Raw genomic sequence first — 144179 nt, 5'->3', positions numbered from 1 at the left:
AAATCTTTTGCAATCACAGCAAATATTTTAAAGCTTCAAAGGGAAAAGAAACCTCACCACCGAAGAAACCCTTATTGACCACCACAGGGAGTGGATGAGTTCCTTTAAGTGGTATATCCCCTGGTTACTACATGTTCTAGATATTGTTACGAAAATGAGTAATTTCTCTTCCAAGCAAACAGAATCTGATTGTTTTCCCTTAGAGCACACAAAGCTCATACATAGTTTTTCATTCACTGCAATTGTGCCTGACTATGAGAAATATTAGCAATTACACACCCAGTGTTTCCATCTCACACAAATTTAACATTGCTTCATATTTTATACATGTAACTTAATTGCTTCAGATATGCGGATTAGATATGCTGATCAGATATCATTAAGGTAATCTGATACATTCTTTCAAATATGACTGCAGACCTTCTGTCTCCTTCTTCTGCAATGAGTTTATGTATTACTCGTTTGGGAGAATTCATCACAGTTTTTAAAAGCCACTTTCCCCCACATGAATTCAAAATACGTGTAGGGAGGTCATACTGAGATGGTAAGGCCCTGTTTAAATAGTTTGATGGTACAATTAATTCCCCGCAAGTGGAATTAGCTGCAAGGGATTAATGAAAATGTCAGGGTTACAGGTTGTGCCGGTGATGTGTTTCTAATGTCGGTAGTAAATCTGCTGTAGGTAGAACACAAATTCTTTCCACAAAAGGCTCTTTCTTTAAAAATATAACCTGAACTCATAAAATAACCCACAGCTGATATGGACCGATTTTCCATAAAAGCACATCTACTGAGGAAACAGAACAAACAGACAGCTCACATAGATGAACACATATTTCATGCTTAAGATATCCAATGATCCTCTGAAAAAAATTCATCAAAATAATGAACAATATCTAAAAAGTGGGCTTAAGAAAGAGGTAGAAAAAAGATTAATTCATGGACCATAAATTCATTGCTGGCAATTTAATATGATGCTCAAGGTACAAGTTTTGGCTCAGAAAGTCCTTTAACAGTTGTTTACTCGGAAGCTGCAGAGATACATACCCATGTCTCTTACACCCTTTCCTTAAGCACCTGCTCCTGTCATTGCCAAGCTAACTGAAGACCTGAGGTTCTTGTGTCTGTGCAGGCACTTCCAGTTAACCATTAAATATACAGAAAAATACCAGCTGCTTTCAAATATTTTGACTTTTGAAGGAGAATAACATCTGAGTGGAAGGGCAGAAAATATGTATTGAAATGAACAATGTACTGATAGGGGGGACAGAAGAAAATTCAGAGAAAATTATTTTATGCAGGCATACTTAGCTGTCCATAGAGAGACCAGTCATCACATTGATTCCTTGCTTTCTTTTCTGTAACACTTCACCCATTCTGTTGTGTTTTTCAGAATTTTTCCACTGAAACTACTTGGTACACCGAATAAAACCTCCCTGTCCTGGTTGCAGCTGGGATACAGTTGATTTTCTTCTTAATAGCTATATACTTAGTATGTTTAGTTACCTGCTGGGGTTAAACCACGACACTCCCACAGTCAGAAAACATAAAACATCTGAGCCTTTTACAGCACTGAAATCACTTATGGTATTAGAAGCATCACTGGAATATGGTCGAGCTAGTCATTGCAACTCATTCACTCAGAGATAACAAATCCTTCTCAAGGTCTTTTCAGGCACCTACCCAGAAACACTGCGGCACTACTAACTGTGTAGGAGGTTCAGCTGCATGAGCTGGGTGGTCAGGAGTCAGGGACAGCTAGGAGAAGAAGCTGGGGTCAAACAGTGGTGAGAAGAGAGTCTAGTTTCATCCCTTGTTTTCCAGCCAGCTGGACTGCAACAGCTGTGCTCCTACCATCCATGAGGGCAGAGCAAAAGGATGAGCCAGTCCTGCCCTCTGTGCTTAGTTTTCCCCACTTGGTTTCCTCCAGACCGGAGCCAGACCACAAGCTACCATTTAGACTGGTGTGGGCAAGAAAATAGGCTGGGCTCGGTCACAAGTCCAAGCTAACATGACACCAGAGATGCAAGTTTAGGCTACACTTTGCTAATAAATAAAATAAACCAGGAAGCAGTCTCTGACCCCAAAGCCAAGTGACGTTGTCTGTCTCGCAAAGCTCGGTTCCCTTTCCCCACGAGCAGGAGGGACACGTTCCAGCCTCCCTTCTGGAAATAGTGCCCCTCATCAGACCTAGCCCGGCACCACCCGAGAGTGCCAGGTCACAAGAGCTGAAGCGGCACCAGGAAGGGTGCAAACAGTCATGAGCGAGTCCTCAAGCCCATGTCCTCCTCTTGGCTTATTTACTGGTATAGATTTAACTGTATGAGCCCAAACCCATTTTTTTTTCCTTTAAACACTAAAAACCGTCTGGGTTTGGTGGGATCAGAGAATTCAGGGGAAAGACCATGTATTTTCCCCTATTGTTTCCTTGTGGACCTGTGTCAGCTCTGACTCATGCTGTTAATGATAAATTAAGCTTTAACGAAGTAGATACTTCAGTTAGAGCAATTTCACCTTCTGTGGAACAGAGCCTCCATTTATACAGAAAACAAGCATGTTAATCCCAAAAGAATGTTATTTCATGCAATTTTAATATTTTATTTTATTTTTTACAATTTGATCTTGGTACCATTTATATTGCACCTTGAACAGTATATATTTTTATTGTTAAATAAGTGAATGGCTATGAGAGGGAATGAAAGCGTTCCCTGGGATTAAGTTTTCAAAGGAGAATTTCTACTTTTTACTATGTTGTGAAGGCTAATTGTATTGCATTAATTATTTGTGTTTAACTACAGAGAACTAGAGGGCTGGGTTCAAAGGTGAGGTGCTGCCTTTAAGCACTCTTTCTAAACATCCATGATTCAAATGTATACTGTGATACAGAGTCACTTCTGCATTTTTGACATGATAAGAAAGGACATCTTGACAGGGGAGGAGGAGGAGGAGGATTAGTGATGCAAGGATACTCAGTCAAATCCTTAAACACCTTTGCAAATGTGCAAAACTGGTTTTTGTACTTAATGCTAAACTATTCAGCAAAGGTGCCTGAACTCCAGAGGCACCTTACAGTTTTATCTAGGAGTTCTTCAGACAGTTTAAGTAGTGCATGCACGCAGACTCTGGAAGTGCCTTATAACACCATTCAGGTCAGAACCTGACCTGAACAAGTTTGCCCCAAAGCTCCTCATCCAAACCCTAGAAATAAGGATTTGCCCCACCAGCTTCTCAGGGGCTCAGTCTAACAGTCATGTTCAGAGCAAACCTACTTAAGTCCTGGTTTTTTTATACACAGCTGTTGTTGATGACACATTTTCTATTCCCTTGTCCTCTCCCTCTCAGTGTACATTAACTAAATTACCTTTGCTGGGGGAGGGGGGGTGGGATGGCAGGGGGGAGGGGGCAGAGTTCAATTTCCTCTTCTATCTAAGGAGATTTAACTCACATTTCCCAATTCCCTAAAGAAAGCTTAACCACTTATTTCTTTTTATTACATTTGCACTCAGCATATCTCAGCATCCTTAGTGCACAGCTTGTGTGCCAAGCTGTTCTTGTCATTCTGCTCTTGACTGCTTCCACCATGTCACATCTTTGAGGGACTGGCCATTCTCAAAAGCAGAAGTCCTGTCCTCCAAACAACACAACAGCTTTCCCTGGAGGTAATACAACCGCTTCCGTTCCTGCTTCTCAATTGGAGCTTGAAATAAAGATGATCCAAGAGCAAAGAGAACAGTGTGCAGACACCAGGGGGACCATACCGAGCACCATGCAGTAGGATATACCACTTCCAGACTCCCCACCAAAATAACTGAACTGAGCTGGAAGAATATGTGGATTTTCACTTTAATCAAAAAATTTAATATGGAGGCATGTGGTTGATCCCCTTAGAAGAACACTTTGGCATCAACGGTGCAGTATCCCAGGTCTGCAAAGCACTGAAGAGACAGAATAGACATCATCCCCTCCCCCCCGGGGCTGCCCATGGGAGAAGCGGTTTGGCCAGATGGAAAGAATCATGAGCACAGCTGGCGCATTGAAGGAGAGGGTTACACAGGCAAAGAGCGACCAACACAGCTGTACCCCAGACAATTAAACTCCTTACATGCTCCAGCTGGCTGGTGGAAGCTACCCCGTGCACAAAGGTGTGCTGCTAGAAGACAAGGTGGCCAGGAAGCAAGTCTGGGCTCGCCACTGCAGTTCATCCATGCTGCTATTTGTTTCCGTGGTACCCAGCAGCAGTGACAGAGGCCAGCCCCAATAGTATGGCCGTGAATCAGACCCTGGTCCTCTTTCCTTTAGCAGTGTATACATAACCAGGCAAACTTCCCTCTGGCTGTGTAGGGGTACCTCTGCTTCAAGCCGAGATCTGCCTGAACGTGTGCTAGTCCCATCACGGACAGCACTTGTTCTGGTTTCTGCAGGAGGTAAACCCTACATCCAGAAAGGCACCACTGTACACTGTGCACTGTACACACCAGCCCTTAGTCAACATTTGGTAGATAATGCCACATATTGCATGACACTTAACAACAGATAAGTCTAGGCACAGCCAGAGAGGTGCAGGCTTCTCACAGGAGAGCTCCTGTGTCCTGCTACTTGCAGATTGGCCAGACCACTAGCAGAGTGCCAGCAAAAAAAGGTTTTATCTGTTTAGCGACACAGATGTGAATGCATGAGTAGGTGTATGCATAGAGGACACTATAAGGAAAGAAAAGTAATGAGGAAGACAGATAAAGGAAGGTGGGTGGGTAAAAGCTGAGCAACTACATTAACTAGTGACTGGAGGGTAAGCTCAATCAGATAGAAATGGAAGTGGGTATAACACACTGGAAAACCAGAGATTTCAATTGCAGCACTGAAATCCAACTGAGAAGAGCTCTTAAATAAACCTGATAAGAAGGATCAGAATTAATAGGAACAGGTTTTGGAGAAAGAAGTTCTTGGTGCCTTTCTTATTAGCATCAAGAACTGCCAATGAAGGAACATTTTTCAGTATTCCTTCTTTTCTTTCTGAAAAGGTACCTTCAAAATTTACAAATCAAAACAGTTGACTAAGTAACAATTTCCCATCAGAACACAAAGTTTAGTGTTCCTTCTGTCTTTAACAACATGCTGAATAGAATAGGGTGTGCCATACACTTTTACCACTCAGTCTCATCTTTATAACTTCATAGATAAAAATAGCTTTTCTTATCAGATAAATTTCAGGTGATATGAGACAGGGGTTCAACTAAAAGATATGCCCTTTGGATTAACAAGTGAGCAATGGACAACTGCTAAACTGGAAAGAATCAAAACAAAATAGTTTATTTTCCCCTTCAGCCTGTACCCTGGTAAATATACAAAGTTTTGCCTGATTTTGTTCTTTTAAACAAACATTTCAGTCAGGTTTGCTCTATAATTTTCAAGCAGACTAGTTTTACTGGCTGTGTACAGGCCCTATCTTCTCAGCCTGCATTAATTTGATTGGTAAGTTTGAATCAGAAAAGGTGAGATATACATTAAATAGTTTAATGTTATGCACTGTTTCACTGAATTTATGCCAAAGACTGAGATTCCACAAAAATTGATTTGTCAGAATAGCTGAATAGTGTTGTTCTCCACTGTCATTGTGTCATTCAGTAGTGGTGTACTGGATTTGCTGCAAATATAATCTATGCATTCTTAAGGCAAAGCTTAGAAAGCAACCTAAGCAAATATAAAATGTTTTAACACCATTTTATTGTGCTTTCATTAAGTAATAGCCTGCACAAATTTATTCTCTCTTTCACCACTAACTCTGATATTGAACCCACAGAGGTAGATCTTATGTGTGAGTGGAAAAAGGTTCTGTGCAGATGATTGGAATTTGTGAATTCAGATTTTAGAACTAATTTTAGATCTTAACACAGATAACTGAAATCCTTTATTGTAGTTTATATTGATTTTAATTGATCCCTGGAAATACTGGCTTGGATGGTAGTGAGTACGCATCTCTTGAAGCACTGTAATGAAAGCTTACTTTCTTTTCAGAACAACAGCAGCTTTTGACTGCAGAAATTGTTGGATGAACTCCATGCCCCATCCTGTGCCACAAAACTAAATGAACTCTACAGTTTTTAAAAAAACAGGGAACTGTGGACTTAATCTCACAGGTCATCTTGTATCTGTCACTTACTATTTCAACTGAAAAAATAATTGCCATCTTACTGCATTTTTTCTTCCTTCCTCTCAACTAGGCTAAATTATTTTGTCTTGTCTCTTATTTTTCACTCTATGTCCTCAAGCTAAACTTCTGAAATTATGTGAAATATTTACACAGAAATGTGAAAATATCAGCATTTAACATGACATATGATGGGAGCAGGACAGCTGACCTCCAGAGTTTCATTTTGCATAATCAGTCCTTGAAATCAGATGGTTTCACTGCACAGCAGCACATGCCAGCATAGCGTGTTCAAATAAAAAGAACAGAAGACCGTAAGTATTATCTACTGCAAAACGTGTGAAAAAGTTATTGCTTCTTTGCATATCTTGTTCCTGAAAACTGACATCAGAGATATGAGATACCAAGGTGGAATATAAAACCAGACCTTAATTGGTTTAATTTTTAGCTCTGAACAACACAGATATAGGGTACACTGATGGCCTACTGTCAGGCCGCATGTGTTCCCATTAAAGGGTCTTTATTTACCCAACTCAATGAAAACACCAACCCAGAGACCAAGGAGAAACAAATATTCAGTGTGTTATTAGCGTCCTGGGCATGTCCTCGGACAATCTGCCTTGGCCCATTGTCTGATGTGGACAAAAATGCCCTTGATCACTTCCTTTACACACACTGCGAGGCGTCACCCTGCTTGTTTGCAGAGCCCATGGGATGCTCACCCACACGGCTAAGAGTCCCTCAGAGTAGCTACGTCCCAGGCGCTGGGAAAGGTCCTCCTCACTCTCCTTGCGGAAGACACCACTTCCTTGGGCTTAGCTTGAAACAGGGCCATAGCCTGACTATGTAGTATTAAATAAGCTGGTGCAATACCAATTTTCAGACCCTTGTATGTAGCATGTCACAGCTCATGCTCACACTGCTAACATTTTTCCGCTCTGAAATGCAGTGGGCAGGTCCTAAATATCTGTCTGTGCACTTAAATGCTTCTATTTCAAACCTGAAGCCCAGGTTGCTGGCTTACACCCAGGTGTTAAAATGGCAGCTCGGTGGCTGGCACATGTAGAGTGAAAGGAAAACCCCTCTGCCAGCATTGCCCAGGGGGACCTGCACCCCATGTCCCACCACACAGCCACAGCTGCTGAGCCCTCTCCTCCTCAGCTCGCAGGTGGGAGCCACCCTCCATGACGTGCTGCAAACTCAGAGTCAAAGCTATTATAAAGGCAGGTCCTGTCAAGACAAGGGATACCTGCCCCATCCTCCACATTCACTCTACATCCTCGCAGCATGTGGCCATCCAGCCTTCTCATCATTCTCTTCTCATTGCAGCTCTTCAAAGGCAGAAAGCAGTGTTTGGTATTAAAAAGTGCATTAATTCTTGGGCAACCTTGAAAAGAAAGAGCACCTTTGCACAAAATTCAGTATATTTTTCCCAAACAGCATGTTTACTGTATTGCCTCTCCTACTTCAGTCAGTTGGATTTTGTGTTGTTTTTCCACTGCTGGAAATGTTCTTTCATTCCATCCCACAATAAAGCCTGTTTCACACAGTCCAGTCAAACACTGTCAGTCTTTTAAGGCAGAAAGGACTCCAGGGTCACACTTCTAACTTCAGTAAATCACTCTGATAAGTGTGTCTCCATCCTGTATCCTTATGTGCACCTCCACAGAAAAACAGAACCAAATACAGCTTATTTATAACACAAGTAGTTTTACTAAACTGATGAGGGAAGTTTCAGACATTACTTTTTTTGAAAACTAATTTGTACAAAGTGATTCCCTAAAAATGCTCTAGTTTATTTGGATTGGATTATGGGGGACTCATAGAAAGAACTCTATGCCAGAGGGAAGATTGTGTTGACTAAATGTAACTACATCTCAGAGAAAATTAGAATGTAGAATCTTTTGATTTCAAGAAATATTTGTTTGTATTTTCCAATTTTCTGAATTTTCTCTGCAATTGTGTTTTCAGTTTCATTAGTATGCTCCAATACTCTGGCACAGGGCAGAAGCAAGAGTAAATTCTCATTGTTACATTTCTGAAAAAGGTACAGCCTGCTTGCTTTACCTTTCCTAACTTTAATGGTTTATATTTGGCCTACTTTCCTTAGGCTTACCTTTTTAACCAAGGGACAGAAATTACAACTATTAAACTATTAGTTTATCTGATCTATTACAGGCATCTTGAAGACGAGAATAATGGGAACCCTATTTCTCCCTGCTGACCAGAGACATGAGTGTAGGTTTGTGTGTAAAAGTTTACATGGTAGACCATCATCATTTGACCAGTCACAAGGTTTGTAGGTTCTACATAGATCAAGAAGTGCAATATTTGATATGATTCTTGGCAATTCATCTTCAACTTATCTAGTAACAGTTGTAGAAATTATTTCTTCTGCAGTTTGTTTTTTTCCATGTACGTCCTTATCACTGGAGGTTAGTAATAGCTAGAAATATGATGTAGAACTGTAGCTTGTTAATTCCTGGTGGTACTGATCTCATTTACCTGTTTGGTACCTCATGTTTACATTTTCAGGGCTAAAGATCTGGTGACAGTGGGAATATTTCTCTCTGCTCTCCAGGTAAGATTGGAAGGAGCTGCTGGACTTCTTGCGCTGCCTCCCAGCCCAGTGTTGGGGCCATCTGCTAGATACCTCTGGCAGTTTGATTAAATAAATTTCCTCTACTACAGGGACTTAGGCCATTAGTAGTATTCTCATCTCTTCTGCTCACTACCTGCGATGTATGGTAGGTGTAACAGAGCATGGTGACATTTCAGGTTGATGTTTTGTAATAACTTCACAAAGCACCTCATTTTAGAACGCAAGGCAGGTGTTAATCAAATGATAGTCACTTCCAGTCCTATGCTGTTATTACTTGTCAGCCAACAAATACTTTAGCTCATTTCAGGGAAGAAAACAGAAGAGGATAAGAGGAGATAGAGGTGAATTAGTACAAGAGTATTATTAAGTGTTTTTTCCTATTATGTTACTTATTAATTTTAATGATGTTTTGAACTGTAACTAGTCATTATGAACCTTTTAGATGGAAAAAAAAGGAATAAAGTTCTACATTATAAACATAATAAAATGTTTAAGAAGCAGTGATAACCCTTCAGACCTTAGGCCCATGGATCATTTCACAGCAGGACAAGTCACGTGTAATCAAGGACTAAATTAATTTGAGAGGCTTGTAGAAGGCAGCAATATGAAGCATCACTTCAGTTTATTCTGAATTGCATCTCCTGGCTAGAAAATCTTATTGTACATTTGTTTTTCCACTCATCCATGGGCATATTGTGTTATTGGAGGTCTAGGTGGTGGCAGACCAGTGTAAAGGGTGCCGTGCACTCTGTGTGTTACACAGTCACTGCCACCAAGAAGATGGGTGACACACTGATTCCCTTCTCCTACACCAATAAATCCATCTTTATCCACCCTGGTGTTCTTGGGGCCCATATTTGACCCCTTTTCCTTTCCCCACCCTGCAGTTCCATCCACACATCACCTTGAATGAAGAGAGTTTATTGCATAGACTAGAATTTCATGCTGGATCGGAAGATGGTGTGAGACCACATATGTGATGACATACCTCAGGGAAGTCATTTTGTGTGCTTCCTATCTAATCTGTCTAAGCCTTTATACTGCTGTCATTACTATGACTTCTAAGCATTTAATTATCATAGGTAATAATCTACAAAGATTGCAACACAATATTTCTAGCAGATACCATTGTCATTGATTCTGATTTTGCTGACTCAAATGATAGAAGTCTACCTGGGAGTGTCTTTAAATATGCATGATCTGACATCTGAAGAAGTTCAGTTTCCCATGGCCTATACAGCAACAGGATTTTGATGTTAAAACAAACTCTCCTTTCTTTACTGAATCCTCCTTTTTCATTGTCGTCATCACAAGTGATGCTTTTCCACAGGCTACCCATACTGTAATTTAGTCTCTTTCAGGCATGTGCTTACCAGAAGAAGCAAGAACCTGAACCTCTTCCATCTGGCTCTGCCACATGCACACCCTGACATATGACAGCAGAAGTCTTCAGTAACATGCCAGCTACCCTCTCCGTTTCCCCTTATAATTGCATCCAAGCCAGACTCTTTCCCAGAGCAGGGAAAAGCTGCTTCTTCTAGTGCGGTCTATGAGCCCTGCACAAGAGCACAGAAGGTTCAACTATCAGGCTTTGGGGAGAGCTCCTTGTAGGGTGGCAGAGACGGCAGGCAAAAGCAGGCGGCGAGCACTTAACACTTGCATGCTGAGCTAAGGCAGAAAGAATGTGAACAGGTCCATTTCCATCCAATTATATTTTATGTTCGCAGACCTGTCCTTCATAGATTTTGGTTTTGTCTTTCACACTAATTGGCCAAAATAACGTAAATCAGATCTGATCAAAAACACTCAGCATGCACTAAAGTTGAGAAAGTTGAGAGGGGAAGGTCAGTCCTGTAAAGGTGTGATACAGCCAGTATGAGCCAAGTTACTAAAGGGTTAGCCCTTCAAATGGCCAAGTTAAATAAGATACAATTGGTGCTAAGTTAGCTTCAAGAGCTCCCAAGTGTAGGCTTGAGAATGCCTGGAGGAACAGGTTTGCTTCAATTGTGCCGTATTTAACTTGGCAATTTAAATGGCAAAACTCCTTTCTAACTTGGCTCTTGATATATGTATCACACCTTTATATGGCTTAAAATCTTTTCTAAAGAGGATTTTTTTTCTTCATGTTAATTAGATATCACCATATGTGTGTACATAATATTCAGATGTATAGACACACACGTAAAATATATGCATCTATTAGATATCACTGAGAATTCACATGGGGTAGGTAAAATTTTCCTACTTCTGGCACATAAACTGTACTCAGAATTTTAGTCCTGAGGGAACTGCTTTTCTTAAAGCAAGGTTCTAATGCCCCAGGTAGTCCAACGAGAAAAAGAAGTGCAATGAAGTCTTCTAGAAAGAAATCCTGTCCAGTTTGACTTGTAACTTTTGCTATCTGGTAATTCTTTCAGGTTTTGTCCACTTAAGGATCAAATGAATCAACCAAATAAAGAACACAGGGGTTTCCAGTGACACTCCTTTTCCTGATATCTCTATTACTGTTCGGTGGGAGTGTCCTAAATGTTGGATGAAGTCACATTGTAAGGCTGAGATGGGCATTGTACAGCTGTTCTCCATCATAGGAACAAAACACAAATGACTGAGGGCTAAAAAAGAGTGATGGGATTAAATCCTTAGTAAATCCGTATCTAGCACTGGCATGACAGACCAGAAGCTCTCCCTTTCTTAGCTTATCTTAATTTTTCTGTGATATGCAATAAACCTCCACCACTATTTGCCATTCTGGGAAGCCAGGTGTTCTTCTCTGGGATAGCAATAAGAAAATAATTGGACCTGAGTTGATCTGTATTGAGTTTTTCTAGAATGCCAGCCTCATTTACCCTCAAATTTTAAACTGTACGTCCTTAATCATGAGAGCTGAAATTAAAGCACTTCAACCCCCTGATTTCTAAAGGAGCACTTTTCTCTCCTAACATCCATCCTTTTTCAGATAATACAAAGAAAAATAAATAAATATTTTTGCTGTTCTGGTTTTGCATTTATTTAAATGAAGGATATACAGGAAAGTAGAAATTGATTAAAAGACTGAGAAGATATGTGTTTTCTGGGAGAAATAAGGCTGTTGCACCCCTCAGATCGGGAAAGTGTTCATTCCCAGGATAGACTATTCCTTTATTATGTATCAGATTAGAAAGTTAAATTTCACTTCCTCGCCTTCTCCCAACAAAAACATTGAAGTTAGAAGGCAGATTACAGGTTGATGACATTACTGCAGGCTGTGAAAGAAACCGCTTTTAAATGAGCTGCCTCACTACTTGCTCTCCTATTAATCACTTCTTTTTAACACTTGCATTCTTCACAATAAGGTATGAAAGAATCACCTCAAAATGGGTTTTCTCTACTTCACAATATCAGTGGCATGTTTTGGGGTTGGGGTGGTATTCTTCCACCTGTTTTAAAAGTATGTCATGTTTGGTCACTATCACAGCCTACAAACAGGAGACTGGGCAGCTTGAGCTTCTAGTCCTGTTGAAGACATCAAAAGAAAGTAAGCAAATAAATCTGTTAAGACAAGGTACAGGATTTCATTACCTTTCATTATGTTTTATTGCATTGTCCATATCATCACTTTTAATCCTTACTATCAGTAGAATGTCCAATTACAGGAAGCTTCAGATATCAATTATTTGTTTAGGTGGGCCATTCTAGTTCTCAACCTAATACGCAGGATTTCAAATGGGAAAATACATTTCAAAGGAGAACATATAGTATCTCTAGTAGATGCATGTGCAGTTGTCACCATCCCAAAGCCATTACTTCTTTGCAGAAAGGCTGATTTGGTCTGCCTGGATTTTTTATGGACAGACAAGCAGACATTAGGAAATGGTTTGAGGGACAGTTTAGGAGTTGGGTTCAATTAACTGCTTAGTCAAATGTTTCCTAGTACAATCTGGCAAGTAATTTAGCACGACACCCATGAACAAATGATGCCTGGCTAAGGAAGATGAGCACACCAAGGTCACTGCCTGAACTCCACATACGACACAAAAGAAATAGAAGGCAGCACAGCAACAGTTTCTAGAGTGTAGAGGGAAATGGCAGGTTAACATCAACTAGCAAGCTGCAAATCAGTGGAGAAAGGAATATACCTGAAATTGTTGGAATGTGGAAATGAGACAAATATCAGCCTACATTTAGACATCAAAGTTATGTAATTGGCTGGTAATGTACTCTACTTTCAAAATATAACTGAAAGAGAAAGACATGGTAATACTGCTGTCATTCATCTCTTACTGAAATAGTTGTTTCCCTTAGTATTTGCTTTGGTTGTCCATGAAGTCAATGGTGGAAAAATAGTTACTGGAGGAAAAGAAATAAATAATAAACATGCCAAATAGGCTTAGTATTTCTCTTTTCTGCAACTCAAAATTATAATGATGACTTCTAAAGATTCGGCCTTTTTTCCTAAGGTTTTGTATTCAACAGTATGTTGCTGCTGGGGAATCTCTAAATCATGTGTTGTATTTATGAGTCATTTCCATATGAATTCTTTTTCTGACTTAGGATACCGAACGCAACCATTTAAGATAATGTTAAGGCTCTAATTGACTTCAGTGTGGAAAGCCAATAGCATAAAATTTTCCTTGAAAATAATTGGGAAAATTTTACTGTATTAAATTTATTTAAAATTGAGGCAATTTCACTATGAACCATTAATTTTTTAAAATCATATTCTGTAATTAAAAAAAACAACAATCAAACTTTGAAACTGATTAGGTATAGAAGTATTATTTACACTGCTCAAGATCTTTTAATGAATGTCCCTCATTTATTAAGAAGCTCCAAAATTAGAAAACCACAGTTTGGAGCACAAGTAGGTAGTGAAGAAATGGGAGATCCAAAAGTAAAAAAACCTGTGGAGTTTCTTAAGTTCATGAGTCCAACATTGATTATTTAAGATTCTCTAAGTTTTTCTTTCAGACTACATTATGCACTTACACAATTCATCAAAAATAGATAAACAGGAACTTTAGATAGGTAAGCTAAATTATCTGGAGCCATCTAGAGCTATCTGAAGAAAAATAAGATCCTCCTATGTGATTTTTCTCTGGCTAGCAGAAAGGGGTCATGAACCTGGATGGTGCTCTGATCTATTCAACTCAGTAAGAGAGATGAAATAGAGTTGGGTTTTCCTTTTTGACAATCACTTTTCATGAATTGGCAGCCAGGCAATACAGATGTATACCTGGTCTGAGGCACACAGTATTCTCCATAATAGTGACTGGGCTTTTTTTTCTGTTATAGAAACTACACTACAGGGCTACCATAGCCTAAGGAACTACTCTGAAGTGTTGTCTCCTAACACCCCTAAATATCTTCAAGACACAGAATATGTGTTAAAGCAGGGATCAGTGCCCTTCATCATGTCAAACTCAAACACTGAAGATACTTCACATGAAGTGGTAACAGTCATGAAGCATGGAGAGAGCCATCTGTTTCCTCTATTTGAAAGAGGTGTTGAAAAGGAAGCTGGTTGTGGGTTTTTTTTTTCATTTAGCTAAGAACATGATTTTCATGAGACCAGAGTGTATGCCCAAAGCAAGTGAAAATGAGTTCCAGTGTCCTTGGGTCATTTGAACTCTAATATTGCTGTAATATGACAGGAGGCAAAAGAATATAGGTAGGTGAAACAAAGCACCTGAGTGCTATAGTTTTGTATCGGAAAATTAGGTGTGGGCCCCCTCGTTAATCCCTAGACCCCCACCATCCGGTGTTGGTGGGAAACACGCAGCTTGGAGCACTGCCATAGTCCTGCGGTGACAGTGAAAGACTGCTGATGCCAGGCTGCGAAGGAGTGCTAGAAATAACACCTGCTCTCCTTCAGATGGAGATAACTCCATGAGAAAACTGTGACAGCTGTTAGAGACATGGGACATGGCTCTGATGGATAAGAGCATTCAGAGGGCAAATTTTGCTCAAGCAGCTCTGAGAACACTTGATAACTTCCATAGCACAGTATGGCAGGAGATCAAAGGCAGGCATCTTCTGGAAATCCCTTTTTGTCAGCAACACACTCAGATGGTTTCAGCTTTCTGTGTAGAAATAAAAATAAAACAGAACCTAAATTATCTGTTCCAATTGGTTGACAAAGTCCTCATGGAAGATTCCCACAGATCTGGAGTGAAAGTTTTCTGTACACCATTTCGCCTTTCTAACAGAAAGGCACCAGGTCGGCACTGGTGAGTCTCTTTTTACTGTAGAAATATTTTATTTAAAAGTATATCACTATAAAATACTCACAAAGGAAGTTAAAGGAAAAATCATAAGCAGATCTTCAGGGGTACTTAATTCCACAATCAGAGATACTTGTATATACTTAAAAAACAAGCCTCATACAGCTTCCAGACGGAAAGTAGGTACTGCTTTCATGCAGCTTTGCAGCTTTTTCCAGATTTCCAGGATGCATTCAACATGTTATTAGCATCTATATGTTTTTGTACAGCCACTTTTCCTAAAGCGTTGTACAGAAAGAAAAGTTTGCTGTCTTCAGCAAACCCCAAAGACCTTTGTATCTTCAAGCTGTGTAGTGGATAAGGCAGTACTTTTACAGAACATTGTTTTAATTTCTGAAAGAAATAGTATTTGTCCATGATTCATACTCTAGTAATAATGTAAAAGTAATAGCTAATAGTACCTTTGCAATTTCCTGAGTAATGACAGATCACGCCTTAATGCAAACCTCTGTAGAGTAGTCTTAGAGTGTAATCTTACTATAAGCCAGGCAAATTTTCCCTTTATTTTCCCCCTTGTAGGGAATGAATATCTAATCTGATAACCTCTAAGGTTAAGGACATCAGAAAAAATGTTAAACATTAAGCAGCTGATGGCATTTGAAAACCATCTTCACTAGTAAGAGCTGTAAAAGGATTCCATAAAACCACATTTAAAATGAAACTAGAGCTGGAGTCAGGTGAAAAATAAAAGGAGCCTACAATTTTTGCTAATTAAAGAAAAGTCTGATTTCAAAAGAAAAAAATGTATTTAACGTTAAGGAACTACATTTCCACACTCATTTCATAGCTAGTTGTCCACTGTCATGCAGCTTGTATAACTATTTTCACTTGTGACTTCCCATGTGCTTGTGAAACATAGATATTCCATTGCATGTGATAAAATCACTACCCTAATGGGCTGCAACACAACCACTTGCATTATTTCAGACGCACTGAACTGAAAAATCATATAAAGATGATGATGTTGATGTCGTAAGACCACACAGAGCCTATCAAATACCCAGGGCTAAGCTCAAGCAACAGTGAATGCAAGAAGCAAACCCTGGGTAGGGCCAGCCTTGAGGTACAGGGACATGAGTCATCGTGTACCACATGGCATGGAGCCTGCATCACCCTCCAAGGCTGATGCAGATGTAACTACAGAAACCGAAAAGCATAATGCTGGCTGTCTACATATCTCTGTAAATATCATGCTTGGAATTTATTACCCCATAAACTCTGACCAAAAGGTTACTATCTGAAGGAGAACTTTGCAGAAAGAATATTTGTATCCAATACAGAAGTTAAAACTTTTATTTATAGGAGTTTCAGCTGGTGGGTATTACAGGATTTTATGAAGTACATGAATGTTTTTAGCATAGCTCCTAGCATAAAAATAACCACCTTTATAGAACACTACCATAGCTGGCATGAACTCCCACCCCTGTTTTGTTTTAAATTGTACCAGTTAGTTCATTGCACTGATGGTCATTGCTCCTGGTTTATCACAGAATCACAGAATGGTTGGGGTTGGAAGGGACCTCTGACGATCATCTAGTCCAACCCCCTGCTAAAGTAGGGTCACCTAGAGCAGGTTGCATGGAGTCGCATCCAGGCAGGTTTTTCATGTCTTCAGAGAAGGAGACTCCACAGCCTTTTATGCTGAAAACAGAATTAAGGCAAGCAGTCTGCAGCGATCCTGCAGTGATAACTGTTCACCACCTAAAGAGCTCTCTGTGCTGAGGGAATCCCAGACATCCTTAGTTGGGATTCACTATGTCCAATAGCAAGTCGGGTATGGGGTTGTGTTTTGTCTTGATGTTTCTTCTCTGTACATAGCACATAGGCCCAGTCATTTTGTAGACAATATGGATAGAAGATCTTCAGTGGAAAATAGGGAGAGGGGAGAAAAAAAAAAAAAAGCAACAAGAAAGGTTTCTATAAAGACAGAAGCAGCAAGAGGAAGGCTAAGGAGACTATGACAGGTAACGGGGAAAATCCTGAAGTCCTCAACCACTTTTTTGCTTCAGTTTTCACTGATAAGGATCCAGGAACTACAGGCCAGCCAGCCTCACCTCAGCCCCTGGGAAGGTGATGAACCAAAACCTCTTAGAAACCTTTGCAGTCACAAGAAGGATAAGGTGACTGCAAACAGCCAACATGAATTTGCCAAGGGGAAATCATATCTGATCAGCTTGGATGTTTTCTGTGATGGTGACTGATGCCTGTGGATAAGGAAGAGAAAAGGTGATGCCACGTACCTTGACTTTAGCAAGGCTGTTGACACAGTCTTCATAGTCTCCGTATCACCAAATTGGTAAGATGTGGGCTGGATGAATGAGCAATAATGTGGGTGGGAAACTGGCTGGACTGCTGGGCTCAAAGAGTTGTGATCAGTGGTGCAGAGTCCCCAGTTAATAGCTACATCCCTCAGGGAGTGTTTAGTGGATAGCAGTGTACTCTGCAAGTTTGCAGATGACACCAAATGTAGAGGAACAATCAATATATTGCTGTTCAGAGGGACTTAGGTAAGCTGGAGAAATAGACAGGATTCCTGTGAAGTTCAGCAAAACTTTTAATGTTTTTATAAATGATCTACATGCAGGAATTGAATGTATGTTAAGTAAGTTTGCCAATGAGACTAAACTGGGAGGAGCTGTGGACTCCCACGAGGGTAGAGAGAGGCCTTACTGAGAGATCTGGATAGACTGGAGAGCTGGTCAGTCACCAACCCTATGTAATTCAACAAGAACAAGTGCTGGATTCTCCACCTGGGACGGGGTAATCCTGGTTATACCTACAAACTGGGGGACGAGAGGCTGGAGAGCAGCCCTGCAGGAGATATGGGGGTCTGGGTTGGCGGCAAGTTGAACATGAGTCAACAGTGTACCCCGGCAGCCAAAAGGGCCAACCCTGTCCTGGGGTGCATCAAGGACAGCATCGCTGGCTGGTCGTGGGAGGTGATTGTCCCACTCTGCACCACACTGGTGTGGCACCACCTTGAGTACTGTGTGCAGTTTTGGGTGCTTCAGTATAGGAAGGATGTCAAACTATTAGAGTGTGTCCAGAGGAGGGCAACCAAGATGGTGAAAGGTCTTAAGGGCAAGAATTATGAGGAGCAGCTGAGGTCACTTGGCTTGCTCAGCTTGGATGAAAGAAGGCCGAGGGGTGACTTCATCGCAATCTATAACTTCCTGAAGGGCAACAGCAGAGAAGGAGGTGCAGTTCTCTCTCTGGTGATCAACAATAGGACATGAGGAAACAGAATGAGACTCTGTCAGGGGAAGTTCAGATTGGAGATTAGGAAAAGATTCTTCACTAAGAGGTTGTTTGGTCACTGGAATAGGTTCCCCAAGGAAGTGGTCATGGCACCAAGCCTGTCAGAGTTCAAGGATCATCTGGACAACCTTAGTCATATGGTTTAGTGTTATGCAGTCCTGTGAGGAGCAGAGCATTGGACTTGATGATCCTTATGGGTTCCTTCCAACCTGAGACATTCTATGATTCTATGAGTCTATAAAAAGCAAATGCAAAGTCCTATATCTCAGATGGGAACAACCCCACGAGATAGTACATGTTATGGGGCACCCATTTAGGAAGCAGCTCTGCACAAAAGAACTTTCTAGTGGACAAGTGGAACTGGCATCAGCAGCTGTAGCAAAGGCCATCAGTATCCTGGCTATAAAAGTGCAGACAACAGATCCAGGGAAGGTCTTGGTACTTGTGTAGCCACAACTGGACTACTGTATCCAGTCTGGGGAGTCCCCATTACAAGAAAGAGAAAGACGAGCCAGAGCGATTTTAGTGGACTTACTGATGAGAGAGAGAGGATTATTATCTCAGCCTGAACACCTCAGCTGTTAGAGAGGAAGTCACATGAATTCATCTACTCCAGGTACCCAGGTAGAGGCTCCTATACTTAATTTGGCAGTGGAAAGGCATGGAGAGACAAGCTGGAGCGTAATTCGAGGCAAAAAATATTTTTTCAGAATCGTAAATACTTTTTGGGGTCTCTTATGCTCCCACTGCCTATACAAGACAACTGAGGGATTTCAGCACATAACATAGTGAAACTCTCCCTGAGCCTTAATTCTTTTTTCTTAACTTTCATGAAAAAGTTTACAGTTAAGTTGTATCACAATTTAGCAGTTTTATGGGTTATTCAGGATTCTGTGCATCTATTGTGACACATCGTGAGATGCAGGAAATTTCACACTATGTTACTTGTCTGCAATGAGATAGTTTTTGGTAGGCACCCTTCTGCTGCAGTACTGGTGTCAGAATTGCGATGGAGGTGGTTCCCCTCTTTGTAATTACCTGAGTGACTGAAGGTCTCATGCAATTAAACTAGTTTATTTGAAATACACATAGATTCCATGGCTTTGACTTACTCTCTGCTATGAGGCTGAGCCATGAAAACCATGCAAGAGACAGCTGACAATGCTGTTAGGGCAAGGAATTGTAACAGGAGACATTGCCATAGTGTACATATTTTATTTTGTATTACTACTTTAACCTCTCATATTAATATTTTAATGCATGTCATTCCCTACAGAGTCCTTACCATTATCTTTATTTTTATATATATATATATACACAACCATTATCTTTATATATATATATATATATATATATACACAATGGGATTAACATGCCCCAAAATCCAGTAACTGGTTCTGTGTTGTATAAGTCAGAAATAGGCACTTCAACTGCTAGCACCTACTCTGTCCTATATTTCTTATGGTGACATATATAGTCAGGTTTTCCTCTCCCTGCATTTGCAGTGAACCTCTATTCCCTCAGTCTCCCTGAATTGCCAGTCTCTAAAACAGACATATATTGACACTCCAGGTATTTTCTACCTGGTTAAGTCAATAGTGTGGCAAGTGTCAGGACTCAGTGCAGAACTCCCCATGGATGCCCATTGTCTCGTACAGACACTTGCAAAGGAATTTTGTCTCTCCGTTCCTCACCTGTCAGAAATACTGGTCTCATTCTCCTTTGTGCTCAGTCAGATCCCAGGTTCAGCTACAACTGCATGCAATTGCTCCTGCTGCAGTGTTATTGGTGCAAAGCCTGGGGAATGGGAGGTGGAGAGCTTATATATCAATAATGGCTGCTAAATGACTGTTGAAGTGTGGAGCTGGGAGCATCTTAGGGAATATCTTTCAAGAAGCTGGACCTCTATCAGGTTCAAAATAGATATTCAAAACTAATACTGTTTAAATAACAGGTCACTTTTTACATTATATACATCTAATTTAACCTTTTTGCAGACCCATGACCTATAGTTTAGCCTAAACGATATATGAAAAAAAATATAAGTTAGAGTAGGTCTGTGTCCAGACTCATCTCAGAAGTCACACCAAGAGCTCTGAGCTTTTTCAAAATCACCTGCAACTGATCATACACAAGAGAGACATCTTTTGCTCTCTAAAAAGCATTTGGTAGATAGATAAAGGGACACATTTTAATATTAACTGCATCCTTACAACATCACTGCACTCAACAAGCTTGCATATGTGCAATTAACAAGAATTTGGTCCGTTGCCTTCTGTCAATTTTCATGATGATCCTTGACCTGTAATAATCCTAATAAAACTATCTTATGAATTATGTAAGGATATTCCCGAGAACAAAACAGTAAAATATTGCCAGACATTCTTTATTGTATGTTATAAAATGAGTGAGAAAGAATTTACTAAACTACTGCAGCTCATCATAATCTTATCTGCTTAGAGAGACAGTTGGCACTGCTTTCCCTTAGCAACAGCAACAAAAAGCAGTAAGGAGCATAGAGATAAATTCTTCACTGGCTGGTTTGTTTTATAAATCTGTACTAAACCCAAAATCTTGAAACTGGATATCTGAAATCAAGGACCCACATCAATACGCAAGCCTCCTTGAAAAAGTGACCTGGCTTTTAATTGATACTGAGCATCCACAGCTTCCATTGGTTTCTTTGAGAAGAAGTTAGGCCCTTACCACTGACTTTGGTGCAGGGTACACCTGTTAAACACATCTGAAAATTAGACCACTTATTCTTAGAAGCACAAACTTTTGCCATGAGGTACAAAGACCATCGTTCACAGGTACATGGTATCGTTTCTATCACATTGCTAATAGTCTGCAGAGCATGAACAGTGATATTACAACTCCCCCACTACAGAGGGATTCATCCTACTTTCTTCCTGCTAACTTGTCCTATCGTAATTCCACAAGGCAAAGCCTCTTTTTTTCCCTGGAGATAATTCCCGGATAAGTCATATATGGAAGACATCATCATCCTTTTGCTGCAATAGCAATTGCATTTTCACAGTTTGTTTTTGGTTGCTTTAAACGGACATTAAATGGATCAGCAACCAAGACAGAGAAGATAGAAAAATGGACACAGCACTTTAAAAACAACTGGCATAAATGTATGCTATCCCAGTAAAGAATTTTATTTCAGTAAGAATTTTCTGTTCCATTGGTTGTTAAGAAATTTATCATTACTTCCTACCATTGAAACACTATGGCTTTCTTACATCCCCATTTTTTTGTTTTACAAAATTCCTGCTGCAGCTGAGTGTACATTTTCCACACAGAGCTGTGCTGGTGCTTCCTGGGTCTTACATTCCCAGCAGCCAGAGGGACAGTTTGTTACCTTTGCCAAAGCCTTCTCTCTGAGCCCAGGAAAAAGACGATGTCATTGCTGGTTGTATTTAGCTGTTTCCACTTCCTTCTGCAGCAGCGTCCTCCTCCTTCCACTACAGTTTGCAAGGCATGTAACCTTAAGGCAGAGGAAACAGTATTTTTTTCTTAAGAGTTGCCAGAACATTCATTTTCAAAGCTCATATTTTCTCTCTCTTCTCTTCAAAAGAAGATGACCAGGCAGCGTTCTCGTCAAAGCATTTTCCTGACCCACACTTCTTTTTATAACTTCTACAGCGCTAATTGTCTCTGTCTCAGAAGGCTTTCAAGGTGTCAGTACTGAAGTTTTTATCTTTCTGCCCATAAGACTTAGAACTGGTGATCCCAATAAATCATCCTGAATAGTGCTACAGTACTCTCACAATGCTATATATAGTTCTTTTGAAACTTCCAGGACATTTTTTAAGTCAAGTTCATTGTACTGAATTGTTTAATAACCAGTTTAGCTTTTCATACCATACCCTTGAAACAATGAGTCTAAATGATATTTTAAAATAATCTCCTGAATTAGATACCCAGCTATTACAAATTCACTGGAGATATCCTACAAAGCACAATGCAACACAATGTGCAAACCCATTGTCTTTAATCCACTGGCAAACATTTAGTTCTGTAAGACTTTGCAGATAATCTGTACCAGTCTTCAACTAAGAACAAACAGAATTCCTAATTTCATTCATTCATTGTTATGGGTTTTATTTTATTTATTAAAAAAATACTTTCCACTTGATTAGAATCATTGATATATTGCAAGAGCAAAACATCTTTGTCCTTTTCTTCAGACGAAAATAGGAGATATGTTTAGATTTTCTGACCACATACTTAACACTTTCCACAAAATGCTCTTAATTTTACCCTGTAGCACAAAAAAGTTGTTAAGCTAGGAAATTTTGGAGACTTTTCTGCTGACATTCATCTGGAGTAACCCTCTTAAGCTTTCACACAATGAGCTTATTTTTCATTTCCAGTTTAAGACTATCAAAACCATTTGTAGGAATTGGTATTATTTGTGTCTTACTTTCTTCAAATCCTTTTTTAACAGCTCTGGAATTTTACTGCTAACACATATCTTTAAAATTCTGTGTCCACTGCAAGAAACATGTCCAGTCTGCATTTCTTATTTAATGAAGTAACCATTTTTTGAAGCCTAGAAGGCTTGGAGATATTTTTTAATAGTTGGCACAATATGAATTGTGGGGCTTATGGTCTTTTTCTACTCCAGCTCTTCCTTCAGGTCTCTTGTTGCTTGCAAATAGTTTAAAAATGAACCCATGAAAAAAACTACAAAAGCAAAACTGAGCATCAGAGTAATTCCCATAAATTATTCAAGTCTAATTCCACTGTTCTTCTGTCATTAAAAACCTTTAACACTCAACTACTGGCACTAAGATGCTACATTGTCACCAGGAAAATCACTAGTAATGTTTAAAAAGGTGCTGATTATATGTAAATAGGCATTTAATTTTGTAAATGCAAGTTAAATGTTCAAATAGCAACAAATAGAAACATCATTTTACGCAGTTTAGATAATAATTTGAAACTTCTGGCTGTAAGTAAAATAAAGTTAACAGAATAAGACAGGCAGAGGAAAGAGCTAAAAGGTTAAAAAAAAAGTAGTTAAAAGGGGTAACTCCACCACTTGCTATTCTCAGAGTGAAATTTTTTATCTGAAAGAAAAGCCATCACTACCTTCCTGCAAGGACAGGATCAAGGCTGTGTGTGGGCTCCAGGCAGAGACGGGGCAGGCTGCCGGACGGCTGCCCCCAGCAGCCGGGGCGGTCGGCGGCTCCTGGAGACTCCACACCCTCCTTGATCCCACTCAGAGGTGAAGGATGACACCAGGCATTCGTGTCAGATCTCTTCATGATGGCAACATGTGAAAGGACAGACAGGAAAGCCCCAGGGGACTTCAGCGTGAGGAGCTGGCCCCAGCCTCACAGCACGGCAGTAGAGGGATGCCTCCAGAGCCTGCTGACACACAGGAACCCATCAGGCGTTTCTGAGGGAACACCTGAGTTGTGAGTAGCACCTTTTACGGTTCTAAGCAGTCAGGAAAGCAGAGAATTGCTTTTTCACGGTGCAGTGACATTTTGAAAGAAGAAAATGCATTCAATTGCCACATTCCCACATCCCAGCCAAGAAGATAAACTGCTTCTGTGTGAATTAGCACACTCCTGGCACACTAAATATGACCATTTTAGCTTCCTTTGACTCCCAGTCTCGCAGAAACTTTCCATTCTCTCTAGTGCATCCTGGCACTCACCCACTTTTGTGTTTTCTCCCATGGCTTGACATTTGCTGATGTCATATCAGGTGCGATAGGAAGATGTTTATATATGACTCAATGCAACAGGCTGACTTTCTCATAAACCTTCTTCCTTTATGCTATTTCCCAAAACTGGATACATAGGGTCCTCCTTAAATAATAGTGAGGCTGACAGTCATGTAAATAATGAATCCTAGTAGTTATAAGGTGTAGAAGTAGATAATTTTTAACTTGATAATACCTTTGTGAAATTACATTCACTTTCAAATAAAATACAAAAAGGTTAAAGACTAACATTTAATGTACTGTTAGTATGTACAGTTGTGCCAAAAAAAAGAAAATTAGATAGCAATATTAATGCAGAGAAAACATGCCAGATTTAATCTTAATCTCCTACTGGTATGAAAGAGCAGCCTATGTAACTATGTTCAAATTGAAACCTTCAGCTGCTATACCTCTATCTCCCAATAATTGTAACAGTTTACATCATCCCAAAAAATATTCCACATACCAAAGATGGATCCTTTGATGTAACCATCTAGTTTTCTACACAAGGAGGCTGCAGTTTCATTCGGTAGGTATTGCTGCTCCTTTTAAAACTTGTACAGGGGATGCATGAATCATCAGATAAGGTTGGTTAAGTTGCACCAAAACTGGCATGGTGCGAACACTTGCCTTGTCATTCTGGAAAATCACTGACCAACAATGAATATGGTGGAGGGTCTTCCCACCACTGGCTTTTAGGTACTCACTTAACATTTCCAAACAAGCCTGGTTTTCCTAAGCTCCCTATATGCACAATGGGGAGAAAAAGATATTGCCCTGCTGAAGCTTGCCCAGTTTCGTTGCAGAGCCCTAGTCAGTGAGAGCAATACCTGCATTGCTGACTGCCACAGGCTTTGCTTTTGTGCATGCCAAGTAGCTCCCTTGCTGAGGAAACAAGCCATGGCTGGATATCATGAGACAGCTGTATTCCTATATGCAACCTCAAAGCACTCAAAATTATATTTCTGCTTTAAATAGCTCCCAAAAGTAGCCCTTCTCTCTCTAAAGGGAGTTTATATTTAGTCCGAGGGGGAGACTACTTCCTAAGCTAGGCTGAGTGCCTAAAGTTTTAGTACCCAAAGTTAGAAAGTATGAACTATCCCTGAGTTTCAAGAGGTTTTCAGAGTCCATTCCGAAATTGTAGAGACAAAGTATAGAATTAATTTGAAGCTTCATTTCACATAATTATTCTCTATTTATTATTACTTCTTCCTCTCAGGGATGCATGAAAAAAGGAATAAATTGTGGAGCAAATTTCTGCCGTTCACTTTAAGGATATGTTGTCAAGCTAATCATTACACAAGTTCCAGCAATACTGCCTGCACTGTACTATTCTGACTTCATCAACTGTTAACTCTATAAAATCAAAAAGGATAAAGTTCAAGATAATCACTGATAAATGAGTACTGCATTGTGAGATAAAACAGTACTGTAGCTACTGTGCATTGGAATTTAGAGAATTTAGAGGTCAGAACTGCCCAAGGTTTACGTTCTCAGATACATTACAAGCATTGCCTTTGGATATAATTATTTGGATATAAAACGCTTAGGGACTGTATCAGTTTGTATTATTCATGGTGGTGAGTAATTAAAAAGCATGAGAATCTTAATTTAGCCTCACTGCACATCAGGTAGTTATGAGCACAGCACCCTAGTGCCCTAACCTCATCAAAAGTGCTTTAAATGAGTTACTTAAAAAGAACAGTTCCACTTCATCCGTTGGCTTTCGTACCCATGAGATCTGGAACTTGATGCATCAGCCCCTGGGGTGAAAACTAACGTTTTGTATAGACGCACCTGGTGCCTGGGTCAGCTTGGAGCAGAACAAGGGAAGAGGAGACAGATTCTGGATTCCCGGGTAGCCATGGTGCTGGGTGTTCACCTGGTTGCAGGTGCATTGGTATGCATTGAGGGGAAACAACAAGGAGTCTGTAACATTATGGCATTTCCAAATCAGTAGGAATAGGAGAAGGTCACCATTGCATAAGGCTTAAATGAGATGATCTGGAGCTTCTAAGGAAATCATCCTCTGACTATTGACCGTGGTCCTTAACTGAGAAGTTGTTAGGTCTAAAAGCAAGCTTCAAAGATCTTCAAAATAAAAACTTAGAATTTGGATTAGGTCTGAGATTTTATGGAAACCATACAGAGTGTCCAGGGCATCTCTGATTTGCTGAGGAGTCAGGACTCCCAAGTTTTAATTTAGACGGGGGCAAGCAACTACCTTAGTGTATGTCAGGAATGTCTCTCCTTCTATAGGGCCTTAATATTACTTCTTGTGACTTTCTTGACTTTTACTTTGAACCCAGATGCTCAGACAGTAGTTTTGGGTAATTAGACAGACATCTCTGTGCTTGAGCTCTGACTCTTCTTTCATCCCTGTAATTTTTTATTATCACAGTGAGAACACCTAACTGTAACTGATGCCTATTGATACTCATTGGTAGCCATACAGAGATCTGTGACCCCTAAAAATTATAAATGTACTGATCTGGGTATAGTGAATATTAAATCATCTTGATCATGAATATAAACACTCAAATAGTGCAACTGGAAACAGTATTTTAGTGTTTTGGAACACGGTGGTGGCATAGCTAGGCACAACGTGCAACCATTTCACCTCAAGTATGCAAAATCATCACTGGGACAAAGATGGGGGTTGTCGTATGTAGTGTGAGTATGTGACAAAAAGCTGCTAGATAAAGGACAAGACAAGCAGAAGGGACAGCAAGTAGGCAGGATATCCTCCCAAATGCACAAGAAGGACAACTGACAAAACCAAGATAAACAGTACCCGGAGCAGACAAGGTCTCTTCTGGGGGGCAGAGAGGGAGCAATAAAAAAAACCCATGAGGCATAAGCAAGACAAATTGCAGAAGACAAGCCCGCTTCAGCCCTGACATCTCGCAAGCCTGATCACCCTTGCTGACAAAGGAGCATCAGCGACCGTAGCCATCCACACTAATGACATGGCAGCAGTTCCTTGATATTGCATACTCACAGGTAATTCAGAATAAGTGTTAAAGACTAACAGGTTTCTATACAAAATGGTGATTATTAATATTGTGTAAGATTTAGCCATTATCAAGATGTATAACATTAATTAATTAATGTAGTGAAGTTAAATTTTAGTGTTTAGAACTGGCCTGATTTTTCAGTCTTCTGAACACTCCTATCATGGTGATCTTTAATTCCCTATTGGATATATGTTCATTTGCAATGCTGTCTTAGCCTTTGTCTTTATCCTGTTCCATGAAGGAAGCAGGAGTGTTACCATTAAACTGAATGGAAGCAGACTCAGAGTGAGATTGTTCTCTAGTATGTTAGGTAGTCACTTTTTCTTCTCTTTAGCCATCTTCTCTCTCTCTCTCTTTCACCTACTGATTCTCATGCATCTTTTTTCTCACTTTTGAAAAGGATGTTCTTTTTCTCTCACTCCAGTAAAATTTTTTCTCCATTTCTCTTTCTTTTTTCCTTTTTTGTGAACATTTATTCTTCATGAAAGACTGCAGAGGGGCCACTCATACACATGACTACATTGATGTCTTTTCTTTAACCACAGAACCCAAAGAAAAAGGTGGGGGAGTGCAAGCCCCAGCCAAGATGTCTAAACCAGCAGAGATGAATCACCCCATGAAAGCGGCTATTTCTCTTCATTAACTGGAAAGGGAGTCCGGGCACTTAACTTTGAGGTGATTCAAGTTAGCAAAACAAGTGCTGCCCAGAGCAAAGAACTGATGAGCATTGCTTCATAATGCTGTCAGGAGTTCAAGGCCCCTGTTTAAGCACAGAATAATGCAGGAACTGGAGTAAGCTGCATAGGCTTGTGAAGGATCTCTTCATTTTCCCCCAGTACTCTTGCTTCCAGGAAATACTGGAGACTTGAGCTTTGGAGTCCCCACATAATTGGTGCTGGAAAATATGAGGCACTGAGACTGATATATTGCGTGACACCGATAATAAACAGCATGAAACATAATTATTTCCTGTTGAGTGAAAATACCCTGATATCTTGTATGCAATGAAAATTGACCGGGCCATATGATCTTTCTGTCATTGCTACAGAATTGCATCTGAATTGCTTTGAGACTACTCTGCTTTCATTACAAAGTGATTTGTCTATTGTAAAAAAAATGCATGTCTTTGTAGCAGAAGGATCTAAGCTTCCTAGTAGGGTTGTATATTGCCTCCTCTAATTATATTTTTGTAGCTTTCCACAAACTCCCATTTCACCTGACTTGAGAAACGAGGAAGTTTCAGTAAGGTTCAAACCTTTTTTTCCTGTAAAGATGTGAAAACACATACCTAGCTCAGAAAAGCAGTAAACAGTAGAGCATTCGTGTACCTGATAAACAGTAAGTGGGTGAACTAATGTCTCTTACTGTCCTTCAGCAGCACAATGACATAGCAAATGTGGTATATGGTTTCCACTGAAATGCTAAACCATCTCGTATTTCATGACCCTCAACTCTGCATAAAGTATGCTCTATAAAAAAAGCTTTTGCTGATACACACAACTAGAAGTATAATGAAATGAAATTCTACACTGTATGCTCTGTTCTCTACTCAAGGAAAATGACAAATTTTAATGCAGTAAGGGACAACACTGGAATGGTGCAACATTTATCTACTTAACGTAGACCTAAACCAGAAAAGCTACACTTATGCTTACCTCAGCAGAAAACACAGGGCCAGAAGCAAGTAACTTTTGGGACTGATCAAAAGCATCTGGAGCAATGTGTACTGCAGTGATGTACATACTCTGAAAAACAAGAAGTGACGTGTAGTGGGATTCATCTTCACTTGTTTTTTCCAATGTCTACAATCTACATCTAAGTTAGTCATCCCCAGTGCCTAGTTAGCAGATGTATTTTCAGGTATGGTTTGTTGGTTTGTCTGATCTATGCTGGACATCTTATTTAGGATGGGGGATGCTTTTTCCTCCCTGTTGCCTATAAAGGAAGTTGACCTGAGGAAGTCATCCATAGATATCTCTGCAGTACACAGGTATACCTGATCCCCTCGTGACACTGAATTTAAGTTACTCTGCACGTTTTGATTTGTCATCCTTGCCTTATCACAGGCAGTATCCTTGAACCTATACAAAGAACAGAGAGAATGGCTATTTGGGAAGACATTTCATTTTGGATCAATGGTGACAATTTGCCAATGACAGTCTGTCAGTACAGAGTGGTTTACAGGATCACGAATCTCATCTTTACATATACTGCTCTCCAAGGACAGTGGAGGACCTGGAGCTCAGTCATGCTTACCATATGTTCACTAGAAGTAAAGTTCAGAATAACCATAAAACTATCCTGCCCTCTTTGGTGTTACCTCAGTGCTAAAATTACTGCTGAGTTTCATCTTCTTAACAAACATGTAAATATTTATACACACTTCATCAGCATTTTTATCCCACCTGAAATTTTCTCTAAATGCCTTTTAGGTCACTTTTAAATACAAAGTCGCATTTCAAGGGCTGTCTCATATTAGAAATACATTAGCAAACAATTTGAGTGCTGTCTCTGTTTCACTGGTACTAGGTGAGAACTGATCTATTAATACACAATACATTAAGCCATATTTAACTTTTAATTTGCCTTGTTCCTTAACAGGTAGGAGAAAAGCACTCTGGAAGTTCCCACTAATTGATTCATTTTACATTTACAAGAATGGATATGAGTAACAGACTTTTCAATTTCTAGAATTAGTGCCAACATCTCAGAGCTTCCAACCTCCGAAAGTTGGTTTGTAGACCTGAAGCTCATGATTTACCTCCATTCTAGGTACTAGGAACTACTAGGCACCCAGTAGTACTTATTAGGTACTACTAGATACTTGTTACTAGTACTACTAGTACTAGCTAGGTAGTACTTACTGCAGGTAAGAACTGCAGGAAACCAGGGGATGCAACAACTAACTGCATTGTGCTGGATCAGAGAGCTGGAAGGTAAGTGGCCTTTTGCAAGGGCAGAAACTTCCCTGAGATGACTCTGGGAAGGGTCTGATAGTCTTATAAGGTCATTAAGTCTGAAGAACTGCAGTGGAGAGGATTTTTTCTGGGAATGGTGTCCTCTTTTTGCAGAAGGTACTTTATCAAGTTATTGTCCATAGAGCTTGTGTTCAGGAGTGTTGTCATCAAAGTAAAGCCAGTGACAAAAAAGTATGGCTTGCTGGGATGAAATTTCCAACATACAAGAAAGAAGTAAGACCGAGGAAAGAATTCCTCAGCAGTCATTATCTCTTCCCTTTTAAGTACTCTGGGTGGCCTTTTCCGGTTCAATTTTTTTTTTTTTTTTAAACCAAAGACACTATGAACTGAAGCTTCTGTCTGCATTTTGCTAGCATTACAGTGTCTAAAATCCCAAGAGAGAATAGAGTGTCAAAACTTAATTTATGCAAGTTCATTGGCCCAAGGTTTGTATGCATGGAACTGACCCCCTTGTATGCATGGAACTGACCTTCCCCAGAATCTGGCTGGACTTACGCCTGGCCTGATGTCACTGCCTCCTTGATTTTCTAGTTTTTCATGCTGCAGCTGTATTTTTCAACACGTTTCTCATTCCAGCAGCCAGACTCACCCCCCTGCATTAAATTCACAAGCAGCATCTCAGCACTTAGAAGGGTAAAGCACAAACATCAGGTTGTCAGATAAAGTCAATAAATGCTTGCGGCTGAGCAGCAGAGGCCAGCCGTGTAGGCAGAACCTCACTGCGCAATGTCCACTGTAACATCCTTCATCTTGGAATCGTGTCAGGCCAGGGCAAGGCTCGGCCCACAGAATGTTGCAGTCATGAGGATGCTGCTGGCTGAAGCACAGAAAGGAATTTCCTTACCCAGGATACCATGGTAAAAGATCATTAGTTTGTATGTGCCTTTCAGTCATTGTGCAATCAGGATATAACCACACCACATATCCAAGTTGGCCAATAACACCGAAGTCACAGATAATTGTGTCTTAAGGACTCAGCATGATCAAAGTGCTTAAATAAAAATATGTTTACATTGCAAGTCACCATGAAACAGCTTCCAAGCAGAATGCACTAACTTGGTATAGCTTGAGCTAAAGGACGGCTTTAGGGCCCGAGTTAGCAAGCTGGCACTAGTTCAAGGTTGCCTTGAAAGTTGTCTTTTCAGTGCTAATTTATCCCAGCCACATCCTTGAAGACAAGGGGGTTAAAATGTCAAAAGCCAGGGAACTCAAAAAGCAGCATTCTAGACCTGCTGCAAGTAAAGGACTTTTTATACAGATTTGCAAAGGGATTTTCTGGGATTCCATGCTGAAAGTTTCCACAGTCAAAGTAGAAGAACAGAAAAAAAGAGTCAGAACTTCCTTGACAAAAAGAAGCTATTTTGAAACGTGAGGACACTGTGTGGTAGGAATGTTTTACTCTTCACACTCTCTATTTGACATCAACTTCTTAGAGATGCTTATCAATTTATGTCTAAAATTGTATAGTAAATATTGTATATCACTATTTTCTCTCCTTGCTGTGTAAGCACCTGTCCCTCTTCTAGTTGATGAATACATCTGTTAATAGTTACAAGCAATTTTGTAAATGTCATTGTAATATAGACATTTAAATATCTGATTATTCTTTAGCTATAACAGCCATCAAATAGCTATTTCAACTTTCCACCAAACTGAGTTTTAGTGTCCATAATTTTGTATATAAATATCTGTACATCTATTTTACATTTCATGATATTTATATGTATTAATGAGAAATCCATTATAAAAATAATTCAAAACACAGGACAATTTCACAAGTAATGGTTAGGTGTTTCTTTGTGATAAAGTATCAACTGCATAAAAATTAATAATAAGGAAATTTTTAACATACAATAATAAACAGATGCGTACATCAAAGTTAGAAGCTGATAGACTAGAAATTATTGACTATCTAAAATTAAAATGCCAAAGCTGGATCAGCTAAATAATGAGAAACTGATTGACTCAATTACCTCAGAGGAAATGAGTTCAGCAGTATAGAAATAAGCAAGTGGGTAGATGGGTATCAAACAGAATATTTTATAGATTTTTTGAAGGAGCCAGCAGTCTTTCAGATGAGGAGTATATCATGGAGTAATGTATGGTCAATAACATGAGCACCTGCAGCTGTGATTCATAAGATGCGTAAGCTAGAACCTCATTCAGAGTAACAACATTTGTCCTGTTTCATTAATTAATTAAGCATCAAAAGCCTATCAGATAGCTTAAAACAGGTCACAGATAAACTAATTCATAGAGATCAGGTTGATTTCCTCCATGGCCAATTTATGGCTGATAATTTGTGTAAATTATCTAATTTAATACAGCAAGTAAATAAATTAAACATCCCCTCTACAGCAATCCCTGTTGATACACAGAAAGCCTTTAAAAGGCAATTTACTCAAGTTCCCAAATGAATTGAATTCCCAAGGTATATCACTAATACTTTATGACTGTATTTTACTGTCACTGTATCTGCTTTTTCTAGCATTTGCCAATGCATACAGTGAAGATGGGCAGGAAAGCATTTGGCCATCCCTCCTTAGGTACTCATCTTGCAGCTAGATAAGATCAGTGCTGAGGGGAGCAATCCTTCCCTCCTAGACTCATGGTTTATTCCCTGTGTAGCTAGTGAAGAGAATTAGCTGCTTCTTAAGGCCTTGGCAGTCCTGGCTGCTTAGGCTGAGGTACCTGAGGTTACCCTTGCTCTTTGTGTGTAGAGATGGAAAGCTCTGCAATGACTGCTGCTCATTATTTCACACACAGACACATTCCTGGGGATGGAGCCACGCTACGTGCCAATCCTTGTCAAAACAAGCCAGCAAAACAATACCCCTGAAAAATGTGCTGTCATCCTGACATTTGCTCTCTGGAGGAGAAAAAAAAGGGGAAAGGAATGAAAACAAATGGCTAGACTTGCAAGCCTGCTGAAGGAGGCAGCACGTCCTGTGGCCAGCAGCCTGATGGTTACGGCACCCACATTAGGGATAGGGATATGTGGCTCCCACCTAAGGGATCGCCCTGCCCCGGGAGAGCTCCCCAACCACCAAGCTGTGGGCTGTTCTTGATGGTGGTGTAGTTCCTCCCTTTGATGCCTCTCTGCTTCATGTAATATTCTGAAACACTCAAAGCAGAACAAGAATGACTCAGTAAGAGGGAAACTTAAGCCCAAATCCTCTCTCCAAATCAGGTCTTTCTTAGCTTACATCTACAAAGGTAGTAGCGTCAGCAGAAGAGGCTGAGGCAACATTGCCAGAGGCCCCTCATGTTCACCCCATGTCCCTGGGAAGGACAAGAAGAAACAAACTTTAGGCAGGGGAAAAAGGTGAGACCTTGCCTGCAGCGAGGCAGAGGTGCAGCCCCTGTGCCCGCGGCCAGCCCTGCCTTCAGCAAGCTGACATCTGCTCTGAGGCAGCGTGTGCATAAAAACAAAGCAGCAGCAAAGAGAAGCAGTGTTAAGTGGTGTGATGTACCACAGCTTCAGTCTACCAGCCAACCCATAATTGTCAAGAACTAACAGGCTTCTAATCAGGATTTGAAGAGTAATGAGAATAAGGCTTTGAATAACTCCCAGCAGGCAAACTGCAGGGGTATGAGGAAGAAGCAGCAGCATGTTCCTCCTCCTCTGGCAATGTGGTGTCTGTCCCCTTTTGCTCCTGTCGGTATAAGAACCTCACCCAGCAGACAAACATAGGAACAACCATTCCGAAAAAGATCAAAGGAAGCTCCTCTGACTTTTCCTTACAGCTTGCTGTCACTTTCATGTAACCAAATCTTTTGGCTCAACTGAGACAAATATCATGAATTATTTTCAGCCACCTTGAAATGGTAGGGGTTTTTTTTGCAAATACGTTATTCAGAGAAAAACACTTTGCCTGGGTCTAATCAGAAACTAATTAGAATCAGCATATGCTTTTCTGCACAGTTACTGTGTCATCTGGAACAGCTAGATGTACAAACCCAGATCTAATCAAACAGAGATGCTTACCATTGGGAGCATTACCATCTGAAGAGTCTTCTGCAGTCAAGAGAAAAAGAAATAGCAGCATGATTCAACTTACCTAGTATCTTGAACCATCCTCTAAAAATTATTATTGCTCCCTCTTGATTATAGAGGGGGTCTGAAAGTGTGATTTATTTGCCTGAGCACTGGGAGCCAGCACTATTTTGGATGTCCCAGAGTGCCCACCTGGCCTGCACCTGCCCCTTTGGAAAAGTACACATCTCTCCTAAGTCCTGTGGCATATCTGCCTAAGCCCAAGAAGGTGTCTCAGGTACCTTGGAGAATCCCAGACAGCACCTATGAGTTGCACTGTAGCTATTTCTGTGTGCTTCAGGTAGGGCCTGAAGTCACAGAAGGTGAGCCTCAGCCACCAGGGCACTGTTGTAGCCACGAGTGAAGAGTAGCAGGAGTGGTAAAATCTGAAGCCATGGCTAAGATGGAGAGAGCCAAGGAGCAAGTGAGCTGCCACAGAGCAAGCCATGAGTGCAGAGCTCCATTTGCTGAGTGAGGCACTACTGTGTTATGAAGGGATTGCTCAGACACTATTGTTATCAAGCTTATGTGTCAAACTCTTTGCTTGAACCCACTCCCAACATATGTGAAATCATGAAGCCATCACACACATATGCACAGAAATCCCATTTTTCTGCAGTATTTTTTATTCTATACGTATTGATATTATCGCAGTTATGCCAATTACAGTTAGAGAGACAAGCAACCAAAGCAAAAACAAGAATTTGCAAAACTGTAGTCCTTGATCACCACAAAATTCTTCTCTCTTAAATTTTCTTGCCCATTTGGTGAACTTCCCACTTGTCCTTTTGGTGTTTTCTTTTGGATGGAGCTAAACATTTTACTATGTCATAAAAAAAAAAGTCTTCAGTTTTGTCATTAGTCATAGAACTAAGACATTCATATGAAACAATTCATTTTATGGCAACACACTAAGCTTTTAAAAGGAGATATGAAAGGGTTTTCATCTTATGAGGATCAATGTTGTACAACCAAGAGAAATTTCAGTCCATTTTTCAAACCATCTGAAGTTTCATGTATTGAAGAAAAATCATTCAGCAAATATAGTCTCAATTCAAGTGGTAATTTATGATTCTATATGACTGCAATGTTATTTGTAACACTGGCCACCAAAGTTTATCATTGAGACTTTGCCAAGCAAAATGCAACAGCTTCCCATCCTAATATCAGGTTTTCATCTAAACAAATGTGCAAGGTAGGACAGGTTATTTGCACAATGGAAAACTGTTCTCCTGATTTACACTCAGTTGATAATGATGCATAGTTTAACATGTTTAACCACTGAATAATTTCAAAGCATACAGTGAACAGCCCCATCCTGCTGCAACACAATCCAGCTTAAAAAGTCTGAGGCAGGTTCCTGAGCTGGAAGCTGCACAGAGAAGGAACATCTGAACTCTTTCCCTGGACTGTCTACACTGATTCCCAACTTGAGCATCTACAGCAGATACCTGAAGTCAGATCCTGGAATAACCCCTACTTTATGCAATTCTGAGGCTGAGCAAGCGGTGGATAGCATGGTAATACTGAAATACCTGTAGGAAATGGCTGGAGGGCTGCAAACAAGCAAGAATAAAAATAATTTAAAAGTATACAGTATTTCACTTAAGGATGCCAGACCGTCAAAACCCAAGATGCAGAGATCCATGTCAATATCCTTCAAACTCTTTACTAAGACCAAGACCAACAAGGAATTACTAAGACAGACTGAGACCATTTTCATTCATTTGCTTTATGCAAATATATTACTGTTTTGGTCTTCTGTGTTCAGGAATACCAAAACACCACCCAGATAATTATGTTTAAAACAACTTCATTATTCAACAAATGCTTCAGCATGTTCTACTTGTTAGGACCACTGTGCGGCTGATGAAGGTGAATGTGCTTTGATCACAAGGTGCATGGGAGACCATTTGCACATGATATTGAACAAACAGAACGAAGATCATTTGTGCATGATATTCACCAGGGGCAATCTGTGGAACTGGCCAAAGAACAATGGGTTTGTAGAGGTCTGGTCATTTCAACTTTCAGCATGTGGTAAGAGAAAAAGCTGCAGTGCAGAACTAGTCTTAAACAACAGAGACACTGCTGGTAGGACTAAGAAAGAGTGTTACCCTTGATAAGGATGAGGCATGAGGTTGACACACTGTTGAGAAGTCTCAGAAAGAGCAACGCTGTTGGAGGACAAAAAAGAGGACATGATGTTAGTCCCTAGAGAGGTCAGACGGCATAATCTGAAAAAAAGAAAGGTTTCGCAGATATTCTTTGCCTGCACACCCACAAATCATCCAAAAACATTGGTCAGAAACCCAGTTCCACACCCTAGGGCCTTGGCCGGCCACCAAGAAGCACCATGGGCAACTGGATCAGGTTAACTGCAGAGGCTAAGAGACAGTATGAGTGAATGTGTAAGTATCTGCTTGCAATGAAGTTTCAGCCAACGAGAACACCGATGCTCTTCCCCTTGCAACAGTCACACCTAAGACAAACCAAACAGTAAATATTAGCCTGATGAAAAGCGTATGTGTAAAGTTATATATGCTTAAAATATAACTGCGTATCATACCTTAATCTTCAGCTGGAGTACTTGTGCACTGTGACATGAGATGGGCTGAGTAGATTGAGCTTTGTCTTTGTAAATGCTTATAAAACTATTCTAAAACTTGCCCCTCAGACAAGCAAAAACTTAAGTGGAAGAAAGCAAGGTCAATCCACAGCTAACAAGAGCACAGCAAAAAAAATCCTTTGAACAGACCTTGAAATTGAATGATATGCTGGAGCTACTTACTAGTGAGATAGGCAGTGCATGCGCTTGATGGCAATAATAATGCTGTTATCAACATGGAAATGCTGGATTTAAACTTAATCTTTTCCCTGATAAACTCTCCCTTCATCCAGCCCAAGGATTTATAGCCTATACTGCTAAAAGTATTTCAGACTCAAACTTGGGACCAAACCGTGTACCTGTTTGTCCCATTTCTGTAGAGCATTGGAAGACAGTGCATTTTAAATGCAAATACTTAAAGTCCAGACTCCAGAAGCTGAGTGGCAGAGTTGGAGGTTCTGAGGAGGTGTCTGGGGAGCTGTGCAGTGGGTGTAAACCCAAAGCAGTCAACTGACTAGAAAGCTGGCCCAGGACTCAACAGCACCCCACACTAACAGAGCAGTAGCTAAAGCAGTAAAGCGGGGGTGACAGTATCCACCTGGCTTCAGCAAAATAGGGGATATAAAAGTAATAAACATATACTTAGAGGTGACACAATGTCTATAGGCTTATAAGGAAAACAAAATTCTTGTGGTAAAAAGGCCAAAAATGGTCCTTTATCATTTTTTAGCAGTATATGAAAAGCTTTTTTGCTCTTCCCTAGGATGCACGTTTATTTTGAAAATCATGAATAATAAATATATTTCTGTTTCAAATCATTAGACTGTTGCAAAATTTTTGATTAAAGTATCAATAATTATTGCAAGCAGTCATAGAAATGTAATTTTATTTTTGCTGATAGAGGACACGTTCAAAACAGCTGAAATCAGGAGTGTGCAGTTTGTATACAACCTTTTCAGTATCTTGTTCATGATTTCAGAGTTTTCCCAGACTTACTGAAGTGACAGACTCCTGTGACCAAAGCTGGTGATTGGCACGGGGTAACAAAAGTCTCAGTAAGAGAGGAGCCAGAGCTATGGCAGCAGAAATGGAGGGACAGAGACAACTCTGCTTTCCACAAGGAGAGAGAGTCAGTCACTGAGGGATCAGTCAGCCTCATGCGATGGCCATTAATGCCTCAATATACGCTTTGCATAGAGGTATGTAGGTACATGGAATTTTCTATAATGTCCAGAAAAAATGGCAGTGCCTTTCTGGTCTGCTACTTTTGACTAGACGGTGATGAGGAGGCAAAACAGTATATAACACTTAAAGAGCAAAATTAATTTTCTGATGGTAAGAGCAGAATGTACAAATCATCACTTGAGTTTTGTTGTTGATTTGCCAGTAGTAACATTCAGGTTGCCACATACAGTTTTATACGGCAATAAACTTTATTTAATATAATATCTTATATTAAAAACTGCCTCCCAAGTTGCTTTGCTAAAAAATGGACTAGTCTCAGCTAAACAATAAATACAGATGCAGGAGAGGAGAGGGGTTCAGACCTGTGAGCAAGGAAGAGTGTTTCAGTGCTGTTCAGGGATGTCTTTCATCCTACAGATGTTATGTGAGGCCTCCTTTTCAGTACATCCATGTCCACTAGCACTCAATTAGGATGTGTTCATTGGAATAAAAAGAGTCTTCTAAAGAGAATTTGGCTCTCTGTGACATTTAATTTGCTTTGCTTCAAAAGAGCAGCTAGCATGTGTCACCGTCCACATACCTTGGTGCAGGAGGAATTTGGGTCCTGCAGCTGAGGGCAGCAGACCCTGGACTTCACATGCCAGCCGCCCACTGTCCATCAATAATAGGGCAAGGGAGTAAGGACCAGTGCCCTCATTTTGTACCACTGCCTGGCAGTCTGAGCTCTTGCTCAGGATGTGGGGTGTTTTGTCTCCAGGCCACAGGGTTCAGAGTTGTACCTTTTCTGTTCTTCTAGTTAGATGTGGAAAAACTGAGCATTATCCCACATTAATGCTTATGGAAAGAACTTCCGCTGAAGTAGAGATAGCAAGAGTAATGTCACATCTCTTAAAAAAGCCCCGCAAACTATGCAGAATAAATCTATTCAAATATAAATATTACCAAAAAAAATCTAATTAAGCAGTTATGGACAGGTCAACAGACCTAAAAAGTTTTGTACAAACCAAAGAGACTTAGTCTGTTACTCTCAAATGTGTCATTATACAATACCTGCAGATATATGTGTAAATTTTTCAATATGCCTTTTCAAATTAAGGCAGAATCCCTGCTGCATCCAGTGCCAGTCAACCAGAACTTTAGAGAGATAATTTTTGTTCCAAAACTCCCATCTTTCCAGATGCTTTTTTGCCACTCTTCCTCCCTCGGAGGGAGGAAGACCTTCTTCTCCATCTGCCTGTACTTCCTTTTGACCACGTTTTGCCATGCTCCTAGCCACCTACGTGCTGACAGTGTGTTTTCAGAAGAGATTTGGCATCAAGGACTACCTTTTAAAAGGTATTCTCTACAAGCAAAAAAAAGGCTTCATGGGAGAAAAAAAGATCTTAATGCCATGTCTTTCATAAAATAATATGTTTTCAATTAGGTTAGAAAGCCACTAGTAGCATCTCCATTAAGGCCCATTCTTTTTTGGGGGTTATAACCCTCAGTGGTTTTTCTGTTTGTTTTTTTTTCCAGAGGTAGAGCCAAGACAAAATTTAATAGAACGTAGTTTAGTTTTGTTTCAAGTGTGTAGTCCTAACAGGAGCCCATAGAAAGCACTTCTTATTCCAGTTCTTATAAGAAGATACTCCCTGTAGCAGCATGTTAAAAACAAACTAGGCAAGTACTATATGTGATCAACAGAGCACTGTTTTTACATCATAAAGCATCAAGGGATTCTTTATGACAAGGCTTAACATTTGAAACCTTTATAAGGTTTATATCGTTTAACCCTTTAATGTTTATAAGGGTTCCTCAGTTTTCCCTTTTTATTAAAAAATAATACACCTTAATGCATACATTGGGACTACTAAGGAGAGTAAAATTCAGTATTTGCACGGTCACAAAAGCAAGACCTCAGACTGTGAAGTCCTTGGACACACGCTTCTGATGCCCCCCTGAATTTTCTGATGCCAACCAAAGCAAAACAAGAACTCATAGCAGAAATAAATGGCAAACACTGGAGGATGGATTAATAGCTCTGTGGCACTTAGAAGTCTAGATCCAGGAGTGGAAATGAAGTGCAGTTAAACTCCAAGTATCATGGAAGTCACCAAACATAATTCTTGCCCAGTTCCCTTCAAAAGAGACTTTAAAAGTTGAAATGGGGAATTAACTTCAAACTGGAGGTCTGTATTTAGACCTAGCAAGAAATCATTGAAAAGAAAGAATGGCAACCCTGAGACACAAATGAAATGAGCTGCCAAGCAGATTTTTCACAGTCATGATAATTATTTTTAAAATCTCACAGCTTGCTTTTCTCCAAGTAGAAAGCAATTCTCCTCACTATTCTCTTTCATGACAACTTGGGCATCAGCTCTCTCAAAACTGATTTTCACTTGCAGTGGTATTGTTAATTATTATAATGAGATATGCAAGAATCTAAGGGTTTAATGAAAAAAAACAGATACGGTGCCTCATTGTCTATCTAATTAGAACACAATAAAGTGTAGAATTTATCCTTTTTAATGTTTTGCAGGCAATTTTCACACATGTGGTAAGTCAGTTAGAAATTTCATGCACATCTAGGTTTAAAGCTTCTTTTATGTTTGTCAGATACAGCTGAAGCAGTGATTTTGTGTTGTAGATATAATTAGGTGGCATATTGCCATGAGTTTCCCTTTTACACCCTTCTTTTTGCAACTCAGATGTCAAAGCAAATCATTGATCAGCTGTAAGATGTAAGTGGGCCAGTTACAGGAAAAAAACTTAAGGCTAAATTTTCATTAGTTTTCCATTGAATATTGCAAGTTTCTGAAGCATATTCTCATCTAGATGGACTGTTTCCCCCACCCCGCTCCTGTTGCTCTCATCCTAAGGCAGCTTGTCATTGAAATCTTCTTACCTGAGAAATAATTGCTTGTTTCTGTCAGGGTCTTGGTGACTGTTTGTCCTCCTTATAAGAACTATCACCCCAGTTGGGCTTTTTTGACTCCTCTGACCACAGAAAAACCAAGAATTGAAAGGAGGAGAAATACGCCTGTACAGAGCTGGGGAGCTGGCCCACAGCCATGCTAAGACTAAGAGCCAAAGTCTGCAGGGGCAGGAGCCGCCAGCGCTGCCTGGGCACAAGCACGGGGCAGCACGTGAGGCCAGCAGGCTGTGAGAGCCCCACCACCCCGGCGCGCTGCCTGCAGCCTGCGTGCCCAGAAGTGGACCAAGCTTCTGAGCACCAACGAGCACCTTGTGCTGGCAAATACTCCCACCGCTGGGTGTCAGAGATCATGCAGACCTGATTAGGGAAACCAAATCTCCCTTTCTCCCTTTCTGCATAGCTTTTCTAAGTCATGGGCAGGAGGAAGTCATAGGGTACTTGGCAAACGTTCTGCTGCCATTTCCAACCATGCCTGCTCTCTGGGGACACAGATGAGAGATGGGGTGGGCTCGTCTGAACTTGCTGTGTCAGTTCCCTTCACTGCCAGCGCTGAGTAACAAAATTCATCTCATCCTTAGGGAGACACTTAAAGCAAGACAGGTGAACTGCATTTTCAAGTATCTATTTTAAAGTGCTCAGGAAGCCTGCTAGCTAGCAGAAAATGTAGGAGATGACAATATAAGTGTCTGATGCTATGCAAGATAAATCCCAGTCCAGAGTCCAGAGGTAGTGATCTAACCCTTTCCTGGACATACTGTGCAAATGGTTTGGGAAATATACATTCATCAGTACCACCCATAATGGCAGACACAAAATGGAAGTGAAAAATAATTTACCTTTGTTTTAATTTAAAACCCTTTTGCTGGGCTGTTTAAAGCTTTTGTTCTCTCATGCAAAAGCTGAATTCCCCTGGTGGTATAACCAGTGTAATTCTTTAACTGCCCATTCAAGAGGGCAATTGTGCATTTATGCTTCTTAATAACAAAATGATAATATATATTATATAATTATTCCTTTACTAAAGTAATTACATTTATAATGTTAAAGAATAACAGTTCCCTTAGTAATATATACGTTTCCAACTCCCATCTCAGAGTACAATTTCTTTGACAATTCTGGTTGCTTGGATAGTTACAGTATTAATAATTTGAAAATTTCAGCAGTGCTAAATCAAACCCTCACAACCTTGAGACTTCCCTAGGAAGCAAAAGTGGTAGCTCTTTTTGTTTTCTGCTTTTGAGCATATTGACTCAGGCTTGAACTCTTTCAAGTTGTACTGGGTTGAATGCCTGCCTGCCTGCCTCCCTTCTTTGCAGTACCCATTCCTCTGGTGTGACTGCACTGACCAAATATCATGTCCTTTTTGCAAGGTGAAGGGCAGTGGCAAACAAATCCTAAGAAAAAAAAATCTTTCCAAAGTTATGTGATGTTTAAGCAGTTACAGTGTGACAACACCACCTCCCTGAGCCTCAGCTTTTATTTCCTGCTCTGAACACGAGCAGACTAATGATCTTCTTCCTTGCCTATTTCTTCATACCTCTGTGGCTTGCCGGTGAATCCCATAACATTTCTAACATTACAACCTTCTTGCTTTCAGTCTCCTGCTGAACAGCATGTCTGTAGGTGGCAGCCCATGGCTCATTAAGGCAGTTCTGCGGTGCTAAATTCATAGCAGAGTCTGGATTTACAGCTTCTTCAGTGGACAATTTATTATTTTAATGCCTTTTTCCACCGTCTGTTATACTGGGAATGATGGAGACTAGCAGTAATGTGTCTAAATCCAAATTGTACTGCAAATTGCCTAACTTTATGTTCTCTAAACTGTGGCCCACAGTCAGATATTATTATTCACCGTGTACAATGTGTAGTGAAAGATGTGCTGGATATGTATGATCATGTGTTACTGTAGTACCTACCACAGGGAAGGGAGAATAGCAGTCCAGGACACATCCCTCAACAATTTTTTAACAAAACACAGAAAGACATCCTTTTTTTGTTTTTGGGAAGGAATAAAAATAAAAGATTTAATTCCTTTGTGATCTTTCAGTTACAAGTGAGGACCTTTCACAAGCATGTCCAAATTTGCGCGTGTTGCAATGAAAATCCCAACAGCTAGAAACAAGCCCTCTTAATTGCCCACGCTGGGTGAGTTAAGAACACATAGTGCCATGAGCAGTCAGAGGAAATGCCTCCACTGCCCGTGCAAGGTAAGTAAAGCAGGGAAGTGAGTTTCCACCAAAGCAATGGTACACACAACAGAAGTGCATGAATAATTGCATGTATGTGTCCACCTGCACCCTCTTGCTGGGTCTTTGCCACACTCGCTGCCACATGGTCAAATCTTGTCAAGCTGAGGGGTGGAATGATGCGTCCTCACTGGTGGATAACTCAGACCTGACAAACTGTTCATTTGGGGGTGTTTTGTGTTTAATTTTTTTTAAAATTTATAATGTTAAAAATAGGAATGTGCAAGTTGCAGTAGAGGATGGCCACATCTCTGAGCTCACAGAATAAAAAAGTTCCAGCAAGGCAAGGTACAAATGCAACAGAGCATTTGGTGGCTGGGAAAAAGCCCAGACCCTCAGGGCAGCCCCAGCAGGCAGGGAGAAGGGGGAGAACAGGGAGGTTGGCAGTCTGTCCAGCAGAAAGGGAACTAGGCTTGGAGAGCAGAGGTAGCTTCCCTTTCCCTTGTCTTGTATGGAGCTGCTCTGATAGACAGTGAGGGCAATCCTTCCGCCTTTGCATGAACATGAAGCACAGAAAGAGGTTCAGTCTTAGTACAGAGGTGTCCTGGCAAAGACCGTTACAGAGTTGTTGGCAATGCTTTGAGCACCCACAGCAGCCAGAAGATAAGGCTGGCTCCCTTGTTTTGATAAAAAGAAGACTTCAAGCAGCCTGTGTGACTGATGTGCCTGAGTTGTGGAGTTGAGCAAGACTCTGGCCATGACTTCTTGTGGACTACAGCAACCCCCTCACAACCTGCCTGTGCTGCAAAATCATCCCAGTGGAGACAATGTACTCTCAGAGAAAGTTCAGAGGAATAAAAGGAAACAACAAAACAGGTTACACAGGACTGAGCCTGCTAAAGGGGAAGAGAAAGCAAGAGACTGAATTGTTCCTCCAAAGGCAACCTGCCATGAAGGAGCCAAGAAAGGACTTGGTGAAAGTGTTGGCATGGATTGACACATCCAGTCGTCACTACCACCCTCTTCTTCTATGTTTCGTGATGCATAAAAGCACAAGCTTTGCACTGTACCAGGCTCATAAGTATATGCAAAGATGACTGGCTTTAATATGCCCAACCCCATCAGCTAGAAGTTGGGTAGAAGTTACAGCTGCTATTTCATTAGGATTGGTATTGATAGCAAAAGAAGTGAGACCATGAGCAGAAGGAAACCACAGGCCCAGCAGGTTCTGCTTGTTGTTCTCAGACGTGCCACTGTGGTAGACAGGGGTCTGTGTGAAACGGAAGGTGTCACACAGTCTTACAGAGTGAGATGCGTTATTAGCTCCTTAGGGAGATCTAGGAGGGGAAGGCAGCTTATGCGACAGCCATGAGATAACCCTGTCAAACAGATGGTAACAGGTCAAGCAGTGGTCCTCAAAAAATAGAGGGGGGAACTGGTAAACAGACTGGAAATACAGGAGTGCCTGAGGAGAGAAGGCAGACATCATCGCACTCAGCAGGAAAACCATACTTGACTGATAGAAAAGCAGAGGCAGGGGCACAGACGCTTGCCCAAGATCACTCAGTTATAGATAAAATATAGATAAACAGTCAGTTATATATAATCATGGGAGTTGAGCTCCAGGTACATTGCCCTGTGTCTGGTCCTGCTTCTCCCAGAGATGCTGAGGTGGTGTTAAGGACAGACTGATGGATAATGTCTTTAAGATTCCAGGTCTCCTGTTTAAAGCATGGCTGCTTTTTATAGAGTTGTCAGCCACAATTTCTAATCAGGAGCTAGAGAGCGGATTTTCTGCATTACACTGGAGGTCAGGATCAAACGTTAACTTTTCTAAAAAATTTCCCTTTGATAAGTTTTCCTATGGTGAAATCCTTGCTGCAGCTCCCTTGGAAACTGCCTACTCTTCCTCTGAAATCCTTCTCCCTGTCTGATATTCAAAACGAGGGATAGAAAGAGGATGTAAACACAAAACATTTTTAAAAGAAGTGAACTGTCTGATAAATTAAGTGTGTGATTTCCATTTTGTCTCTGCAGATGAATGAAGGAGGTTTCTCTATAGCGAGCAGGGGTATCAGCACCTACCTCCCCTTGGGAGTCTCCCTTCTGACCATGCCCCCTGGACCTGTGCATGCACATGCTCCTACCACCCCCCACCCCTCCACATTCAGCCGAGACTCCTTTTCCTGGCAGCTTCACTGGGCCTCTCCAAGCAAACCTGGTGCCGCTGCTGTCTGATGCAACTCAAACGTAGGCTCATGCAGTGGAAGGAAAACTGCGGCCCTCAAGTAAAGTCTCTTCCCACACTTGACTTTCAAAGAAACAAATCCAGAAGGCTAGTAAATCAGATCAAACTTCAAAGTCAGCATTTTAAACCTCTCTGATTTCTGCCAGCTGGAAGCAGCACAGCACACACCTTGACCCTCACATGGTGTCCTTTGTACCAGCCCTTCCCTTCTGTCTTTGATCCTGTGGAAGCAAGCGTAGTGACAGGCAAATATTTAGTAATCCCTTTGTGCCAGAGGGTCTGTACACAGAATCATAGAATCATTTAGGTTGGGAAAGGCTCTTACAATCATCAAGCCCAACTGTTAACCCAGGACTGCCAAGCCCACCACTAAACCATGTCCCTAAGCACCACATCTACACGTTTTTTAAACACTTCCAGAGATGGTGATTCCACCACATTCCCTGGGCAGCCTGTTCCAATGCTTCACCATCCTTCCAGCGAAGAAATTTTTCCTAACATTCAACCCAAACCTTCCCTGGTGCAACTTGAGGCCATTTCTTCTTGCTCTGTCACTTGTTACTTGGGTGAAGACACTGACACCCACCTTGCTACAGCCTCCTGTCAGGTAGTTGCAGAGGGCAGTAAGGTCTCCCCTCAGCCTCCTCCTCTCCAGGCTAAACAACCCCAGTTCCCCCAGCTGCTCCTCACAAGACTTGTGTCCCAGACCCTTCACCAGCTCCGTTGCCCGTCTCTGGACACGCTCCAGCACCTCAGTGTCCCTCTTGCAGTGAGGGGCCCAAACCTGAACACAGGATTCAAGGCACAGCCCCACCAGTGCAGAGGGTGACAATCACTTCCCCGGCCCTGCTGGCCACACTGGTTCTGACACAAGCCAGGATGCTGCTGGCCTTCTTGGCCGCCTGGGCACACTGCTGGGTCATGTTTCAGCCAGCTGTTGACCAACACCCCCAGGTCCTTTCCCACCGGGCATCTTTCCAGCCGCTCTTCCCCAAGCCTGTAGCGCTGCGTGGGTTTCGTGTGACCCAAGTGCAGGACCTTCCAGCCAGCTTTTAACCCAGTGTAGAGCAGACCCATTCAAGCCATGAGCAGCCAGTTTCTCCTGGAGAATGCTGTGGGAGATGGTGTCAAAGGCTTTACTAAGGTCCTGGTAGACAGCATCCACAGCCTTTCCCTTATCCACTAGGCGGGTCATGCTGTCACAGAAGGAGGTCATGTTGGTCAAGCAGGACCTGCCTTTCATAAACCAATGCTGGCTGGGCCTGATGCCCTTGTCCTACACATGCCACATGATGGCACTCAAGGTGATCTGTTCCATGGCCTTCCCCGGCACCGAGGTCAGGTTGACAGGCCTGTAGTTTCCCATCTTACAGTACCAATGCCCAGCCATGACACCAGCCATGAGCTTATTCCCCTGTTTTCCCATTTTCCCCAGATGTCTTCATGGGCATTTTTACCCTAGCTGTCTTTTGTACCTGGGACACATGCAGTGAACTGTCCTGGAATAGCATTTCTTTACCCTCCTTCAAACTAGCTCAGGACTCAACCCTAATGAGGTATTGATCACATTTAGGCACATAGTGAAGTCAAATATGTCAATATTAACATCTAACAGCTCCTTAGATGAGTGAAAGGTGCTGTGTGAGTCCATGAAGACTCTGAAAACTCTAACAGATAACATCAGCCCTCAAAATATGTGACTGAAGTGACAATACTCTGAAAGGAGAGGTTGATGGACACTCATGAAGCGCCTGTTCATAATAATTTTGAGCATCTCTAACAGGAAACCATGAGGGGTTTTGGACATTCCGTCACCAGGAAAAATGAGGCAACACATGATCTGAAATGGAAACATCAAAATCTCAATCCCTTTTCAAATTTGTTGCCTCTTCATTGAGATACAGACATAAAACCAGCAGCTGCAGTACAGTAACATATTACATATCTACCCCACAATACCTTGCATGGTTGCTGTTTTCTGCATGAGCCCAATACAGGTGTGACATGCTGACTGCATGCGGTATAAGTATATATGCAGACAGATCTATCTATAGGCTTCCACTCCATGATTTGGTCAGTTTTTATCCTAATTAACATACTCGTCTTCCAAGCCTATTAGCCACACTTTACATTATCAGTGTCCAGACATATGCATGAGGGTTATTTGCATAAACTATCAGATATCAATACACATAATAAACAACCAATACTTGAGCATGCATGAATTTTCTATTAAACTGGCTTGTTACCATCTCCCTCAGAGCAAAAGGTGTGACCACAGCTTCTCTTTGAAATCCACCATATTTGTGACCTTTTCTGTCATCTGGTTTGCCAGCTTGCCTTGCTTACAAGCCTCTTCCCAGTGAAACAGGTAGATTGCTGCAAGCCAAGGCTCTCGTGCTGCTGATAGCACAGCTTTTCTTACTCACTGCTGGGCATGACTGCCACCTAAAGTTGGGTACTTCTGTACCAGGAAGGTGTCAGCCCTCACTCACTCATATGCTTTCTCCTGCACAGTCAGAAGGAGGCAGAGAAGGGAAATCATCTCAGAGGTAGATTATAAAAGGAAACTGAGGCTTGTACCTTGGGTAGGATGAACTTTGACCTCAGTGCTTTCAGCAGATGTCAGTCTACTGGAGCAGAATTTCAGTCCCTCTGCCTTTTCCCTCACTTTCACCTTTGGTATTAACTGTTGCCTGACGGTCTTTAGCTGAAGGCTTGTGTCAGTCAAGTTCTATGTCTTCATGTGAGAGATCTCCAAGGGGCACCTATCAGAGTACAAGAGTCAGGAAGCTTCATAAGCACCATGGTACAAGAATTTAACCAATTCTGCATCTTTTTAAAAGTTTTTCATTCTCCAACTCTATTCTTATGCACCATTTGAAGTCAGAGAAATAGCTAAGCCTGAGCCTGAGCATGTGCTAAAGTGTTTTGCTGTCAGAAAGTACTTTGTGTCTTACTGCCAAAATTCATCTTTCCCAGGCTGGCTTTAAACTGGCTGGCTCAACAGCTGACGGCAGTATCACTGCTGCAGCCAGGAGCTCAGGGCAGGATAAAGGCCAGAAAGCCTAACCAAATCTAATCACCTTTTCAGATAGGTTTGCATCCTTCCTTGGTGTCACTGCTATACATGCAGCAGGTAACAAGTTTAGCTGAAGGCAGTTTGATGACAGAGTAGCTGCAGCCATTTACCGTGCTTGCTTATGCATCAGTGAGCAGGAGTAATGAAAGCTGCTCTCAGGTCCTGCCCCCGGAGCCTAGGTGCACCAGGGTTTGCTGTGGCTTATCATGTCATGCCTGCTGGAAGGCAGATGTTGCACTTTACTGTCTGGAGAGGACAGAGGACAAAGGTGAAATTTCAAGATTACAAAAAGCAGTAACCTGTTTCCTATATCTTCACAGTTTCGGTCTCCTGAAGAGGTGGCCAGCTAGGGAAAGCAAAGGCTTCAAGTAACAGTCACATGAACCTGGAAATACTTCTTGATAGGAAAATTCCTTCCCTATGTAAGGCTGAGAGGATGGGCACTAGCCTAGCGCCTCCTCTCTCACACTGAGCTCTTGAAATCTTCACAGCATGTAGAGAAAGAGCACGTGGGAAGAGGACTCCTACACTATTTGCTCAAAATAAATCCTAAACATGCAAAATTTGAAAAAAAATCTGTGCCAAAATCTTTTACATATTGCAATAGGCTTTTATTGTTTTTATCCCGCCATTTTCACACAGTAAACACAGAAAGTCCCAGAGCGCTCAATCTTTACCTTTCCCTCGTCAGCTCTTAATTAATGGGTCTCACGGCTTTTTTTTTTAGAGCTACAGTGACCTCCAGTGGCCAACATGAGCCTTTCACTCTTTTAGACATTGGGAAAGGTAAAACTATCCCTGATTATTATCTATGTGTGACAGGTGGGTCTGGAAATGGAGACAGAAATTGAATCCGTGTACTTCAGGATCAAAGCTGAAGACTAACTAACTACGTTATCTTGAATTAAGTTGCAAGGGAGAAGTTTAAAGAGTTCATTATCTAGCTATTTCTTTAGCTGGTGTGCCTTTAATTAAACAAGGCTTGTTTATCTATCTGTAAATCCTTCTAGTAGCATCTCTGCACTTAGAGTTTAGTGGGACAAATTTCATGTCTCTTTATCAAATATGAAAAACATCACAAGTCATAAAAAACCCATTAAGTATTGTAAAATATGGAAAAGCAAAAGTCAAGTTAGAAGAATGAACAGCTAATGTGTGGCAGAAGAATGCAGAAACGTGTACACTAAGCTGCTAAGCACTTTCTGATACCACAGTTCAACAGCTTTATGTATTTCAGCTTCTGATGAGTGCAATAGCTTTGTTCAGGTGATAAACCTTTCCTATGCTGGACTGATGAATATTCGTGGGAGAAGAGCTGTAATGGTTTGGTCCCTTACATAGCCCATAGTACGGCAAACCTTATTCTATTACCATCCCATGCCACGTACTGCCACGTACATGCACACACATTGCCAAGGCGGCAAGCTCAGCCTCCTCAGACCTGACCTGAGATGGAAGCTACCATCTTTTCCGAACCCCTTTTTTTTGTAGGTGGCACTCTTCATTATGGCTTCCAAGCTGCCATAATATTATCAGGCTAATCGTTTTCAAGGACATATACTGGTACAGTAAGTAGTCTGATTGGTGATAGGCATAAATGAAAAAAGTGTGGATTTCAGGTGAGATTAAGTCACAGAAAAGCAACTCTAACCAGTCCCTTTCAGGTTGGTGCTATTGAGTTCACGTATGTACTCACAAGCAGCGGTAACACAATTTTTTTTTCTCTTCTGCAGTATCTATAGGTGCATACACAGGCTCCTACTCCCCTTTACAGAAGTACCTGCAGTTGTTTCATGTCCCTCCATCTCAATGCCAGATTTCCAGGAAATCCTTCTAGACCGTGATAGGAAAAGTATCAAATTACCAACACAGATTACGTCTTTAAAAGGGGTAGATATTACTTATTTCCACTTCAACAGCTTGCCTGCAGGTTCATTCACCGTGCAGGTGACTCACAGCAGCACACACCCCTGAGAGATGAGAGAGTTCTTTGCTGAATAGAAGACTGAAGGACAAACGCAATACAGGCAGCATCAAACTGAGACGTTCAAGTAATATCGTAAAGCTCCGAGTGGCAGCCCATAAATGCCCAAAAGGGAGGCAGTAAAGTTTCTTAAACAGCAACAGAGTCCACTTCTGATTCTCACAGGATATTGTTCTGTCTTTGCATCAAAATGGCAAGTCCTTTAGATCTTTCAGCTGCAGATGGGTACAACGAAGGTCTTCCTGAACAGTCTTGTTCTCACATTCTTACAAGCCAGCCTTACAACCAATGTTTGAAGATATTATCATGATCGTTCTGTTCATGATTCAGCTACATCTATGACATCAGTCACTATGTGCTCTTGGCTTTGGGCAAATACACCATCCACAGACATACTAACTGTTCAGTGTATTGGCCCTCCGTATGGACAGATCCCTGACCACTGGGAACGGAAGGCTCAGACCATGGTAGTGCTGTGTATCTCTGTTGATACAAGGTGGCCCTCAACGTGCAAAAAGATGGCAAAATTCCCATTTCTCACTTCCCAGATCTTCAGCACATTTATATGGGGATGGCATTTCACAGGAGAGAACAAACTGTTAGCCAGTTGGAAAGAACTTTCTGGCTGAAGAAACAGACACCTGCCACTGTCAACCTGGATGGCAAGGAACAGCAGAAGGGTGACATGAACTCTAAATACTGAGACAAGATCAAGTGAGACTTCTTGCACACCAAGGAAGGCATTGCCCTTCTGTTGCAGTGAGCCCTCATGAGAAGAATCCCCATAAAAAGATGCTGAAGAATAGGGCTTGGGTTTCAGCAGAGGCATAAATGGCATTGTGCAGCCTTGGGATACCATACTAACTGTAGCATTTTTCTCTGATAATTCTCAGGCATAGAAAAATACAGGTGCTTGTGCTCTGAACAAGTGTATCGCAGAAGATTGTGGTGTCGGAAAGGAGAGGAGAGGAGAGGAGAGGAGAGGAGAGGAGAGGACAGGACAGGACAGGACAGGACAGGACAGGACAGGACAGGACAGAGAGAAGGGTCACAACTCGATATATTAAAGTGATTGCTTTGACTCAGATTACCAGTTGCTCAGGCAACACACCAGTTTGAGCACCTGTAGGAACTTCATGGCTTCCAGAAGACAAAGGTAAGGAAGCATAAAAGACCTGATATGATCTAGGGATCAGGTCAGCTGAAGTGAAATAAGGATGTTTGGAACTACAAATATTGAATGGAAGTTTTCTGTAGGCACCAGCCTCTGACATGGGAAAATTAAATGGCTTGCTGTGATGGTGTGCTTCCCCACCACCCCACTACCACCCTTGCGACCTCACCCTTGTTTCCAGTAACGCTGCTCAAGTCATATCCCCCAGTGGTGGTGACGGCTGCACCAGCCTCAAAGCGGATTTGGGGAGACAGATGACACAATAGCCAGGGGATAATTTGAGCAACGTGCCCACCTAACGGTGCTGGTCAATGTCCAAATCCAAGCAAATTTGGAAGAAACTAACACCTGAAGTCAGTATGCAAATATGACCACGACTCAACCACCTTACTCCATAAACAGTAGACAGCCCGCAAGCCTGTTGCATGGGCTGCATGCCAGGACCTCCCCCTGAGTAGGAACACCTCTGTCAAGGTTACTTCTTGATGTTGAAAGAATCCTTGTCACATCAGATAATTGGCAAGTGAATGGGGAATAAGTGTGCTGAAACTTTGAAATCTTAGCTAAGTGATATAAAGGGTTGATTGTGCATATATAATCCTTTAGCCGTAAGCCATTGACCAAGTCTGAGACTAAGTCTGGAGCCAGCTGCACATAAACTCCCCTCTGAGAAGGAGTTTAGAATGCAAGAGGGTCCTTTCTGAACCTCATGACTCAACGGGAGGGGCTCCGTGACAATTTTGTCTGGCCCTGTCCTCTGTGCAGTAAATACTCAAGTGTACCTTGCCATCGAAACTTGTTAAACCACTGATGTGTTTACCATTGAACTTTGTTAACTCACTGCCTTCTATCAATAAAATGTATTCATACTCCTCTCTTGAGAGTGAAGTGCATGACTCCCTCTATGACAAACTGGCACAGTCAGCAGGATGGCAAGCAGTATCAATGATTTTTTACAGAGGCATGGAGCGAATCCCAGCTTGTCAGAAGAATGGGCGTGTTACAACTGGAGTAATTGGGAAGCTGTGTCTCTAGGCATTCCCAGAGCCATGATTCAAGGTCAGCGTACTGGCATTATCCTGAGTCTGACTGAAGCATTCCAGAAATTATGTAGCAGTGAAAGGAACGAGTTTATTTCAGCTCCTCCAGTGCCATTCCCCAGAAAGGGAGACAATACCTTCCTTCCACTTAGGGAGGAACTGCAGGACTTGAAGTCAAAAAAACAAGTAAAGCCCAGAAGGCAATTGGCAAAGTAGAGGCTTATCAGTAGATACATGATGATGGCCCATACATTTTAATTCCAGTTGGTCCTCAAGGAAAATTGGTGAAGTTTTAATCCATATGGGAGCACAAATTTCAATACCTACACAACAAGATACCAAGAAGATGGGCATGCTGATGGAAAAGAATAAAGATTACTGGTGTGAACAGAGCAAGTATTGTGTGTCAAACTGCCAGGGTCAATTTATGGCCCCCAGGCGAGAAACATATGTCAACTACTCACTTTGCAATTAAAGATCATAATGAAAATATTTTAGGTTTTAATGCTTTAAATGGACAAACCTAACACATGCCAAATGGAAGTGTGTGGTCCTTTGGCTCAAACATTGATCCCAACCCCAGCAGAAATCAGGATGCTGCAGTGCATGTACTTTATGCAAAGCACCTGTGCTCCCAGATTTGAAAATTAGTTTTCTACCACAATATCCAATTTCTGCTGTGGCATGAAATGGAATTTCCGAAGTTGTAGCTGATTTGAAGAAATGACAAATTACCTCCAGAACCCACTCCTGTAACTCACCTGCCTGGCCAGTTTGGAAACAAGATGGGAGCTGGCAGTCTAACAATTGATTTTCGGAGCCTGTAGGGTAATACAGCTCCCCAACAGCTGCTGTACCAACACTGTGGACTTAACAGCTACTTTGCAAGTAGCAGCACACCCAGGGATGATGGCACTAAACGTGAAAGACATGTTCTTTATGGTTCCCTAGAAGGAGGAGGATAAAGGGAATTTTGCTTTCACTTGAGAGACAATACAATATACCTTTAACAGACTCCCACAGGGTTATAAGCATTCACCCACAATTGCTTATGACTTACTTGCTGAACTTTTACAGACGTCTTCCTCCCCCAAGATGTGCAACTGTACCAACATATAGACGATATTCTGACTGGAGGAACTTCCCCTGAGAAGGTGGGGGAAGCAGCAGCAGCAGTATGGCAAGCACTAAATAAAGTAGAAATTGAGATTCCACCTGCAAAATGTCAGGGAACAAGTAAAGAAGTAAACTTTTAGCTACATGGTGGAAAGCAGGCAGTGCAGTGATTCCCCCAGGTACCTTAAAAAAAAAAAAAAAAAAAAAAAGAGTTGCAAATGCCCCCATCAAGGAGGGAGTTACAATTAATGGAAAATTTAGGATATGGAGGAAACAAGCACCTGTATTTTCTATCATTTCCCATCCATTATACTCACTGTTATTTAAAGGCAAACCCTGGGAATGGAAATTAGAACATAAATTGGCAGTCAACATTCTAACTGAAGAATTAAAAAGGTATCGGTCACTGGGACCAATACACCCCCATGACCCTATTATAATCAAATGGGGTTTTGCTGAACATGCTGCTGCTTACTGTAACCTGTTCCAAACTGGCCCTGATGGGCCAAAAAGACTTTTATTGTTTAGCTTAACCACATTTAAAGAAAAAGAATAATGGTACTCTGAATGGGAAAAGGAGCTTTTATCTTTAGTATGAGCAGTTAAACAAGTTGAGGAAATACATCAGGGACAACCTGTGCAAACTAGAAAATCATTTAATGTACTAGAAGCAATCCTAAAGGGGACTGCTCTTCCAGAAGGAGTTGCAAAAAAAAGACACTATCAGAAAATGGTATGCTATGAAACATAACAGGAGTTGACCTTAACTGAACCTTGTGGCTCACTTGCCTGGGAAGCTGCCAGCAGCAGTGGTGCAAAACATAGAATTAGTGTGTGATAGACTTTTCCTTCTTTTTAACAGGGTAAACTGTTCAGACTCACCACCAAAACAAGTCTGTTTTTTCTCACAGCACCCCACAGAAATGCTGTGTTCATGTTACTGTAAGCTGAGCACAACAACAACTGATTGGAACAAATGGCAGTCTTCTCTCTTAGCACTAGGAACTGACCACTGGGTCTCATCTGATATATTGCTTCAGGGGGAAAGAATAAATTAATTAATAAAATAAATAAATGAAAATCCAGTAGCTTTGGATGTACTTATTGCAGCTCAAAATAATGTTTCTCTAGCTCTTAGTTGTGTCCAAGCTCAACTGCAGATGCAATCTGCAACAGCAGCAATTACAAGAGAAGGTGAAGATGGCACCTTACCCACTGAAATTTGAAAGATAATTTATGATAATGCACCTAAATCTGAAAAATAATTCCAATCCTGGTGGTATTTAAACAGTTTTACTTATGACCCCATCAACAATAAGGCCACAGCTTTTGTCTTAACCATATACAGTCTTCGGTATACGCTGTATACCAAATAATTGCACTAGAATTAAATCAAAGTGGAACTATATCCATTAGAACATAGAGTATGGGCCCAACAAAACAGAAACAAATGGCAGACTATTGATGTTAACGCATGCATTGTACAGAAACAACAAGGATTTATTTGTGAGACTAGCACCAACAAAGCCCAAGACATTTTTCTTTACACTGAACAAAAAGTTTGGTATTTTGAAATACATCCCAATGAAACCCCTGACACTGTACTTATATATATTAGGAAAGGATGTGTTTCTTTGAGACCCCTTTGTGATTTTGTATTCATAGATAACATTACTTTAGATTAGCTACAAGCAATCACTCAAATATTTGTATTTGTAACTTTCCTAAAATTATGAGATGGTACTTTAATTATTCAGAGCCTGTTATGTCTTATCAATTGCTACAATCTAATATGCATTGAGTCAAGATTTATTGCCTAACCCCAACAGAATTAATTTTATATTGGTGAAGAAACCACTACATGATGACCAGTGTCAACTGCTAGAACATATCCAAAACAATGGACACAAATCCAATGACCATTCATCATGATACAGAAGACATACGTCATGTCTTGGAAAAAGTGAAGAAGGATGGAGAACATCATTGGTGGGAAACTCTTCTTGGATGATCACTGACAGCAACAGGAGGTTTTAATATCATGCTTCACCCAATCATGATTTTACTAAATATAATACATATATTGGTTATGATTATATTGTATATAAAGGTTTGGTACACGATAAAACAAATAACTTCAATCACCCAAAATGTACAAATTAATGCATAACAAATACCAATGTTTCACTGTTTACTCACTTTGGATCTGTAAGCACACAAACTATTTATGGCAGAGAGACAAGAAGTGACCATACCACCACTCTGTGAGAGTAAGACAAATTGACTATAGTCATGGGGTGGAATGGACAGCATGCTCCACCGCCACCTCGCTACCTGACCTTTGTTTCCCATAACGTTGCTCAAGTCATAACCCCCAGTGGTGGTGACGGCTGCACCAGCCTCAAAGCGGATTTGGGGAGACAGATGACACAATAGCCAGGGGATAATTTGAGCAACGTGCCCACCTAACGGTGCTGGTCAATGTCCAAATCCAAGCAAATTTGGAAGAAACTAACACCTGAAGTCAGTAAGCAAATATGACCACGACTCAACCACCTTACTCCATAAACAGTAGACAGCCCGCAAGCCTGTTGCATGGGCTGCATGCCAGGACCTCCCCCTGAGTAGGAACACCTCTGTCAAGGTTACTTCTTGATGTTGAAAGAATCCTTGTCACATCAGATAATTGGCAAGTGAATGGGGAATAAGTGTGCTGAAACTTTGAAATCTTAGCTAAGTGATATAAAGGGTTGATTGTGCATATATAATCCTTTAGCCGTAAGCCATTGACCAAGTCTGAGACTAAGTCTGGAGCCAGCTGCACATAAACTCCCCTCTGAGAAGGAGTTTAGAATGCAAGAGGGTCCTTTCTGAACCTCATGACTCAACGGGAGGGGCTCCGTGACAATTTTGTCTGGCCCTGTCCTCTGTGCAGTAAATACTCAAGTGTACCTTGCCATCGAAACTTGTTAAACCACTGATGTGTTTACCATTGAACTTTGTTAACTCACTGCCTTCTATCAATAAAATGTATTCATACTCCTCTCTTGAGAGTGAAGGACGTGACTCAATCCGCCAACAGCTGCTTCCTGGAAAATTAGTGGTTAGCTTCACAGGTTTTGGAAGACCAGAAGGATCCAGACAAGAAAATTTAAGTATCACAGTAGGAACAAATACATAGTCTGAAGGTGTTGGATGCATCCAATGGTGCTTGCAGCACTGCATAGAGTACTAGTTAATCAGCAGTTGCCATATAGCCAAAGTCTATATGTAATGCAGTGAAAGTCTCACAAACATCACTAAATAGTCAAAACACTTGTCTGTATGCTGGGAAAAAAGTATAACTTGTTGATAACAGAAACACCAGCTGCCAAATGTCCGTCAGCTTTTGAAGATGCATTAACAACAAAATCGTTGGTATCTGCATCTACTTGGAACAGACGCAAAATCAAGGGAAGATGATTTACTTCATATGAATAAGAAATCTGCATCTCCTGTGGTCATCTGGTACTTGGCTTATGGAACACAGCAGACTTAACTCTCTCTAATATAATAGGCTTATCTCTGAAGTACTGTGTTACCTGGAGAGAAGATCCTCTTGGAAGAAAATACTAATTATCAAGTGAACTGGCTGAGTAAATTCTTCTAATGACTAAGAGAAATGTAACCAAAATAAATAAAGTTAAATTAAGTTCTCCTAATTTACATACTTGTCTTCAGCATTATCTCAGTGAAATATTAGGTGCTTTCCTGAAGGTGCAAGGATAAATCCAGTTCCTTCAGTATTATTATCGAGACTCCCTAGATAATTAGCAGAGAGGCAATGCCTCCAGAGGTCTACTGAGTCTTCAGGTGCACTTAACATTAGTGCCTCCATCTCTCCATCTCACTCTGGCAATGACTAGTCTCTTACATTAGGCAACTCCTTCTCCTACTAAAAAAAATGGAAAGTGTCTCTTGATCCAGACTGGGAAGTGGTGCTGCACAAATTTATGTAATTGTCTAGAGGTTACAGCACTTACTCAAGAAGATGAAGACTGAAGGTCAAGGTGTCTTCTCATCCTGGAGTTAGGTGGGAACAATCTCCACTTTGGTTTTAAGTCTGGATTACTCTGCATTCAGGAATGCAGGAGTTATGGGACCAGACCCCAAAGACCCAAGGGTAAGCTTAACCCTGCATGAATGACAATGGGCTTTCAGCTGGGAAGGTGCAGCAAGGAAGCTTCAGATCACTCTCAAAAATGCAGCTATATATTGTATCAAACTTTTATGAGACAGAAAAAAATGGATGATGCAGCATGCATGAAAAAGCACATCAGATCTATTCTTTCCTCCGTTTTCTACACTCTGACATCCCTTTCTTCCTCAACTATTACATTCTGTGAGGAAGAGGTAAAAAAAAATGTTGAGGGCAAGTACATTTATGAATGTTCTGGTTTCAGCTGGGATAGAGTTAATTTTCTTTCTAGTAACTGGTATAATAATGTGATTTGGATTTAGGATGAGAAAAAATTTGATAACACACTGGTGTTTTAGTCATTGCAGAGCAGGGCTTACACAGCCAGGGCCTTTTCTGCTCCTCACCCCACCCCACCAGCGAACAGGCTGGGGGGGCACAAGAAGCTGGGAGGGGGCACAGCCGGGACAGCTGGCCCCAACTGACCCAAGGGGTATCACATACCATGTAATGTCGTGCTCAGCATATAAACTAACGGGAAATGTGGCTGAGGGCTGCTGCTTGGGAGCTGGCTGGGCATTGGTCAACAATTGGTGTTGAGCAATTGTTTTTCATTTGCACCACTTGTTTTTCTTGGGGTTTATTCACCTCTCTTTTTTTTGTTTCCCTTTTCATTACAATTTTTAATTGCTATTATTATTATCATCATCATCATATTTTAATTATTAAACTGTTCTTATGTCAACTCATGAGTTTTCTTACTTTTACCCTTCCAATTCTCTCCCACATCCCACCGGGCAGGACTGAGTGAGCAACTGTGCAGGGCTTAGTTGCCATCTGGAGTTAACCCATGATAATTGAGAAAGGGTAAAAACGGAATTTCTGTGTTTGGTGTTTATGTGACACCCACAATGAGGGACGCACAAAAGAGATCTTTGTTGTCCCTGACTAGACCTTACTAAATTGCAGCCACACCCCAGGTAGCCTCTAAACATTCCATACAGATAGTGATGAGATTACAAGTGGGCATCCTTATTTACTTACTAAAAGGCAGATTCCTCGTCACAGGTTGTGTCAGACAATTTTTCTTATATGAACTTTTCCTGCCTCTATTATTCAGCTGCTTATGGCTATTATATGGACTATCTGCTAGGAGTTTACTAAAAAACATGCACTAGACTGAAAACAAGTACTGAATAAAGGTGGGCTATTTTACATAGCTCAGCAATGATTTCCATATTAATTCTTATCCCTGCAACCTTCTGCACAGCTTGCTCAACAGATTTCCCCCCCCTCCCTGCATTTTCCTAATTAGAATTAGCTGTGACTCTTCTGACAAAGTTAGCTTACAGTATAAAACACTGGTTTTGCAAAAACTATCAGTTGCAACAAACACATTTTGACTGAAATTACTTATTTGCCTACTGTGCTGCTAGGAAAACCAAATTTCAAATGTTGAAGAGTCTTTATCAACCATGCAGTCTGAGCCAAGGTCTTCCAGGCACCTGTGCTAGAGTATGGGTACACCCATCTTGGAAGACAGGGCACTAACAGGGCTCCTTAGACATTCACTGTCACTACCCAAATCTCAGATGATTCTCTGAAACTGTGAGACTTTTCATCTTAATTCAAACTAAAACATTTCCCAAAAGCTTCATTTCTTTGATGAAGGACTCCAGTCTAGAAAAAGGCAGACTGTGCTTATGGAGTGCACTTTAAAATACTTTAACAGTCATCCATATCAGGCAGAAATGGGCAAGAATGTATTCTTTCTGCTTGTAGTCTGTGATTCTCTAAATCAGACTTACCATCTATCTCCACCTGTGTCTTCCCATTGTAAATCAAAGCCAACACTGCCCAAGATTCAATAAACTGGGATAGAGCCACATGCTGTACCTTTTATAGCTGCATGACAGTGGAGCCTCCCAGGGTTTCACTGTCAGGTCACTGGGACCGTGTTTTTTGATTATTCAGGCTACTTGGGGAACATTGGTAACAATTTCCTCTTGAGAGATCAGTAGAAGAAATCATGGGAAATCATGTGTTCCAAAGATTGTCTCCATCATCAAGAAATCTGTCCAGTTACCCAGGATGCCCATACACTTCTACCAATTAACACAGGAGTGCTAATGCTACTATAAACTGATTGACTTCTAGCAGGAACACAGCCAATATCTAATGACCTTTTTACTGTGCTGCCAAGGCTGAGCACCTCAGAGTGCAACAGTCATTGCTGCACACATGGGTGTAAAATCATGGGCATCATGAGAGCAACAACATTGTCTGTTTTCACGAACTGCGTTCAAGCTTGAAAGGAATGTGAATGGAGTCAATAACACAGAGGACAGGTGGCCTATAGATGATTTGCAACAAAAATAAAAATAATCTGATAATATATAATCTGGGTAATCCAATAATGCAATAATCTGCTACTAGAGATTAATCATCTCTAACAATCAATGAATGATGTTCTGTAGAAAACTCATCTGATTATGGACCTTTATGGACCTCCTAGAACATGAGCAGTCAGGATTTCAGTGCATTGGGACTTTATGTCTGGATAGCTCCTAAGAGTCTGCAGCACCTCTTAAGTAATCCTGATTTACTTGTCTCTCAATTTCTAATTATCATACTTCCACAGAGAGAATAAGAGTCACACTGGTATATTTTAGAGCTTTTTCCTTCAGATAAATAACACAAAATAACACAACTACAGTGCTGTAATCCACAGGTCTTTAAGAAGGACCACAAGAGAGGACTAAGACGGGAGGGGGGGGGGGGGTGGTGGTGGTGGTGGTGTAGATTTGCACTGTATGTGAGGAAGAGGTTCAAATGCATGGCTCCCTGCTATTGATGAGGAAATGGCCTAGCCAAGACCTTATGAGGAAGATCAGAGGTGAGACCAACAGAGACATCTGCTACAGACCATCTGTAGAGACAAGGTAATGCACAAGCTCTCTTTAAACAGTCTGAGGAAGCAGGATCATGGTCTCGGATTATCACAAAGGACTTTAACCAACCCCGATGTATGTTGGAAAGGCAACTTGCAACACTGCAAGCAATTCAAGAGGTTTCTGGAGTGCTTCAGGGTCAATTTTTTTGCTGGACTGGCCACATAGAGAAAGTGCTCTGTTGAATCTGCTGCTCATAAATAATGGTCAGGGATACGATAGCCTGTGGCTGCATTGACTGCAACAATCCTGAGACAGCAGTTGAAGATTCTGAGAAAAGTGAAGAAGGCAAGTAGCAGAATAAAGACATTAGATTTCAGGAAAGAAGACTTCAGTCTGCTCAAGGAACCAGCAGATAGGAACTCATTATGGGCTGCCCTGAAAAGCAAAGGGGCCAAGAGACTAACTGATCTTCAGGAACAACCATCAAAGAAGATTGATCTATCCCACCATGTAGAAAGTCAAGCAAGTTCTGCAGAAAACCAGCGTGTACAAAAAGGGGTATATCCTGACTGAGCTAAAATGAGAAAAAAAAAAGTCTCCAGAAAGTGGAAGCAAGGATGGGCTACCTAGAAGGAACACAGAGCAGTTGCTCAAACATGCAAGGGTAAAGTTAGAAAAGTGAAGGCTCAGCTGGATTAGAAGATACGGATGTGAAGGAGTTTATAGGTGTATCAACAGCAAAAGGAAGATGATTGAAAATGTGACTCCACTGCTGAACGGGGCAGGGAATTGAAAGACAAAGGACATGAAAAAGGCTAAACTAAACACTTCCTTCTTTGCCTTCATCTTTACTGGCAAGGTCAGCTCTCAGGATTTCTATATCTCTCTCTTCAGTGACAGAGTTTGGTGAAAGAGATAGTAATATGGTAGAACAATCACGATGGGACCCACTGAAGTAAATTGAGCATACGGAAGTCCATGGGACAGGGAAGAATGCTTCTGAGGATGCCAAGGGAGCTGGCTGATGCCACTGTAAGGTTGATGCCTATCAACTCTGAAAGGTGGCAGTCAGAGACAGCTCCCAATGGCTGGAAAAAGGCAAATATTAGCCCATATTCAAAAAAGAACTAAAGAGAGGCTCAAGAGGTCTACAGTCCAGTCTGCTTCATCCCAGTCTCCACGAAGACTATGCAACAAATCCTCCTGGAATACATTTCCAAGCACATAGGTTTGCAAACAGCCAGTACTAATTTGCTAAGGACCCAAACAAACTAATCGCTATCTATGACTGTTCCTGTGGATAAGCCGAGCGTGATGGATGTAATCTGTTTTTTCTTTGACAAAGTTTATCACTTTTTTACCTGTAGAGGTTTTGTAGCTCAATTGTAGGTATGCAGACTGGATGAATGGACTATGAAGTGGTTAAAAAACTGAGTGGACCATTAGACTCAAGAAGTAGTGATCAAAAGTTCAAAGCCCAGCTAGCAGCCTGTAGGAATGATGCAGGTAAGGTCAGGGCAGGGGCTGATGTCATTAAGCAACATTTCCATCAGAGACCTGGACCACGGATTAAATACATTGAAATGCAATGCTGTTAAGACACTAAACGGGGGTAAGAGGGAATATGACAGGCTGAAGGAATAGGCTGACAAGGTCCACGTAAAGTCCAACAGAATAACACCATGCAACAGCACAGGCCGTGCTAGAGACTGGCTAGAGAGTACCCCAGCAGAAGAGGACTTGGAGGTCCTGATGGAACAGGAACAAAGACAGTGGTGTAGCCTTGCAGTTGATGCAAGCTAACTGCATTGGCAAGAGTGCAGCCTGCAGATCATTCAAAGTGATTATTACCCCTCTACATGGCATCATAACACCCTACCTGCAGTACTGTGTCCAGCTGCAGAGCCACCAGTAAAAGAGTTCTTAACAAACAGAGAATCCAGAGGAGGAGGAGGACTAAAATGGTTAAGAGGCTGAGAGTATTGGGTTCATTCAGCCTGAAGGGAAGATGAGAGGTGGATCTAATGGCTGTCTTCTACTACCTAACAAGAGGGTTATAGAGAAGATGAAAACAGAGGTGCACTGCAAAATGATGAAAGACAGATTCCCAGTTGCAGCAAGAGAAAATCCAGTTGGATATGGGGCAGGAGGGGGTGGGGAGGGAATGGAAATTTACAGGCTGCTCAGATATGTTGCAGAATCTCCTTTCTTGGAGATTTTCGTGTACCAACTGAAAAACTGAGCAATCTGTTCAGACCTTGAATCTGGCCCAGACCTGAGCAGGAGGTAGGACTAGATAACCTTCAGAGGTGTCTTCCAACCTGAATGATTCTGAAATTCCACAGCAGCCAATACAGTCTGTGTACTGCACGGTTGGTTGGCACAACTATGAAAAAGGGAAATTTGGGATTTTATTCTTGCCTATGGTTGAGTGCATGTGCTCTTAAAGGTTTTATAATTTATTTACAGAGTGGCATGGAAATATTTTTTTTATTCAATAATACAATTAATTTCAGATTTTCCTTAATGTGAGCAAATTCAAACAAGATAGAGCACAGGAAATGTTATTTTTACTGTGAAAGAATTTTGGTACTGGACTCTCCACTGTGACTGAAGTTAAACCACTTGACATTTAGTTTAGTTCCCTCTTTGCTTTACACCTGTGTAACAATATTTCCCTGGTGTCACAGAGCTATTATAAGAACGAACGTATCAATTTCTGAAGCACACCCATGGAGCAATGACAACTTGACAGCATCTATCTTTCTATCCCACTGATTCATGATCCCCTCGTGATTACAAGTGCAACATCAATGGCTATGAGTGAGCAAAAAACTTGTACCTTTCAGGTCTCCAGAGTTCAAAGGCTGTTATCTGGGTCTTGTAAACCCACTCAGGTTTCAGGATCCTCTGTTGTTTGGTAAATGTAATATTTCTTCAGATGATTGTGTTGCCTGTGCTATGCTCAGCAGATTTTTAATGCCAATCACCATTAAGAAGAACACATGGCAGCTAGTCTTCTTTGCTCAGCTAACACTGACAAGTGCCTATATAACAGCCAATGTAAGTTGTTCATCATTCAACTGCCATTTGTGCCATGGGTAATTATTCCAGTATTTTTTGGCAGTTGCATTTCTTAGGCTGCGCCTCCATTACTGCTGCTAAATGCAAATGAGGTTTGCACAGTAGATCTATGCTATCATTTGAACACTTTTTCTAAATGTTCAGCGGTTACAGCTTGTTCTTACAGCTATTAAAAGAAGCAAAAGCCCAGACCAGTGGGTTTAATAATGCAAATGAAACCAAATCACTCAGAGCTGCAACATCACAATTCAGCAGGACAGACCCAAAACCTCAATATAACCATATGGAAACTGTACAGTGTTGAAAATGTTTGTTACTTTACTTCTGAGAAGGAAAAGGCAATGATTGCTAAAAGACATTGATTGAGATGTTATATAATAAGCAGCAAAGTACATCACTAATGATTTTACATATACCTTACACAAAAAGAACCCTTCCTGAAAACATTAGCATTTGAAAACTGTATGATTTGGGAAAATTTAACAAATACTGTCAAGTTACTTAAATATATTGTTGCTCATTAAATTATTCTTAGGTTGGAATACGGAAAAATCCAAGGAATTGACTGAACCCATACCATACATCCCAATTTTCTCTCCAATTAATGTGATTACCGTACATCTCTATAAGACACTGCAAAAGCCTACCAGCTTAGGCAGCCTTTCTGGCATTCTTCATAGGTGGAGCTCTTCCACCCACAAATTTAACTGACCTATTTTTTGCTCCACCTTTCACAAACTACAGATATATATGCCATATATATTAGCAACATAATGCACTGAATGAGAACTGGATTCTTAATAAATATTAGAAGAAAGAATAAATTATTATTAAAATTATGACTGACTTTAAGCATCAGTAATACTTGACATTTACGTGAGACTTGTCTCAAAGGGCTGAAATAAACTCCATAGGCAAATGCCACATACAGCCTCACCCTCCATTGGTCATGGTTAATAACCTGTCCATCATACGAGAAGACAAAAGGTGGCTGTGCAATACAGAGCCAATCACCAGAGCTTTCCCAGGAAGCTTCACACAGCGGTGCTGGACAGGCCTGTGAGAAAGAGGACTAATGTTACAGTACAGTAAACAGTAACAAGCTGTTGGGCCAAAAGGACCCAATCCTGAATCCATTCTACAAACACATCTCCTGTTGACTTCAGCAGGAGCTCAGGAGGAGACAGCCTGAGGGCCAAATCGGAGTGCTAATCGGCAGAACAGCTACTTAAAAGTGTTCACACTCAACTACTTTGCTGCAGTCCTTCTTTTAGCCTTCATCACTTTGGAGTTCACAAGATATTTTTGCTGTTACCCATTAATTACAGTGCCAATCCAATTATCAATAAACTGTTTGTAAACAAAGATGCCCTTTGGATGCAAGAACTAGCTTCAATTGCAGTGAACTTGATGGCTGCAAGTGAGTTAGGAGGAAGGAAGCAGGTAGAGGAAGTCTAGAAATGGCAGAGATCCATGTTTGTTTCATTCTTCACTTAAACTGAACTATTTCTATTTCACAGTGTGGAAAAAAATATTTCCATTCTGTAGTTGTGTTTTTCTACAGCTTTAATGACCTAAGGACATAAGCATAGCAAACCTGTAAGTGGAGGTAATACTCCATACCAGTTGGCATAGAGTCTAATTTTCTAGCTATGCAGGTTGATCCAATAAAAGATGCTACCTCTACCTACAAATGTTGTCCCAGGAAACTAACTGGTGAGGATTAGAAGATTTTCATTAGTAACCTCCAAGCCAAAATCTCACATGTGATCTCCCAGCAGGAGACCCAGAAAGTAGAGTCAATGTACTTCGCTTCCTTTCTTGTCATTTTGCTGTCCTGGGCTAAGACATACTGATTGATGTAGTATTATCACATCCGCTGTGGCTCACCAAGGATGCGCTCCTTACTGTCGATATTGAGAAAGATGGTCTACCCTTGTGGTTCCTAACCCCTTTTGTAGTCAGTCTCACTGTTCCCACCTCTTCTCTTTCTCTTCCTCCATCTCACATTCTCTCTACAGCTACCTTTTCCCTGCAATCCTCCCTCCAACTCCAGATCCCTCCTGCCATGTCCTCATCTGTCCTCCCTGCAAAATTCTCTTCACCCCCTCCTTTCAAGCATGGGATCCTCAGCTCCCTCTGGAAAAGTTTGGCAGCTCAAACTTTTCTCAATATGCCGCAAAACCTCAAACTCTCTGCAATATGCCACCTCTAATGCTGGGCACCTCTGTCCCAAGAAAACCAAATGTTCGGCTGGAAGTAAGAGTACATTCCAGTTATGCCAGTGATTTATCATAATTCTGACCCATAGTTGTGCCAGACAGCAGAGTAAATAAGTAACACACATCTGTCACAAGAAGAGGTACAAACACTAGTATGTTCTGGTAGTCTTCATTTAAAAATTGTCAAATGTGATAACACATAAAAAACTTCTGGAGGGAATACAAATAGGACCTTAAAAGACAAAGACTGACAGTCCCCAGAGCCCTCAAGTTACTAGAGCAATTGTGTGCTACAGTAGAGATAGTAAAGCTCTGCCTGGAAATTAGCACTTTTTTGGGGTTTTCCTCTTTAGTCTGCAAGAGACTTGAAGGTCTCTCACACTCGATTGCAAACAGAATCAGAAAATATGGGGAGTGCACAGAATCATTTTATTAATCTTCCTGAAAGAAAGTTCTGTGGTCAGATTAACATCCTTGGAAGCCTGTCAGAGAACAGGAACACACAATACTGAGAGGCTAGGAGAAAATAATTTTGTTTGCCCATACTACAAAAACAAAAAACATCTGAGCCTGCCCAGGCTTCGGCCACACCATGCCAGGATCATTTAGTTTTCTACCTCCTGCCACCACCAGCCAGCAGCGCAAAACTCCTCTCTTGATGGCCACTGTCATTTTCCCATTGTTGTTCCCTGAGGTCCAGATAACCATCTATTTTTAGAGAAGCAGACCTCCAAGAATTTAAGGCCTTTGCAAAGAGCAGTTGGTGATATGCTGTTCTTTTCTTACCCGAGACCTTTGTTCAAGCAACAAAACATTTAACTCCCTCTTGTCTCTGTGTGCGGTCGTCTGTGGAAGAATCCCTGAATCTAAATAAAAAAATGGAAGGGGAAGAAAGCATAATCGTTAAATCAAAAGGTAATTAATATAGCCTGTCCCTTTATTATGACAGTGTATTTACCAGATGGGGTTTGTTGTGTTTTGGGGGTTTGTTTTAGCTAATTTAATGTCCTGTAAAGGCTAATCAAAGGAGGGATTTACACGATAGTGAGAATGAGAGATCAGATTTAACACCACAACTTTTAAATACAAAGATTTATCATAGTCTTAATTTTTAATTGATTGCTGATCTCACAAGACACCATTCAAAGCTGCAATTGAAAGCTATTGGAAATATTCATTACATGACCCATAACAATAATGCTAAGCTATGAAAGTTATTAGTGGTGTCAGCTTAGCACATATAAATCAAGAAAACGTCAAAGATACATTTCTTCTGTGTATAAAACTATTGGCAAATTGAATTTAGGAATTTGTTAGGGATGCATGAGGAATCTGGTGTTTTGTTTTAGCTATCTCTAAAAACATCATTCAAGCAGCTACTAACATGGAAATTATTAAAGAGAACAAGCTGAAACTGTCACCTCCCTGTATCTCTCTTTCAGACCATCAGATTGGAAGGTCTGGCTTTCATCCTGCCTTTCCTCATTGCCTTATACAAGGTTATGTTCAAGCTCGGGTAATTAGAAATCACCTCTAAATCAAACAGTGTCTGAAATCTGTCTACAAATTTGTTCTCTTTGTCCAACCTAAATCTCATAGCCCAAAGAATAACAGTGTCATTTTTGCACAAGTGATCAAAAGTTAGGAGGAGTTCATCCAGGAAGGGATGGTTGTAAACTACATCAGCGGCCATAATGTAGTCAAAGTGACAGGAAGACCTAGGAAAGTTCTTTTCCAGATCAATCCCCCAAGACAATTCCTTAACATGAGGCTGGTGCTGGCATTTCAGTTTTGTGTTTTGGAGAATGTTGTACTGAAGGTTTCCCAGCAGTTCTGGCAAATCAGTGGCAGTCACGAGTGCACCTGTGACAAGGAGAAAACAAACAATCTTTAAATATATTTCAAGACTTGACTAAAAAAGGAACTGATTTAACCAGGCAGCTCTCATTGAGGGGAACAGAATAATGTAAATGCTCCCAAAGGCTCTTAGCCACTGTGCTTAAAATAAATATTTGGTTCCCAGTAGTTCCACTCTACAGATTGCCATCTAAATGCAGATGGGGATGGGTGGGAAGAAATTAAATAGTCAATGCATCTTGATATCATATTGGTTAAAAGTACAGTGAGCAACTAAGGATTGAAGAATACTAGTTATTAACTCCAAGAAGTCAGCATGAGATTTAACCATTGCCTCTGGTTCTTTCCTTTTCACATAGCAGAGAAAAAAAAAAAAGGGGGGGGGGGGGAGAAAGAAAGAAAACCACAAATCTTTCTCAGACTACAGAAAGCTAGAATTCTGTTAAAATGCAGAAGTCACTTCTCTGGATTACTCATGAGGAAGAACAGGCTACCATGAAAGAAAATACAGTGTCTGTAGCAGAAAAATCAAGTTGCTGAAAGAAAATGATGAGCACAAGTGGAAAGAAAGTGACCTGGCATCCAAGAGCTGTTTGGTCAATGGAAGGTGATACATTGGTCATACCTACACATGGCTTAATGTGGTTGCCACTGATATCCTGTGAGGCCACTAGTTTCTCATTTCAGTTCCTGTTTAACACTGTTAATGACAACATCATCTACTGGGACCCCCTTTACGGCATCAATACATACACTCAAAGCTTTACAGAAAAAAATAATGGAGCAGGTTTCCAAACAAGCCTTTTGGAATTTACTTTTTCTTGCTCTTGAAAGCTTCCAAACAACAGCCTTTTAGAAGAACTGAGACACTTCCTTTGTCCTCCGGTATTCACCTGAGAGATATTTCCAAAAGCATAAGAGCAATGGTAGGTACTCACCCAGTAAACTGGCTACTATGGAGACCAACCCAGTTCCAGCTCCAATTTCAATCACATTTTTGTCAACCAAATTGTATTGTTTAGAATTAGTTTCCAAAAAATAACACAGAACCAGAGCCTGTAGGGGAGGGAATCCATGAACATACTAAACAAATAAATTAAATAAATCCCTTCACTAAATATGCATTGTGATGTAAAAGCATGCAAAAAGATGCTTCAAATGAGCAATATTCATTTAAGCACTGTCCCTAAAGGTTCACAACTCACTATGATCTTTGAGCTCTATAGACTAACAAAATAAATGCTACAGCATGCCTCAATATAGGTTTGTAAAGCATTACAGCCAGAAGGAACAACTTAAATTATCTAATCTGTCATGCTGCATAACATGAGCTATAAAATTCCAGTCAGCAATTCCTGCTTATAACTGCACTTACTTCTCATTGAGTTAAAACATGTCCTTCACAAAGACATCTTCATATAAGGACTGCTTGTGAAAGAAAATCCACAACAAGCACAGTTAAACTCTTCCGATAGTTAATTATTTCTAAGAATAATTAACTACCATAAAGATTCATAAGGGACCAATAGATTTACACCTTTTCTTCCGGTTCAGTTTGTTTTCAGTTGCTAACTTATGTTTTTTAAAGTTGCTTAACAAGGTAACCCCATAGAAAACTTTTATAGCAAACAAAGCCACAAAGAGCCCTCTACCGCAGGCTCCTCATATATGCATTTATAAACTGATTAAGAAGCTTCTTTAGCATTTCTGCCATGTCTCATACTGACCAGTGAGTTTTAGTTCACTGTTGAAATAGAAATTACAGATTTTATTTCTCTGGCAAAGATAGTTTCCAGTTAGACTCCCATATTTTTTTCCCAGATTTTGATAATCATACATTCTCCATTGACAAACACCAACTACGGTTGCCACATCTTTTTGCCTTTCCAAATGGTCATCTGTATTGCAATTATTAGTGGCTTAGTTTGGCACAGCAAAATCACACTCTCAGTTTTGCTTTTGGCTGATTAAGAAGGAAAGGAACAGGAGGACTGTTGACCCAATGTTAACATGCTAGAAATTCAAAGAAAGCTTTTGCTTTCTACCTCTTAATTCAGATGAAAAAGAGTAGGGTCTTTTATGCAAACTTACACATATCTCATAATCAGCAAAGCTTTGATACAGAAATAAGTCTGTAAACACCAACACTAATTAAAGCCTGGTTCCTAAAGATTGTTTGATTAACATTTAAAGGTACATTATATTAAGTTTTTCTGTTAGTTCCGTATATTCCTATAATTTCTTCCCTCAGAGTTTTGTCCTATTCTGTTGTAGAAACCGGCTGGCAGGATCAAAATTTCTGTGGGTTAAATTAGGGAAACTTTGAAATCTGCCTTCCTTTTTATGAAACTTGCAGAAACCTTATTTTCCTTAAAGCTTTTGCCCTTTTGACAAATCTGGCTGACATTTTTCAGAAGAGTTCAAATACGGCTGGATGGAACAGCAAGGGAGAACATGAAGCGGCACATATAGAAGGGTTGCTTTCCACAGCAAAACTGGCTAAACCCTTCCAGAAAAAATATATACTTTTCAGTACAGCCCATGATTTTCTGACAATAATTGGCAGTCAGCCAACCTTTCCTTGAAGACTGCACTGAAGCCACTGAGATACTGCATGAATGACTTGACCAGTTCTGCTGAGACAAGGAAAATTGTTTGGAGTTCAAACAGCAGAGTACACTAACTCTCCTCAGTTGAATTATGGCCATACTTCTTAAAAATAGTACGATTCTGGGAGGCTGATACCACTGGAACAGAAATGGAGCCTCCTGGGTTTTAGTCTGCTCCCTCCTACGGGGGCTCCTGGAGATGGTTCTGTTTCAGGGATGTTCTCTGAATGCACCAAGTGTCAGTGATGCATCGTAGCACCTCCCTGACCACAGTCGTTCCTTTCACAATGGAATATTTCAAAACAGTCAGTTAGCTGCATTTCACAGTTTCAAAACCTTGAAGAAGTCTCTTTGTATGGTGGGCATGTTGATGGTTCTTATATCGAGAGCCAAGGACGATGGTTCTGTCCCACTAGATTTCTGGCAGGTTAAGAAACAGAAAGCTCCAGCTCAGTCTTTTCGCATGTCTGCATATTTAGAAGGTAATTTATTTTATTTTATTTTTCACATTAAGAGCTTGAGTAGCTTCTGTGAGTGCTAATACCTTGTGAGCTCATAACACAGCTGTTTCGGCAACCTGGATCTGTCTGCTGTACAGCTGCCTGTATTTATAAAATGTACAGAAATATAATCATCACAAAACTTCCATATTTCCTTCAAAATATGCTGCAATTGGTCAATAGGATCAAAAAGTACTGGTAGGTGAGGAGGGGACACAAGATCATACATCTTGTGTGACAGGGGCACAAACAAGAAATACCATTTAAGCTTTAAGAACCAGGAATCCATATGAAACAAGGCTAAATTCAAGTTTGGGATTTGCAGAACAGAGACTGAGAAGCACTGAAAGTTTTCCTTGGGTTTACAACATACAACAGATTTATCATGCAAAACAAATTAAAAGTGCTAGAAGACTCCAAAAATAAAAAAAATAACAATACTGCATAAATACTGTACCGATGGCCAGACGACTGCTCCATAACAATCAGTGGCTTCTGTAATTCTTATCTCATGGCCAGCAAAGTGAAAGCCTTCCCAGGCCTTATGAGTTATAAGAGCAGGAAAAAAACGCCTTCTCATGATTTCTGCAACTATCTGTTCATCTTCTTTTTCCCCTGGAAGCAAAAGTATAAATGGTCAAACAGGCTGAGTGGACTGATAATGAAACTACCAGTTTATATTGAAAAACTGATTTGGAAGCAAGTATGAGAATTGTGTGTGTGAATAAAACTACATCTCACCATTAATGGTTAGCATGACACATGGGAAGTATCCTGAATTCTAATTGGAGTTTTCAGTTTATGGCTAAATAATTTCTTTCCTGTTTTGTCGAAGAAGCCAAGTTCGTAAAAAGTAAAGAACTGGAATGTTACCATATATTGCTTTCCATTTCAGCTATCCAAAGGAAAAAAATTAACTTCTTTTATCCTTCAAGAACAGCTGCCCTAGTATAGACACTCATGGTCTTACGTGCACAATTTTTATATTATTTTCCATATCCTTTTACTGTTCACTTTCCCCACTTTATGGTTCTTTTTGACAGTAAACAAAAGGAGCCACAGTATCATTTATGAGCGTCACAAAACTTGTGAAACAAATCCTAGCAACACAAATTATGACAGACAGGAGTGAAAGCACTAGTGTTGTCAGGAAAGCTTATCCACCCATCCCAAGAGAGCCCTGTCAGGGGGATTCTTTCCAGTTGGCATGATATCCTGAATGTCATCCCTGTTGCTAAGCAAAGGGTATTTATGATAGCTAACATAATCCCAGATAACTCTTCTAACAGGAGAGGATTCATTCTTTTTTAGTTGAATACCGAGCCAGTTTCAGTTTTGCCATCATCACACAAAGCTGCACCATAATGTTGCACACACACAAGTATATACATATATATATATATATATATAATACACATATCTATAAGTGAAGCTGTCCAGAACATTTTCTTAGCAAAGTCTAGAATCATTCCAAGTTTTCACAGGAAATTTGCTTTCACAGCCAACTATGATCTCTTGGCAAATTAGCTAAAGTAAAACATGTTTACAAGCTATACCTCCTAGAAAGCATGCTAGATGTTAAGATAACTGGGTTACCACCTTATCCAAAGCAGAGTTTCTGTATGAAGCCTGCAGTTGCCATCAAAATCACAGCTATCAAGATTGGGATCTGCATAAAACCAGCAGGCCCAATGGTTATTAAAAATGAAAACATTTACATTTTCATCAGCATAAAACACATTGGTCTAGGAAAGATTCTTCACCTTCACACTCAAATCACTGCAGTCACAGGACATGATGGCCTCAAGTGTTGTCATTTGCTCTGCCATATGTCTCAGTATTTTTAGGCCCATAAGCTATTGGGATGTCTCTCCCCCTTCGTTGTCATAGAAGGACCAAGGAACAAAAGCAAGTGTGAACAAAGGAAGAGATGATACTAAACAAAAACACATCAGGAAGATGCTCAGGCCCATTAGCCAGTGCTTTAAGCTTGTAACTCAACTTACTCTCAGCATCAGAGGAAACTAGAGAATAGCAACAAACAAGGAAGAAAAAGCAAAAATGTTCATGCGCAATCTTAGTATGTTGACAATAAGACAGAATCAAAATGCTAAACAAACAAACAAAAACCCCAACTAACTAACCTACAGCATTCTCCAAAAATGTATTGGGTGTGGGGGGATGACCTTAATCATGGTATACAGCAAAAATAACGTAATGCATATACTACTGGAAAAAACATAAACAGTGTAATTTTATAAAGGTAACTTAAATAAAATAGTCAATATTGAAACTACTTTTTTTTAAGATGTTAGAAAATAAATAGCATGTTTCAGCCAGTTACATCTTTTTGCAAGTCTCTAATGTTAAGCTGAGAGAAAACACATGCATGGTGCCTGCAATCAGGGAACTCTGCACAAACATAAGTTAAGTGCCAGAGATACGCTGCTCCAGGGCAAAATTAATCTTTCCTTATGAAAGAATTAATATGATGCTGTCTTACTACACATATCATAAGTGTATTTAATATATCATTTTGTTTCCAGGCATACCAGATATAGCCTGCTTTTAATCTTCTCTGATTGCTTGGAGCAGTCTGATCTTGTTCTGTGATCACTACTAGCTGTGGAAGGAAAAAGCTATTCCTTCTATTACCTCCCAATTACAACCATTTTTCTTGATTGTTTCTCCCTTGACATCTGTTTTGGATCCAATTTTGTCAAGAAGCCATAACTTATGAAGTCTTAACTTACAAAGCTTCTGCCAGAATACCTATAAAACTTTAGCAGTACTACAGCTACCCCTCTAGTGCTCAATAAACATTTCCCACCTATTCCCTACATTATCAGCAATCTTACTACTTCAGGCTCGCAGAGCACCTATACTAACAGGGTTTGTAGGCCACTGCTCCCTCTCTGAGCTAAACTGTCCACAACCCTGAAAGAAGAATCCCAAATCTGATTAATAACGCCTTTGGCCATCTTAACCCACCTGGAGGATTACCAAAGGGATATCTGGAGAAGTTTACATATTTTTTATATTTTGACTTCCCCTTTAGAAGATCTTACTATTGTGGAGAATCAAAAAGAGTACATGTTTCATTAGAGACATCATATGGTAGACAGGTTTCAAAACCCTAATGAAAAACGTAATCAGTACCAAGATGCTAATGATTCTGACAAAGAGTGCTGACAAAATAAGGAGTGAAGACTTTTAGTCAGATTTGCTTGCTTACATACGAGTTTCCCTTCATATTGCAAAAGGCACTCTTCTATTTTCTGCTTTATATCTTCCAAAATAACTAAACTTGTGGGACTGCACAAAAGGAAAAAAGCTAATTTTTCTGTAACTGCCTTCAGAGCAGTCAGAACAGAAGAATAACGAACTAGTGGGAAATCTTTCAAGCAACAAGAAAATTGTTATCAGGCTAAGCAAAATCCAAATGAGATTAAGTCTTTTAATACATCCAAATGTTGAGAAAGTTCTTCTGGTACTTCAATCAAACTAGTTTCTTGCTAACAGATGCAAAAAGCTGGTAGGAAGTTATTCTTCTGCAAGCATTTATCTCTGTGTTAGTCCATATTCTCTTGTTCAGGAAGAAAAAGACTTGGAATTATGACTGAATGAATGGATTTTAATGACATTTTAAGACAACAAGAGCCAACCCATCAGTAGAATAGGGTCAGAGAAGAGTAAAGGAGACTTGACTGATCTGGCTCTCAATTCTTGTAAGAATGGAAGTGGATAATAGGCCTTTCCAGCAATACTACTCAAGCATCCATACTAAAGTGTCAGAACTTAAAAGAGTCAGCTAGGACTGATTCCTCGCTTCTTCATTTGCCTGAGTTTGACCAGGCAGGTTGGCCTCACTCCTCTTCTGTGACTTGGAAAGGCATGGAAGTGGTATATACATAGAATGACTTTCTTCAGCCTATTCATCTTTTTGCACGAGCATGTATACACAGAAACCACTGAGTTTCAGGTGCTAGAAGATGCTACATAAAGATGAGACAGTTCAATCCTGTTCAGGTAGCATATAGAAATTGAGATACTTTTGTTAGTGAAACAGATAGTGTTGCTTTGGTCTTGAACTTGTGTTCACAAAGAAGTTCCCATCTCTTGATGCCCAAATTCCTCTTGAAATAGAATTTGATTGTCTTTAAGTTTCTTAAGACTTTCTGCCTAATAGGTTAATTGCTTACAGCATTCTTTGAAATATTTTGGGTAAAGTATTGTTTATCTTGAAATTCTAACATCTTCTGAGCCTGTTCTTGGAACTCCCTTGGTTTTAAATTAATATCGAGCTGAGGGAGAAAAGTCATATACAGCTGACACATCTTGCACTATATCAACTACATCATTATGAAAAAAATCATAAACATCATTCTCAAAGGCAAAGCAATCATCGTTCTTACAACTGAAATGTGAACATAGTTTTCCAAAGAGACATACTAAATCATTTGGAAGACTGGAGTTGTGAAGTCAGTGGCAGGTTAGTTAGAGAAACGTGTGTCAAGCTGCAAAATCTTGTGTAGGGAACCAGAGGATTTTGCTGACACATTCAAATGTCAAATGAAGTGCTTTATATTAGAACAAAAACTAAAGAAAGAAAAGGACGTGAGTTCTGCTGAAACAGAGTTGGAGACGGCCTTCAAGTGGGAAGGGAAGGCAGAAGGAAAATACAAGGAGATAGACCAGGTCAGAATGGAAGGGGTTGCAAACTGCAGCGTCTTTAATGACGAAGCAAATCACACTAATAGACCTTAGGGTTTAGGCTATCTTTATCTGCATGCTTTTTGCTTAGAATGAGTAGAAATAGTACCTGTTTAGAAACATGCTACATGATCAGCTGTTCTCTTACACCAATTGTCACATAAAATCATGCTTGGGAGTATACAGCTCCATCAGGAAATGGTAACCTTAAAACTCAGTCAGGTATCTTCCATCAGTTAATGGCATATGTTAAATTTCTCACTGCATAACTAATGATACTGCCTACGTTAATGCATTCTCCACTGAATAAAAATTGAACAGAGACAGGCATTGTTAAACAGCACTTAAAAAGCAGGAAAAGCAGCAAGAGACAAGGAAGCTGAATTAAAATTATATATTAAACAATAATAGATACCACTGTCCAGGTACTTGAATTAAAATCTGTCTAAAAAAGAAAGTAAAATTACCTTTCCACATGAAAGCTATGAAGAATATATTAGCAGTGAATATCTCTATTTTCAAACTCATTCACAAATAGCACACAGATTAATAAAACATCCTCCAAAGTACTTTCCTAATGGATTAGGACAGCATTAATTCAGAAACAAATTTTCCCCAATGATTCATCAAAACAACCTACAGGAGGAAAAAAATGCATTATTAGTCTCTTTCAAGTGCTAGCCCGACCCTGCTTTATCTCTTGAGGTCAAATGGTGTCACAGCCCAAGGTGATAAGGAAATAAGACCCAGATGTCTTCTGCTTCTCTCATGCTTTGATGGATCTCCTCCAACTGGCAAAAGGAATGAAACCCAAGCCTTCATCATGATGTTGACCTGACAAAGTTCAGCCCTCCAGCAACAAATCCTCCCTTCTTCAGAAGCAGTATACTCTCTCCTGTGGAATTTAGGTTTAAAATTTACCATTTAGACTTGTACTTACAAATATTTTAAGAACGATGTATCAACTACTGTAAAGACATACACGGTTCCTCTAAGGCTTCTCAGAAATTGCCTCTGAGTTTGATGAGCACAGGAGGACTATCTGTGCTGACGTTACTAATTGAGTAATTCATGAGTGAAAGTTCCAAGAATTCATGATTGCCAGGACTCTTCAGGTCTCCCCACTCAGGACACACGGAACTGGAGTTATCCAAAGTAAAGATTCAAGATGTATTTTATACATATAATACATACACAATATATATCATATATATTACATATATATACATATGAAAGCTATCTATGTATCCCCATATCAGGAAGATACCTGCAGAAAGGTCAGTAAGGGAACATATCTGCAAACTGTTCTGTAACTATAAGAGGTGACTGAAGAAGAGTTACATTACTACACTGATAGGAATAATCAGAAGGCAGCCCTGTGAATCCATCTGGGTATTTCAATGGCTCAGAAGAATTTTACCCCAAATCTACATTAGGACCCAGCTCTAAGGGACTCTGGAGAGATGATTTTTGCTGAGCTACTGACTTAGGGTCAGAGCCCTGGCCTTGCAAGCATTACAGATGGCTCCATAGAAACATACACAATCCTGATTCACAGAATGGTCCCCAAACCGATATCACTTTAGTATCTTCATTTTATTCCACTTCCATCCCATTCCATTACATTACAGCCAAGGACCCTTAAAGGAACAGGTTAGGAAGGAAACCTAATCATGTCCTTGACTTCCCAGACGTCAGATGTAACCTACACCTTTCTAAGAATATAAAGCAAAGCACTGTTCCAGTACTTATCTAAACTACACAGTTAATTTTGCCTTACTTCATCCCTACCTACAAAGCAGGAAATGATCATGTAACCTGAGAGTAGGCATTCCAGTACATCCACTACAAGGAACCTGCTGAAGTGATGGCAATGATGAGGTGTATTATATTGATTAATCTGAGATGCTATGTCAGAGTAATATAATGCTTGAAACTTTATACTTTGAAATGCAGAAATACAAAACTGCCACCCACAGGCAGCCTCTTCTCAGCCAAGAGACAAGATGCATTTAGCTCAGAGCACGAGAAGGGAAGAGGAGGAGAGGGGTATGCTCACGGTATCCAGCCTATGTATTTACCCAGGCATGAGAGACACATTTTCAATTTGCAATGCACACCACTCATATCCCAGCCCTATCCAAAACACAGGTCATCCAAAATCATTAGAAGGCTGAAAACAGAGAACCATATTCAGCTAATCTCATGAACACATAATGAATTCAAATATGACAAGTACTTCCCTTGTTACTTCATCATGTTTGTCTGTCATTGAAAACATCTTCAGGTCTAGGCTCAGCAGCTATTTGATCTCTAAAGATAACTAAATTACTTCCCTTTGACCACAAAAAGTAGACTATGTTCTTAAATTAGGTGGTCTAATGTACATTATAAAAGGCCGACAGCCAATTTCCTGATGGATAGGCAGGCTCTGTATGAGTAATTTAGACACTGTAAGTCATTGTCTAGTCTAATCTTTCACATCTCTTACCTTGCCCAGTCAAGATGGCTTTGTGCCATTGAAAGCTCTTACTTCCTTGTAATGACACGCCAGAACATGCCAGGTACCACAGCCAGTGGAACAGAAGGGACTCAACAACATTCCCCTACCAATAACTCTGGATTTCTAAAATGATTCTTTGAGGAAAGGACCTGAAAGTAACCTAACAACACCAATCCATGAAAACATACCACCTTTCTCCTGTAGCAGTTGAGAAATATTTAATTTATTGTTGAAATGCAGCGACTACAGAGGGGAAAGATGTGAAAACAGGAAAGACAGGCACATGGCTGAGGGGTAAGAATGTATTACAGACTTCTCTACAGAGTTAACATCTGATTTGATTATCTGAGTGTTGCCTCTAACTTCTGTTCTATCCATACACAGGAAGTTTCCATTTGAGTTTAGTAATGTCTTCAGCAAAAGTGGGTCTTGTCGGAGGAATAGAAAAGGAACAAAGAAATGTTAATTCAAATTAGTACACCTGATTTTTACTATAGTATTTGAATGCTGCCACTTTCAAACAAAAGAGCTCAGAGGTATGTTACAATAGCCAAGAGGCAACTTCAAAGAAGAGATGCTTTTAGACTATTCTGATTTGCTGTGAATTGTGTACTTTAGCTCTAGTCACTCCTTAATTGGGTTGTACTCAAGTCTTATTCCACACTACCTCTTTTAGCCTTTTTTTGTTTGGAGACTGCTTGTTGCCTAAGAGGAGTAGAATTTGACTCCTGATGTTTCAGTCAATCTTGCAGTGAAGAAAAAAAAACAGTAGGTAACTAATGGTGTGACTTCCAGGAGTCTGGGTTTTTTTTAATGCTTTTGAGATGAGAATTAATGGAAGAGGTTGTTTGGTTGTTTTGGTTTTCTTAAACATAGAAGCGTAATTCAAAGCTAAGAGACAAAAAAGATGAAGATGAAATGAAGAAAGGAGGTGGTGGGAAGATACAGCAAAAGTGTCATTTATATATAGCATAAATAGGCTCATTTTTTAACCAGCACTGTTAATTGCAAAGTCCACTATATAAAGAATGCTTCAGCAGTTTAAGTGCTCAAAAAAATGGAGGAACTGACTGCTGGACCTTCCTCAGAAGGATTCAAATTCACAACTCACCCACCTGAGGGGTGTGTTCCAGCCACCCTACAGAACCAGCTGCTTCCCCTTCCCTCCATCACCACCAGAGGTGGGCCACCAGGAAACCAGGATTACAAGAATCATGCTAGAAGGACAAGAAGCAAGGGAAAGCCCAGCTATGAACTGCGCACTCAGTTGTGACAAGGCAGACTTGCGCTCCACACTCTGCTCCTAGGATTTTTTCCACATTTTACAGCAAAGTCTCTGAAGTCAATGGAAAAGTGTCAGTGGGGAAAGGAATGAGCAAATAAGCATCTTTAGAAGTAACCAAGGAAATAGTAATGAGACACTAAGTCACTCCCTTTTCCCAGCTGAATATCTCAACTTCTAAATTACAGGGGTTAGGCTGCTTCTCACTTGCCTCCATTCCAACTACATCCCATTTAAGGCACCTTTCTGGACTCCACCAAGAGACTTGAAATGACAGCAGGAATTGACATCAATTAGGACATCTGTCAAGCAGGCTGAGTACAAGGAGTGTGCCCCTTCTAAAATGACGGGAGATATGTGAAGGTTACCAGGTCAGTATTTTCTCAGATATTTATGGATTAAAAACTGATCCCTGGCCAAGTAAAATGAGATGACAGAGTGTCAAGGACAAGTGTGCCTTGCAAGCTTGCTCTTCTCCTTTTGTTTCAGAGATAAAATCATTCTGAGGTGAATTTATATAACGCAACTGTGGTGAAGTAATTTAGTATCCCAAGAAATGCGAAGTGGCAGAATCTGATCTCAGAAAAGTTTAGCCAAGGAGAGTTAAAGCTAAATTCATCAAGAGAAATCATGAGAGGAAATAAAGAGACACATACAACGATGCAGGTGTGATGAAGAACTGATTGGATAAAGACACCAAAGGAAAGATCAGACTGGGTGAGGATCTACCTGTAAGCTGAGAACCAGTAGTAATAGGAATCATGAACAAGAAAGAGGAGTTTTAACCTGGAGAACTTGTGACAAGCCAATTAAGAAGGGAAAGACCTCAGACTGGAACTTGCAGAGAAACTGAACTGGATTAAGAACCCTGAGAAAGAGACTGGGTAGGTGAAGTTAATGAACTGGGAATAGGGTTGGTGGTAGAGGGAAAGGATGAGAACAAGGAACACACAGGCTCAGGTAAGTATTTTGTATTTTATATATATAAAAATATATAATTGAGCAGGTAAGTATCTGTGCAGCAGGTTCAGCACCCTTCACCTCCAGAACCTGGCATGGAATTTAATATAACAAAATCTGGTGCAGATGAAACTGTAAGGATATCCCAGTTTCCATTCTTGTCTCATCCTCTTAAATTGGTGTTTCTAGACATTGAAGAGAACCACCTGCTATTGCTATCAACAGGTTACTCTGTTAGCTAAGTGGAATGTATTTCTGTATTTGAGCTAAAGATTTTGCCCTACCAACTAATTTTGCATACATTAACCTAATGTCCCAGAATTCAATTTATTTTCATAATTCCAAAGCTAAAGAAGTCACACGAAGACTCACTCCTCCCCACCTTGAACCCTGCATGAAGAGAATATCAATATTAGAGACCCAAGCTTGCAGAAGCATAGAAATGCCTGTGCAACTTTCTATCAGCCCTCAAGTACTATGGAATACATAATGACAGTAATCAATATTTCAGTCTTTAGTAGTTCTACCTTTAATATTTATTCTTCTAGATATTTCTTCCCCCAGCAATCATACTTCATTGCATAGGATCAACTTGAGCTCTTGGTTCAAGTCAGAATTACACAATAGGAAAGGGAATTGCATTAAAGAAAATCTTCAGATTAAGGCACTTGAACAGTGCTTTGTGGAACAGCAATCTATACCAATCCCCATCAGCCATCTTTTTGTGCAATGTCAGTTTTCCAGAGAAGGTCATCAATTTGGGATACTTTAAAAAAAGTATTAAAAACCAAAATAACAAACATCAGTTTCAGTAAGCAAATAATTAATTTTAGGTATTGCAGTCATGCTCAAAGCTCCACCTTGCCTTGCTGAACATGTACGAAAGAAAAACCAGATGCTAAGCTCTCTTGAAAAAGCAGAAGCCCAAAAGCCTGGCTTTACATGGACCATGACTCAACTAAGATTTTAAACAAAAATATTATGAAAAATAAAATAATTTTAAAAAAACAAATCCTTTCACATTTAGCTGTAGAGCATAACTAGACCCCACCCCAAAACGACACCCACCCTTGCCCTAAAACCTTGTCTACTCCTGGTGACTCCTAAAAAGGAGATTACTTGTGATGCTTTAAGATCTTGAAAGATGTGCAACCATGAACTTGCCTAAGGAAAAAAGCTGCCATCAGTCCCTGAAGGAATTTGAAGGTTAGGTTTGAGGCTGTCTAGACAGAAACCAAGCTTGTAATAATCCATTCTTTCTAAATGACACCAACAAACAAACCTCTCCTGCATAGTTTGTTCATAGTCACAGCTTCGTTCCCTGGAATGAGTTGCAGGCAAATAACTGGAGGACAGATGCCAGGCACCAGTAGGAAACTGCTGGGACCATAGTATGCCAGTATATTCCTACATAGCTAGAACTACAACAGTGCTACCTGTTGTACTTTCTGTACAAGTGCCATAAACATAATTCTTCAGGAAAAATTAATAAGAAAATAGCTCAATGTCAGCAAGACACCATGTACCTTAGCAATATTCCTAAGTGGAACAAGAAAATACAGTGAAAGAAGAAACATTTTACCTTCTTGTCTTTCTAATTCTCTTATTGGTTCATTTTGTAGATGATTCTGTTGTGATGATGTCCAATCCATGCTATGCCACAAAACCTGGGACAGAGAAACAAGCCTGCCTGAATAAAATTATTTCTTTTTCCCCACACAGCATTTCACACACACACCACAAAAATATTTTTACATCTATTATGCTATAATTTACTTCTATTAATAACAAAGACATGTAGACATATAAATATCAATATTAAAACCATAAAAGAAACAGAAACAGTAAACTAACTCAACTGTTCTACTTTCAGAGGGAAAAAAAGCAAGAAGGTTTAAAAGAAAAACAAAAAAGAAAAAAAAAGAGCTTTGATAAACAGTTAGAACTTTTATGAAATTTTAAAATTAGAATCAGTTCATATCAGCGTAAGTAGGCTTATAAATGATTGAAAGGAAAAGTAGCATCAAACGTGTGAAAGAGAAGAAAAATTGTACCAAAAAGATCTACTCTTGCTTGAATTATTTGGCTTGGAAGGAAAGGAAACAACCTATTAGTAAAGGTTGCACATAAGAATAAGTAAAAAGCTGGATCTATAGACTGTGTATGTGCACAAAACATGTAGACTTGGGAGAAAAAAGTAATAGAAAAGTATGGCAGGGGACAATACAATTTTCAGCTGTCTGCAGAAAAGCAGAAAAACAACCAATAGTCTCCAATTCTGGATATTTTACAATCAGAAAAACACTGAGTTCACAGGAGAAAAAAAAATCAACTCAGTGCTCTGGTAATTTTTAAAGTTCTTGCACTGTTATATGGAAATTTTACTGATTTTTGCAGGAGGTTACAGGCAGCATACAGATAATAATCCTCAGATGTCTAAACCCCAATAGAGATGCAATTAAATAAGGCAATGTGTGATGGAGTATCTCTATCTAGCAAAAATTAAAAAAAAAAAAAGGGGGGGGGGCAGCGCAGTGGACACAAGCAAAGTAAAAACATATGCTGAATCTCGAGAAAACTTCCTCACAGCGCAAAGCCTTAGGCAGGTTTTCGTCGCAATACTTCAGATGAAAGAGGACAGTACCAAAACAGCCCTGTCTTGTTAGAGGGGCTGCATCATACCCTCTTGACTTCACCTTACAAAGTCACGCAGGTTTAATGTTTGGCTTTAGTACCACAATGCCAGCAGCCATTAACCTATTTGAAGGTGAAAAATAACTTAGGGGGTTTCTACACATCACCATAACTCATAAAATGAAAATACTGCTATTATATTTATGTCCATCTATGCACTCAGCAATAGTAACATCATTACATGGGACACTGTCGTGCTTTAACCCCAGCCAACAACTAAGCCACACACAGCCACTCATTCACCTTCCCCTCACCACAGGGGGAAGGGGGAGAGAATCAGAAGTGTAAAAGTGAGAAAACTTGTGGGTTGAAATAAAGACATTGTAATGAGACAGAAAAGGAAGAAAATCATAATAGTGATAATAAGAGAATTAGAATATACAAAGCAAGTGATGCACAATGCAATTGCTCACCACTTGCTGACTGATGCCCAGCCAGCTTTCCCCCACAGTTTATAACCTGAGCATGACATCGTATGGTACAGAATATCCCTTCAGCCCGTTTGGGTCAGCTGTCCTGGCTGTGTTCCCTCCCAACTTCTTGTGTTCCTCCAGCCTTCCCACTGGCAGGGCATGAGAAGCTGACATGTCCTTGACTTACTATAAACACTACTTAGCAACAACTAAAAACATCAGCATGCTATCAATATTATTCTCATACTAAACCCAAACCACAGCACTGTACTAGCTACTAGGAAGAAAATTAACTCTATCCCCGCTGAAACTAGGACAGTATCCACCCCTTATTCTGTATCATTTATGACATGTCCAGGTGTTGCAGTTTAATCCTGGCCAGCAATCAAGCACCACACAGCTGCTCACGCATCTCCCCCACAGTGGGATGGGGGAGAGGACTGGAAAAGTAAAAAGTGAGGAAGCTTGTGGATTGAGATAAAGACAGTTTAATAGGTAAAGCAAAAGCCGTGCACGCAAGCAAAGCAAAACAAGGAATTCATTCACCACCTCCCACTGGCAGGCAGGTGTTCAGCCATCCCCAGGAAAGCCGGGCTCCATCACGTATAAAAGTTACTTGGGAAGACAAATGCCATAATGCCAAATGTCTTCATTGTCGTCATTCCTTCTTCTTCCCTCAGTTTATATACTCATCATGATGTCATATGGTACGGAATATCCCTTTGGCTAGTTCAGGTCACCTGTCCTGGCTGTGTCCCCTCCCAATGTCCCATGCCCCTCCAAGTCCTCTCGCTGGCAGGGGCTGAGAAACTGAAAAGTCCTTGACTTGGTATAAACATCACCCAGCAACAGCTAAAAACATCAGTGTGCCATCAGCATTGTTCTCACACCAAATCCAAAACACAGCACTGCACCAGCTAATAAAAAAATTAACTTTGTCCCCGCCAAAACCAGGACACCAGGTCCCACACTTTCCAATACATCCCATCCAATCACCATCATCTTTCCTGTCTTTTGATATATTAACACAGATATCATTCCCTTAGCCTACAGGCCCCTCCTCTGAAATGTTCATTGGGTTAATTTAATCCATGACTTTGGGCTCCATCTGTTATGTTAGTTCTTCAGGGCAGGAGAGACTGTGTGTGGTGTTGGATTGTTGCATGCTGAAGCCAGTTCTTGTTCCATCACCATGCTGCTTATCTGGTTCTATCATCAAAATTCATTCTTCATTAATCTGGGTAAGTATAATATCATTTGTATGGCTTATAGCAACAATAGTAGTGATGACATACAGTATTATATAGCAGTTAACATCATATGATTCAAATCATTGGCTAGTCTCACCCCGAATCAAATCTTGGGGTGCACATCAGACCGCCCCATCCTCCTGCACTACCCACCAGGTGCACCCAGGTCCTTGAGCAAAAGCAGTCACGTGAATGGATTTGCCTTTGCCTGAGGCAGGAATAACCCAGCCTGTCTCCCCCAGCGTGTTCTTTATGTGCACTACAGGGACTTTATCCCCTTCTACAGTAGTAAAAGTTTTGATTGGGCAGGGCCAGCTCCACTGGCAGATCCCCTGGTATTGACTGACCAGGCGGTTTTGCTGAATGTGTATCCCAGTGTTTGAAAGTCCCACCACCCGTCGCTCTCAGAGCAGTCTTTCACAGTCCGTTGTGCCGTTTGATTTTCCCGGAGGCCGGTGCACAGGGGATGTGATACACCCACCCAGTGTCACGCTGTTGGGCCCGGGTGTCTATGAGGGTGTTTTGGAAATGAGTCCTGTTGTCTGACTCAACTCCTTCTGGGGTGCCATGTCCCTGTAAGACTTGTTTTTCAAGGGCCAGGGTAGTGTTTCAGGTGGTGGCATGAGGCACAGGGTCTGTTTGCAGCCACCACATGGTTGTTTCCATCATGTTAAGCACATGGCGCTTGCCTTGGTGCGTCTGTGCGAGTGGGATACAACCAGGCTGCCAGGCCTCCCCGTGATCATACCTCAGCCATCAACCTCCATACCAGAGTCCTTAACTGCTTGGCTTTGTTGATTGCGGCACGTTTCACATTCATGGATAACCTGTGCTACATTGTCCATGGTCAGTGGCCTGCCTCGGGTACGTCAGCACCTACATGACCTACTTTTACAGCCAGGTTCTGTGGGAGAGGATAGAGAATGTCTGAAGAGAGATGTGTGAGGAGTATGGAGAACATCTGACCATTATTGACAGGAGGTAAGAGAGAGGAGGATGGAGAATGTCTGACCTGGCAGGACATAAGAGCACAGCTGGGTATTGTGAAGGAGAGTAAGAAAGACAAACATAGTTATCTAGTAGCAAATAGGTGTCTGCATGCTTGTAGTGATATATAACTATGTAACTGGATGAATGGTTTCTGCCCGGAGCCTGGTGGTACATACAGCTGGAATGTCTATCCAGGCTCAGAGATATAAATACAAGCTTCTCTGTACAATAAAGCGTCTCTGGTTGCACCACAACCAGAGTCCATGCCTTCATACGTCACAAGGTTCTCTACCTGAGCAGCAGGATCCTGCCACAATGTGGCAGCCCAGATGGGTTTGCCTCTGCGCTGCTGGTGGCTCTGCTTCCATCACTGCAACCACCCCCACAGGGCATTTACCACCATCTACGAGTCAGTGCAGACACAGAGCACTGGCCACGTTTCTCATCCAGCAATGTCTAAAGCAAGCTGAATGGCTTTCACCTCTGCAAACTAACTTGATTCACCACCTTCTTCAGCAGGTCATATACGACTCCATACAGCCACCTTTCACCTCTGATGCTTTCCCACAATATGACAAGGCCCATCAGAGAACAGGGCATGTTGCTTCTCATTTTCTGGTAGTTCATTATACAGTGGGGTCTCTTCAGCACATATGACCTCCTCCTCTGGTGCTATTCCAAAATCTTTGCCTTCTGGCCCGTCCATTATCACTTCAAAGATTCCTGGGTGACTGGGGTTTCCTATTCAAGCCTGTTGTGTGATCAGTGTGACCCAGTTACTCCATGTACCATCAGCTGCATGATGTGTAGAGGGGACTGTCCCAGCTCTTTGAACATCCAGCCCAGCACCAGCTGTCGGGGTGCCAGGAGGAGCTGGGCTTCAGTACCAACCACATGTGAAAGCAGCTCAAACCCCTTCTTATGCTGACAGTATGTTTTCCAGCACAGCAGGCCTCGGGTCCTCTGTATCCCTAAATCCCAGCCCCCGAGCGTCAACCTTGAGTCTCCCCTGGTGCTTTCTGCCAGAGGCTCGGCTGGTGCAGTATCGCCGCTGGTGCACTGCTGTGGCAGTGACTGCCACCTGATGTTCTTTGACCCTCAGCAACCCCACAACAGAAGGGTCCTCCCCAGAGACTGGGCAAGGTAGGCAGCTGTTTAATTCCCCCTGTCTCCAAGGCAGCTATACCAAAAGCCACCGGTACCCTCGTGGGTCCTTGAAATACCCTCTCCTGAGGCAGCCCGTGCCAAGGATGCGCAGAGCCTCTGGGCCAGTCACAACGGGGAGCTTTTGCCAGTCGTTCCCAGTCAGGCTTATTTCCGCCTCCAATACAGTTAGCTGTCGGGATCCCCCCATCACTCTAGAAATACAGATGGGGTTTGATGGCATTAGGGCACACTGTGCGCCCGTGCCCACTAAAGCCTTATACTCCTGTGGGAGTATAAATAAAGAAACAGACAAGTAAAAGTGAGAAAATTCATGGGTTGAGACAGAGACAGTTTAATGGGAAAGAAAAGGAAAAAAATAATAGTAATGATAATAATGATAAAAGAGTTAGAATATACAAAACAAACAAGGCACAATGCAATTGCTCACCACTTACTGACGGATGCCCAGCCAGTCCCCGAGCAGCAACCCCCAGCCAGCTTTCCCCCCCAGTTTATATGCTAAGCACGATGCCATACGGTTTGGAGTATCCCCTTCGCCAGTTGGGGCCAGCTGTCCTGGCTGCGTCCCCTCCCAACTCCTTGTGCCCCTCCAGCCTCCTCATGGGCAGGGCACGAGAAGCTGAAAAGTCATTTACTTAGTGTAAACACTGCTTGGCAACCACTGAAAACGTCAGTGTGTTATCAACATTATTCTCATCCTAAATGCAAAATATAGCACTGTAGCAGCTAGTAGGAAGAAAATCAACTCTATCCCAGCCAAAACTAGGACAGGCACAGAAAAGAAATTCAACGGGATTCAAAGTCTTCGTAAGCATCTTCAGAATAACAAGTATAATTAGAAACTACTGGGACAGTAAGCAGTAAATGTCACAAACCCCCATCTGCTTGTCATCTACCTCAGAAGTATATAAAAAGACAATTTTTCTTCCCATTAGAAGATAAAAATAACAGGTTAATAATCATTCCCTTTGCATTCCAAAGCACAAGCAACATTGCACTATAAAATCATCCTGTAAGGGAAAACCTTTGTGTTTTGTGATCCTGTACTTCTGTTTTTTTCCATTCTAAAAATATCCTTTGAGGTATACTGAGCTACACAACAACCTGCCTGACTTTAACATACAAATTCAGGAGTACTACAAGCAACTACACAGCGCACAACAGCTCAGTTGCCCAGTAATGCTGTTTAAAGTAAATGATAAAGCAATTTAGAGTAAAAGACACAGACAAGTGGAACAGCACTGGCACCCACTGCATTTCAGCCAACATTACCCGAATCTCTTGCAGCTTTCCAAAGACTGAACTCCAACAGAAAAGTCCTTATCTGCCCCGTCTATTCTCTCCCAGGCAGAATTGTGCTCTGTAGCATGTCACACACTGACAATATCCCCACACCAGCAGCAGTAATAAATCTCGACAGCTGCAGCATGAACATGAAGTGGGCACCACACACTTACGTAAGGGAGCAGATTTTGTAACAGCCGTAGGCACCACCCAGTCAAGGGCACTCCAACCTGCCACATAACCAACTTTTGAGTACTTTTTACAAGAATAAGGTAGTGACAGAGTGCTAGTAACCACTCACTGTTACTAAAACATAACTGAAGAGCAAAACCCCATCCGTCAAAGGGGTCTTCCAAGCACAGAGGGCAAATTACAAAGGGACAGGGATGCATCTGTGGCACGGCTATATAAACGTGTGCGCACATTGGAATGCGGAACTGTAACAAGCTACCTAACACCCAAAATCCTACCTCACTTTACCCCATGAGACAGCTGTCAACGTGCATAAATACACAATTCTTCTCTTTTGTATATACAAGATGCACATTCGCCCAACAGATTGCAAACACTCACTGCATGGGAACAAATACAGGTATCTCCAAGACTTCTCTTATTTAGACTATAACCAATCCAGGACAGGAACTGCCTCTTAAAACAGCTTTTAGCAAAATTAAACTTCAACTGGGGTTTCTAGGCGCCACTCAAAAATAATAACTATTGTACAAAAATACTAATCAAGCCCTGCAGAGAACTGAAGGTCTCTCTACTTTCCTACACTTGGCAGAAAAAATTAACAGGAGCTTTTCTACGTTTACCAGCTGTCAAACAAATCACCACGACCCATCCACACTTTTAAAGCAAAAATCAGTGATTTGCAAAAAGCTGCTGTAAACTGTCTACACTGAGAATTTGCTTAAAATATTATAATCTTTTACAAGAGTAATATCAAAAGGGATCTGTTTTGCCTAGTAAACACCATACATGAAGTATTAGACTGTCTGCAGCTCTAAAGGCCAAATCCCACCCAGTTCACCTCAGCCCTTCATCCTTTTAGGGGAGGCTAATGTTTCATATGAAACTTCATTGTACGGACCTGGCCTTTCAAAGAATGAAACGATGAGAAATGAAGTAGAAATATCAAATGAGAAGACAAAGAAAAGCAAGGAGGACTGAAATGTACTGCAAAAACACAAGTAAAACCGGCAGCATTCAGTGCTTTTCTACCTCAGTCCACAGGAGCGAGAAATAGATCCTACAACCATTCAGAGACAAGTGAGATGGGGAGAATTCTGAGCCTAAAACATGGTTTCTCTCACAAATTAACCTGACATAAGTGCTGCAACCAGTGGATACCCCTGATCATCACTTCTGCAAAGAAATTCTGGCTTTGGACATGGTCATGTAACTACAAATCTAGAAGCATGACAACACTCAAACAATTATTGCACATCAGATTATGTAAGGAATTACTGTACTGCATGATTTCCCATGAGATTTTATGAGGGCTTACACTGTCTCACGATGTAAATAACATTACTTTCAGCACAAAACTTTCAAGACATGCCGAGTGAAGGGAATGAGGAAATCGGGATAAAAAACCTAAATGAACTCACTTTCATTCTCGCAACACCTAGAAATAATCGAAGTAGTTTTCACGATTTCATTTAATGCCAAGGTTAAGGAAGCAACAGATCGCATGTGATTTTAACAGCTCTTTCACCTCAGAACGCAAACAAGCGGACATCACATTTTAGCTCAGTTTTAAAATCTCAAACCCGAAAACTTGTATCAAGTCCAATCTAGGTCTTTAACTATTTTTTCATTGTTTAAAATGCCTCCTATTTAAGTTCTGGACAAAAAATGCATGACATATTATAGGGATAACTTATTATTTTATTATCTGAAATTCATTAGAATATTTACAAAGCTTAAGTCATAAAATCCACACGCACAGTGTCTCTCTTTTTTAAGGCTTTTCTTTAAGGCTTTTTCTTTTTAATTCCTCTCTTACTCCGTGATTTCTTTTTTCTGCCCTCAAACACAGGTTTGGCAGTCACCATGACTATCTTTCCCAGTTCTTCATCCTCACTACTTGAGCTACTGCACCCCTTTCTCTCTTTATGGTCTGCCATCTCCACTGCAGAGACATTTTTCCTCCTTTTGCTCTTGCCTAGATCTCTGCTTTCCGATTCCTCTACTGAGGAGTCACTAGAAGTTTCTGAAAGCTGCAAATTCCCAATAAAACCACCTCCACATAAACGTTCTTTTCTGGAATCTGAGTGTTTTCTTCTCTTTCCACTTTGGACTTCCGTTGCCACGGCTTGATGATTTGTGCAGCCTGCAGTACCTCCCCCCTTCCCTTCCCCATGCTGTTTAATTTCCATCTCCGTAACAGCAGCAGCCTTCCGAATTTCATCATCTGCTTCTTTTTCCTTTCTCTTCAGACAAGTCACAGCTCTGCGCAACCTCTGACTTTTAATAGCTAGTTTTTCGTGCTGGGCCAGTCTGAAGAATGAATCAATTCGAAGCTGAGTCTATCAGAAATAAAACAGAGAAATACCTTTGGATGTTTTGTGATGGAAATGCAGTTGTTTTCTCAGCTATACCATAAAGCATCCCAAATTAAAGCACGACAAAGAACTAATGGAATTAATATGCATGCAAATAGATATGAACAATAAGATGCATTATTATAGTAATACCCACGCTTTATTATAAATTACACAAGCACCTTTAAAGAAACTAATAAGCAAACCCCAGTGAAATTGTATAAGTATTATGCTGATGATGATTAGACTTGGTTGCTATTTTCAACCCTAATACAGTCAGTCTCTGTAGTGCTCTTAAGTATGTCCTTACAAACACATATTTAGCTTCAAGCTGTTAAAACAACAGAATGTTTACTAAGCAAGTGTCACAAGTGCACTTTACATTTGCATATGCTAGTGCAACAAAATGCGGTTATTTGAAACAAGTTCATTGTAACATGTGCTGCTACAGTATAGATTTAAGAGCAGAACTAGAAGTAGTCACACATGCTGGGCCTTTGTTACTCAATCACAGCTAGGTTTGCTGTAATAGACTAAGCTAGCTCTCTATATTATCCTTAAAATTACCTAAACCAGACAGATGCTTCCAAAGGATGTTCCAGTCCACCTGAAAGTATATGGATTTAACTATGGGTTTTGGTACCTTTCACTCATTTGAGTGATAGGGAGAACCTAGAACAGTGGTTTAGACTACATGCCTACCTTGCTTATGGCAAAAGAAGAAAAGAATCTGACCTCAGGTAATCAATTTTACAACTGACTTTCACAGTATCACAGCATAACCTATGATTCACTTTTAAGTTTTATTAAAGTTGACAGAACATTTATTTGGAAATTAAGAGTAATAGTATCATTGGACACTTGCTCAACAATTCAGTGTGCACTCTTCCTCAAAGGATGTAGATGGTACTAAATGGTCAGTCTCACTCCACCAAAATCTCAGGGTCATTTTTATAAATAATTTCTAGAGACAGCACGCTGCCTTTTAAAAGTACTAAAGGTGCTTGAGGTACCTGTAGTTTCATGTACACCCAGAACAAACAGCAATCTGGACTTAAGATAGGTGCTTGAAAGGTAACAAATTTGAAAACAACAATTAAAATTATGTAGTGCCTCACAGCAAACCCAAATCATAAAAAAAAAGAAGTCTAGAGAAGTTTAACAACTTTAAAAAAATATATAAAGATCAAAAAATATGGCCAAACCCCAGTTTCTCAGAAATGTACTTCAGATTAAAGCCTTGCTCTTCATTTTAAGATGCTGCTCTCTAAATCTTCCAGTTACCCTTAAGCTATACATAGTTTTATACTTTACCTGCTGCAAGTTCAGCTGTTTGATCACAGGCAACAGGATTTCATCTATCTTTGTCCTAGTCCAGCCAAAGTGATCCTGACAGAATGTACAGAAAGTTAAGGAACTTTACAAAACAGCTATTACTAGTATTTTGTAAACATATAAAATGAAAATTACTCAAACCAACCCATGTCTGGAGGAAAGTTGCCCTACTCCACAGCTTTTTCTGCTACAAAACCAGAGAAAATACTCTAAGTTGTTAGAGCTGACTTATGTAGTTCCAGTATTACACTACATGTCTCAATCACGCTGTTACATTTCTAATACAGAATTTTCTCTAATATCAACATTTCCAAAAGAGTGTCTTCCAAGACAGAACTTGTTTTGGCTATACAATACTGCTATAAATCAAAATACTTATAAATAAACCTTATTCTTGCACTTGTATGCACTGGAAGCTTCATTTACTGTTTAAAACACTATTAGCTCTGCACGCATTGTCATCTACTTTTCAACAATTTGCTGCAGCTCGAGCTGCAACACATGCAAGAAACAGACATTATGGCAAGAAATGCAGTGAATAACTAGGCATAAATTGCAGACTGAATCATCATTTCTAATAAAGTTTTGAAACTTATTTGTGAAAGACTGTAAACATACATCAGGAGCATGCAGACAATCCCACTCTAAGTCTAGAAACAGGCACAGCACAGTTACAGAAGCATATCGCAACAAACTAGGCAGTCCAGCTATGAGATTCTCTTTGCACGCAAAGTGAAGCAGCCCATTCTGTCAGGAGGACAGAGCAGCCCCGAGTGCCACACATGCATGGCTGCATTCCCTTCCATTCCAGAGCTGATGTCATTGTAGGAAAGCGCATACAGACGAGCCCGGGGGTCCCTCACACCAACGAGATGTTAAGAACTTGACACTCCATTACTGACTCACTAACAAGGCTTATGAACTTTAATCCCAGTACTTCTAGCTAACAAGTCCTGCCACATAGTAAAAGGATATTCTCTGATCTGCTCTATATCAGGCTTCCCCCAGGTGAATGAACCCTTTGTCTCATCCACTACAGGCTTCAGGTATGCTTCTGCCACTGCTGGATTTGGGAAACCTGAAGAAAGTTGCAGGTCCCGCAGTTTCTTCTTGACTTTGGTATCACGTGGATTAGGTCTCAATTTCTTATTCTTTTGGGCCTCATTCCACCACTCACTGAAAAACATCGAGGAAAGCATTCATTTGCCTCCATAAAATATGACTTGGAATATCAAGAGCCACCATGCTAATTTCAATAGCCTTAGCCTCCCTACTCCGGTTACTACATGAAACAAGGTGGGAAACTTCCAAATAAAAAATGGCCAAACGGACATACAACCTGAAAGTAGAAAAGACAAAACATACACAGTAAATGTAGCAATTGTAAGCCACAGTAGCAAGCATCACATGGATTCCCCATAAACCACTAAACAGAAGGCCCTAAATTCAGCCTCACTTAGGGAGGATGTTCCATACATAATGATAATTTTGGGGTGGTTTTTTTTGGTGTGCAAGAAAGAAAAAATAAAAAAATAAATAATAAAAAAAGAATTCTAACCATCCTTGCCATTGCCAATAGAACTGGCTTGGCCCTCTTCAAATCTTGTAATCTTGTTCTTCTCCACAGTCTGCTTGTCTGTCTCTTTCCAGATCACCCATTCCTCACTGTCTCTTTTCTATATGAGCAAGCTACAGTACCTTCTCACAAACTCAGGCAGAATACACCTCCACTCACTATTGATTCAGCTCTGCATTGAACTCAGAGGCAGTCACACAGTTCTACAGCTGTTCTGTTGTCTTCATTAGTCTCACTGCAATTGCTGTATCAACATGTCACCTTATCTACCTGCCATTTCAAATAGTGATATAATGGACTCATGTTATTTTACAGTTAACTTAGCCTCCTTAATGATATGCAATGATGATCACAGGATCATATGTTTTGTTGTACGCTTAAGCAGCATAAAAATAACATTCATATTATGGAGAGACAAAAAAGCAAAATACGATGAAGAATACCTGAATTTTAAGAGAGGTTCCAAGCCATGTCCAGGAAACTCATTTAAAATCTCCATTGCTGTCACAAAGCCAACATTTGGGATACCCTCAGTGTAGTCACTTCCAAGCAAGTATGCCAAATTAATTAGCTTGCTTCGATCCAACCCTGTAAAAGAAAGAGCATAAACCAAACAAACCCAGTAGATTCAGCATCTCTTACAAATTAAAAAATACATTATCTGAAAGGCAAAAAAAAAAAGGAACACAAAAGCATTAACTCTGTAAAATTACATTTAATTCAACATCAGAATTTGCTACATTGTATTTTGGAGCAGTGACAAAATGCTACTGCTAGCTCAAGCACTAACTTGCAAATGCATCTTGCCAAAACTAAAACTTTACAATGTTAAGACCATGGGAAATTCTGGGTTTCTAAAAGATCAGATCTCCAGTTACTGTCCTGTTCTCATCTAATGCTGATTTGAATTTAATAACCCCTGAACCAGAAATAGAAGCACTCAGTTTGAATTCTAGTCCACAATATCAATGTCTCTGCTGCTTAAAAGCGTTCCCAAACTGGAAGCCTTTTGCTCTGTGCTAGTGCAGTTGCTAAGTAGACCGAAAGAGCCTGTGAAACAGCCAGAAAGGAGGAAGAATTCAGCTGACCACTTCCACTTGGCATGAGCCAACCAGACTGATTTCCACTGACTAGCTTCAGGAGCTTAGATTTTTTTAAAAAAAATAATAAAATAAATAAAATAAAAAAAAAAAATCAGTGGACACAAGGAGGGACATGTGTCTAGGCACACAAAGCAAGACTATCAGGGGAAAAACAAAACAGACCAAAAACAAACCAACCCACCCACAAAACTTTTACAGAGCATACATATTTTATATATGCCAGATCCTCTTCTAATAAATTATGTGTCAGCATGTCCAAAAATTAACTTTCATTTCCAGAAGACTATACCTGGTGACATCAGAATATAATTTCTTCCACCATGTCAGAAAATTCATGCTGACATTTACCCAGAAACGGGTACCACAGTTCATAGCTCCAGCCTTGATCACCACACTAACTCAGTGTATTAATTGCAGGTGTCTGCAAATTTAGAGGGGTTGTCTGGCAATAAAATCAGCAACCCAACTGCACGTCTTTAGAGACTCTCCAATGAAAAGGCACTGTAATAACAGACACACAAAATTCTGCAGAAAATACAACTTTAAAAAGATACACAGCAGTGCCGTCTTAGCAAAGGCTGTATTTAACAAATCAATACCCAAGGCTTACCTAGCTGGTTTTGAAAATCAACATACTGATAATATTCCACATATTTGTTTTGACTGAAGAAATTTTTATAAACATGTCGTGCACCAAATAACCAAACATCACTATCGTCAGTGATTGTCCCAGAGGTCTGATCAGTAAGGTCCAATACAGCACACTGTGCCTCTGCCTCCATTGGAGCTTCAATATACGGAATACCAAACAGACGGAGAAGCTCCTGTAGGATACAGAGAAGACAGTTAACATTTCAACAAAAGAATAAACTTCTATTATACTTTTGCTTGACTCAGAACTGCTAGATTAACACTTGGGAGGTACTTAATATTCCACAGCAAATCTTAACTGCTACTAAAAAGTGCCAAGCACAGTTAAGTAAAGGGGGAGATCCACTTACTCCTCTCAGGCAGACAGTACCACATAAGTCAGGCACCACATGATCACACTATTACTATGCAGGCTGAGAATCTGCTGTCTTAATTACACAAGCATACTGAAGTATTGTGCTTTCTATAACATGAAGAAAAGTTAATGCGTTACATTTATGTGGGCTCCACGAAAGAAAGATGTAGGTTAAATAAAAAATTAAATAAAAAAACAGTCAATCAGTCATCACCTTAGCTCAGAGAGTAATATGAAAGCATATGAGAAACATTTGTATCAAGCAGGAAACAGTGGTCAGACTAATCACCCTTTGGATAGTGTTTTCACATACATGTATTTCGACACATTTTACACAATTTGCTTTTATGCAATAGATTTTTTAGCATCAGTTAAATATCTCACACACACTAGGTTTACAGGCTTGTGTTAGTAACACAATTCTGGATTACAGCACCTCCAGAAATTATGCTTTGCATTTACTCTCCTGCTCCCAAGTTGGATGTAATAATCACTGCAAAAGTTAAGGTGTAAAATTTATTAAATATGTATTTGATATGCATTCATGTATCTGCACATACACACATCTCTTTCTCACTGCAGCTGGTTTTTGTACCCTAAGAAAGTCAGTCTCAAGACTTAAACTTTTACTGTAATAAAGAGAAAAAGCACAAGGTCAAAGACTAACAATTACAAAGGTGTATCTACCATTATATGACATGTAATATTACAAAAGCACAATCTACTGGCCTTTAAAAAAAAAAAAAAATCATGTCAAGATATAATATGAGCAAATGTTTAACAAAGGAAACAAAAATTTTAATCATTTAAAGATTATCTAAATTAGCCCTTTTATGCAAATAAACTAAAAACACATATATATTTCCTCAGAATTAACGTTAGCATCTATGATGTAATAAACTATTCTAACACCAGTCCACTACATTATGGATATGTTAACCTCAAGACATTGTATTGCAAGTAGTCCCTGCACTAGACTGCATTAACCCTTAAATACTAATACTGAAACATAAGTTACAGGCTTACACAGGTGTTACTGGTGAGATTCTTTACAACCAGTTACCCAGAGAATAAATCTGGACTACCATATGGATTTCCTGTAAGCTTTTAATCCTTAGGAGAAATCACAATTTACCTAACACCAAGATTACACCAATTTCATATTGCTGAATGAACAACAAGATGTTAAGAAGTTACAATTTGCACCCTTCACAGCAACAGGCAAGGATCAAACCGGCCCAACCTTAAAAAGTCGGTGCTTTAAAAAATGTTGATCTATTCATAATTTTATTACTGTTTTATAATGTTATAACAGTTATCTAAAATTGTTGGAATTCAAGATTATCTAAATACTTTCAATATTTTAAATCAAGCAGACCAAACAGAACAAGCTCCTTCAAGGAAAAAAGGTGACCCATAGTTCAGCAAAATTACTAACAGCTTTTGAGAAAATGTTTGACTGGGGTGGAGGGCAGGACCACATCATGCTGTATCAAATCAAAATACTTCAACAAATACTACCTGGCTTTCCAAGAACATCTGTCCTGTTACAGAAGCCGCAACACGCTCCTGCTGCTGTTTTTGAGCCTGAAGCATGTTCTGCTCAGCAGAGAGGTCATTTTCTAATTCTTCTAGTTCTTCCTGAAAGATGAGACTTTCATTATTTCAACAATTCAGGTATACTTACTTAAGTAAAGCACGAAGTTCCCTACTATAATTATTCTAGTAGCATATGCTCTGTTAATTCACGCTTGAAAGTGTTGTAGTTTCTCTAATGCAGTAAATTATAAGACCAGAGATAGCTCTGCTCATCAGAGTGCTAAAACCTTAAAGTTTCCTCCAGATTTCAGAGCAATTATGGTTAACCATCATCTTTAAAGAAAAAAAAAGTTCCCACAGAATTAGATACATATACGAGAAAGCAATGAAACAGTAGGAAGCTGTCCAATAGTTTTCCTTAAAAACTACTTCAAACCAAATAAGGAGTTACCAAATTGATGTCTTGCCACTCATCCCCTGCATCTTTACCATCATCTTCTCTTTCAACGTTCTGACTGCTGGCGAACTGTACTTCATCAGACTCCTTCAGCAAGTCCTGAGTGACAGTATTGTGGTGCCCTGTCTCCCCTTCTGGAAGAACTGTTTCATCACCCAGTTTTTCATCGCATTCAGTAGCAAACTCAGCCTTATTACTGATTTCAGTAACCACTTCAATAAAGCTTCCTATTAAAGGAAAATAAAAGATTTCAACTTCCTGCTGCTTGTTTAAAACTAAGTATTTGTACATGGCTTTAACTTGGGCATTAGTTTTTGGGTTTTTTTACTGTATGCAGTAAATGGATATAAGGATTGCGAAATTACAGAAACCAAGTGGTTAACCATTAATACACTAGTTAAGTTCAATGTATACAACAGCATGCTTTCCTGATTCTCTGTATTGTACAGTCAGCTTTCAATGATAAATCATAACACACTAAGGGGAAAATCATAGCTCAGATTTTTCTTCCCACCTCCTACTTATGTAGGAATCGATGTATTTTAAAGCATTTCTTACTAGGAGAAAAGCTTAACTTCAAATGACTACATAAACAATAAGGTCTTATTTTCTTATCTTTTTACACAACTAAAAAGCACATACCATCAGAATCACTGTCTTCAGACTCTGATATCCGTTCTCTTTCCTCCTCAGGACCTTTTGCTTCTGGAAAAGATCTAATATCCTTTTGTACCTCAGATGCATTCTCTTCTGTTTGCGAAATTACTTCCTCTATATTTTCAGAAATTGTCAAGTTTTCCTCATTTTTAGAAAGGTCTGCTGTTTCAGCACAAATCAAAGTCTGTATACAAGTTTGTACAGGGGAACAGCTTGGCTTCTCCATGCACAAATTTATATCCTTATCTCTCAAAGAATTTAAGCCCATTTTGGAATCATTTTCTTCTTTGTCTACATCTTCTTTGCCTTTTCTAGTATAGTCAACACAAGAATAATTTCCAGCTCTAGATATACTGGTGTCCTTGGGTGTAATATGATTTCTTTCCAACTCCTGACTCTTTTGTTCACATTCAGTGTCTTGCATAATAACTTGGTTTGATGAATGAATTGTAAATGTAGGTATTTTTTTTCCCTCCTTATCTTCAGGAAACTGATCTTCTTCATCTGAGCTACTAAGCAGAAAATCCTTTAAGTCTGATCTTTCTGGTAGCACTCCACCAGTTTTAACAGTAACAACTTCCTCTCTTCTACCATCATCACTCAGAGCTTGCTGAATTGCCCGTAGTGTTCTTGGAGACACACTGCCTTCCTCTGTTATAGACTGGTACATGTTCAATCGTCCTGTATTTTCACCTCCCAGTTCTTCTTCTGAGCTGCTTTCTACCATAGCTGCCTGGATAGCAAGCAAAGTTCGAGGAGAGGGCGGTGCTGTCACCACCTTGTTATCTTTCTCTGTCTGCAACTTGTCAGATGTAACTAGCTTTGTATTAGCAGGAGCTTCATTGACTTTATTCAATTTAGTAAATTCAAGCATTTCTGATGAGGGTCCTGCAGTAGTTTCGAAGTCTCTAGTTGTAGATTCTCTTGCCTGAATACCTGAAAGAAAGTTTTTTGTTGATTTTTTCTTTATTAAGTAAAAAGCTGCTTCATACTACCATTCCATTTTACATAAGGAACATCGTTACATAAATATTAATAAACCAGTTTTGTACATGTTTACAGATCACAGTTAATTATGCCTAACAGTAACACACATCATGCAAAGTATTGGCTACATGCACCTGTAAACAATATTCAAGTTTTTCTTAAAACTGACAGCTGCAGACTGCATATGTCATATAAGAGGTTTTAAAAAATTCAAACCTGACATACCCTTTATTAGGATATAGTGAGAAGTATCTTCAGAGACTACCCTCCTAGATTCCACTTCTTTCACAAAACCACCTTCATTTTCATATTGTGTTTGGATTTCACCCGAGTGCTGTTGATTCAATTCTTTTTGTACATTTTCTATGCACCGATTGAGGTTGCTTTTCCTAAGCAAACCCCTAAGCTGGTACTGGGAAAAGTCATTGGACTCCTTGAAAAAAAAAAAACAACAACAAAACAAACAAACAAAAAACACCTAACAAAAACCAAAACAAAAACACCAAGACATCTTAAAGAAAATGCCACTAGCTGCATCTTTTAAGCAAGTTCATTAACCCTTTTCTGAAAAGCCTTTTAAGAATTTCCTTTAGCAGGTAACATACGCCTTACTGACTGTTGCTCTCCCAAGCAACAGCAACACTAGCTCAGTAACACTCAACAATTCTAAAAGCTACCATTAAGTAGTTCTGAATGCTGGCTAAAACACAACGAGATCTTAATTGTAAGACCAACAAAACTTAGCTGGCTAACAGAGCTGGTCCCCATCTTAAAAACAATGCAATTATAACAGAACCCACATGTGGATGGTTTTACGATGACGGTTCTCAGCTTGCAACTGGGCACAAGCTATCATTTGATCTGACATATATAGCACTTTCAAAAATCAAACTATGCTCTGAAAAGCTGTTGTTGAAGTGGTACTATAGGATCCCCCATTTGTCTCTGAATGGCTTTAGCAGCACATCTGTCTAAGTTACAACAGCCGTTTCCCAGCTGCCAGCTCCCCTAACAACCTGAGGGTTTGGAATCCAATCTGCATTCATTCTGCCTGGCTGATCCACACCAGCAGTATGCTCCTGCAATTGAAATCTGGGGTGTAAGACAAACGAAGCATGATCATGGCATGATTTTTCCCAGCCTGAATTAGCTCTCCCAAATTTAGTGGAAATCAAGAGATAGGGCTCTGAACAGACACACAGGAAGGCTCAGTTAAGAGTTATCTCATTGGTCTTTTTTCCCCTCAGTGTAACATCTCTTATTAAATAGGCCTGGGGATAAAGCTTTCCAGATGTAATAGCCTTACATAGTCTCCATCTGCATGAAAGGCAATAGCTCCCTTCTGATGGCTTGAAAACTATTTTAAATATTACCTCTGGCATTGCTTCAAATAATGTTCTATTGCGCTTTGTAAGTTCCTCCATATGAGTCAAGATCTCATGTTTTACTTCTGGAGGCAGTTTTTTGAAATCTTCGGATTCAATATCTACAGAATAAGGATTTTCACATAACTCTTCCTATAAAAAATGGAAAGCAACATAAATACCTATTTTATATTACAGCACAGAAAGAACAATAAAATATTTAGAGCATCACTCCAAACAACAACCAAAAAACCACAAAATCTTTGTTGCTACTTCCTATACTGTGAAGAAAACAGTTAAGAGGTAACTACTACTTAATAAAATAAAGTACATAATTAATATACACTTTACAGAGAAACTTGGTTTTACTCTTTTTACAAGAAGATAAATCACAGAAGCAGGTCCTATAACCTCAGCCTCAGCTATTTCTGATGTTATCCCTCCAAAGAGGTTCTCCTTCTGAATGTGAACTAATTCAAGGACAAACACTATTTCCAAGAGTTTTTTCTTCCCCGCCCCCCCTTTTTACTCTGATGAAAGCAGACATAATTCTATTATTAATTTTGCTACCTTCTTAGGTTATATATTTCTTTTCTCCCCTTCCCATGAGATCAGCACATCAGAAGGGAATATAGAATTTATCTGTGAAAACTTGAGGACCGAAATGCTTCAATATCAATTCACGTTTGCAGAAGCATGGGAATTTTGTTAAATATGCTGTCTTATATAAGCATACACATGTGCACAAATGCATATATTGCACTTATATTGTTACAAAAAAACATTTCTTCTTCACATGTCCAGAGAAACTATTCAAATAAATAAAGATACCATAAGAAAATCCTATTCTGCTGCATTCTACTGGAGAAAATTAGATTTGTATTTCCTTATTAGTAGGAATTCATAGACTGCTGAAAATTAACTTGTTTGCTTGATAAGTAATGCTACAGTAAGACCTATAACTCCAAACATTTTTTTGTTTTTAACCTTTTTGTTTGTCTTTCAAGCGTAGCATATGAATGAGATGATTGTTCACACTAACAGGGCGATTAGGATGCACTAACCTGCAAGATCTTTTTTTGGCCCATTCTCACTTCCCATTCTTTTTCATCTTCCTCCGCCGAGCTAAAAAATTACAAAGAGAAAAAAGATGTAGATATTTACCTAGGAAAACAAAGTTCTTATTTTAAGTAAAGGGACATTAGTCATCCCTTCACTGATAAGTAAAAAAATTTACACACAAAGTACACACAGATATATACACATCTACACACACACACACACACACACAAGTCAAGACCTGACCTGAACAGAAAGCAAGAAGGCAGACTTATGTCAGTTGAAACTAGACTGAGACAACTGTTGCTGTTTGAATCATTCCCCAATTCTTATTTGGTCAGCATTTAAAGTACAGAGAAGTATGTATAAATGCGTGCAAAAAGTGATCTAACAGATAGCTCCACATTCCCACTTAGTGTTTTTTAAGAAGATGTCACAAGTTTGACAAGTACATACAAAGTATGTATATACATACATCTATACTACCAAATGAGGAGATGCATACCAGAATCAAGCTGCCACACACCAGCTACCCAAGCTTGAACAATCAGTTCCATTTAGTCATATAGATGTGGCCACAGAGACAGAAGTAGCGCATTCATACTTAAACATGAATCCAGCGTAATTTAATTTGTGGGTGAAAAGCTTGTCCTGTAACTTTTCCATAAATAACTAGAAGGATTCTGTATCTAGAGCTATAAACTAAACTCTCCAAAAAGAAACTGAAATAAAATATAAATTAAAGAAATATACTTTATACATCATAGAATCTCATGGGTCAAATGCCTTTCAGCAGCATCCAAAAAACATGGTTTATACTTCTGAGTTTATTATAGTAATTTAATCTGTTTCTTAATTAATTTCTGAATTAAGAAAATCTTAATTCAACCTACCTGTTCTTCTCTTCATCCTCTAAAGGCGGCAATGCATATATATCATCAATTCCTTCTCTTCGAACTTGTGTAATACTGGGCAAAACTTCATTCCTTAGGGAAAGAAAGGAAAAAAACCAACCCAAACCAGTGATTAACAGCTACATAAAAACTTACCTGCCACTTATAAACAAGGGGAAAATATTTTTCATTCTTGCCTTTTGCCCTTAAGAGCAGTTTTGATAACTTGTCTCTTCAAAAATGTTTTCAAGAGTTTCTCTGTAGTTTTCCTGGAATCACTGAGGGCAACTTCCTTTCTTTGTCTTCGCTTAGCCTGTGAAAGTAAGATTAACACCCAGATTTCTCTGGATGCTGAAGGTACACATCCAGCAAATTACTGTTACAATCCTGTGTGCTGAGTCTATGAGTGACTCCTAACTCATCCTACACCAAACGGGGATGTAGCCTTCAGACCCTCTGAATATCTATGTCAGTTTCCACTGTGGGACTCAAGGCACAGTTTTCAGCTTTTAAGAGTTGCATTCAGGTCCATACTGGAGTAAGACCCAGGCTTATGCCATCATCAGCCTCTCTGAAATCTGGCTTCTGTGCAAATCAAACCTGAATATATCAAAAGGGAGCAGCTGCACACTCCAACCAACAGCTAACCAAGACTGGGATTGCAAAGAACTCCTCCAAGCCCTCCATCCTCATGGCTCAGAAACACCAGAAGAAGGAAACTGAAAATGGCTACGTAGTATCAGAAGTACATCCTATTTTACATTGCAATGACTCAGCAAAGGTACTTACCAAGGTCTGCTTCTTCAGAAGTGGTGCCTCTCCATCAAAAACAAAGACAGGTCGAATTCGGAAAAACAGTAACTTGCAGAGCCGGTGAAACAGAGTGAGGAGGTGAGCATTTCGTATGGAACTGCCACCACGATCTCTGGCTCCCTTTATTGCTTGGTTCAACCAAATACTGATATCTTAAAGAACTGTTAAGAGGAAAAAATGTGCTATCTTGCATATATACCATATTAATAGTTTCTATAAAGTGCACATATTTTACTGAGTGGCTTTTGCCCGCTGTTCCAGGCCTGGCTTATTGAAACCAGGATTATCCAAACACTTGTGAACTTCAGAGAAGAATAAATTCTTGCCCTCATCACCCTGAACAAAAAGCAAAGTCAAAACAACTGTGCAACAAGTAAGTAATACCTCCCCAGTTACTTCTACAAATAAATGGAGGGTAACTTCTTTCCACATATTCCCAACATTTAAGTGAGTATATATAATAGGAAAGTTGATGCAAAAGCATTTAAACTTTTTCATCTTCTAGTCCTACAGAGAGCAGCATGTTTATTTATACAGCACAAAATCTCAGAGTCCAACACTTGCATCAGGAATCTACTTAAAAAGTCCCTTTTTTATAAGATTAAAAAACCCAAAGAGCTTAGCATTTCAACATTATAAAGCATACAATTTACTTATCAAAATGTTGTTATGATTTAAAACGCAAAAAAAACCCCACCCAAAACCTAAACGTAGAAACAAATGTGAAATGGAAGAAGCTCCCTCACGAGCTTGGCTCCTCAACTTGACTTTGAAAGGATACCAACAGCAAGGATTTTTCCTTCCAGTATTTCGGGGTTTATAGGTCTTCCAGCACATTCAAGCAGTTTCCAAAGTCCTTGAACTCCCATTGTGCTCTCTTAGCCGCTTGAGGAGAATTTATGAGGAACAACAGCAGGAATAACCCAAAGATTACAGGACCCACGCATGCTGTGCCATCGGTGCGAACGGTTCGTTACCGCAAGGCGAAATCCAGAGGCCGCTTGGGGCAGGGGCGGCCCCGCAGCCCCGGGCCGAGGCCGGGCGGTCCCCTCAGCTCGCGGTACCTGACACCCCTCCAGCACCTGCGCCCGAGCGCAGCCACAGCCGGCCGCGGGGGAGCCCCGGGGACGCCCCGGCTGCCCTCCTGCAGGGACCGCCACCCGGCCCCCGCCCCGGGGACGTGCTGAGGCGGCCGGGGGCGGGCCGGGGCGGGCGGGGGTCCCGGCCCCGGGGGACAGGGGAAGGCGGGGTGTCGGCGGGGCTCACCTGCCGCTGGGGGCGGAGCGCCACCGCCCCAGGCCGAGGACCCCTCGCCGCGGCCCCGCGCAGCGTGCGCATGCGCCTGCCCCGCCCTGCCCCGCTGCCCGCCGGGAAGCGCAGTTCGCGGGGCGGGGCGGGGCGGTTCCGGCCGCCCTGGGGTGCCCCCGCTGTGGCTGTGGCTGCCGCGGGCGTGCGGGTCCCGCCGCCCCTTTCCGGTGGAGCCCGGCGGCGAGTCCCAGGCGGACAGACCGCCCCGGCGCGCTGTCGCCTGAGGCGGGCGGGCTGCAGGGAGGGGGCCGGCAGCCACCCGCGGGGCCTACGCCTGCCCGGAGGAAGGTGCAATACCCAACGCTGCGGCGCAAAAATAAAAGGATTGCGGCTTTTTTTCTTCCCGCCCAAACATGATTTTTCTCAGAGCCTGTGCTCTGCCCGCCCCACTCCCAGCACACCCCCGGTGCCCCTCACCGCACCCAACTGACAGCAGGCCCTAGGGATAGCTCCCAGCAGCAGGTTCCCAAGGACGTGCATCTTCCTTCTGCTAGTGCTGGAAGAATCAAACGTGCTATACCCTCTTCACTGATGAAGTGTGACAGCCTCCAACCCAAGAGCAAAATAATCACACCTACTTAAGAACAGCAGCAGGCCCTGTTCATCAGTGCAACTATCATTATTAAGCAAAACTTGACATTTACGTAACCGATTTAAACCTGAAGTACCCTAAAGAACACAGCTCAAGTGTTCTAAATAAATTAGAGCCCTCCGCCCAAATTCAACTTGCAAAAGTCTGAAAATAGTTCATCTGGAAAATAAATTTTTCAAACCCTGTTTTGTTCAGTCATCAGCCTGCAGACTTTGGGAAATTAAATATTAGAAGTCAAGTCACGGTAGCTGCACAGGCCTGCGAGCAAAGAAACCCTGCCTCCAGGATTACTTCACAAAGCAGCGGTTGCAGTTCAGATCCTTCGCTTACCTACTTTCCTGAAAACCTCCACTAGCATAGGGTCACCACTCCCAAGACAAATGAAAACAAAATAGAAAACAAATTTTATTGAATGAACAAAAGTCGAAAAGTCTCCCATTTGTGGTTAACAAAAGCAGCAACCTACAAAACCCTGGCATTCCATGACAAATCTTTTTATGTCAAAAAATTAATCCTTGAGCAGGTATGAACATCTGTACACAGAAAGTTACGACTGCTGAGATGTGTTAGGGCAAACAACTGGATAAATTTCAAATTAGGTGGGGGAAAAAAAAAAAAGGGGAAAAAGAAGCTGCACACAGACACCTGAAAAAGTTTGAATTGTTTGCTGGCCTAGAGGTATATCATCAGGGCTGCCAGCAGTTTTCGGCACTTGCATCCCCTTCATACAAAATGAAGGGAGCAGCAGAAAAACAACAGCTTTTAAGAATGAACAAGGAAAAGAACTGCCAACAGAACACAGTGTTCAGCTAGCTCATTTGGCTAACGGTAAATGCAGCTTTTTAATACTGAATTTCACAAGTGTGTCTTAAGCAAGTCCGTGCTCTCAAGAGGCTCCAGGATAAGAATTCAGCCACTGTGCCTATAGAGCAAAAGCAATAAAGGTTTGTCCTGGAACTTTCCCTACCAAGGTGATTCCTCTCAGTCTAAAACAGGCATCCAGCTAAGGGAAAAGAAACTTGAGACCTGCTTGACAAAATATGATCATCTGACTGACAGAGGTCTACTGGGAACTAAAATAAGAATGTACATTCACTTGGTAAATCTGACAAAGTTTTCTAATATATGTGATTTTTTTCCTTTTCACTGGATATGGGCAGCCTTAATAAAATGGAGTGTTATAAAGGAAGGCAATGTTTACTTTTATCCTTACACCATTTGCAGAATAACCCTTTTTATAAAGTCCTATCATAAATTTTCATGCTTTTAAATACTAAGTATTTTCAATGAAGTCTGTTTATTACATTGACTAATTTCAATCTGTTCTTTTGTTTTCACAGATCGGGACATAGTACAATTATTTCAAAAGAAATGATTGATTTTGCTGTCAAGTGTACTTTTGATTGCAGAAGTACAGTAATCTGTGCTTATCTGTCAGTTTATACATCAGATCTCATCCACTGCAACCAAGTCATGAGATTTACTTAATAATCATGAAGCTGTACCTTATACCTTAATTTCTATTCATATGTATTCTAGGACTAATAGGTCCCTAATGTTTTGATTAAAACTAACTTTAATATATCAGCCCTATTACCTAAAGTTAATTTTAATCATTTCCATCATAATCATTATAACTCTGATACCCACTGTTCCTCCTCTCACGAAGATTAGATTTCTTCCATGTAGATTCTTGATGAAAGCCAGCACTGAAAGATCGACCCAGTCGTCCATGTTGTTTCTTAGAGATATTGTCTTCACTCTCAGATTTGGAAATTCCTTGTCCTTGTGTTTGGGACTGTTTATCCTGTCTAACATTTCCAAATGGAAAATTCCAAGGACCAAATCTTTGCCAGTTAAGTCTCTGAAAGGCAATGATGCAATGAAGATTTCCTCCCACCTAATCAAAATAGAAGGTTCTTTGTTAAATGCACACAAGCACATTTCTAACATACATAGGTATTCAAAATTAACACCTTGGTGGGTAACAGAATTCTTAAAAAAAAAAAAACAACCAAAAAACCCACAAACCAACAAAAAATGCAACAACACACAAACAAAAAACAACCCACAAAACCATATCCACAAACACCAATTCTGCTCAATCAATTCTGATTGTTTCCCAGATTGAATTATTGCCTTCTTTCTCATCTAAGTTATCCTTTTTCTCTCTTATGGGCTAGTATAACTTATCTTCTGCTAGTCTTTTTCACTCTCCAGCTATTTTCATACAAATTATCTGCTCTGGTTCCTTCTCATCTTGCTGACATGGTCTTCCATAGGGTCTCCACTTTTTAAATCATCTTTTCAGTCTATTATTTTTCATAGACTGTCAATCTACAAATCAAAAATACATCCCCCACCCATGAGACAAAGCCCTATCTATAGGAAAGGAAGATTATGTATTGACAGCAATCTGCAAGAAAGACACATACATTCTTTTATGTTTGTTCCTACTCAACCGTACTTTCTTGCCTGCTTACACGTAGGCCAGAAGGTCATGCACCGAAAGGACTGCTCTGTAGTTTGTCTGTAGAGTACTTCTATACTTTCTGCAGCTACATTTTAAGCCAACCAAGTTAAATATTGTGACCAAATATACTGTATATGCAGTTATCCTGGTTCATCTTAGCATATACTAAGCTACTGCTGTTCTGTATCTTGTCCTGCAAGTAAATATAAATTAATCTGGTATGTTGAGTACCCACATCTGACTTTTCAGCTGGGATAGTTAACTTTCTCCTTAGTAGCTGATACAGCACTTGGATTTAGTACGATAATGTTGACAACACACTGATGCTTTAGTTGTTGCTAAGTAGTGCTTACTCTAACTCAAGGACTTTCCAAGTTTCCCATGCTCTGCCCCTGAGCAGTTGCACAAGGAGCCAGGAGAGCACAGAGCCGGGACAGCTGGCCTGAACTAGCCAAGGGGATATTCCGTACCATAGAGCATCACGCTGAGTATATAAACTGGGGGGAGCTGGCCAGGGACCACTGACCACTACCTGGGGGCTAGCTGGGCTCAGGCAACAGGTGGTGAGCGTACGTACTGTGCATCACTTGTTTTTTAATTTTTCCTCTCTCTTTCTCTCTCCCTTTCATTACAATTGTTGTTGCTGTTGTTATTATTTCAATAATATTTTACTTTATTTTAATCATTAAATCCTTCTTATCTCAACCTACAAGGTTCACCTTTTCCCGATTCTCCTCTCCACCCCACCAGGGGCAGCTGGTAGTGAGCGAGTGACTGCGTGGTACTTAGTTGCTAGCTGAAGTTAAACCACGACAATAACAAGTTTGTTTTGGTGAAGTTACTTTACACTGCTCTAGTATGAATAAATTTGCAAAAAATCTACCATGAATTTCCTCCCATCTTCGTAAGTTTACATTACCTTCTTTGTTTTTCGATGCTGCAGTCCTCTTTCAAGGTGTCGAATATCTAGATATTCTGGATTTTGGGTGTTTAGGTCAGTGACGATATCTGCCCACCTGCGCAGTAAGTGTATTACTACTCAGCTGCCATTTATGAAACCTCAGCACCACTAAGACTCATGTACACACACATGCAAATACAGATCTGCAGCTTTAAATAGTCTTACTAGTGATTTAAAGATAAACAAACATGAAAAGATATAAAAGCCTCAGTATTAGAGACATCAGGCTAGACAGAACAGTGTCACTTTTAATCAAAGCATTCACAGGGATTATTACTGCTCTTGGGAGACACCTTCCAAAATGACTAAGAGCACCATGAGTCATTAGTCGTGTTGCTTACCAATTCATCAGTTTGTGAAACAAAGAAGCAAAGCACAGTTTAGGCAAGGAGAAACATTCGCTTTTGCTTTACTAAATCCTCTTTTACCCTTTTATATTCTTTTTCTCAAATCCCTGTTTGTTTTTTCCACCCACTAAATCTTTTTTTACCAGACAGCTCTCACCATAACTCACCCCTCCATTTTATTTCTTTCCCATCTACAATAAATTATCAATTCAGTCATTCCCCATTCACTCAGTTCTTCAGATTTTCATAGTCCCTCTAGTGCAACTAAATCGAATATCCCCATATTCCAGACCACTTTAAGCCTGCACACTACCTTTTCATTTCTGCCAATGTCTAATTACCTGCTTCTCTCTAAGATGACCCTTCAACTTCAGAAAATCCGTTTCTACTCCAGCCTTTGCCCTCCTACCTTAAGCACAGAACTTTCTGCTGGCTCTCATTGGGACTGTAGCAGGAGGAAAAATGTCTCCACAATCAAAAACAGTATTACATAGGTTTGCATTCTATATTCAGAAACCTTTTCCTCTGCCATTTGTAGGTTATATACCACAAGACAACATGTGTAGTACACCGTTTCTCAGCAACCACATGCATAATGTGATTTTTATTTTGTTGTACTTAATCCAAAACATCCAGCTATTTACAGTTATTGAGGTAATTGTATCACTGACAAAACAAAAACAAAAAAAGAGTATCTGGGTTTGAAGTACTAGCTTAGATCTGACTAGCTACAAAACTGTCAGATAAGCACTTTCAAACAATTTTTCAAAATAATTAGAAAATGAAGAAGAAACAAAGCAGAAGTTGTGTGATTTTTTAAAAATTATTACTGCTATTTTTTCACAGCTCTTTTCCTAATATATCAAGAAAAATCACTCCATAATTAACTCTAAGGGTGGCAGAGAAGCTATTTGCTAAAACTTGTTTGGGGCACAGAATTGGTTTCTTGAGAAATACTACTCTTCTGCATTGTTCCCTCATTTCAGAAATCGATATTAAGTGTTATGAACTAGTATGTCTAAACTAGCAAAGCTGAGAAAGCTGTTATATTGATTTATCATGACAAATATAACTAATCGATGAAATTTTTACATAGCACCCTCTAGCTCTCCTAGGCTCTATGTCTAGTTTAGACACCAACTTCTTATGAGCCAGACCTCATCATAAATGTATTGTTTTAATGTATAGATAAGCTAATAACACAACAGAGTACAGGCTGGACCTGCAGCTGAGCTAGAAGATCTTGGTAGCAATATAATATTCTGTGCACACCCCAGGCACAGCCTGTATATGTCCTCAACTGCAGCATAAACTCCTCCAAGGTTTGTACAGCCTGTAAGCCACAACTGGCATGATTGCAGACAGCTGAGGCATCTTCTCTTCCTGACTAACGTGAGCTATGTCACACTCAAACAAGAGAAACAGGCTTTGGGTTACGGCAGCCCACACGTGATATAAAATTGTAGAGCCAGCCTTGAGGTCAGGGCATGAAGTTTCTCACTAAAGCACTTGTTTCTGACAGAACTGTAGTACGTTCATTTGAAAGAACTAAGTCGTTGCTTGGTGACTCTTAGTAGAGAAATACAAATTGTTTTGAAAGAAAACATATTGTTTTATATTCTTACCAAGTAACGTACCTTTTACAGTGTATTGTTGGATGTTTTCTGCTTGGCTCTCCAATTAAGATCCAGTATTCTACTTCTTGCTGCAAGACTCGACCTCTGTTCAATAGAAGATACAATCCTAGTAAGATTTATTGTGCATACTAAAAAGAAAGAGAGAGATTAACATTCTGTTGATCTTTTTAGGATCTTCTGACATTTAAAATTCTTTCCTCAGCCAAACTAAAAAACAGCTCTTGTGCTATCAACAGTGTTTGCAATTGCATACAAGGTAACTTTTTGTTTCACGTGGCCTGGAAGCAAGATAAAACCTATTGCTTATTGTTTGGGAAAAAGACAGATCTTCATAAAAAACAGTCTTACTTGGATGAGAGTATAAGATCCAAATATAAGCATTTACGGAACAATGGAAATAAGAGTTGTGGAAAGCCACACAAAGGTGGAACAAACATCTTCCTCCCTACCTGTGATGTCACTACAGAGTCACAAAAGAGCCTCTTCCAATATTTTTAAACTATACCCCAGCTGACAGCTGTTACTAACAGCTGCAGGGTAACCTGTATGAAAGCTACTGGCAACTTCAGCTGCTTCCTCCTAAGTATCCAATACCACATATCAAAAATCAAACCCCTCAACCAATACTGGTTTACATTTTTCACAACTTCCAAGAAACTCAAAGCCTGCAGTAACCTTGTCAGGGAAACTCTGTGACAGACATCAGGGCAGACTGGTAAGATACAGAGAATTGTTCTGTGACTTCCTGTGTATAATCATCCCATGAAAAATTACTTCAGTTTCAACTGTGACAAAACCTGAAATTTTTATGCCTAAGGTATTAGGCAGCATATATGCTTGCAATAATTTGTTTAATTACTAAAAATCCTTGTAAAATAACAATGTATGCCATCATTGTACAGATGGGAAACCAAGACACAGGATAAAATGACTTACCTAAAGTCACACTGGAAGTCTGTGGTTGAACTGGGAACTGAACCCAGGTCTCCCGAGTCCAAATCCAGCAACCTAAGATCATACAGGAAGTCTGTAGGTGACCTAAGAACTGTCTCCTAAACTCAGCCTAGCAACTTATCTACCCATTTCTTTTGGAACTTAAATGTTTCTTAGCTTAATTTTTTAAAAAAGAAAAACATTCCTTTGCAACTAGAATGCAAAATAGGTAAACAAGAACTGCAGCAGAATCCATTGACACTGCTTCTGGAACCAAACACATTTTTTCCCAGTAAGGTTATTAGAAGAAACAAAGAGCACAGGATGCTCTTCCAGTCTGACCTCCAGCCTAAAACAAAACTCTAAAAGCTCCTTGAATTCATTATTTCACATTACATTGTTAGAAGAGATCTGCTGTTAGGACAAAAATCTGATAGTGACTTAACACCACTAGTGACTGAGAATCCATTTCAACCATGGTTAAAGTTGTGAAATTGTCGTTCTCACTCATTACTACGCAATAAAAACTCAAACTAGCTATAAGGAATGTTAAGTTTCCACACACTGAACCATATTATTTTTCAAACTGCATTTTTGATCTAGTAAACAATTTTTTTTCTTCTTTCCTCTTTCTGTGCAGATTCTTAGTAACCAACCAAGCAAGTCATTAACCTTCTGGTAAACTTAAGCATTGGACTTTTCTTTGGGGGTGTATTTTCCACACTCTTCTCACACACATGGCATGTCAGTGAATGCAGTCTTAATAACACACTTCCGTATTCTTCTGTTCATATACTAAAAGCTTTCATTAAACATATGGTCAGACCCACAAGATTCAGGTGATTATGCTTTATTACCTCCGAACAATTACCATTTTGAACTCTAAAAGCAGAGCTAGCATTCTCCATTCCTCGATGTTGACTCTACATCTTCAACACAGTCAAAGGCAGACTGCTTAGGAAGCAAAGTGCAGAACTGAGGCTCACCCTACAGCAGTGACCTACTTTTTTTCATTGTTTAGCATCCCCCACTATTGGTATCTGCCAATTTTGTCAGGGACTGTCATCTTATGCTCAATGGTAATACTAATAAATACTGACCAACAGTTGAACCTCAAGAAAGTCCAACAGAAACCTCTAACATGTACTGTGCTTGCAACTACTTTGGGAGAGGAAAACCAGTCTAATTTAATACGGTTCTGTGAATGAGGTAAAACAAACTACTCTAAGCATATGATACAGCAGCAAGTTACACTCCTTACAAAAGCTAAGATAAATTGCCTCAAGATTATGAAATTTTTCAAACTTAAAACTTGTGGTTTTAACGCAAGACCCTCCCTAAACTCAGTATGAATATCAATGCTATTATCCTCTTTTAAAACCTGTATTTAGTTTAAACTTATATGAACTATTCCATTATTTTTTCCTGAGTAATATCACCCTGATAAATCTGAAATTATTCAGGCAGTTTATTTTCATTCTAAAATGACTGGCATATTACATTTCTCCTGGTCTTTGAGAAATGCTCCAGCATTCCAAGTGTTGTTTAAAAAAGCCAAACATACTGTGATAGTCCAGAGATGATTTTTAGCTTGTCTCCCCCCCGCCCCGCCCCAACCCAATGCAATTCTTAGTAACAAATTATTTGGTTATCTTTACTTTCTAAACCTTATATTCCAGTAGTTGCAGTTTATCATTATTAGTCAACACTGAAAAAAAAGTACATCATCATCCTGCAATACCTACACATCCCCTGTTCTCACCGTACACAAACACCAGTTTCTCTAAGTGCAGACTTCATCATGTCCACTTTGTAATGCATTAGCATCACTGTAGGCTTTTTGCTTCCGGTTTATTAAGAAAAATCCCGACACACACACACACACAACTTTGTTTCCCCCCAGGTTCTCTGGCAACAAGTGCCCCCCATAACTAGCTGGCCTTTTACTGTTTTTCCTTGAAAAACACCTAGCTTTTTTTCCAGCCACATGGTTATATTTTTCAGACTAGTTACCTTCACTTGTCCTTCAGGTAAGTAACTACCCTCTCTACATACCTGCCTAAAATGTCTTCAAACAATTTCTCAGTACCATTCATAGTTTTCTGTTTAAGTTCTCTCAATCTTGTCTGCTTAGTTGTGTTTAAGTCAATCCTTTCAAATCACACAGTAGTGTTTTGCTAGTTCGGACATAAATGCTTTTACAACACACACTGAGATGTTATTTACAGAGAAAAATGGTATCAACTTGCAGCAAATTTTTCTGAATGTTTCCTCCTCCACTAAAATAAACATCAACACAGTATCTTACCTATAGGCTTTACTAGCTTTTACTGGGGTCGCTTCAAATCCAATTGGGCAAAAATAATGGTTTTGGCAATGGTAGATGTAGGCCATTGATTCATCTTTCAGTCCACGTGTTAGCTTCGCAAGGGCCCCGGCAGCTACAAAGAAAGATGAGGTTATAGGCAAGAGTGCTTTGGATCCTGCATCACACATTCAGGAAAAAAAAAAAAAAAAGACCAAAAAAAAGACCTATTTGAAAGCATAAAATAGTTACACCGCTTTTTAAAAATCAGAGGGCATGACCTGAAAGTCACGCACAAAACACAGTTTTGACTTCAAACTTCTTCCTATTTAATTTCCTGTCTGGTATAAAAAAAATAACATCTGTCACACAGCCTGTACTAGAGAAATGCAATACAAAGTATGCAGTGTATTTAGATCAAAGACATATTAAAAATTACTTTTCTGAAAAAAAAAAACAAACAACAAAAACACAAACAAAAAAAGACCCAAAAGTATCTCTTAACCTAGGAAATACAGACTGCAACACAATGCAGTCCCATTGCCCCATGTCAGATGTAGCAAACATCAGTGAATCTACTGAAATTCCTTAAAGCTTTCAAACGGTTTGGTATGAAGCTTCTTGGAGCTTCCTAGTCTCAGCAACATTCTGCATTTGAGCATACAGTACCCTGTAATGTGATTGCAGTGCTCAGTTTCAGGAAAAAACTAGAAAAGGCACTGAAACATGACAGAATTCTCAAATGGGATACCAAGAACAAAAAAATTATTTCCACTTTAATAATCTCCGCCAAAGCTCTTCAGCATGGTTTTATCCTTTTAAAGAACCTTCCAGTTAGAAAATAATTAGCCACACTATACCAAAGGCTAATAAACTGTGTATGAAAGTGTAATTTTTCTTAGGTAGCACACTTGAAAGTAGACATAAAGGTGCAGCTTCATAAGCTAATTGAGAATAATCACCTAACTTTTAGAGAAAGATGTTAACTAAAGTCAGGGAGAATGGATGAGGTCACTAACTTTAAGATTGCATTTTTTAGAAGTGTAAAACTTTTATTAAAGCCATTAATACTTCTGTGCTGTACATTCTGAATTTTTTATACAACACAGATTTCTAAAATGCTGAAATAAAAATGTGTTGCTACCCCCGTGTATTACAATAAGCACATCTTCCAGGACACTAACAGAGAACTGGAATGCACTGTCCTGGATACCTTAAAATTCCAGTTCTGTGACAGCAGAATATACAGCACAGTATATATTTTATCAAAATAGAAGTACAAATGGAAGTTTTAACAAAAAAAAAAAAAAAAAAAAAGAGAACCAGAAAAATCAGGCACCTTGGAGCTATTTGATAGCTTATGTTAAAACTAGAAGTACTACTTAACAGAATTTGTCCTATTAAATGTTACACATCACAGAACTTTTCAGTTTATATAATGAAAGAAGAATGCTTTAGGATTAGCAACATACCAGTTTCTCCAGCTGTCTTGTTCTTTCCATGAGGTTTATACAGAACATATGAACATCCCTTGATATGGAAGTGATCATTTATTTGCCTGAACCATCTGAAACGATAAGTTTAAAGACTGTAGTAACTCAAGAGTTATTAAATGAAATTTTATTTCCTCCCACTTATCCTCTGCTTGCCAGTTTAGATAAAAAAAAAAGTCTCAGTATGCTACTAAGTACCTACCACACTAGTACATAGATTGTAGATGACGATGATATCCTAATACAAACAAAACTCAACATACCCTAGAGAGATAAATAAATATGCAGAGCCTTTTCCTTCATTTTGCTTTACAGATTCGTAGTAACCAAAGGGCTGGATGTGAAATGCTGGTCCTATTGTGTTCAGTCCTGTCACCTCTAACTTTCAGTTACTCAGCTTTTAGAAAGACACTTAAATTCTGAGGTGCCAAACTTCAACCATGATTTGTAAGCTACGTGAACGGAATCTTCTAAGACACCAGAAGCAGGAGCCTTCAAGTGAGACTTTCTGCATATCATGTGAGGCTTCTGTCACGTAAGTGTCACAACGCGCCCAAGCATTACAGGAGTCCCATACTGCAACTCTTCACAGCAGCAGTACTTAGGACAGGTCTGCAACTTTTCCACATTAGAATTTTAGAAATTCTAGAAAAAAAATTCTAGGAAAAAACAAATTTTAGAAACAATTCCTCAAGATCAGGAAACAGCAGAGCAGAAGTGAAACAGAATTTGAAAGTGCAATTGTTCTGTGACTCCAGCCCTGTCTTTTTGGCTTTTTTTTATCCCTCCTTCTCCTGAACAGCTCCATTGCAGCAAAGGTGCAGCACTCACTGTCTCATTTTCAATTCTTAAATATTTTTTTACATAAAGCTACTAGTATATCAATTGCCTTTTCACGTCGTTTCAGTGACATTAACAAGGACTTAACATGCATATTCAAAAACAGGAAAATGAGGCTAAAGAAAAAATTTCCTAACCAGGAGACTGGATTCATTAGAGTATTATACAACCATTAAACAAACTGAGCCAAACATCAAACACAATTTCATGTTCAGCTGATCTGTGTAGCGACATCACACTACAAAATCGCTAATGGAAAAAACTCTTTGAAAAGTTCCTTTGGGCACTATCAAGAGTACACAGGTATGCTTCATTATTCTAAAACTTAAGAAGACTAACTTGTATCATCCACCTTTTTTTTTTTCTTCAATAAATTAACTACTACTGTATTTTTAAACATTCAATCTTTTAGCTCTATGCTATTTTTGCATAATTAACAATTTAGCTGCATCAAAAGAACTAAACATACCTCATTAAGGTTGTATTTCCAGTGAATGGACCAAACCTAATCTCCTCAAACGGGGGCTGAAAGCCCAGTATATGCAAAGCTTCTTCTTGGGTAATAGGTGGTAAACTGGGAGGGGAAAAAAATGTATTGTTTAATAAAGTAATTAACAAAATATTTTAGACTTTCCAGAGGCAAAGCTGTCTATGTGTGACTTACTTTCCAGCTCCCAGCATACTATATAAGAAATTCCAGCAAGACACTAAGGATGAAATTCCACAAGAAGTCTTGTATTGAGGTCGACTAACACAATACCTAAAACAAACAAAACCACAAACACAGTAGTAAGCATTCTTGATTTAGTTACAGGAGCAATCTCCACTACTTTTCTGTGTGTCAGGTCACTGAAATTTTTATTTCACACTGAAAGTTTTTATGTCACTTGTATTAATTAAAAAAAAAAAAAGAGGAATAAATATGTTAACTGATTTCTTAAAGGTTGTCAGATACTATTACCCTATTTCACACAAATCAGTCAAATTTCTAACAGCCCCATGGGGAAGTTCTGTACAAATGATCCCGTAGGATAAAATGGCTCAGTACAGAGTACCTCTTCTAACACATGAACTTGTAGTAAACCGCATCTCTACCTATTTACTAATGAATGCCATTATGGGTCTCAGATTCCCTAGGCTAACTCTTAACTTTCTGATGTTATAGACAGTAAGATAGATGCATTAAATTAAGCGAATTTAGTGAACCATATTTATATGATATAGATTATACAGCACTGACAGATTCTGATTGAAGTATTTCCCAGTGAAAAGAAAAATCAGGAGTAAGACATATCAGTACGATGTTTAAGGTTACTTTTTGCCTGACCATGCTAATGAACCTGCATTTTTTTAAAGCAATGAATCCCCACATAAATATTTTCCTTACCGAAAGAAAAAATATTTAGAAAGTAAAATGTTTTTAGAATTTCAGTAGACAGGGATAGTGTGAGATGTAGTGTATTGATGCATAATAATTTTCTAATAAAAAAATATTAAGACATTATCTGATTTCAGATAAATATAATTCATAAATATTACCATCTCCGGAGGTCCAACACTTTCCTTTCCTTCACGTCTTCCAGAGCAGAACGCTGAGGACACTCCCTGTATTGTTTGCTTTTTTTGTCTATGGATTTTTTCTTTGTCACTTGTTTCTTCATGTTGCCTGCAAAACAGATTTCAGAAACAAACGAATGCCTAGTCTACCTTTCTTACCTTTCTTCTTAAATATCTTTAGCAATAGCATACACCTTAAATAGAGCCATTGATTGTGTTAGTAAGTGCAAACTAAACATTAATTGGAGGAAAAAGTTCAAACACATGATCAAGATTGTCAACAGGTTTGTAAGGCTGCCATTAGCTCCGTAAACAACATCGTGTTCAGATCCTTAATAGAATTAACGCTGACCTGCCTGACTTTTTAGAGACAGCAGTCAATCTGATTATTCTAATATGTTAAATCAGTCATCCCAGAAACAGACTCTCAGACCAGCATGGACTTCCCATCTCCAAACATTAAATGCACAGGGAAATAGAATGAAATGCTTGTCTTTCATAGCCAAGCTCTGTGAGCCCAGCTACACTTCCTGATGAAAACTTACATACAAATCCAACAAGAATAGTATACCCCTAAGGTCTTTTCCTCTTTGTAAGTGACTGAGGCAGTGGAAAAGACAAGTTGGACTGCATGCTAGAGCGGAAGCATTTCTGTCCCATTTTGAAGCCATCATATCCAAATGAAATATATTTTAGCAAAAATGACCACCCTGTAAGGTATTATAATTTGTTTCTTATATTTATTTAAGGACACTACATGTACACATGAAAAGGCAATGGCAACTTGCCAAAAACATGTTTTTAAGTTTTGATAAACCAGTTTCATACTAAGGTGGAGAAAAGAGCACTTTGAGTAGCTAGCCAAGCCACCAAGAAAAAGAAACCCGCAGCCTGCTCTAGACAAACAGAGGGATTACAGGACAAAGAAAACCAACTGTGTAAGCAAGTGCTTGATTCACTGTTGCCATCTGTGACTAGGCACAGAAAGAACACAGGAGACAGAAAATAAGCCAGTTTTAATGAAATGGGCTCCCCAACACTGTATACCTATAGCAAATCATGATAAATACAATTCTGTTACAGAAACCAACTGCTTTCCTAGGTAACTGGTTATTTCATTTACTTCTTGTCATAAACAAACCATGTATTTAATTTCAAAATACATCTCTGAAGAACCTCAAAACATTTCTGCAAGTGACAAACCTGTACTTAACAGGTAAAAGGAATCACTGCACAATGCACTAGGTCCTACTAAAAGAAAAGAGAAAAACAACCCAAAAACCCAAGTGAAAAAAAACAACAAACAAACCCCAAACCAGAAACCACCCCAAACAATACCCAACAAAACCACACACAGTTAAGCAGAAGCCAGTCTTGTTTTAGACCCACTTCCCTGGTCAGCTCCACTTAACTTTCACTGCTCCTATGCCACTCCCTCCCTTCCCAATGTGCAGATGGTTTGAAATGACATACGGGTTCTTCTACAGAACTTCCTCAAGAGATACGTGTGCTGACCAGCCCCCTCCACAGACAATTTGTAAATATGAAGCTTTTTCCTACCACACCATCAAATCTTCACCACCTCACCTGCTTTGTTCTTCAGATTTGTGGTCACACCATTGAACTCTGACTTGTCAATTTCCCATGCCAGTGGAAGCTTTCCAAGATCACCAGGCAAGCTTTCCAAGTTACCATCTTCACTGTAGATTATCTCTGAAGCACCAGTTTGAATGCCAAGTAAGCTAGGCGTGTTATTTCCAACGTTTAAGGCAGCACTGCCTGACAGGCAGGCACTAACTGAAGCACTTGGGCTTTTACAAATAGATGTTACTCTGTTTAAAAAAGCATAGTCTGAGCAGACGGTATAAAATTTCTCTCGTGTATGAGTCACAGGGCATCCCCATGGATAATGCCCATCTCCCCTCGACACCAAGGACACAGTGGAGGCGCCTGACATGCAGTATGGCCTCACAGGATCATGAAGAGAGGCTTCTGGGGATTCTTTCCCAGGTTTGTTTTCAGTGTTTCCATTATTTCGAGAACCATTCTCCTTTTCATCTTCTGAAATGGTAGGCATTGAACGATACTGAAAGAGTATTATACAGTTAAGAATATTTTTTCTTTGTTTTCACTACAACAGAGTTTGTGTCTTTCCCTCCATTGCTTCTGCAAGGTATTGATGAGGTACCTGAAAGAAAATGAGAATTTGGTACAAGTGTCTCAATCAACATAAAATACACACAAAGCTTATCTTTGAAATCATATCCAATAAATGCTGAAATGCCCTTCAAGATACATCACAACATACACTGTGACTTTTCCCAAGCACCTCTAGAGTTCTGCAAATGGTGCTTTTTATTATTTGTGAGGTGGCAACAGCATATGCCATAGTGATACCATGATAATTACACTTGTGAACAAGCACACTAATCACAAAATAATGAAAAAAAAAAAAGCTTCCTACATTTATGTAGTTGTGATCACTTCTATTTCTTACAGTCACAATACACTGCATATGTGGAGTACAAAGTTGACACAAATGAATAAATCACAGAAACAGCAACTTAATGTCACTAATTCTGAAGAATCCCGCGTACTTTTGCTGCAAGTGAATGTCAAGCTTACAGAAAATTACAGTAACTATTACCTCTGTTGACTGTAAATTGACACCACCACCCGCAATCTGTTTCACTGCTTTCCTCGTAGGGCTGTTAAGGGTTCCCTTTTATTTTCCTGCACCTCCTATTCTTTAAGACATGAAAAAAAAAAGCAGCTTTTGTTTGTAGTAGCTAAAAACTACCAAGAAACCCCCAAATTTAGAAGGCTGGCTTGCTTTTAACGCTCTTCTTTAAAAAGCAAATTGACAGTATGTGTTATCTGTCATCTCAGCAGTTGGGACGTCTGCGGGAGAAGGCGCATTCCGCGGATGGGAGCCCTGCCACGCAGGAGGCGGGGGGAGGCGGGGGTTCCGCCGGAGGGCCGACCCCCGCAACACCGGCTGCTGGGCCCCGGCCCGACCCAGCCGCGCAGGAGCCTGCCTCCGCCAGAAGCGGCTCTCGCCACCCCAACACATGCGGGGCGCTACTCGGGAGGTCACCGGGGAACGGGGCAGCCCTGCCCGCGCGCGGGTGCTGCCTGCAACGACCGCGGCCCCGGCCCGGCCCCGGCACAGCCCCCCCTCGGGGCGGGGGGCGCCCGGGCCAGCGCCGGGAGGGGCGGGAGGGCCGCGGCGCCGCCCATCGGGACCGCGGAGCGGCTCTGCGGCCCCGCCCCCCGCGCCGCCGCCGGTCGGTTCCAGAGTGAACGGCCCCGGGGTAGGGGGCAGGGGTCGCCGGGAAGGTGGGCCCGTACCCTTCCTCGGCGCCTGCGAGGGCCGGCGGTGCCCGGCGCTGGGGACAGAAGGGAAGGGCGGCTGCTCGGCGCCGCAACCCGCGCTCCCGGCCCGTTACCTGCGCGGCGCCCGCCCGCCTGCCTCGCCTCCCCCGGCCGCGGCGGAGCGGGGACGCGAGCGCGCCGGAAACAGACACGGCGCGCGGGGGGAAGGGCGCCGCGGGCTCACCTGCGCCCCCGCCGCCCCCCGCCTCCTCAGAGCCGCCGCTGGCCGGCACCAACTCCCGCAGTCGGCCGGGGGGAGGTGCGGGGCTGCCTGGCGGTGGCGGCGGCCGCCCTCTCCTTGCAGGCCCCCACGGCGGCTCAGAGGAGCCAGCTGCCCGTCTCCCGGCTGGGCCGCGGCGCCTCGGAGAGGCACCTCTTTAGCCGCGTCCCCCCCGCACGCGCCCTCATGGTCTCGTCCGCCGCTGCCCCGCGGGCGGGCGGGGGAGGAGAGGAGCAGCTCAGGGACAGCGACGCGGGGGGGCGGTCCCCTCCGCCGTGCGCCCCCGGCCGGCGGTTGCGCCGCTCCGCGGCCTGAGCGAGGCCGGGAAGGGCTCTCACCTGCTCGCCGAGGTGAGGCTGCGGGTGTTGGCCAGGGCTTCGGGAGGGGCGAGACAGACACCAGCGGGGGAGCGAGGGGGAGGTGCGCGGCGGGAGGGCAACGGTGGGGCGCAGGCGTGGGCTCACCTGCGGGGCCGCCCGCGGCGGGAAGCGCCCGGCGCGCCCGGGAAAGCGGAGCCGCGTTGGCTAATGGGCGCCGGGCTGCCGGCAGCCCTGACAGAAATTACCTGTCGCCGGCCGTCGCCAGCAGCCCTGCAGGTGCTGAGCGAAGCTGCCCGGCTGCGGGACAGCCCCGACCGTTGCTCCCATCGCGGCAGGCTCGAGGTCATCCCGCGCCCTCTCCGCGCCCCCTCGAACGCGGGCGGTCCCGCCGGCCCCACCGCACCGCACCGGCCCGGCCCGCCGCCTCCTGCCCTCGGGCTGCCCGGTGCTCCGAGGGCGGCAGGGTGCCCTGGCGCCTGGCCCTGCGGCCCCCAGCCCCATGAGGTCATAGTAGGCTCGGCTCGGCTCAGGGCAAGTCTTGGCTCGACTGCCCTGTCGCGCTTGTGAACACGGCAGCAGCTTTCTGTTCAAGGTGGGGAAGGTATTTGCACCAGGTTTTTCTTGTTTCCCCTGATCATAGTAAAAATACATGTAACAAAAATGTTTCTGGAAAACTGTGTACGGGAAGGAAAGATTCAGGTAACAGTGTCTGGAACTGCTGATGGTATTTCCTGTCTCATGTTCGCTGCATTCAGTGTATTTTCAACATGAAGAAACACAGTGACGCTGAAGAATGAGCGGAGCGCTTCTGGTACTGCCACAATTATTTAGAATTTATTTATTTTTAAATGAAACTCAGGTTTGTAATATTAAATAATTACTTTTATTACAGTAGTTACCAAACATATCAAAAAATAGCAGAGAAATTTCAAACAGTTATATGGTATCTTGCTGCCAGAGGATTCAATGCTAGTGATTTTGGTGCTGTGGTGCCCTTAGCCTATGGAGCCCTTGCTCCCAGCAGTAGTTCCTGTGAGGGGTGCTGCAGATAATGGAAAGAAGAATAAAACCTCTCCTCAAATGTTGGTCACTTGATAGTTTTCAGTGGTTAGGCAGAGGAAAGTTGCGAAAGCCCTCTAGTGATTGTAGGCACAGCCAGGTTTGCCATCACCTGGACACTAGTAAGACCAAGATCTAGATCAGATTTAGAATCCAATGTGGCTTCATTCTGAAGCAACCTGCCTCTCGTAATGGAGTGCATCCCTTATGCCTTTGCCAGCTGGAAGCCTGTTGAGCCTTAGTCGGCCAACAGCCTTTGAAGTAATTAAACAATTCTGCCGCCAAAGCATTTTTCTCTGAGCCAAATCATAGGCATTAGGATAGCAGCAACATCGGCTTTGCCAGCCAGGACTAAAATTAGGTTGCATGTTTTATTTTACAACTTGTTTGGATGCTGACAAATAGTGCCAGATCTCTACATGGATTCCCCGAGCTGTACTTACGTGGGGGAGAAAAGCTGGAGGAGAGAATGGCAGAAGCGTGTCACCTTTACTTCATTACTGCTGTGCTTTTTTTAATGTGCCAATGCCACCCTGCTAGGAGGTGGAAGGATGTTCTGTGAATTCTATAGCTATGAAATTTCTTTTTAAATAAAAACATGTTTAAAGCTCTCTTCACTAAAGGAGACTAGCTTGTCTCGTGCAGCAAAGCGTAAGCTGGGAAGGAGTGTGATTTCAGCTTGTAAAATACATCAAGAGAGTAAAGATGGTAAAGGGAGAGGAGCTAAAGCATCATGGATATAAAACAGGGCCTGCACAAATTTTTAGACTGGAAATTGCGAGTTGTCTGACTGCTGAATTTCCTGAAAAAAGCACATCAATAGGAACCACAGGGAGCAAAAAGTATGTCTTTAAAAGTTGGAGCTTGATAATTTTTTTGGCAGTGAGGTGGCTGATTGGAAAAGACAATGTTTGTTGACACAAGTGGGACTTTCCCAGCTTACAGTTTTCTCAAAGCAAGTGATTTTTTTGTGTGGTTTTCTGTAGACATACTTGCAAAATGCAAAATCTCTTTGAAATTCATGACTCCTTGATGATGAAGTTAAATTTTCTGTATTGTTTGCTTTAACAAGAGAAAAGCAATAAAGAGCAAAATAAAGTATCTTTTGGGATTTAAGTTCTCCAGTGAAGAAGCCTTAATTTGGGGGAATTTCTGCAGCTAAATGACAAAAGCATTTGGGCGTGTGTGTACAACCTACCTGAAAGTAGGCTGTAGCAAGGTGGGTGTCGGTCTCTTCTCCCAAGTAGCAAGGGATAGTACCAGAGAAAATAGCCTCAAGTTGCACCAGTGGGAGGTTTAGATTGGTTGTCAGGAAAAGCGTCTTCACCGAAAGGGTTGTGGAGCATTGGGACAGGCTGCCCAGGGAGGTGGTGGAGTCACCATCCCTGGAGGTGTTTAAAAGACATGAAGATGTGGCACTTAGGGACACGGTTTAGTGGTGAGCTTGGCAGTGCAGGGTTAATGGTTGGATGCGATGGCCTTAAAGGTCTTTTCCAACCTACACGACTCTGTGATTCTACGTGTAGTTAAGGACAGTGTCAGTGTTTCACAGTACCTTTCTGCAGCCTGCGGGTGGATCATCTGACCGACAACGGGCGGCTGGGTCCCTCGGGGCACGAGCTGGGCCAGTGCCCCCTGGTAGGGGGCTGGTGGGGTGTCCCTGCACCCCTGCCCGGGGCGCAGAGCTGGGCTACCCGGTGTCACGCACCCGGCTCTGCGGCGGAGTTTGAAAACTCATTTTCCCGATCGTAAACTCTGGCTTCTCACCCTAATGTCACGGAAATGGATTGAACGGGGGGCACGGACACGGAGAAGACAGGGACACGGAGAGATCCGAATGCGTCAGGCAGGGGCAGAGCCGGCTGTCCTCAGTCCCCTTCCTCTGAGGCGTGTCTCCGCGAAGCCGCCGCCCCCCGCCCCAGACCACGTCCCCCGGCAGCACCGCGGGAAGTGCGGCGCCGCCCGCCCCCGCGGAAGCAGGTGGGAGTGGCGGGCGGTGGCCGCGCCCCGCTCCCTCAGGCCGCGGGGATGGGTCCCTGAGGAGCCGGACCGGCGGCTGGGTGCGGGGACGAGGGCGGCAGCCCCGCGATCGTTCCGCCGACGCTCCATGTCGGTGCCGTGGTGAGGGAAGGAGGAAGGTCTCGGCTGCGCTCTGTCCCGCGCCTCGGCGGTATTTCTCTGTCAGGGAAGCGCTGTAAATGCGGGGCCTTTGGCCGCTCTGCGTGGCCCTGGGAGCCGTTGCGGCGGGCGCCGCCGCGGGCGGGGGCGGCCGGCTGAGCCCCGAGCGCAGCGCGGTATGGGGGCCCGGGCTACGGGCCGAGGCAGCCCTCCCCGCCCGCTATTTTTACGTGCAGGCCGTGGACACCAACGGGCAGAGGTAAGCGCGACGGCGGCGGCTGCTTCTCACGGAGGTTGCGGGCAGGAAAACATCCGAGAGGTCGATTGAAAACACACCTTCTCCGCCCGCCGAGTGCCTCTCGGGCCGGAGGGTGAGGCGGGCTGGCTCCCTGCGCGCCCTTCCGCGGGCACCGGCACCCCCCGCTGAGGTGAGGTGCTGGCGGGCCGGGGCCGCGAGAGTGGCGGGGTCTCCTGTGAGGGAGCGAGGCGTCCTGGCGCCCCACCCCCAAATGGCAGCGGTGCCCCGGCGAGGCAACCTCACCTGCCCGCCTCCCACCGGAGCCGCTTTTACCTTTTCGGCAAAATTCGCTAGGGAGTTTCTTGCAGAAAGGGAAAGCTGAAGGCTTCTTACCTGCCTCTTTCTGCATATCCCTTAGGAAAAGCTAATTAATCTTCACCGAATAACTGCACAAGTGAATGAGGCAAGAGGATGAAAGTGTTCAACAGCAACATACACGCATTAGTCCAGCTGGCAATTCATGATTGAGTCTGGTTTGGCAAAACCTTAACAATAACTAATACATTTAATTTATGATATACCTGCTCAGGTGTCCTGCTTGTTTCCACAGTTAGGAATATCGGTGTCTCTCCTAAACGTAGGCACAAGGTCGGTAGAGTCATTTAGGAATTGGTCTGTAGGCCATTAGCTAAACTTCATAGGAATGGAATACGTAAACTTAGTTTTCAGAGGACACTTGTGGCTTTCTATTTCTACAGGAGAAAAACACTGACTGTACAAGCTAGACAGGAGCTCAGAGTGCTCCATCCAGGTTGTCCAGATTAGATACACCGTGGCACATGCAGGTCTGGAAGCTGCCAAATCAGCTTATCTCGGAGAGTAAATATTTCCTGAATTTAGTCGAACTGGCAGCTCTCCCATGTATCTGGACAAGTTTCAAGGCAGGTGACCAGGCTGCAGGGCTGTAATCCATTAGTCCAGTCACTCCCACCACCTCTCTGTTTATCCTAAGCTCTCCCTATGTATTTGGGACCATGTTTGAAGGAGGTGGAAGAAAGTTGGCAGGTGCAGCAATTTGACCGTGCCAACTTTGTTAATATCTCAACGATATGTGTAACTTAATGATTTTTCAAATTATTATATTTGGTTTTATAGAGATTTCTCTATGATTGGTGTATGATGAATTTTACCAAAATGTTGTAAGTACACACTGAATTACATGATCACACTGTAGTATTTTTTTTCCTACCAAGGCATTTGTAATAGCCATTTTCCCCCCGCCCCTGTATAAGCTACCATAATGCTTAAGAAGGGGGTTTTGTTCTTTACTTCCTCAAATAATACCTGGAAGATAAAGTAATCTGGAAACATTTTGTTTCTGTATGTAAAATAACAAGAGTTATTAAGTTGCCAATGTGGAGCTTGTTCTAGTATTTTTTATTATTATCTTTTTAGAGAATCATAGAATGGTTTGTGTTGAAAGGGACCTTAAAGATCATCTAGTTCCAACCCCCCTGCCATGGGCAGGGACACCTTCCACCAGACCAGGGTGCTCAAAGCCCCATCCAACCTGGCCTTGAACACTGCCAGGGATGGGGCATCCACAGCTTCTCTGGGCAACCTGTGCCAGTGCCTCACCACCCTCACAGTAAAGAATTCCTTCCTTACATCCAACCTAAATCTACCCTCTTTTAGTTTAAAAGTGTTGCCCTGTGTCCTATCCTTACGGGACAAGACACCCATGCATGCTCTCTACCTTCCCATCATTTTACAGTTGAGTTGTGGCTAATTGAGAGCTGTGCTGGATTTGTTGAAGTGCTCTGTTCCCATGTAATCAAAGACCACGTTCCAACACTGTTCAATATGTAGGGCACCAAGTGATTTTGGAGGTGCATTCATGAGTATCTGAGTGGAACCTTGTTGATACTTAGTGCTTCTAACAACATGAAATGTTTTAGGTAGCCTAACAAAATTCTCTTAGGAAAAATCATGCCTTGCTTGTGAACATCAGGATGGGCTCGTAAAGACTTAGTGTGGCTCAGTGAAGTCACTGGAAATCTGTCAACTTGAAAAAGGAATGTGTCGGACTAAGAAAGCTGTTGTGTGTTTCCTTTTTTATTAAGCTCCCACTTACTCTCTGGATAGGTTCATTTCATCGCCAGGTGAAAATGCATTCCAGGTGAAGATCACTGCTCCTGATGAACAGTTCACTCGGGTTGGTGTGCAAGTATTAGACAGGAAAGATGGTTCCTTCCTTGTGAGGTACAGAATGTATGCAAGCTACAAAAACCTGAAGATAGAAGTCAAAGCTGGAGATAAACACGTCGCAAAGTCTCCATATATTTTAAAAGGTAAGAAGCAGCACTACACACAGCTTTCCTGTTGTGTTTTTTTTCTAACAAACTATATCCCAGAATGGCTTCTAGGATTAGCACAGGATTCTGTGGGACCTCAGTACTTCTCTGGACTATCAAATCCCATTGAAATTATGGATTCATAAGTGTCCTGCATGTACTATTCAAAATAATAAAAAGAAACAAATGCTGTGAAACTGTTGTCTAGCAAGTACATGTGGAGGGCTCACACAGACGCTCATATAGTTTAGTATGACTCCATTGGAGTCAAAAAACATTCAAACATGTCCATTTAGAGTTGCTGAATGTTTGGCCCTCAGCACCTGACCCTCTTTTGTGATCTCAACAGCTCAATAGTGTGACTTACTAAAAATAAAATAATAATTGTGTTCCTGATAGGACCTGTTTACCATGAAAACTGTGACTGCCCTCAGGAGGAGAGCAGTGCATGGCTGGAAGAGATGAACTGCCCTCAAAGCATTCCACAGATTCAAAGAGACCTAGCAAATTTTCCCATTGTTGATCCAGATAAGATTGCAAAAGAAATTCCACAGAGGTTCGGACAAAGACAGAGTTTGTGCCATTACACCATCAAAGATAACAAGGTACCGAATGGGTCCATTTGAAGTCCATGTGGGGATTTGGTGGCAAGTCATACAACTAGGCTATTTGGCTGTTCCCAGTTGAAAAGCTTCTTGTAGCCTATTCTTTAAGAAACTTCCTTTGCTTGTGTCTCTGTCTTTGAATATTTTACAGTTTGTACGTGAGGTCAGCAATATCTGCCCTACTTTGTAAAGCTCTTGTTGTCCACGTTGCAACTGAAGCAACCTAAGCACAATGAAGGCAAATTACTTTCCACGCAATCAGTATGAGTACTGGGCACTGATCCAAGTCTCCTAAATGCTAATTCAGTTTCCTGTTCTCTAAGTGTGGGAGTGTCAGGATCATCTAATTTGATGTGCATCCATAAATTATGTTGTGCATAATTCCGAGGTAAAGAAATCCACTTTTAGCTCAACTGAGGATCAGCTACAATTCGTTTTAAAAAAAACTGTACTGGCTTCAGTAGTTTCATATGGAAATGGGACAACGGAACACAACAGAAACAGGCAACCAGTTGTTTCTGCTTCCACAAGACAAACCTAAAATGACTGCAAAAGCAAGCAAAGCTTGTCCTTTTTTCTTCTTTCCCCCCCCCCCCCCCATGTGTCTGTGATGATTTAGAGAGTGGAGATTTCTAAAGCTTCCCAGCTGATTCATAAATCTATACAGCCGTACAATCTGTCTGAATAGTTACTAAGTGATTAAAAGAGCTCTAAATTGTGCCAGCCGTTCTCTGAAACAAAAACACCAGACCAGCAAAACCTTTGTTTATTTTCAGGTTTATATAAAGACATATGGGGAACATGTTGGCTTCAGAATTTTCATGGATGCCATACTGCTTTCTTTGACAAGAAAAGTGAGTACATCTGTACAGTCATTTATTCTGTATGTCCTGATTAATAGAAGCCTGGGCTTAACAAATACACTTCAGCATATTCATTGCTATTTATGTTAAAATGCTCTTGTTCTTTGGTTAATAATGGAAAGGTCAGATGGATTTTCCTTGTTTGAAGTTGGCATGTTCTAGAATGCTATCTGATTAGAGTATCACATCTGTTAATTGAATAGTAGGCTTTTATAGGAGAGTTTGATAGATTTGAACAGAGTGTGAGTTGTGGGTTTTTTTGCTATAGACTAAATAAATCTTCCTGTAGCATCTAATATAAAATTCTGTCTCTACTAGTATATTTTACAGGATGACTGAAAAAAAAAAATCTGTAATGTATATCGTTCTCCATTAAATTCCATATGTTGAAAACAGGAGAGGAGGGGCTGAGAAAGACTAGCAAAAGCCCGACAAGTAGCATGTGGGGAAACTTCCTTGATGTACAAGCAAAAAGCACCAGAGACTCTTTCCTAGGGAAACTTTGGGAAAAACCTGATGTTATGTACATAGTGACAGAATGTAGCAGGGCTGAAGTTTCAGCACACAGAAATATGTGATTATTACATAAAGAGAGTAGTGAGAGAAATATGAAGATACCTGAGTTAGGATCTGTTTCTGACTGTAAAAAAGACAAAGATTTTTTTCTTTTAAAAAGGAGAGAAAGAAGAGAGAGGAGCTACTAAAGTATGGAGTTTTTAACATTAAAAAAGTTCCTTAAAAATCTCATAAAAAATAAACACATTATAAATAACTGAAAGATAAGGTAATTGGTATGAAACAACATAGATTTGTCATAAAAAATAAGACATAACAATATAATTTCTTTCTATAACAAGATAATAGGTTTTCTGTATGGATGTCAGGTATCATAATTTTAGTTGGGCTTTTGAGTCTGTCCCACAAGTTTCTCATAGACAAGACAGGAAAACTTTGCCTAGAAGAAACTACTGTAATGTGCTTGGAAAGCCTTACTTAAATAATAGTTGCCAGTGTTTCCAGAGAGGCAAAAGGTGTCACAATGTTTTCTTCAGAGATTTGTCCTAGGTTCTGTGCCCATTTAATAACTTGGTTATATTTTGACTGAATGATGGACTAGAGAATATGCTCACTGAATTTCCAGGTAACAAAAATGAAAGAACCTGCAAGCACTTCTTGGTACAGCATCATAATTAAAAATTTTTGTAACAAGCAAGATAAATTGTATGGAAAAACAGATAAAATAAAATGACAAGGGCAGGATACTACACAAAGACTAGATAAGTCATATAGATATGACACCTGTTTAAAATAGGGAGTGAGTGGTTATTTTCTGCAGGAAAGTGTGAAGGTAACTATCGCAAATTTAACATGAGACAACGGTGGCATGCTGTTGCAAAAAGCTAAACATACACATTAACAGAACAAATACGTTAAAGAAATGTAAAGTAACCTTTCCACAGTACTCGGGATTAGAAATCAGTTATGCTACTGTGTCTGCCTTTGGGTGTCATGCTTCAAGAAAGATGGTTCAATTACTGATGTTGCACGGGAAATAAGAATTACTAGACATACAGATGAAGAGTCCTTTAAGTAGAGATTGTTTCGTCTAACAGTGTCTTAAGGGGAGACGTGAGTGTAGCCTTTAATTATGTAAAAGGTTGCTCTGTGACAGATGGAAGCAAGCTGTTCCTGGTTTCAGTTGTGTTGGACAAGAAATAATGGAATTAAATTGCATCAAAGATATTTAGGCTAAATGTTGGAAAAGATTTGCTAACTCCGAAGACAGAAACTGCCTGCAGATCTAGAAAATACAATTTGTCTCATCCACACTAAATACTTCAGGATTTTCAATTAAGACAGTGTCACTGAAAGACAGTAGATTATTGAATTGGAGAAGGAGATTTAACCTGTTGAATGATTCTGCCATTGAGGATGTAGATAAAACATAATTTTAGCTTGTCTATGTCCATTATAACCATTAGATGGCACTGTACTAATAAATAATAAAGTTTAGTGCTGAAGATCAGCATGTGTAGCCAAACCCCCTCTGAAATGAAGGTACACAATAAAACCTTTTTTGTCAGTCTGTATACTGAAGACATAAAGTATTGCTTTGGGTGTCTGTCTCTAGATTTTCTGGACGCCTCTGCCAAAGGTTTTCCTGTATTGTCAAGTTAGAGAAGAATTATCTTCAACCATTTAGAAGGGTGTTTGATATTTGGCAAAGCATTTATTTCTATCTCTTTCCATAAAGATAAAGTAATTAAAAAACTTAATGAAACCTATTTGGGCCACAGAAGAATCCTGAAATGTTAGCCTGTGACCAGCCATTCTGATCTGAAGAATATAGGGGTTTGAGAGGAGAAATGTTTTGATGCATACATACCATGAGTAGTCAGCATTATGTTTAAACTGTCCATTTTTATGTGTGTGTATATATTTTAATTTGGGAAGTATTAACACTCATAATTGTTCTTTCTTCAGAGAAGATATTGTCTCATATAGATATTAATGTAGTTGATGATGACTCTTGAACAAAACATCTTGGTTTTGTTCACACAATCATGATCTCTGTTATCTCTTAATAGTCAGGATAGAGATCTTAGAGTTATTCCAACAGTTTTCTGAAAATGCCAGTATAATAATCAGATGTTCATAGTAGTCAAATACCCAATTAAGGCTTATTAAGGAGGGAGGCAAAAACAAAAGAAGATTATGTCACAGTAAAAAATATGTGACATGCCTATCTTGTGAAAACAGTGCAATTCTCATTTCACTTTCTCAAAAAGAATTACAGAGCAGGAAGGCTGTTGGGGCATGCAAAGGCAAGCTAAACTGCCTAGGATTCTTTTGCTTTGTAAGAGGCAACTGAGGGGGATGTGGTAGAGATTTATATTTTTAAAAAATTAATGTCATGAAAAGGGTTAACATCAGTTCTGCACTGACATTATAGATGCTTATAGGGTTCTGTCCTATTCCACCCTACTATAGCTGCTGCTTTTCTTTGTACCTTCTCTTACTTTGTTTGTAGGACCGTGTACAGTGCTTAAGATGGGAGTGCATCAGACTTTCACAGAGCAGCAAAACTATGCCCTCTGTCCTGTTGTTACCACATTTCCTGGCCATCAACAGTATTTTGCTTCCTTTTTGGCTGCAACAGTGATTTCAGATATGGTTCTGTAGTACCAACTATTTAAAATAAGTGAGGATGTTATACATAATAATTAACCCCAGCACCGACTAAATGTGGTCTTCCCATCATGACTGTTCATTTCTGTTACTTCTCTTCTGCTAGATTTGGTTGTCACGCAGACACAGGGCAAATCAGTTCACTGATGTGACAGAAAACTAACTTACCACCCAACAGCAATTTTCCGTACAACCAGATGCTTCAACTTACCTTGGAACTACTAGATCTCAGTGCTAGCCTGGTACAAAGGCAGTGGGGCTAATCATATAAAGCATAACAAGAAACCATGCTCTAAATTGGTGTGCTCCAATCCCTTAAAAAAAAAAAAAAAAGCATTTATGTGACTTTGTGCAAATCTTTAAAAAAAATATCTTCTTGTAGGCTTTACTCTGTGATCTCAGTACTTCTAACATGTTTCTTATATATGACTTTAACAATTTATTACAGATACGTTAAGTACATTAGAGACCTGGCTATTTTTTCTCTTATTGTTTTCAAAATGCAAGATGCCACTGAAAGACTATTGCTTTGTATTAAAATGCATTTGTGTCTACTTTGCTTCTGTTTAGGTGAAAATGCCCGATGTAGAATTTTTTGTTAATTTGGGAGACTGGCCTCTGGAGAAAAAGAAATCCCTGCAGAACCTGCACCCCATTTTCTCATGGTGTGGGTCCAGTGAGTCTAAAGACATTGTCATGCCAACATATGACTTAACAGACTCAGTTTTGGAGACTATGGGACGGTAAGAAATTGCTTAAAATTTCCACCAAATTCACAGTGAATGATCTTCAAAAATATACTTGTATTACCAATATATATTAACTGTTTTTATTTATTCATTAAGACATTGGCACCCTGTAGGTAGGCAATAACTGTGTAATCAGTATCTTAAAATTAACCAAGTTATGACGTATATTAAAATACTTCACTGTTTTATTTAAAAAATCAAAATTAAACATGGTCAAGTCACTGAAAACAGCACTTAGAGGGGATGTTTTGAGGGCAGGCATTGTTTGTTTGCTTTGTTTCCTTGCCATGAACGTGTTGACAGCTGGCCAGGTCTTTTTTTTTCCCCTGATTTTCCTCAAATCTTTTTCTGTACCTTTTGAAGCCCAACGTAGGGCTTGTAACACTACAAACCTGTCTTGAAACACTAAAAAGCCAGCTTCTAAGAGTTCTTTGTAATTCATTTTGAACCTGATAATTTCATTGCATTTAGTTCAGGTTCCTTGTCTTTATTATCAAGACTTTTCCTAAATCTGCTCCCCCCCAGTTTGTGCTTTAATTTAGCAAAGTTTTTAGGGAAGTGAAGTATGTTGTATTAAGCTATTTACATTGTCCTTCATCTGTCTGGCAACCATATCCACTTTTAGCTACTTTTTTTCCATGGCAACTGACAGGTACTCTTTGCACATGCCACATTGTCGTGGAACTGATGCTGTCTTGCTACAGGCCGGTGAACTTGACGTTCCTTATCTACTTTAATATTGCTGCAAAAATACAGATACAATACATATATGGGTGAGCTCACGGCTTACCTTCATCCTTGGTATTTGCCTATTGGTACTGTAAACTGCTTTTAAGTAATTGCACTTTAAAAAGTTTCCAGTAGGCTATTAAATAACTTCTTCCTCCTCCAGAGTCAGTCTAGATATGATGTCAGTTCAAGCAAATACTGGCCCATCATGGGAAGAGAAGAATACCACAGCATTCTGGAGAGGACGTGACAGTCGCAAAGAAAGGCTTGAACTTGTAAAACTCAGCAGAAAATATCCAGAGATCATAGATGCTGCTTTCACAAACTTTTTTTTTTTTAAACATGACGAAAGCATCTATGGCCCCATTGTTAAGCACATTTCATTTTTTGATTTTTTTAAGGTAAGCCACTAACCATTTTTCATAAACTAGGTCCTCAGTGTTTCCTGTTTTCAAATAACTTTGTGTATATTATTGGTAGTGAAATGATTTTTAGTTTTTCAGCACACCACCAGTAACAAGCATGAATAGGCATTCCTCCAGAGGGCTTACCTGCTGTGTAGCTCTTACACTGAGGATCATAATGTTTGATTTACATCTGAAGGTTCTGTGGAACCTTGTGTAATCTATGTAACTCCAAATTCCTTTTTATTTCTTTTTCCTGATTCAGCGATCAGGACTACTAACATAACTAACATAGTGGGAAAAATCAGTGGATGAAGTGGCACGTCTACCCTCACACCCGAGGATACGCATCTAAGAATTTCCGGAGAACTTAATTGAGGAAGAGGGCATCTCTGTGTACCCTGCACTGTGATGAATTCCAAACTAAATAATAAAAGCTACTTAAACATTGATGCTTGCCTAGCCAATCCTACATTTCTCAATATCGGCAAGTCAGTAATACCAGTGCCCTCAGAACAATATAACCTAACCAAGCTACTTGGATCTTCTGTTTGTTAATAACTTATGGTCATTTTCTTTCCAGTATAAATATCAAATTAATATTGATGGCACAGTGGCAGCATACAGATTGCCTTATCTACTAGCAGGAAACAGTGTGGTGCTAAAGCAAGACTCCATCTACTATGAGCATTTTTATAATGAGCTGCAGCCGTGGAAACATTATATTCCATTTAAAAGTGACCTGAGTGATCTACTAGAAAAACTACAGTGGGCAAAAGAGCATGATGAAGAGGTAAACACATATTTAGAAGTACTCAGCAATGTTTCTAGACAAAATGGAGAGAGCAAAAAGTGCGTTTCTTTAAAACTAGAAAATGTATTAAAGGACTTAAAAATTATTGTCATCAGCTCTACAAATAAGAAAAAACACTTTTTAAAAAATACATAATACTGCCCTCAATTTGAAATTAATTTGAACTTTGGAAAAATTTAGAGTATTTTCATAAGAATGCTTTACTTTTTAAACTAAATAAATGCTTAAATAAAAATAAGTTATTGTAAACTGTCAGCACTTAATTCCGGAATCAATACCGGCATCCTGAAATAATTACTATTTTTTGAAAATTAAAAAAAACTTTTTGTTTTCTTTGACAGGCAAAAAATATTGCAAAATCCGGACAAGAATTTGCAAGAAACAATCTCATGGGAGACCACATTTTTTGTTACTATTTCAAACTTTTCCAGGTTAGTATAGTTTTAATGGCTTCTGCCACAAAAAGAGAAATTCTACAGAAAGAATTCAGAGCAATGGGGCTGCTGGAAGTTGGCCAGTCCAGTATATTTAAAGCCACAAGGCAAGCAGTAGTAATTAAAAACTTCATTTGGTTTGCAAATACTGTATGCAGTTATTTCTTATGAAACCCCTTAAGCCTACGCTGGTGCTTTGAGAGAAGCAATCGGATCCCATAATTCTTGATCTAACCTGCATGAATATGTTGACCACAATGATCAAAGAATTCCACATCAGACGCACCCCCTGTGAACCACAGCTGAAAATATTTGTGCATTAGCACCAAGATACTGAAACTCCAGTGAGGCACCCGAAGGGGCTCCTGACTGCAGTGGAGTATCTGCTTACCCTGTCTGTGACACAGCATGGAGTAACAGATTGTGTAGCCCCAGAGTTTTTAGAGAATTACTCAGTTGAGTTGATGCAGTATTTACAACCAAATGTACAATCTAAGAAGTTTATGAATTAACGAAATCTTCCTTTTTTAAAACTAGGAATATGCCAGCTTGCAAGCGAGTGAGCCAAAAATCAGAGATGGGATGGAGAAAGTGCAGCAGCCTGATGATGACCTTTTTCCATGTACTTGCCACAGAGGAAAGGTACAGTACATAACATCGTTAAATGTTAAGAGCTGGATGTCTCCAGTTCTTACTCAACCAAATGTACTTGCCACAGAGGAAAGGTACAGTTCATAACATGGTTAAATGTTAAGAGCTGGATGTCTCCAGTTCTTACTCAACCAAATTGCAACAGGCATTGCTCAGTACCCCATGGTATCAGTTACCAGACCAGACCATTAATGCCTATCGAACTTAGAACCATTTCTTAATGTATTTGTAGGACCAGACAGTTAACAATTGGGTTTCAAATTAACTGAAAAATGTTTCTTCTTTCTTGGCTGCAGGCCAAAGATGAACTCTGACAGCAGGAAATAATTTTTTGAATATTTACCTACATTCAGACTGTCTTCTTACGTCAAAGAAGAAAAATTTGGATTAAAATGCCAGTGGAGAATGTAAGTGGATATTATGAAGTTTACTGTATCGTGATCTACATATACAAGAAAACCAAGCAACCCCTATTTTCTTTTCATCATGCAGTGGTTGCAGAGCCTTGTTCAAAAACATTTTTATAAATTTTTTTTAAATAAAATCCATCTTTGTATCAGTTGTGTGTTACTGTCCTGAGATACCTTGGAAATGCAGATGCTTTTTACTCATGCTTGTTATACTGAGTCTATTCACAAGTGTGTGCTGCAAAAAGCAGCAGATTAAGAATTGCAAATCTACCCCCCTATGTATCTATCCAAAGTAATCTTTTTCAGACCATAACTGTTTCTTCTGAGAGAATCAGTATTCTCAAAGACAGTGATAAGAGTATATAATATATCATTTGGACACTTTAGGAATATTAGATAAAAGTTTTAAATTCCGTACAATTTTTCGTAGTTGCTTTGTCTGTGAAACTTGGTCTCTTTCGCAATATGAAAAGAATTAAGTAGCGCTAAGCATTGACTACTGAAACTAAACCAGGGGTTGTCTTGACAGTGTAGTCCATTTTTAAAATACCTGCTTTCCACTCATACTAAGTAATTAAACTGTTGAATTTGAGCATATTGACAACATCATCTGAAAAAGGTGGCTTTAAAGTCAAGTCTACATTCATCAAATTCTGAAGTTAACGCTTATGTTTCCAGTCCAAAGTGAGGGTTTATTTTCTCTGTAACACGGCCAGTCAATTTTAAAATCCATATAGCTATTTTCTTTGTAAACATTTAGATGTGTGCTGTGCTTATTAAATAACATTACTGCTGGGAGACTGGCATTCTTGAGGCATCTTGTGAAAACAATGAAAGAATATTGTATCTGGTTAACATTTTTTTTACTTTCACCTGCCTGTTATTTTTACTACAGTAAAAGCAAGCCTAAGGAATAGTTTTCTTGATTGCATGGTAAACAATATAAGTTCTAATTTAATTATACTAACCTACAATCTTGAATAGATTTTTTTTTTTTATACAGTACAGCACTAAAAAAAGTGATCTGATCTAAGCACCTGACCAAAATGTCACAGAAATCCTCTCAGTTCACCAGGGCTGACTTAGTGTACATTTAAGTCACTCTGCACTGTCACATACGACAGTTGCTCCCAAGAGCAAACTCCAGAATGGTGCAGAATGTCCAGAGTGGGTTTTGGAGACCTCTTGACAGTAGAGGTGAGTCTGCCATCTTAGGAGACAATGCCAAGGTGCTTTTCCCAGGACCAAGCAGCCATTTCATCTCAGGGGTCATCATTCAGCTGATGCTTGCTGCTGACTTGGCTGAAAGCAATTAACATATTGCTATAACCTTTGGTTATACCAGCAGGTTACTCATAGCCCATAATGGGGAACTCTGCAGTTGCAAGCACATGCAGTGTTTTATCCTCTGCAATATCAGAGCTCAGTTGAAGAGTTCTTCCTGTTAATGGATAATAAAGTCCAGATCCCCACCTGCCTCTTTGAAGCCCTTCTGACAGAAGCCATGTGCAACCTGTCATACTGGAGGCAGAACTGCTGCCTCCTTCAGCAGTTCCTCCAGCAGTATATAAGCATAACTGGTCTTTTGTCAGTTTTTGTTTAACAGCCTTCTGTGCCCATCTCCCCACAGGGCCTCTGATCAGTCCTTTATGTTGCTGGAGAGTGACACTTCAAAACTGTGACTCATGTTCTTTGCTCCTCATGCACAACTGTGCCTGCATTACCACCGCCTTCTCCCCACAGCGACCAAGAATCTGGCTCCTTAGAGCAGTGACACTGTAAATGACAAGATATTCCTCTCCCTGCATCACTAGTTTTGAAGCATATGGGAGTGCAAGGATAGGGCACAACCCATACTCACCAGCCTTGGGGGATGTGCTTGCAGAATTCTACAAATTGGTAGCTTTTAATTTCAAACAAGTACAGCATTAGTAATATACTCAGAAATGAGAGGCTCCTAAAAATTTGCTGTCAGCATAGATTTTTTCCAGTACGTTACTTCAACTACTAGTGAAAAGCATTTACTTAGTGCTCTGTATTACTAAGTGTTATATACAGTTACTTGCATAGAAACACAAGGAACAATGCTGCCATGATATTAATTATTCTGTAAATCTTCTGTCCTTCCTTTAAAAAGTTATTTATTTTGCATCATATTTTCATTCATACAAAAAAGTTTTATTTACATTTACACACTCAGACCTCTGAAAATACCCATTTTAATAAACAGACTTCTCAGAAATAACAAACTAATTTGCCACGTTTAGGAAAAGCTAGATGCAGCTTAAACCTGCAAATTACTTGTGCTGTAGTTTGATATTATCTCTAAGCCAAGAAAAAACTTGGGCATTTATTTCTTCCATGACATCGTCTGTTGTTCGTCCTTTGACTACCATCCCATGGTTTGCTTTATCAACCCAATGGATTTTTTTAGGGGCTTTCATTTTGCTTGCCACGTCTTCTAGCAATTGCTATGGAGAAAATGAGAATGAAAGTTAGGAGAATCAGCTGCTACAAACTGTGCATCTCCTAGATGTCTCACTTTGCCTGTGCAACACTTAATAGGCAGCTCTTAAAAACAAAACTGATCTGCATGCACATTAAAAACACCTTGATAGAAAAGATGCCATGATACTATTCAATAATGGAGTTTGCTCAAAGGTTTGTCCTCATTCAAACACAGAATAACAGAAAATTGGAACTTCAAAGACTGCAAAGGTCACAGCCCTGTGCAGGCTCCTTCCCCCCCACTGATGAAGGAATCCACTTTTACTGCCAGAGGGTATTACTAGCAATAAAATGACAGAACTTCTTGAGTCAGATTTGTCTACAGTGCCAGAGTAGCAATATAATTGGCTAGAGACTACCTTTGACTCTGCTCAACTTTCTCAGCAAACACATCTAAGAACCAGCTCAGAAAATCTTGAAAGTTTTCCCCATTAAGAGGGCACTCCAAGGATCTACTGGTTGCTAGCCTGACTTTGGTGACAGCACCTCAGAAGCTGTCCAAGCATGGAAAATGCCAATTACACACACTCCCAAAGTCGGGCTGAACTGTTCAAGAACAAGAGGTATCTATTTGCAAGAAAATAAGACAAAAACCACTGTATTGTCATCGCTGTGCACCTGTTCTTCATCTCTACAGTAAACTACCACTTTCTACGACAATAGTCTGTGGGTAGAACTGCTTTGCTAGGAGAATTTGTCATGAAAATGTGATGAATGTGAAATTGGTAACATAGCAGAGTGTTTATGTTTTGTAACCTGAAATGGTTAAAACAGAATAGCAAATAACTTGCTGCTTCCACAGGCTGCTTTTAATTTGTACAATCCTATTAAAAAAAGACAAAACATTTGAATCAGCAGTATTTTAGTGGCCCAAAGATGAGTTTGCTAAAGTGGATGATCGAGTATAATTCAGAAGTTTGAAGCAGCAAAAGAAAGCACTACCAGGCTTCCTTATGTTCAATGAAGTTTCCTACCCCAAGGCTTCCTTCAAAAGATATATATATATATTTAAAGAAGGCTGTTGAAGTCACAGCTGTGTACTCGAGCACAGATGTCACTCAAGTCTCATTCCTATTCCTCCATACTGTCCCTTCATAGCAGGACTTACAAGGATACTCACTTTTTCACACATCTCATCTGCTGATCCTGAGATAAACAGCACTGGACACCTGATAAATAATAAATCTTCATCCCGGAGCTTGGACTGAAGTTTTGGTCGATGCAATGGGTAAGATAAACATACTAGACCTTGAATGAAGTCATCATCATCATCATCCTGGCTAAGCTGACGTATCACAGAGGCAGCAGCTCGTGAGCCCATGGAACGGCCTTTCACCCATGTTAAAACAGGAAAAAAAAGTGTATCTGTTGTCACCTCATCTACATTCTGTTAGAGTAAACAACTCCTAAAAACAATCCAACAGAGTATTTTAGCGTACCAGTAGTACAAAATGCTAGAGATGCTTTTATTCATCTACCTCATTAAAAATACTAATCCTAATTTCTACATTTTATGCTAAAATATTTGTCTGGGTATATTGTGATTTCACATCCACATTTAAAAAAGAAGATGGAAAAAAAAAAAGTATAAATGGAGAGGGATCCTTTGCAATACTGGAAGGAACTGGAAGGAACATCCTGGGTGCAAGGGGAATAGAGGGACAGGTCCTGTGCTCCAGACGCTTGAAATTTGAGATAGCAATGCTATTATCTTGTATAATTTATTTCATGCAACCTTAATCTGCTCAAATCAAAAATAAAGTTCTATGTGCCTTACTCCTAAAACAAATCCAGCAAGTGTTTATGCACACTGCAAGCTTCAGCCTAAAAGTAAAAGTAGAAGCAGAGGCAGGGCAGGGTGGGGGTGGGGGGTGTGAACTTGTAGCATGAGGTCAGTCACAGCAAGAGGCTATCAAAATATCTCCTCAAAGAAGGGTCATATGAGCTGACAATGCTCTGTAATTGAGTGCTAGAAGTGGCTGATTCCAGTGGGATTAACTTGCATCAGTGCAGATTTGGTTGCACTTAGTCAGAGAACGTTCAGAGTTTCCTGTATCAGGTTATTCCTAATGACATCCGTCTACTTCCCTTTTCACATAACTGATTATTTTATCCACCACTAGGTTTTATCTACCAAAACCCGTTTTGGGGAAAATGATTTTCCATTTACCAATAACCAGAATTCCTCAAGACCTGCAGTTAAAAAGTACACATGGATTATCAGCAAACTCACGCCCTTTACAAGTGACAAGTTTTCTGCCAAATTACCTGGAAAACATGGTCTATGGCTCTTTCTGTCCTCCTTCTGGAGGGAGATCTGTGGCATCATGAGGAGGATGAATAGGTCTAGACAGCCATGCTGCCAGAAGAATCCGAAGAAAGCGGCAGGCTGGATTCTCCCATTTGTGACCCGAGAAGCAGTGCTGCTCAAGCCAGCTGTGAGACAGCCGACCTGCACACCCACCCCACACAGCCACCAGCTACAGAGGTGGTAGCATTCAGCTCCAGGTTAAGACACCCAAATGCAGATCTGTAAGTGGGCTTGTCGCCTACGTTCCCATGGCAGTCAACGGACTGCTAATCAATTAATGAAGGTGACAGAGCATTCAACTATCAGCAGATGGCTGAATTGCTCTCCCTAGGCAATACTGACTTTATTATAATACTAAGTTTATTCAGCTTGTTCCCATGTTAAGACAGCAAGCTTTTGGTGCCCACCTCAGCCTGGAACCTGTCACCCACATCTGTTCATTTGCTTCTTACCAAAGTGGCATAGACTTCAAAAACAGAGTAATTACAGATTGCTATCCTTAGAGGCAGTATAAGAGAGAAAATTATAGATAATAAAAACAATACCTGCAAGGAAGATACCCGAAAGTTTATAATCATCATAAAGCTTCAAGTATTCCTAAAGAAATAAGATAAAAGAGAAGCATTACAAGGCAGAATTAAGACAGCTGGGAGGCTGGGGATTTTTGTGTTTGTAGCTACTGAACACAAAATGGGAAGCTCTTTCAGCACTGCAGATGAAAAAGACACATAGAAGTTGCCCTCCTGTTTTTTCACACAAATCATAACACTTTGCAGCAACAACATAATCGCCATAAGCAATTTCAAAGTAGCTCCCAGCAAGTCTAAATTATTAGATGCCCTATCAAGTTACCAAAACAAAAATGATTACTGTGTATCAACATAGTTGTAGTAACAGACTGCATGCACACACTTAGGCCATCAAAAGCCAAAATGAGTGAGGAAAAAAGCTCTTCACTCAGGTCCCGTATTTCCAAGAAAAGTTTAAGACACAATCTTGTTAACAGAAAAAATAAAATTCAGAAACAGATTTTTCAGTTTTTAGGAGGTAACTATTCAGATGCTATTTTAGCAGAGACCTTTAAATTACACAGCAGCATATAAACTCACTAGCTACATTATGCTTCTTCAAAAAAGACCAGAGAACAGGTCCACATTAAAGCTAGCAAAGTCTAACTTTGTAAAAGTTAAAGCTAGCAAAGTCTAACTACAGTAAAATCAATGTACATATAATCACAATGACATACAAATTAATTCCTTAAAAACTGGACTTAGTTCTCTGATAAAAATGTCTGATGCTCAATGCAAAGTGCTCAAGCTGCCTTCTCATGCCCTAGTAGCTAGATAATCAGGAGAAAATTTCCCCTCCTTCCTACATGCTCCAGAACAGGAAGATACTCTCAGCTGATACTATTATACCAAAAAGTTGCTCATTTTAACAAAACCTAGGTACATAAGAACATCTTAAATAATGAAGCAGCAGTAGAAAGAGATATACACAAACACATATAATAGTTTAAACTGATTTTGAAATCAAAGACTAGGTTCTGGGGCTCTCATATGCTACTCCCAATCTCTTTTGCTTCAAATCCTCCTGTGACCCAGTCCCCTGCTCTTTCCCCAAAGTCTTATTCCCCCAGCTGACAAACCTCAGAGACCCAGCTCAATTGCCAACTCAGCTTCCTTCCTTCCAAAGCTGTATCCCTTAGTCCCCCTCTCCTCACCAAGCCCTCCCAGAACCCCTACCTACCTCTTGTTTCCATCCTAAATACTTCCATTTTTTCAAGCTATAATTTTTCCCACAAAGCACCCTTGCTTTCTGCACATCCTTTTCTCAGGCTTTTCTTTCTCTCCCGGAACTCAAACCCACATACTTACTGCAGCTGATCCAGATACTGGCCATCTAAAAATTGTTCCTGCTCTTTCTGCTCATAGGCAGTGCTCCATTTAGCTAACCATCACTTCTAATTTTCCCCACTGTTGGTTGACTAATCTCTGGTCATAATTTAAGAAACCCAGAAGATGACCCATGGATCGAAGCTTTGGCAGGAATTGGTCACTCCTTACCACAACGGTTTTGAAGGCCTTAGCCCTGTAAGCAATATTAAGGCCTTTACAAGTGAACCGCAGGCATAGAACTCCATGGGATGCAAGACAGGCTGCCAAAGTCACTAAGTGAGGGAAATTCATATCTCCTCCAGCTCCATGGGTAAGAATCACTCCATACGTTGGTTTGTTCTCTGGGACAGAAAATATAGCATCAAGGTATTTGTTTCCAAAAGGTATTTTCACCTTAACCTAGAAACGAAACAAAAAACACAAGGTAACTAAAAGGGAGGAAAAAAAAAAAAACCAACAAAAAAGACATCTACACATTATGATGAAGAAAAATTGGACAATTAAGACAGAAACCAAAATTGCAAGTCCACTTTTTTTCTGTTTAAGAGTACTAAACGAGTAACTCTACATCTGGCTCAAAGATTTGCTGTGCAATAATGGGCAAAATCAAAAATTACACCGTGGTAACCACTCAGTGAAGTGGCAGCCTGCAAATAGCCAAAGGCTGAACCTTCTCCAAGGACAGGAGACAGACAGCCCAGGTTCAGACAAAGCCACCTTCAGGCTGGTGGAAAGCCTCCAGTCGTGACAGATATCTGGAGGAGCTAAACTAGCCACAAGACCAGCTGATGTTCTTGCTGAACGAAAGGGGACTGGACAGTACATGTGCCCCAGTACATGCTGCAGCTTCTGAAAGCAAAAAGGAAAATACTCTGGGGCCAGGGTGAAGCACTATTTCATGCCAGTGCTGCTTCCCAAAGGCTCTCCTTGGCAGTGGCCCTACAGAGGCACCGTGCAGGGAAGGAGGAGGTTGTCAGCAGCCTCATGGA

At 40.6% G+C, this 144179-nt stretch overlaps 5 protein-coding genes across 11 annotated transcripts in view; 1 reads left to right on the top strand and 4 right to left on the bottom strand.

Annotated features, from left to right (window-relative positions):
- Positions 1–66949: 66949 nt before the first annotated feature.
- On the bottom strand, positions 66950–86412 carry LOC119143539 (protein-lysine methyltransferase METTL21E-like). Its single transcript, XM_037377914.1, has 5 exons — positions 86275–86412; positions 81942–82026; positions 71359–71516; positions 68731–68848; positions 66950–67798 (listed from the first exon to the last, which is right to left on the bottom strand). Exons 1-5 carry the CDS (start codon positions 86410–86412, stop codon positions 67374–67376), a joined length of 924 nt encoding a protein of 307 aa, XP_037233811.1. The 3' UTR covers positions 66950–67373.
- Positions 86413–90029: 3617 nt separating this feature from the next.
- LOC119143844 (DNA repair protein complementing XP-G cells-like) lies at positions 90030–104821 on the bottom strand. The gene is made up of 15 exons (XM_037378486.1): positions 104277–104821; positions 103472–103647; positions 102880–102995; positions 102683–102775; positions 101795–101855; positions 100740–100883; positions 99592–99799; positions 98365–99315; positions 97717–97949; positions 97248–97367; positions 95331–95544; positions 94061–94205; positions 93017–93217; positions 92021–92105; positions 90030–90691 (listed from the first exon to the last, which is right to left on the bottom strand). The coding sequence occupies exons 1-15, from the start codon at positions 104362–104364 to the stop codon at positions 90137–90139; spliced, it is 3390 nt and encodes a 1129-aa protein (XP_037234383.1). The 5' UTR covers positions 104365–104821; the 3' UTR covers positions 90030–90136.
- Positions 104822–105776: 955 nt separating this feature from the next.
- On the bottom strand, positions 105777–121705 carry BIVM (basic, immunoglobulin-like variable motif containing). Of its 6 annotated transcripts, none has more exons than XM_037378489.1 (12): positions 121501–121705; positions 120589–120688; positions 119529–120129; positions 117924–118050; positions 117049–117144; positions 116854–116958; positions 115524–115618; positions 114055–114187; positions 111750–111821; positions 110814–110897; positions 108788–108884; positions 105777–107295 (listed from the first exon to the last, which is right to left on the bottom strand). In XM_037378489.1, the coding sequence occupies exons 3-12, from the start codon at positions 120016–120018 to the stop codon at positions 107005–107007; spliced, it is 1590 nt and encodes a 529-aa protein (XP_037234386.1). In that variant the 5' UTR covers positions 120019–120129; positions 120589–120688; positions 121501–121705; the 3' UTR covers positions 105777–107004. The 6 variants fall into 6 exon arrangements, with proteins under 6 accessions (XP_037234386.1, XP_037234387.1, XP_037234384.1 ...); XM_037378490.1 differs by having other exon boundaries at positions 120589–120683; XM_037378487.1 differs by having other exon boundaries at positions 121391–121512.
- Positions 121706–121806: 101 nt separating this feature from the next.
- On the top strand, positions 121807–136622 carry POGLUT2 (protein O-glucosyltransferase 2). 2 transcript variants are annotated; one of them, XM_037378495.1, is made up of 10 exons: positions 121807–121886; positions 127417–127622; positions 128025–128230; positions 129007–129084; positions 132853–133025; positions 133924–134161; positions 134748–134957; positions 135320–135409; positions 135950–136054; positions 136360–136622. In XM_037378495.1, the coding sequence occupies exons 2-10, from the start codon at positions 127541–127543 to the stop codon at positions 136375–136377; spliced, it is 1200 nt and encodes a 399-aa protein (XP_037234392.1). In that variant the 5' UTR covers positions 121807–121886; positions 127417–127540; the 3' UTR covers positions 136378–136622. The 2 variants fall into 2 exon arrangements, with proteins under 2 accessions (XP_037234392.1, XP_037234391.1); XM_037378494.1 differs by lacking the exon at positions 121807–121886 and adding an exon at positions 124909–125292.
- A 1975-nt stretch (positions 136623–138597) lies between these two features.
- Positions 138598–144179, bottom strand: part of TEX30 (testis expressed 30) — a 6286-nt gene continuing 704 nt past the window's right edge. The window contains exons 2-5 of the mRNA XM_037378496.1: positions 143359–143589; positions 141838–141889; positions 140102–140310; positions 138598–138944 (exon numbers count right to left, since the gene is read on the bottom strand). Coding sequence (XP_037234393.1) covers positions 138771–138944; positions 140102–140310; positions 141838–141889; positions 143359–143589 — 666 coding nt within the window. The 3' untranslated portion in view covers positions 138598–138770. The remainder of the gene's footprint in view (positions 138945–140101; positions 140311–141837; positions 141890–143358; positions 143590–144179) is intronic.

This window comes from Falco rusticolus, chromosome 2, assembly GCF_015220075.1.
Source record: "Falco rusticolus isolate bFalRus1 chromosome 2, bFalRus1.pri, whole genome shotgun sequence".
Classification (NCBI taxonomy): Eukaryota; Metazoa; Chordata; class Aves; order Falconiformes; family Falconidae; genus Falco; species Falco rusticolus.
This window is presented reverse-complemented; position numbering and strand designations above follow the sequence as displayed.

What these genes read in the sequence shown, in the direction of transcription:
- LOC119143844 (XM_037378486.1), bottom strand. Translation starts at nt 104,364, where the DNA reads ATGGGAGTTCAAGGACTTTGGAAACTGCTTGAATGTGCTGGAAGACCT. An exon ending in ACTGCTCTTAAGGGCAAAAG is followed by an intron (nt 102,776 to 102,879) that starts GCAAGAATGAAA and finishes TCTTTCCCTAAG; the next exon opens with GAATGAAGTTTTGCCCAGTA. An exon ending in TGAAGACAGTGATTCTGATG is followed by an intron (nt 97,950 to 98,364) that starts GTATGTGCTTTT and finishes TTCCTTTAATAG; the next exon opens with GAAGCTTTATTGAAGTGGTT.
- BIVM (XM_037378489.1), bottom strand. Translation starts at nt 120,018, where the DNA reads ATGCCTACCATTTCAGAAGATGAAAAGGAGAATGGTTCTCGAAATAAT. An exon ending in GTGTTGGACCTCCGGAGATG is followed by an intron (nt 117,145 to 117,923) that starts GTAATATTTATG and finishes TGTTTGTTTTAG; the next exon opens with GTATTGTGTTAGTCGACCTC. An exon ending in GGAAATACAACCTTAATGAG is followed by an intron (nt 115,619 to 116,853) that starts GTATGTTTAGTT and finishes TTATCGTTTCAG; the next exon opens with ATGGTTCAGGCAAATAAATG.
- LOC119143539 (XM_037377914.1), bottom strand. Translation starts at nt 86,412, where the DNA reads ATGGACGGGCCAGAAGGCAAAGATTTTGGAATAGCACCAGAGGAGGAG. An exon ending in AGAATTAGAAAGACAAGAAG is followed by an intron (nt 71,517 to 81,941) that starts GTAAAATGTTTC and finishes TTTTGCTTCCAG; the next exon opens with GGGAAAAAGAAGATGAACAG. An exon ending in CATAGTAGCCAGTTTACTGG is followed by an intron (nt 67,799 to 68,730) that starts GTGAGTACCTAC and finishes TCCTTGTCACAG; the next exon opens with GTGCACTCGTGACTGCCACT.
- POGLUT2 (XM_037378494.1), top strand. Translation starts at nt 125,114, where the DNA reads ATGCGGGGCCTTTGGCCGCTCTGCGTGGCCCTGGGAGCCGTTGCGGCG. An exon ending in CATTTTTTGATTTTTTTAAG is followed by an intron (nt 134,162 to 134,747) that starts GTAAGCCACTAA and finishes TTTTCTTTCCAG; the next exon opens with TATAAATATCAAATTAATAT. An exon ending in ACTATTTCAAACTTTTCCAG is followed by an intron (nt 135,410 to 135,949) that starts GTTAGTATAGTT and finishes TTTTAAAACTAG; the next exon opens with GAATATGCCAGCTTGCAAGC.